The sequence below is a fragment of the Poecile atricapillus genome, chromosome 6 (genome assembly GCF_030490865.1).
Source record: "Poecile atricapillus isolate bPoeAtr1 chromosome 6, bPoeAtr1.hap1, whole genome shotgun sequence".
Lineage (NCBI taxonomy): Eukaryota > Metazoa > Chordata > Aves > Passeriformes > Paridae > Poecile > Poecile atricapillus.
The window spans coordinates 35,476,372-35,600,904 of record NC_081254.1 but is presented as its reverse complement, the minus strand read 5'-3'; the positions used below and the strand labels follow the sequence as shown (position 1 = coordinate 35,600,904).

General features: G+C 40.3%; 4 protein-coding genes across 6 annotated transcripts; 2 read left to right on the top strand and 2 right to left on the bottom strand.

Annotated features, from left to right (window-relative positions):
- Nucleotides 1–26,057: 26,057 nt before the first annotated feature.
- DHX32 (DEAH-box helicase 32 (putative)) lies at nt 26,058–45,801 on the top strand. Its single transcript, XM_058840832.1, has 11 exons — nt 26,058–26,327; nt 27,973–28,163; nt 29,693–30,065; nt 31,743–31,988; nt 34,106–34,205; nt 34,322–34,480; nt 41,331–41,522; nt 42,457–42,606; nt 43,594–43,784; nt 44,612–44,793; nt 45,535–45,801. The coding sequence occupies exons 1-11, from the start codon at nt 26,058–26,060 to the stop codon at nt 45,725–45,727; spliced, it is 2,247 nt and encodes a 748-aa protein (XP_058696815.1). The 3' UTR covers nt 45,728–45,801.
- Nucleotides 45,802–45,954: 153 nt separating this feature from the next.
- BCCIP (BRCA2 and CDKN1A interacting protein) lies at nt 45,955–53,509 on the bottom strand. Its single transcript, XM_058840833.1, has 7 exons — nt 53,223–53,509; nt 51,830–51,904; nt 51,290–51,370; nt 50,482–50,574; nt 49,774–49,961; nt 48,452–48,629; nt 45,955–46,321 (listed from the first exon to the last, which is right to left on the bottom strand). Exons 1-7 carry the CDS (start codon nt 53,358–53,360, stop codon nt 46,151–46,153), a joined length of 924 nt encoding a protein of 307 aa, XP_058696816.1. The 5' UTR covers nt 53,361–53,509; the 3' UTR covers nt 45,955–46,150.
- A 13-nt stretch (nt 53,510–53,522) lies between these two features.
- UROS (uroporphyrinogen III synthase) lies at nt 53,523–63,264 on the top strand. Of its 2 annotated transcripts, XM_058840835.1 has the most exons (10): nt 53,524–53,747; nt 55,026–55,115; nt 55,855–55,938; nt 56,335–56,431; nt 57,631–57,705; nt 58,192–58,266; nt 60,699–60,782; nt 61,079–61,164; nt 61,733–61,831; nt 62,500–63,264. In XM_058840835.1, exons 2-10 carry the CDS (start codon nt 55,053–55,055, stop codon nt 62,638–62,640), a joined length of 804 nt encoding a protein of 267 aa, XP_058696818.1. In that variant the 5' UTR covers nt 53,524–53,747; nt 55,026–55,052; the 3' UTR covers nt 62,641–63,264. The 2 variants fall into 2 exon arrangements, with proteins under 2 accessions (XP_058696819.1, XP_058696818.1); XM_058840836.1 differs by lacking the exon at nt 57,631–57,705 and having other exon boundaries at nt 53,523–53,747.
- A 791-nt stretch (nt 63,265–64,055) lies between these two features.
- EDRF1 (erythroid differentiation regulatory factor 1) lies at nt 64,056–85,599 on the bottom strand. 2 transcript variants are annotated; one of them, XM_058840830.1, is made up of 25 exons: nt 85,437–85,599; nt 83,919–84,127; nt 82,485–82,551; nt 81,189–81,314; nt 80,586–80,710; nt 80,085–80,244; nt 78,763–78,864; nt 78,373–78,494; nt 77,577–77,688; nt 76,749–76,896; nt 76,566–76,674; nt 76,129–76,240; nt 74,966–75,226; nt 74,579–74,650; nt 74,314–74,464; nt 72,297–72,485; nt 71,049–71,249; nt 70,458–70,680; nt 69,209–69,428; nt 68,667–68,825; nt 68,089–68,238; nt 67,712–67,865; nt 67,316–67,431; nt 66,580–66,743; nt 64,056–64,864 (listed from the first exon to the last, which is right to left on the bottom strand). In XM_058840830.1, exons 1-25 carry the CDS (start codon nt 85,500–85,502, stop codon nt 64,696–64,698), a joined length of 3,687 nt encoding a protein of 1,228 aa, XP_058696813.1. In that variant the 5' UTR covers nt 85,503–85,599; the 3' UTR covers nt 64,056–64,695. The 2 variants fall into 2 exon arrangements, with proteins under 2 accessions (XP_058696813.1, XP_058696814.1); XM_058840831.1 differs by lacking the exon at nt 78,763–78,864 and having other exon boundaries at nt 64,057–64,864.
- Between the last annotated feature and the right edge of the window lie 38,934 nt (nt 85,600–124,533).

The window sequence follows — 124,533 nt, the reverse complement described above, 5'->3', positions numbered from 1 at the left end:
TGAAACAAAGGTAACAAAACTAGAAATCCTGTAAAGATTAAATAAATAAATTATAATAAAATATATAATTATAATATATTTTATATTATTGTATATAATGATATATGTTAATTATAATAAATTAATTCAAAATTAATGCCATTACTTGACACTAAAAAAAGTTGTTACTGAATAGTAAAGGCCAATATTTTTCATAGCAAAATGTGGGTGCAATATAGGTAACAGCCATAAAATGTGGAGTCCTTGCAGTCAGCAATTTGCAAAATTTATATTTATATTTATATTTATATTTTTAGATGCAAAATTCTACTGGCAGAAAGAGACCAGTAGCTTGGGGGTGGGATGGGACAACAAACAACACATGACAACAAGAGATGACACCAAATGATCCATCAAATCCTTCTTTTGTTTTGGGGAATTTCATCAGTAGTAGCTGGTTTGAGGTGTTTTCCCACCTAATTAGTGCCTTCCTGATTAGAAATGCAGATGGTGTGGAAAATTCCGCTGTGGAAAGCAGGTGAATGGTTTTACACCTGTAAGGGCAGTGTAAGGAAATCAATTCCTGTGGGATTCACCAGGGTGAGAAATCCAAGCTGTGCTCCTTGCACAAGTCCTGCCATAATAAATTCAGTCCTGCCATAATAGATTCCTCCACCTCCCTGCTCAGCAATCTTTGACTTCTAAATCATCTTTAATAATTAAGTTTATGCCAACCTCTAAATCCTCAGTATTTGATGGTTCTCAATTTATCTTTGTGGGAGAGATTTTTTAATGCTGTTTCTTCCTTTCTGTCTTTTTCCCACACCCAAATTGCAGCCTCCCACCTCTGGAATGCTGGGACAGCCAGGCTCCTTTTCCAGAGGGAAGGCAGGAACAGAGTGTGCTCTCCCTAAAGCAACGCTGCCTTTATGCTAATCAATAGAACAAAAAGTGCAAACCACCAAAGAAAATGAATAAATACGCAGTAAACAAAAGGAAAATTGCATATTTACCATCTTTCTCCCCATCAAGTCCCTTGGGTTTAGTATTCCTAGATTGTTTGTAAAAGCTAGCAATTATCAGGGTAGCAAGATTTATCTTCTTTTAATTTCATGGAATATTTTAAAAGCCTTTTCAAAAGCTCAGAGAAGAAAGAGATACAGAGCTTTTCCCTTTGTTCCAATTCTGGTTTCTTCTGATTATTTGAGTATGCAATATTCTCTTTTATTAACTTCCAATCAAATAACAGCAGTTTCCAATTTGACTATAAATTACCATGTAACAGTAAACAAATTCATTCTTTATCTCACTCTGCAAAACATCATTTTGTAAACTCAGTAAGGCTGAAACTCGTTCTGCAGAGTTCATCCTTCCACATAACGAGACCACACATAAATCTGCCCCATAAATTATAGGCAGCTGCCCTTTGCACACAACACTTATAAGAGGAAATAAAATCCTAGAGCAGATTGAATATTTAGAACTCTTGGAATTCAGTTCATTCAGGAATTTAATATCCAACATCATCATCATGTCAAAAGATACTTTTCCCATTACCCTCTTTTATTTTTGAAGCAGTGTGCAAGACCACGTGTGTCTGTAGAGGTGAGCAATGGATTTTATGCTTCACTTCATGTCTTAATTCTTACATATTTAAATTTATTGCTTTTAATGTATTTAGGAATAATTGGGGAAGAGTTTGGAGCCCCAGGAGAGGCTGAGGGAGCTGGGAAGGGGCTCAGCCTGGAGAAAAGGAGGCTCAGGGGGAATTTCTGCACAACTCCCTGCCAGGAGGAACAGGATGAGAGGAAATGACCTCAAGTTGCAGCAGAGAAGGTTTGGAGTGGATATTGGGAAAAAAGTTCTTCCCTTAAACAAGGAATGTAGGAGAGAAGGGCATCTTTTTGCCTCTATGTTCTCACTGCTCCAAGAACCTATAGCAAAAACTAAAAATTCAACAGATTTTCTATGTGCCCTATATTAGATTATGCTGGATTTTCTATTTTTTTTTTTTTAAGCAACTTGAATTTTGCATTTCTGTGCTTTACTTTGGAATCTTGATGGTTCTTGATTTGAAGATCTCTAAAACTACTTTTTAAACCCCCAAACCATCACTTTTAGGAGCAGATCTGAAAAGACCTCAGATCATTTATATCTTTATCATACACCATTGGCTTTTATTTAGCAAATATATCAGATTATTTTACTGTTAAAACTGTAAATTACTATATAATTCCAAAACCCAAAAGCTAAAATATATCCATATATCTTTTTTTACAATGATTAATTAATTTAGCCTAATTCTCTGTAAGAATTTTAGATGCCTTAACAATCAGAACATATTTTTCACTTCTAGAGCTGAAGATAAATCTGTTGCACAAGCAGCTCATGATTTCAAGTAAAGAAGCATCTCCTTGGAAAATTTAAAGATGAGTATTATCAAGGTTGGGTAAGAAATGCTGATTTTTTGTTTACTAAAGGGGCAGTCATGAAAGCAAAAGAGGTCTTGAAGAAGAAAAGGAAGCAATAGAGAAGAAAAAAAAAATCAGCATTTAATTTCCAGCAGCTTTGTAATATCCTCAGGGGAATGCCAAGAAGTATTTTTGTTTATTTGAATTTCTTGCTTTGCATCTAAGTCTGTGTGTAAGAGGGTTCTGTAAGGATTCAGTGTCTGTAAATGCCAGGGTGCACTTAAATACAGGAGGAGATGCTGAAGAGGAGGCTGAGCTCCAAAATTTAGAGTGCCAAGGACCCAGAAATCTGAATAATAGATGTGTAACAGGTAAGTTACAGAATTTGGGGCCAATTATTCATTTTTTCACTTTCTTGATAGGAAAAATCAGTTTTCTGAGGCATCATCTCCAAGCTGGGAAACAGCAGTTTTTCCTCTTAGTTTTTCCTTCTTGACTTCTAGCAAATTGACCAAGCTCCAAACAAGCAAAAATCATAACAAATGCAGAAGGAAATACATTTTTAAAATAAACTCAGAGGCAGAAAACCTCTGTTTGGAGATTATTTATACCTACCTGTGAAAACTTCCAGTCTTTTGTAATACTGCAAGGTAAAGAGGGAAGAATCTCCCTTTTCACGAGAGCAAAGAAAATACCTGAACAAGCAAAGAAAATACCTGAACTGGCTGTGGCAGAGCAGATCTGGGCAGCTCCTCCTGCAGCCCCAGGAGCACAGGCTGGAAAAATCACCCTAAATCCTGTTTAAAAGGTGGAATCTCCATCCTACACCCATCTAATCCAGGGTGCTGCTGCCTGGAATTAAACTATCAAGTCAGGTTTTAATAAAGCATCAAGTACCAAAGTGCTTCAATGCCCTTGCTGCTCCTTCCAGCCCACACAAAGATGCAAAGCAGAGGCATTAACTGCTACAGAAGCCATTAATTTGATTTTAGCACTAAGTAAAGCAGTAAGTAAAGCCCAGTAACTTGGAAACTGCAACAAGTTGATGGTTTGGGAAAATTTTTAGGCTGTTTGCATGAGACATACATATTTATATTAAAATATAGGTCAGGGACAGCTGAGAAAATGAATCAAACTCCTTGTTTATCACAAGCATAATTAGTGCATTAGGAATGTATGAAAAATATATTCATTCAATGAATACATTCAGTTTGTAGAATTTTTTTTTCCCTAAAAATGTGATCTGGGCACGTTTTGGACTCTCCCTCTCCAGTTACCTTCAAGCTATTACCTGTAATTACTAATCAAAATCAAACCAGAATAACAGCTCTGAAGACAGAAAATCATGTGGCTTTAAGACAGCAGGGAGATTTTCTAGAATTGCAACATTCAGGAAGACATAATGAACTACACAATAATCACTTTGATATTTTTATGTTTTAAACTTTCTGGAGCTGGAATTTCCAGTGTCAAGCAGGGCAGAGGGGAAAGTGGCTGGGCTTGGGGGACTTTGGGCACTACCCCCAGAGCACTGTCTGCCCCTAAAAAAAAGCACATTTCCTATTCAGCTCCCTTCAAGGAACTTTCTACAACCTTGGTCCTTCCACATCCAGCAAACCCTCTCTTCACATATTCCCTCTTCATCACTTTTGGGTTGTTTTTCTGGCTTTCCTTCCTTCATTTTGTCATATCCTCTTTGTGTTCTTGTGTCTTTGTGGCTCCCCCAGCCAGTTTTATCTAAATCCTCTGGATGAATGAGCTTCTTTTCCCCTCCTTATTCCAGCCAGTCTTGTCCTGTGAGCGTTATCTTTGTTTTTCCAGGGTGAGCAGACTCCAGCCTTTCCCATGGCAGCACCATGCCTACCTCAGAGGGCACATTTGGGATTCCTGCAGGCCAGGAGAGCCCCAGGTCCCTAAAGCACATGGTGGGTGCAGCTCCTTTGCTGTTCCAGGCCACCATATAAAGCCAAATTCCAGATTTATTACTTGAATAACTCCCAGTTATTCAACCCCAGACTACAGCAGCACAAATTTTTGCTGGGGTGTAATTCTGTTGCCAGACCATTTTAATTTTTTGCAGCCATTCAGGCCAATCCCAAACCTAAAGGTGTTTACAGAGGAACATTTTATAAAAAACCTCTCCAGGGAATCTCTTTTTTTTTTCTTTCTCCTTATTTTCTCCCCCTTTTTTGTGTCAGGTTTCTGTGATGAGGCTCTGCAACCTCCAACGAGCACTGTAAATCTCCAGGAGCACCACCATAAATGACAGGAAAGACAGTTAAATGGATTGATTGGAATAGATGAATTACAGTGGCAATGCTTCCCACAGAACTGCAGGTCCCCCCCATTCCACGGTTTTCATCCTCCTTCCCTCTTCCAAAGCAGCATTTCTCCCTCACCCCAGAAGCAGTGCACCACAAGTTCAGGTTGGGAGCAGAGGGATGGGAGCTCAGGGACACAGGATTTCATCACTGCTCGCAGCTCCCAAACAAGGCAGCACTGGGGACAGGGGATCTGTGAGGGGAGAGGAAAAACCACCCTCAGATTCATAAAATAAGTGCAAAATTAAATTATATCCCAGAAGTTTTAAGTGATAATTAAAGTTTTATTATTACTGCACATTATCCTGACCATTTTTAAGAAAAACATTAGAAAAACTTCAGTTTACCCAACACATGCCCAGCCTTGCACTCCTGCAGGAGCCTCCATCAAGCTGATTTTTTTTTTTTTTAATCTCAGCTTGTTTTACAGGTCATCAATTTCATTTCTCAGTGCTTTAGGTGCTCCCCTCTTCTCAATTAGGATAACATTACATCCATCAATTCTTATCTCTGAATCTTCAGCTTCCCATTCAGCCACCCAGCAGTCTCCATCAGAGCTTGCCAGCACCCTCTCAGCTACAGCCCTGTTGATTTAATTACACCATCCATTTGCTAATATTTACTCAGCCATTACTAAATATATCCAATTTTGTTTGCTAACACACATCCGTGCCTGTTGTGAAACCAAATCCAGGCAATCACACCTATCTCCTGCTTCGTGGTAACCTGCAAATAAAACTAAATGTTGTAGTTTGATTAAAAATGTAGATTAAAATGTGGATTAGGAACAAGGAAGGCTCCTTATTATATCCTGTATCACCTCCTCATTTTCCTTATGAAGAAAAGAGATGAGGTCTAATTACAAAACCACTACCATGGAAGCTTCACTGCCCTAAAGACTTAGAGGTTATTCCAGTTATTACTGTGATATCAGCAGGGTTTTATCCACTTATTTTTCAGTCAGAATTACACAATTCTCCATTTTTCTGAACCCATGCCACTGCCATTATTCTTTTGGGCAAACGAGTTTCCATTAAGCAGCAGCCCTCCTTTGTCCAAAGGATTCAGGAGCATATCAGGGCAGAATTAACATGAGGATAAAAATTAACCTGCTCACTTCTGAGACTCCAGTTCCTTCTCTGCACACTGTAGAGATAAAACATTTCCATTTCAGCACCATCAATCATAACAGGACCTTGTCCTCCACTGCAGCTCTGAAAAGTTGTGTGACCTCCCAGATCTTTGCCTTCTCAGGAAGCACCTGCTGAGCTCAGTTACTTAATCATATCCAGCTGACCAGCAAAAGTAACCAACATCATCATTAAAATGCAGAAGAAAAGGAAATTAACCTGCTGCAAAATCAGAACATCATTGTCACTATTAAAAAAAAAAAAATCAATTAGATGTGTTCCATGCCACATCAAATTCTGAGCAGGAATGTGCCAATGGTAACCCAGCTCTAACATGTGAGAGAGCTGAAAATATTTGATCTCTTAGACACAAGGAATAACACCATAAATATATTTTAAACCCTTGATGAACTCCTGAGAGCTTTCTGAAACTTCTTCCTCATGTCAGAGGAGGGTAAGAGGCAGACAGGCACAGAAATGAACACTGAGAAATCCACATCCAAATTCCAATTCCACTACTGCCTTCACTGGCCATTAGTCCAGAAAAAGGAGGTCATTACACCCATCTTTTACACCAAATGTTCTTCTTCTTCCTGCTCAATTCCCAGTTCCCACTCTGCCACAAAGGTGTGACCTTTATATTTCCAGAGAGCAGCTGGAAATTATCAAAATCTGAAGGACCTGGACTTACATCTCTGTTCTAAAACACTGTTCTAAAACAATGTGTGGCTCTGAAAACGTGTTTCTTTCCCCTTAGGTAAGTCTTTAAAACACCCTTTTCTTACTTAAAATCCAAAGGTATTTAAGATGTTTTTATTCTGCAGAGATTTGTCACCTGTTGCTGAAGGCCAGGCTCTTCCTGAGAGTTCTTCCCATGCTGTAACACCACCGAGCTGTGCCCTGGAAGAGCTTCCAGCAGCTGTTTAATTACTCCAGCAGCTCTCTAATTGCCCATTAGCTCCAGCACGAATCTCTGTCTGTGCATTTTCTCTTGGGTGAATGGCTGCACCTGCCTCCATCACAGCACCATAAAATCAGCAGGGAGCTCAGGAGGGCTCCAAAGCAGGAGCAGCAGCAGCTCTGGAGCCCATCAGGTGCTCAGGGATTTCTCCAGGGCAGAGTTGGGGAGTGCAGGGATGGAGGTGTTATAAATGCATATCATATTATTGGCTTTTTATAAATATTATAATGAATGTTACATGTATAAGGTTAAAACATTTTGTTGTATCAATATAATTTCCTTTATTCCTGTTATTGATGAAACTCAGAAATTGTGGTATAATACAAATATGTTAGGCTATGACATGATATTAAAGCACAAACTACTTTTTGTTTATATAACCCAGAGACTAAAAAGATAATCAGAGACCCCCTGCATCCTAAGATTATCTTGTCCAGATGAAGACAAGCAGAACTCCAAGCCCTCCAAAGGAAAAATTCATGGCACCTGTTATCAGAGGACATAAAACCTAGTGGCACCAAGAAGATTGATCTATTGGGAAGGGGAAAGGAAAAAGCTAAACAGAGGAGCATCAAAAATCCTAAAAAGAATGTCTGAATATGTATGAGAATTTATGGATATGTAGGATTCTGTTTTTAAGGGGTAACCCTTTGTTAGTAAGGTGTGCTCTCTTGGCTGAATGCAGAGACACCCAGCCATATCTGTATATTTTATTTTTATCTCCTAATTGTCTTTCTATTAAACTTTTAAGTCCTATAAAAAAAATGTGAACCTCGTTTTTCACAGAGGGGAGGCACAACCTCTGTGCTCCCTGTTCTGCTGCTGGGCAGAACAGCTCTCCTGGGGAAGGGCTTCTCCTCACACCCAGCCAGGAACCTCTCCTGCTTGAGCTCATGTCTGCTGTCAGCCTGTCAGGGGACTTTCAGCATCTGTAGGACCAGACACAGTCAAGTTTAAAACTTTAACAAGTGTGTGTTTTGCATTCTCATCCTTCCTCCCTTTTTATTTCATCCCAGGCCTCAGGTGCTCCATGCATCCAGTGGTTCCTGGCTGATCCACTTCCTCATTTAGTTTAAAATCCCTCTGGTTCTCCAAACCTTAACCAGAAATAACAAATAAAAATAGATATGAGGATTTGGTAATCAATAAATAAATAAAAATACTGGGAAAGAACCCTATAATATTTTAGCCCTCCACATATTTTAGCCTTCCACCTAAAGAAAGAGCTCATCAGGATAATTATTTTACTTTTTTTTCTTAAATGATTAAAAGATCAGCTTCCTGTGCTGATTTTCAGCTGACATCCTCTGTCAGTATGATTCTGCTGTCCCTCAGGGTGGTACCACAGCATCTGTCACCTCATATTGCATTTTACATATTTTATATATGGTTACACACATATATATCACAGAATCCCAGAACGGTTTGGGTTTGAAGGGACATTAAAAATCATCTAATTCCAACCCTCTGCCACAGCCTGGGACACCTTCCACCAGTATCTCAAAATTTATGAATGCAGGACTTGATAATCTGGAAGGTTTTTTAAGTCCAGCCTCCTGCTGTTGCAACCAACCATATTATTTTATGCCTTTCAAAAATTTAGCACAGAGAGTCCTCAGTGTAATGAGAATTTTGGCCCTGCTTGCTGGCTAGCAGCTCCAAAAATCTCCCTGTGCCATGTAGAAAACCTATTTATTTGTACTCTTTTTTATTTTGGTTCTTTGCATTACAGTCAGACCCAAATCTGAGAGGTGATTCATGATCTGTTTTTATCTCTCAGAGGTTACAAGGAACAAAACTGTAGGAGTATCTCAATTAATGAGTCTTCAATACAATGCTTGGCCAAATAACATTCAATCACATCATAACCAAGTTCCAGCTATGTTTGTTTTTTTCACTTTGAAAGGAGAAATTGTTTCTATTTATCATTGTGCTTTTCCAAATACTGGGATGTGTTTGATCCCACCAGCAAGCGGAGCAACCCCCATGGAAATATGTCAGGGACACTCTGCTTAAACTCACATTAAAACCTTGCTGTCTTGGACATAGCAAAGTATAATGTCATTCAAAACACAACATTTTACTGCCTTACCCAGTCCCTGAGATAATAATTCAATAGCACATCAATACATTTACTAAATGTGTAGTAAAAATGTAAATGAAGCAAATTCAGCTCACAGCAGGGCTTCAAACCCTGGCTCCTTGGTTGCAAATATCTGCTTTGACAGAGATGAAAACACGACACAAAACTTGGTTTTTTCCCAGCAAAGACAGACAATCATAACATCCAATTCTTCAAGAAATGCAGAAGAAATCTCACCAATTTTGAGACAATATAGACATAAGAAAATGTTCACCAGTGACCCCACCAGTTCTTGGAATCCATTCAGCTCTCCAAGAGTGGTGGACAGGTCATGAAGGAAAGCAGGACACACCATTCCCTCCTGCACAATTGCTCAGCTGCCCATGGGGCTTCAAACTGCCCAATAAAACCAATAAAACCAGCACTGGTTACCAAAATGCTGGGAAATCCAGCAGAAAACGTTTGCTAAACACTTGGATGCTCCAAGAGGGAGAACCACTGAAGCTGTGTGGCTGTCCCAGCAAACAGGACAAAATTCCAATAGCCAAATTCCAAGCTACAGCTGGGAGAAAGAACTTCTGAGGGTGACCAGAGCCTGAGAAAGAAAAAGCCAAGAGAGTTAAGGAAAATCTCCAGGGGGAATTCAGGAGTTCAGCAGGGATTGCTGGAGGCCAACAACAATTTGATCAAGCTCCCCTCCATCCTGAGCTCGGTGATTGCCAACCCCAGGGGCTGGATGGGTGTCAAACAATGCAGCAATCAGCACTCAGGGATTTTTATGGATTTACAGCTCCAGGAAGAAGCAGCTGCTGAATCCCAAAAGAAACCTTTGTGCTGAGGTTCTGCCATTCCTGGGCTGAGCCCCTTTAACCCCCAGGATGAAGGTTTGGTGACAGCCTAGAAATTAAAATCACAATTACTCACCGGAGAGCCCTGGGACTAAAGTGCCATTATTTGGATGGTCTGCAGAAAATTCCTTAAATTCTGTAAAGAAGAAGCAGTGCCTAATGCAGATTGATTTAATTCAGAGCCTCTCTTCCTTCAGCATTCTGCTTTTAACCAGAGCTGCTGCTCACTGAACTCACCTGCCAGAGCTACTGAACTGCAGCTCTTTAATCCTTCAGGGAAAGGGACTTAAAGCCTGACCTCCAACAAACAGAGGCTGGCATTTGACTACAGTTTGGATTTTCAGTGGAAATGGCACAATTCCAGCTCCAAGGGGAGATAATCAGTAGGATGCAGAGCAGAGTGTATAGTGAGGTACTGTGAATCGTTGCTTTTGAATACAAAGAAATGGGTTTTCTTCACAAAATTCACATGAAGGGGTGAGCTCTGACACGGGAGAAGTGCCTGCTGATTAGCTGGCAGTTAAGGGGAAGTCTGAAAGAGTTTAGCTCGGGACAGATGGGTTTAAATAAAGATAATAATTCTGTTAGATTTCTTTCTTTGCAAATCTAAGAATACATGTGTGGATCAGTGAAAGGAAAAAATATCATTATTTGTTAGAGCCAAGTCTCCACAGCCCTGCAGAAGAACATAAAGAACACCCAAAGCAGAAATCTCCTCTCTTTAGATAAGTTTGTGTGACCTTTCTATATCATACACACAATAAATTCTCAGTTTACCTGTCTTTTCCACTTCCTTTATTCTCTCCCTTTGAGCTCGCTATGGATGTCTGCAGAGTGAGTTTTATCTAAAATTTGCAAACACAACAGCTAAGCCTGATATAAAAGAAGATACACTGATAATTGAATTTTGGAAGCACAATAGCATCTCATTGATGGTATTTTAACACTGTAATAGCAATTATAATGTAAATGAAATTTACAGAACATCGTGTAACACCATTATTAAAACATTTAAACAACATAATGAAGCTATTTAGCACTTCTAAATCTGTTCTTTCAGACCAGAACATTTTCTTACCCTCCTTGAATTATTTTTAAAAAACGCTTCTGCATTGTAACAGCCAATGGAATTGTTCTCCATTCATTGCTTCTCCTATGGAAAGCAAAGCACAAAACATTTTTTTTTTCCAAAAAATAGTTGGAACATTCGTTTTAGTTGCATAGCATTAAGCCACTGCTGTAGAAGATTAATCTTCATGTTTAATAATACAATGCTCTGATATTTAGTTTTACTTTATTACTTCAACAACAGAACCCCAGTTCTCAGTTTGCTGTTTCATGTGACAGATTATTCAAAGTTCACTAAGATCTGCTATCATTATTACAATCAAATATTTCAGATATGGCCTTCTTCAGAGACTCAGAAATGGCTGCAGAGCCTGTCTTAGAAACAGCTTTTAAAGGAAACAAACAGGATCAAATTAAGTGTTTGTGTCCTTTGAGTTGTCAATAAATTTTAATTTATTTTTACAAAAAAACCCCACAACAAACTCAGAGCTGTTGTTTTGATTTTGCATTTTGTAAATGTAACATGCTTAGATTTTACATTTTTATGGTTCTGTTTATCAGCCAGATAAAGGAAATATTAACCCAATATCAACCCAAAGGAAATATTTTTCAGGGAAACACCCAACATGGAACAGTCCCAGGATCAGGTGGAGAAGCCCCACAAAGTCATTCCGTGGATGGAGAGGGGAAATGAGGACAAGGAAGGCTCAAAGAAACAAACTGCAAACCCAAAATACGAAGAACAAACCTAGAGGCAAGGGCAAAACAAAAGATAAGAACAGAACAAGTGAGCACAGCTGCTGCAAAAATTACTTGCACAGAGGATGAAAAGAAAAGGGGATACAGGAGGGAACAAGACTGGAGAGAAAAGGAAGGAAAGGAGAATAAATCACACCGACTTTTGTCAAGTTGAAGTTTTGTATTTCACTCCTGTATTTCCCTGGAAAAGTTTGGGAGTTTGGAAAAGCTCCACTGCAAATGACCAGTCAGGAAGAGGGAGGAGGGCAAAATCCCAGTCTGAAAGTGGAGCTATAAATGAAAGTTACAGAGAGCTTGTGGAAAAATAAATAGAAATGATGAAGAGTTCTGGAGGAGAGGAAGGAAAGAGATGATGGAGACTCTTCCCTCAGGTGCGCAGTGGAAGGATGGAAATCACCCTGGATGGTGGGAAATTCTGGCTTGATCTAAGAAAACAATTTATTCTACCATGAAGGGGGGAAAAAAATGGAACTGGAGCAGAGAGAAGTTTCAAAACCCAACAACACCTGGAGCTGGATCCAACCTGAGCCAAAGGCTGGACCCAGAGACTTCTGAGGGTTCTTTCCAGCCCACAGGAATCTGTGGTTCTACCCCAGAACCCCCTGTCAGAGTGGGGAAATCTCCAGAGTTTGGTATAATTTCCAACAAGAAATTAATCTTTCAGCTAGAGGGATTAAATTTGTTTTTCCCTTGGTTTCACACAAGAGATGTGACCTTTCACAGGAGATGTGATTATTAGATGAAAACAATGGAGCTGGGAGGGTGAAGGTCACATCTTTGTCTCTTGAAATAAATTCTTCATGTACAATCTGAGCTGCTCAGTCACAAATGTGCAGGCTGTCCTACTGCAGGGTGCTAACACCTTTATTTTCAGCATTGAAGGCAGTGAATAAATGATGAGTCCATTGGTGGAGACATTCACCAATTAACCAGCAGCAGCTGTTTGTCTTCTTTTCTTAGGGTACAATTGATTAAAATTGCATGCTTCATTGAAACAGAATTCTCTTGTACTTCACCAAAGGGGGAGAGCAAACTTCTCTTCTGATTTATAGAACATATTTCCAGCTGAATACAAATTAGAAACCTATTCTGCTTTGTTGTTTATAATGTGCAGACATGATATGAAAAACCAGAGGTAAAATATTTTGAGTGTTAATCAGACATAAACTGTAACAAAGGCCAGTTGGTGCAAGAATTTATTTCAGGCTTAAACCATCCTTCTTGTCCTCCTTATTCCACATGTGGATTTACAGAGACCCACACACCATATATGTGGATATATGAGATAGCTACAGCTAAAGTAGGAAAGGTATTTTTGATTTGTGCTGGTGTGAGATATAAAAGCTCAAATGCAGTTAAAAAGTGTCCAAAGAGGGGGAAATGCTGGTGCTGACACCTCATCCCTCCAGCAGAGCAGGGATGCAGTGACTGAGGGCTGAAGGAATGAAGCACAGCAGAAACAAGGTGTACCTTTGTGATAGCAAAAAGGTCTAAAATCTTAGAAAATTCAGAGACTTAGGAAGAAAGTTGGGTTTGTAAAGCCCTGGGAAAAGCAGGCCCTGGGAAATGTCAGACCTTGTGCTTGCTAAAGATCAGGTCAAGCTGCACCTGTGGAGTCAGTATATGATAAATGATACAATTGTTAGATGTGATTAGATATAATTATTGTTTAAAAACATGAGGAACAATGTTAGGGGGCTAGGGGGGATCACGAGAAATTCATGCTTGGGTAAAAACAATGCATACAATAAAACAATGTAAGTTTAATAATTAATATGTAAGTTGTATAATGATAGAGTATAAAAACATGTTCAGCTCAAAACCAAGATGGGTCAGATTTGGGTCTGTGTACCCCTGACACCCAGAGCTCTTCAATAAAGCACCTTCATATAATCATTTGTGATTTTGTGTGTTCCTGAACACTAACATTTGGAACAGGGTTAATCTCTGATTGGAACTTGATTAATCTCTGCAATAATTTACCTTCTACTGCACTGGGTTCTCCACAGTTCTTCCACTCCAGCCACAAGCAGGGATTTGTAAAGAAAATCCTATTTTAGGTTATGGCAGAGATGAGATCCTGGGATGGTCTGAGCACAGTGCCCAATACTTCTCAACTAAAAAAATCAGTTTAACCAAGCTCTGATTACTTGGGAAGCTGAAAGTTTGTAACAAATGCAAGAAGAAATAAATCTCAGCTTTGCAAGTTCTGCTTCAAAACAAATGAATCTACTCAAGCTCTCTTTATTGCATCTAAGTCTCAAATATTCCATACAGAACTATCAGTTTAAAACATCTCTAGTACAGATATTCACATTTTAGGAGAGTTCTCCTTCACTGTGGGGAAAAAACTGCAATTCCAGCGTGGAGATTAAATGAAAAAGGTTCCTGGTAAAAAAACTGATTCCTGAAGTCATTGCAGATGTTAGCTGAAAATATGCAAAACTCCTGAAAAACTCAAGAATGAGTTGGCTGTTCTCAGGCAGATGTTATTCAAGCCTAAAAATATCATTTTTGGTGGAAAAAAAAGCCATTTATAATGTTCATTGTTTATGATAAACATATTTTTCTGGTTGCTGAACATCCCCCCACTGCCAGAAGTTACTCTGGGTGTTAAACTCTTCCTCTAATGGATCTCACCCCACCGGGCACCTGCAGCAGCCTTTTTCACAATTTCCAAAGTCCTTAAAAACACAATTGAGGTAAAATATTCACTGACCCACGACTCAGACACCTGAAAAGAAATGCAAATTGAATCTCACCAAAAAATTCCAAGAACATGGATGTCTAAACTTGCACAGATAGAAACCTGGCATCATAAGCACGCTCTTCCTCAATCCAGAGGGCCTGAAATAATCCACATTAAAATCCACAGATGCTTCTCTCCACCTGCTTACCTTGGGCAACCTGCAGTTGGCTGAGGAAAAAATGATTTTAGAAATCATCTAAATAAAAAAAAAAATATTAAAAACAAGTAACATTTTATTTATTATTTTTAAAAATCATGTCAGGGAGCACTCTAGAGAATTTTATAATTGTAATTTAATCTACAGGATAACTTTAGTCCATATTAAAGTAAGTATTAAAGTAAAATAATTAAAAGTAAAATAATTAAAGTGAGTATTAAAGTAAAATGACAAATTTTTCCTTCATGCCTGCTCAAAAAACACATTTCTTAAGTTGTTTTTTTTTTTATTTAAACCTATATAAGGAGGCTTTGAATTCGTAATTTCATTACTGAATTTAAAATATTTAAAATTAAAATATTTAAATTAAAAATATTTAAATTTAAAATCTTTAAATTTAAAATATTTAAAATTAAAATATTTAAATTAAAAATATTTAAATTTAAAATCTTTAAATTTAAAATCTTTACATTTAAATATGAAAATTTGAAAATAATTTAATTAATACTTTAATTTAAAATCTGGGCTATTTTCTGGCAGGGAACCAGACAAATAAAAGACAGATAAACCATAAATATAAGATAAAAGATCCTTAAAGTGAAGGATTCTTTAGGGCTGGTGACCTTTAATCCATGTCCATTGCACACTCTTGGCTCACAACCTGTAGCACAGCCCTGAAAATGAAATTGTTCCTTCAAATATCCCAGAGATTTCAGAATATAACAAATGATCAGAGATGTTCCTCCAATGCTTCCCAAACATTTGCTTTATCCCTCAAAAGAAAATCTCAAATTCTGCATGGCTGCTCCATCTGTCAAATCCAGGCACCAAAAGATTCCATTGGAACACCAGGATTGGTTTTGATGGAATAAATGGAGAGCAGAATGTAAATGCCAATTACAGCAGAGTTTTTCCAGGTCCCCAGCCAGAGAGATTTCAAATTGGCCCACTCAGAAAAAAATCTAATTTGTAACATCTTTAACTGGAGCTGGGAATTGGGGGTTCTCAAAGGAAAAATGGCATTTTAGAGCAAAAAAAAAAAGCCATTTTCACAGTAGATACCTCATCTGCACATGTGGGTAAGGCAGTATCTGAATAATAGACAGCTTTGGAAAACCAACATTTTTTATTTATACATCATTACATATTTGAGTAGTAAAACACTTTTAATACTCTATCAAAAATGAACAGGTTTTGGCTCAAAGGGAATATTGGAGTCCAGTGTGATATATCTGCTATTAAAACAAAATATCTCATCAAAAAGCGTTGCATTTATTAGAATTTACTGAACATTTACTAACATTTTGATGCTTTTGAATGCTGGGTGGTAATAATAATAATAATAATAATAATAATAATAATAATAATAATAATAATAATAATAATAATAAAAAGGGTGTTTAGGGAATAGAAAGGAGTGGATGAATCCTCAGGAATGCTGGCACTAATGCAGTCTGTTCCTGCCACCTAGTGACAAACTCTCCCTGGAAAAATCACTGAATTTCTCCAGAAAATGGGGTTTTCTGCAGGAAAACAACCAAAATGTGGAGCCTTTTCTAACCAAACTCTGAATTTTCCCACCACTTGGTGTTTAATTCAAAGGAAAGGGAAACAGAGCCAGGAATTATTTGTGTCAGTAGCTAAAAAGTGAATTATTTCAGCACATAGATAATACTGGTTTGGTACAAGTGGTTCTGGAGTTGTCAAGAGCTAATTGTGAGAAGAAATTTTATCTAATTTTAAATTTTGCTTTTGAAATATATATTTACAGCAAATATTCAGCATTTTGATCCCTTCCCAGCTTTAAAATGCTTTACAAATCTGAGGAGAGTTCCACATTAACTTTGCACTTCCATAATATTTCACTCTCCTAGGATGCAACATTGGATCTCTTGGAATATTCCAATTATTGTCCTTATCAGTCTCTTCATCTTCTGCTTCTTTGGAGCCCGAAGCAGCTGAATATGGGGGTGCAACAATTCTGAAACTACAGGGTGTGGTTTGTTGATGGGTCTTTTTCCTAAAAATTAAAATATTTTTAAAATTAATGTTATTATCTATTTTATAAAAATACTTTTCTAGATGAGAAGATGGATTTTGGACATTCAATAAATTATGTTACTATTTGATTTAGCACTTGTACCTATAAGAGGTGCTTGGAGAACAAACTACACAGAAATATCCACAGAAATGATTTTGCATCTGTAGTTAAGTAACAGAATCAACTTTGCAATTCACTGTTTTGTGGAGGAATTATACCTAAAGTTATTTTTTGAAGAGCTTTCAGTTTCCATACTGAGCATTCAGCTTTAGTGCAGCCTCTGTTTTTTCACTCTAAATCTTTCTGTGCACAGTAGAAAAAGATTTATAGGGAAAAGAAATTCAGTAAACTCTGAAATTTCTTTTCATCGAATCTTAGATGTTACAGGCAGGCTTTTGGCAGCAATATAAATATAAATAAATATAAATATAAATATATACATACATGCAGCTTGAGTCACAAAGCAAACAAATATAGGAAACAACAAAAAACAACAAAGAAAAAAAAAACCAAAAATTGAAATAACATTTCAAAAACTTCCTTCTTTCCTTCTGTTATTTTCTTTAAAAATATGTTTCTCTACAAGATAAATATAATAAATTAATATATAAATATATATATATTTAAAATCTGGACAGAAGAAACATATTTGGATTATATTATAGATTATTAATTGCTGCTTAATTAACCAATAACTGCTCAACCTCAAATACTGAATTTCCAGCCTGTACAAAAAGAAAATTCCTGTAATAAATAAAATATAACTCATGGCTTTACAAACAAACACCAAAAGTGAGGAATGTCAAAATCCATATGGAGGCATTTAATTAGGCATGATATATTCAGTCAAGTGATTTTAGAAGCCAAGGAGCACTTTTGTTCCTGCTTAATCTATAAATTATATCTTCCAATAAACCTGGATATAGGAGAGATATAAAAAGAAAGATTCTAAAGATAAAATGTGACTCCTGATAAGCATTAATATCATGAGAAAAATAAGTGAGGGAAAAAAATCTGTGTGAAACATGACAAGAGATAAAGTTTGGATTTGGAGATCTTCAGGGAAGTAAAGATTTTATAAATTTGAGGGAAGAGTGGAAGATTCCAATGACAAAATGAGGAAAACCAGTGATTTTGTACATTTTTAGGAGGTCTGAGAGTCAGGCTGGCAAGGAAATATTCTCAATATTGGGTGAAAGAGCCAAACTGGGAAAACACCCCCACCCCCCTCAGGATTTGGGGTGCCCAAGGACACCAACACTTGCCACTGACTCTTTAAAATGTCATTTTGACATGAATTTCCCTCCATTAATAATAAAAAACCCCAAACTCCCCAGGGTGTCAGTATCACAAATATTACCTGAATTCCATTAAAATATTTCCAGGTTTCCTTATGAAGTTTCTATTAACAAAGGCTGTGAATGGAGTAACCATAAAAATAATTAAATTGTTCTTCAGTTATGTTTTAAAACATTGCAAAATGTACTTCCTTGGAAACCACTGCAAGAACTCCAGGAGCATTTGCTGTGAGCTGAACCAAAACAGAGCAACCCTGAATTTTTTAAGCCAGTGAGACACAAAAATCCTCTTGCATTCAACAAAACCCACCCAAAATTTACTCTCCCTGACTCACTCTACTCTTCATTCATTCCCTTTATGCTAAAAGGTAACTCAGCCACTTCCCTCATGACAAAAATGCCTTTTAAGGATATTCTTGATCAATGATAACCCTTGGCTGTAGAATTTCCATCCCTTCTGCACAGGGTGGAGGTGGTGGGCTCACATGGGAGTAACGAGGCTCAGCATTAATTAACCAATTTCATTTCCCTACCCAGGTGGTACCAGCGCTTCCAGCAGGTTTTACATCCTCTCTGGGTAAAACATTCCTTTTTCAGGGCACATTGGAGAGAAGAGCTTTGTTTCCCTGGTGAAAATTTCATTGCAAAGCCGTGGAGCAGCGTTGAGAGCATGGAAAGGTTGGGGTGGGAAGGGACCTTGAAGCTCTTCCACCCTTCCAGCCTGGCAGATCCTACCTGAAAAATCCAAACATTTCCTGAAGGATTTTCAAATCCATATTTTTGTGACATAACCTGGTTTCCCCATCCAAAAAACCGAAGCCTACATGCATTTAGATTTCCAGGAGTAGGATTTTATTGTTTTAACTATTATTTCTTAAAGCTTTTGCCCATCACCCCTTGACTTGCATCCCATTTGTGTCCTTTCACTGGTGTTTCATCAAACATTGCTTCTCTTCATTAAGCAGAAAAGCACAACAGAGTGATTATTAATTGATATCTTTTACCTACAGAGAAAGAAACAAATAAAACCCCCTCCTTTGTAACTTCCTAGAACCAAACTGTGATTTATGGTCCCACTTGTACAGGATTGCTCTTAATTATTTATTCAATAAAGGCCATGACTGGAAGTAACTGAAAGTAAAAGTGAGCAGATGAATTTGAATATTCAGCACCTCATCCAAAGCTCATGGAAAACTGTGTAGTTCTTAAAAATCAACAATATCATTTATCCCATCCAATTATAATCCAAAGTGTAAAACAAAATACACTCACAGAAGGTAAAGATATTATCTTCCCTCTACCCCCCCCCCATTTCAGTGTCCCTAAAATGTTTTAAATCACTGTATTTATTATGAAATTATTATGTATTTATTATTATTTATTATGACTCTTCATCTCATTTAAATCACTGTATTTATCACTGTATTTATTTTTTATAATAAATATGAATAAATATAAAAAAGGTTTCAGGTTTCATTCACAACCAGGTTTTGTTCCCATGACCATAAAGCCCTTCCTAGCACGTTAGAAAAGGTTCTAGTGCTGCTTTAGCACTAAAAAAGCAAAATCAAAGTTATCTTTCAGGAGACTTTCAAAGTGAAGGTGAAATAAAAGGTGAAGTGGTCTCAGAAGAAACAACACAGTTACTGAGAATGAAGAAAAAATAATAAAGCAGGAATTTTTCTTAATCTTAAAATTAAGATTTTTTAATTCTTAACGAGTACAATTATTTTTGCTTACTTTTAGAGGTGAACAGAAATTTAAGGTCAAGAGATGACTTATTGTCTAACATTTACTTATTTGCCTGCAGCTGAAAACTCTAACAGAGTTTCACCCCACATTCAGGGTTACTCTACCTCGATAAAATAAGCTGCATTTCCACAATTCTTTTAACCACACATGTCACAGACTTATTAACAATACATTCCAAAAGAAAATCAGGCTTGATAGATGCAAAAATTCCTGTTCAATTAAAAAAATAATAATAATTAAAATTATTCTACATCTGTAGTGGAGCAGACATTCATATCCTAGATATCCTAAATATTATCTGCACATCCCCCAGCAGGGAGGGCTGGAATTGGCACAGCCCTGCCAGCTCACATTGGTTCCCCTGATTTTCTGGCTTGAACAGAGGGTAAAAGCCAAAAAATGTAGCCAGACCTCACTTCTGTCTGCAACAAAACTCCCACTGACCTAGCCAGGGCTGGAATATTGTAATAATAAAAGAAAATAAAAGATGTCCAAAGGCTCAGTGTGGGATTTTCTGGGTGTGGAGTTGATGGTGACATTGTGACGACAGGTCTGTGGTGAAAGCCAGCGGTGCCCAAATGCACAGAGGGACACTGAGCCAGGGCAGTGACACATGAAACAATCTCCAGTGGCCAAACAAACCAAAATGTTATTTCAGAGCACATTGATCCGTGCCAGTTCCCTGGGACAGAGAACAGCCCTGGCATCAGCAGCTCAGTTCAAACAGTAAAGGCAAAAAAATGTCCAACCCCAGCAGGCAAAGGCCATCCTTCCTAAAAGGAAAATTCTCATCCTTCCTAAAGGGAAAATTCTCATCCTTCCTAAAGGGAAAATTCTCATCCTTCCTAAATGGAAAATTCTCATCCTTCCTAAAAGGAAAATTCTCACCCTTCCTAAAGGGAAAATTCTTACTCTTCCTAAATGGAAAATTCTCATCCTTCCTAAAAGGAAAATTCTCACCCTTCCTAAAGGGAAAATTCTCACCCTTCCTAAAGGGAAAATTCTCACCCTTCCTAAAGGGAAAATTCTCACCCTTCCTAAAGGGAAAATTCTCACCCTTCCTAAAGGGAAAATTCTCATCCTTCCTAAAAGGAAAATTCTTATCCTTCCTAAAGGGAAAATTCTCACCCTTCCTAAAGGGAAAATTCTCATCCTTCCTAAAGGGAAAATTCTCATCCTTCCTAAAGGGAAAATTCTCATCCTTCCTAAAGGGAAAATTCTCACCCTTCCTAAAAGCAAAGTTCTCACCCTTTCTCTTGTTTTTATTTGCAGCACTGTGTTGTGCAGGATTTGTTTATCAGAAACATCTGTAATGTGCAACATTTTCACACCTCATGCTCCATTAAATAAGTTATTAAGTTACAAGTTCTTTCAAAGTTAGCATGGATTAAAAAAATCTACTGCTCAATGAACCTTGTGGGTCCCTTCCAGCTCAGCATATTTTGTTATTCTGGAAGAAATAAAAATCTTTAGAACGTGAGAGAAATCAATAGAATTTGTACTTACAATAAAGTAGCCACAAAATTATTTATTTATGTAATATTTATGTAATAATAAATAAAAGAGATTACCTTTATGTTTTGCCATTCTGCAGGATCTAAAGCATCAGGAATCCATCCCCACCGAGAAAGGAATAAACCTCAGTGCAGAGAAAGGCAGACACCTGTGCCATAAAAACACCTGGGGGTGTGTGTGTAATGTATTTTATTGGGCAAATATAAAAAGCAGTCACATCAATCAAACCCTAAAGAGGCATTTGGAAGACCTTAGAATACAGAAAATGAATTCTGGAGTACAGAGGCTTCTCCCTCCACCATCCATCAGAGCAGCAATGAACGCTCTCAAAGTTTGGCGGCTGCTGCCAACAGCTGTAAAGAGAACTGGGGCCATGAATTCCCCAAACAAGAGCTGAGCCCCTGCTGCTGACACAGCAGCTCTGCCAGTCCCTGCAGCCACCTCTGCTGCTGGAAACATCTTCTCATTCAGGGTGGGTTATTGCAATAACCCAGTAATTGCTTCTCAAATTCTCTGGGTTAAATCAAGGCTCCTTCTCGCCTCCTGCCACGGCCTTTGGGTGACCAAAGCTTTGCTGCTTTGTCAGCTGCCCATAAATTTTGTCACCACCTTTATTTTTATTTGTCACTCCACCTGGTTCATTTTCCTTTGTGTTGAACACCTTCCTCTGTCACTGCTCAACACCCCTTTACTTCCTCAAAATCCACAAATTCATATTCCAGGCCGTGAAAATATTTCTGCCTTCGCAGAAAAACATCACCACACCACCAGTACTTCCACAAACACAGTTCCTAACTTGTACCAGGAACCCTCCAGAGAATATTTCTCATCAGTTTTTACAGCAGCTCTCTCAAACAGCCCAGTGTCTCTGTTCTCTGCACTGCTACAGCTCCAGTTTTTGTTGCTGTCCCATCAGACATTTTGGCCCCCACCCAAACTCCTCATCCCTCGCTGCTGTCATGTGGAAAAAACTGTACTAATACCGTCTTAGCTGACTCTTCATCTCATTTTAATCCAAATTTAAAATATTGTTTTATTCTCTTGCCAATGAATTTTCTTTATTCTCCCTCCTCCTGCAGCTCTGGAAAGTGTTAACTCTATAGCACACACAAATATTGTACTTACCAACTGAAAACACAAAGCTGCTCTCGCTTTTCTAAACAACAGAAAGAGAATAGAAAACAGATTAAGATATCCCATTACATAAAAAAAAACCAACCCTAATAAATTAGAATAAAATTTAATTTAGGCCTCCTATCATCTGTCTTAAGCCATCTCGGTGTTTAAATTGTCCTTAAAGCCATTCTCTGAAACAGCTCAGGAGAAAATGTACTTGCAAAAGGCACACAGAGCTATGAGTTTGCTTTGGATGTCATCATTCAAATGAAGAATAAAAGCACAGATCTGCTGTGGGGCTGCCAGCTCTGTGGATGGTGTCCTAACCCAGCTTCACTGCAGATAATGAGATAAGCAATGGTTTTATTAGGCAAATGCTGGAGAGGAATATGGTAATACACAAAGAAAACTTGGTTTGAGATGTCCTTTGTTTCTGATTATGAGCACTAAGGGTATTCAGATAGTGCTCCACACTAAACCAGCCCATCCCAGTCCTTTCCTGGAGCTGACCTGGGACTGAAGGTTCTGGAATAACACCCCAGCCAAATACATTAGATAAACGTGCACAATTTCAGCTCAATTCTCATTACATTTCCATCCAATACTGGGCAACCACAGAGTTAAAATTAGATATTTTTTTATATTCTGACTTGAAACACTTTGTTCTACACCAATCCATCACTGGCTGTCAGTACTTTTAAGAGCAGTAAATGCAAAATATTTTACCAGACAGCAGGACCTTAAGTGGGAATTAAAACACAATGGAAGTGTGACACATCTGTGCTGCTGGTGTCTGTCTCAGTGGTGAAAATTCTCTGCTTTAGTTTTACACTTTGCTCAATAAACTGCAATTTAGTTACAGTATAAGCAAGGTTAAATGCTGCTGTCTGTAGGCCAAGAGAGAAGTAACAGAGTCTTCAAATGAGAGGGGGTTTTTCACATCTATTTGCTGTCTCTTGGCCAGGCACCAAGCTTTCATATTCATAGCAGCATAAAAAGCAACCAAAACAACAAGAAAAACTCCTGCTGAGACTATTAAAGTGTCATTTTCAGCAGCAGGACTCCATAAATCACAGAGACATCCTCACCTCAGGTTCTGCCCCTGCAGCCACTGCAGCTCTGTGCTCTCTCAGGTGACTGCATCAGCTTTGGCATGGACAAGGAGACCCCTGCCCCATTCCTTGCCCTACTTTTAGCTCAGGAAACATCTTCCATGAGGATTTCATGTGCCAAAGCAGAGCTCTCACTCAGCTTTGCTCCTTCTATCCCCTGCCTTGGGCTGTGGATGATGAGCTGCAGCTCCAGCTCCAGCCTGGGCTCATCCTGGGTACACTCAGGCCCCTGGAGTCCAGCAGTCTCAGATCATGGAAAAACAGAGGCTCAGCCAGATAATCCAGTCCCAGGGAATAAACTCAGGTGTCTGGGCAGGTAAAACACAGCCCTTGGTTGGTCTCATTAGGAAAAACAAAGTTTAAATTGATTCCCAGCTCCCGATCTGAGGTGTAGGGGAGGTACCAGGTCACGGATCAGCCACACAAACAGAAAGAGGAAATATCAAAACATACCAGCACACATCTTTTGGGGGTTTTGTGTTAAAAGGGAAAATTATCAAAGCTTTCAGGACTAAAATAATTCAAGGTTAGGAGCAGCCCCTGCACTTCCAGCTGCAAAGATGCTGTTCCACATCCCACTGGAGGGATTTGGCATCAAAGAGTCTGGGCTGGAAAACAGGATGGAAAGAGGAACTGCTCTTGACAGCATCTGCTGGTTCTCATTTAGCAACAATAAACTGTAATTCTGCTTTTAAAAGGCAGCATGTCTCACCTTTGCATTTCACAGGCTTTATTCACTAGATTATAAAGTAAATTTCATCTAAACCCCCCTATTTAAACAACATTCTTGGGGCAAAAAAAGAGAAGTGACACCCTTCAATTCCCATTGCTATTGCAAGATATTTCTGCTGAAATTGGGGAGGGAAAATGGGGAAGAAAGTTCTCTGTAATGCCACTGATAGCCCAGATCAAATTCTTTTAAATTGCACACAGAAAACTCTCCTCCCCTGAAAGACTTAATAGCAAAGCTGCAAAGAGTACCTATGTATTAAGGAGTCTTTATTAAATATCCAGAATATGATATGTGGTATTTATTCCTTTCCTAGAGTGCATTATCATCAGCACTTGCACAATAATATATAATTTAAATCAATAGCAAAGTTCTCATCGATATCTTTGAAAGCAGCTTATACCCTAATTTACTAAAAGCACTCATCTGCAGAGTGTTTCTGTTATTTATTAGAATTAATTAAACCCTTCTGTAGTATGTTAAAATGCACATCTTGTAAGTCCTTGAAGGCCTGGGTGAAAAGAAAAAATAAAGTTTTATGGGCCCTATTTTAGCAGAGATAAATAATGTCAATCAGTCAACAACCTGGTCTGTGAAAACATATATTCCAAAATATTTCATTTTCAAATAGTAAAATGTTCTTCTTGATTTGGTAACATTTTAATCTCCTTTCTTGCAGTACACATACCAAAAAGGGAAAACAAATAAAAACTGCTGTGGTATGACAATTCAAATTTGTTCAGTGAACCAGGAATATTGCTGTCCAATTCTCAGTGTTCAGGAGATGAGCCTGTACTGCAAATGAGGAAATCAGAGTGCTACTGCTGCTAAATATGTGAAAAATAAGGAAAATGCACAATAATAGCAATTCACATATTTGTGATGTTTTAAGATTAATTTTACCCCCCAAAAATCCTTCATGTTATTTTAATTTTATAAAAAAACCAAAAAACCAACCTTTGTGGGGTTGAATTTGCAATCCCCTCCTGACATTTCTGCCTTATTGAGTAATTTGGGGCCCGTTCAGGAGAGGCAGAGATCTCAGTCAGTGGTGGGGAGTTTGCAACAACAAGCAGGGAGGGACGGAACACAAAATCAACCAGGGTGGATTAGAGGGATCCATGAAGGTCAGAGGAAAAGTGGAATCCAAATGCAGCTGAACAACCTAACTGAGCATGAAAACTGGACATTATCAGCATCCCAGTGATAACTTCCCTCTGGAGCTAAAATAAAAAGTGTTATTTAATATTTGTATTACAGTACAGCTCAGCCAAGATTAGGAAACTATTTTGCTACTTTTGAGTCTTCAGACTTGGAGCTACTTTACATCAGCAATGTTTTCCTTCCACCACCTTCCAAGGCCACCTCTGGTGCCCTTGAAGGATTAGAGCTGGCACCACTCTGGGATTTTTTCATGTGTTGAGTGTATTTTAACTGTGGCAAAAGCTGTTAAAGCCTCCCAAGACCTCCGTGCTCATCCACAGAGCGCGTGGAAAGAGTCTTTGCATCTCTGACTCACTAAAGCCCTGCAGAGAGCACAAAGGCAGAGTTGTGGCTGCAGCACCCAGGGGTGCAGGCTTTGTGCTGGGATTAGCTCCCACATGCCAGCCCTGCAATCACAGCCACAGCAGCCACAAGGTCAGGCTCAGCTGCTCTTCCCAATTATTCCCCAGCCTGGACAAGAGCAAACACCGGGACTCCAGGGCTGGACTCAACGCTGAAGTGCAAAAGCTGCTCAGCTTCTCTTCTTGGTTTCATCGCTGCCATCTGAAAGATTTTGGGTGATTTTTATTTTTTTTTTTTAATATATTTTCTTGAGCCTCACTGGGGTTGCTAAACCACCCAGAGTGGCACAAACAGCTGGACACTGAGCCTGAACTTTTAAACCCAAGAGCTGTGAAATACTAATCCTGGAGAGAGGCAAAATGGATCTGCTCAGGTTTAGGGGGCCAAAATGATCAATCAGCACACAAAGGACTCCTTCCATCACTAATGTGCTTTTGCTGGGACTAATACATGTAAGAAAAATGGAGTTTTTAACCTTTTCTCCAGAGAACCACTGCTTTTCAGAATTACTCAACAGCAGCGATGGGGATGAAGAGGAAATACTTGTCTGTGGAGAAGATTTAGAGCTTAATCCTTTTGATGGCTTGCCTTACTCCTCCCGTTATTATAGGCTGATGAAAGAGAGAGAAGAGCTTCCAATATGGAAAGAAAAATGCACTTTCATGGAAAGTTTGCTTCATAATCAAATTGTGATTGTGTCAGGAGATGCTAAGACTGGCAAGAGTTCCCAGGTCAGTACAGTGGATTTGGTTGGGGGTTTTTTATGTATTTTTAAAACATCTAATGAGGTCTGAATTTCAGAGTCCCTATAGCAATTGTGATCCAGGTATTAAGGCCAGAAGGGGAAATACAGAAGGTGAACAAAGATTAATGCCATTAAATACAGACTTAAAATATATTGAACATTTTAATAACTTCCTTCAAGCACTCAAAAAAAATGTGCAGTTATTTAGTGTTTTGGTTCTGATTAGTGCTATATCAGGAAAGAAATACAGGGGACTTGTCATAAGATAAAGTGAAAAAAACTCCCAGGGAATGAAGAATTGAAATCAGCAGAGCTGCTTCTCAGGGAGAATTCATGGTCTTTCCCTCCCTTCAGCCAGGAGCAAATGTTTTCTCCAGCAGCACAAAATTACTTTACAAAACTCATGTTAAAAGAAATCACTGAAGCCAGGATTTCAGCTGAGTCTAAGTACACAAACATCAGTCAGGACTATGAAATTCTGCTGTAACAATCTATAACAACTCAGATCTGTTGTCACAGCGAGTAGAAAAGAATTTTCAAGTAAGTGCTATCAGCCAAAATACAATTGTTTATGACTGGGATCAGGAGAAAAAATTCTTGCAGGTAAAGCTGAAGGATAATTACTGTTGCAGGGCATCTCATAGATCCTACAGACTTTGATGCTGGACACTTCTAGAGATCACATGTTGAACTAGAGACATCTCTCCCTGAAACATCCTGCATTTCCATAGAAGTGATCCACACCCAAATAATTTTTGGAGTGCCGAGTTTTTACCCCTAGTTACTGGCTGAAATTTACACACAAAACACTTGTGTAATAGTAAACAATTTGCTAAGAAGTGTTAGTTTTTAAATTGTCCTTTAACAAAGCCAATTCTATTGAACCTTTAATAAGATGTAGCACATTGCTGGTTGGTTTTTAAATATTTCTAGAAATGCATATAACTATACAGAAGTAAATTATATGTGGCTGTGGCTCTAAACATCTAGGTTTAGATGTTGGTTAAATGAAGGATTTGAAACCTAATACATCCATTAAAATATTATTTCTAATGCAATTTTAATTTCCCGTAACAACAACACATGGATATTTTCCAGTGTTGATGTTATGTAAATATATAAATTAGGGAGCTGCTGTGTAAGTTCCTGGAGCAGTTCAGATTCAGTTATGTGTTTGCAGAGTAATTCATCTGAAATTACAGCTATTGGCTGTGGCATTTGCCAGTTTGAAATCCTGGGATAAGTTTTTTTCATGGATATGATGCTGCAGGAGCAGGTTTGCTGCCGAGCCAGCCCTGAACACTCCCGCACCGACCTCACTGGATCTATCAGCAGTGGATCCATCAGCGCTTGCAGTGACCCTGCTGTCACCTGCTCCCCAGAGGCCTCTCCTGCAGCAAATCCCACCCAACCCGAGTCCAGCTGAGCAATTCCCAGATAAATCCACGCTGAGAATTTAAGAAATTCCAAGCGTTGACACGGGTCAGTGCCGCGCGCGGCGCAGGCCCCGGCGAGCATCGAGCGCTCGGCTCGGTTTGGCTGTTCCACACGGCTGGAGAATTCCAGCGGGTTGGAATGGCGGGGCCTGCCGGGGATGTGGGGCGCTGATGGCGGTGTTTTGCTGTCCACAGGTGCCTCAGTGGTGTGCTGAGCACTGCCTGGGCCTGCAGCCCCGCGGGGCCGTGGTGTGCACGCAGGTGCTGCGCCAGGCCGCCGTGGCGCTGGCCCTGCGCGCCGCTGACCAGATGGACGTCAACCTCGGCCACGAGGTCGGCTACTCCGTGCCCTTCGAGAGCTGCTGCACGGCCGAAACCATCCTGAGGTGTGTGCCTTTGGAGGCCTTCGGGCTGAGGGGTGGCTGGAGAAGTTGGCAGCTGACAGCACTGTGAGCTTGCACATGAAAATCAAGGCCGCTTTGTCAAGTTGTATCATGTTTTAAAATCGCAGGGTGCGCTGAGCTGGAAGGGATCCCACAAGGATCATCCAGTCCAGCTGCTGGTCCTGCATAGACACCCCAACAATCCCAGTCTGGGCATCCCTGGGAGCACTGTCCAAACTCCTGGAACCATTCCCTGGGGAGCCTGGGCCCTTTGGGGAAGAACCTTTCCTGATATCCGACCTAAACCCCCTGACACCGCTCCAGCCGTGCCCTCACAGAACACACGTCAGTGCCTGAGCCCCTTTTCCCCTCATACAGAAGTTTTAGACTGCAATGAATTCTCTCTTCTCCAGAGAATTTATGATTAAACAATAAGCACTAAAAGGTTTGAAGTAATTCTGGGGTAAATCATAGCAGAGATTTAAGTGGGGTTACTGTCCCCGCAAACCTTCATTAAGCACCTTGGTGACCTCTTTTTTCTTTTCCTCTACTTTTATTTTTTTTTTCTATTTTCCAGGAGTGTTCATTACCATTAGAGAACATGGGATAATTTTTCCCAAAGTAAAGTTAAAATTCCAAAGGAACCAAAATACATGGCTAGAAGAGGGTATATCCAGCAACAAGAGGAAAACAGTATCCAGGGGGATTTTTTGAGAGATAAGAAATACACTTAATGTAGTAAGTACAGGCAGGTGACAGCAGCAACAGAGGGATTCAGCTTTTGAGCCTCCCAGGAAGTTATGAGAGTTATTTTTCTCTTGTTCCTTAACAAGGGAGGCACAAACTATCACATCTAGACCACAAGATTTTTACTCAGCCACTGGTTTCCAGTGGAGAAGAGGATACTCACCATTTCTGAAAATCAATTTCCACCTCTCTTCCTCTTGCCTGTCCTTTCTGTGGCTTAAACCTCATCCTGCAGCAGAACTTCCTGTGGCTGCTCCTGTTGAGAGGGAGATGAATCCCTTCCTCTCGCACATCAAAACCTGTTTCAAGAACTCCAAGTCCTGCTGAGCAGCACAACAAAAATAATATCCTTTAAAAAATACTGTCAGCAGCAGGGACAGAAGTGAGGAGGGCCTTATGGTATAAATTAATTGTTCATCTTGGTTCTGGCTCTGCCTCAAGTGCACCTTTCTTTTCCTCACCCAAAAGGATTTGTTCCTGGCTCAGGAATTGTTTATGGCATGTGATGGAAGATGAACAGATGATTTCAGGGCAGAAGTATTTCTGCTTTTGCCTGGAGCATCCATTTCCACCACTGTGTCACTGAGTCACATCAGGTTTGTAGCTACTTAAGGAGAGATTTAAACATGTAACTGAGGCTGTGATATGTCTACAAAATATTCACTGTTCTTACCAAGTCTTCTGTGTCAGAACAGAAAGAACCAAGCTGCCCCCAGGACACTGAAAGAATGTCTTACAATGATAGTCCAAGGAACTTGGTGGAGTTTTGTGTGTCCGTGTTGCAGGTACTGCACGGATGAGATGCTCCAGAGGGAAATGATGTCCACTCCCCTTCTGAACAGCTATAGTGTCATTGTCTTGGACGATGTGCATGAAAGGACCGTGGCAACAGATGCCCTGCTGGGCCTTCTGAAAGATGTCTTGGCAGCCAGAGCAGAGCTGAGGCTGGTGCTCCTCACTGTCCCCCAGATGTGCAGCGCCCTGCAGGGCTTCTGCGGCCGCGTCCCCGTGATCCGAGTGCGGGGCAGGCACCGCGCCGAGGCCGTGTTCTCCTGCAGCGCCCACCAGGACCCCTTCTCTGCTGCTCTGAGGCTGCTCCTGGAGATCCACCACACCAAGGAGAGGGGGGACATCGTCGTCTTCCTGGCTTGTGAGCAAGTAAGGCATTTACCTGTTCTCCTTCTGATTTTAATCAGGAAATGTGTGGTTTTATACACCTATAAATGTGTCTGACCTATAAATGTCTTGCTGCCACTAGCTAAGACAGCAGATGTGCCAGCAGGATTTATAATTTCAGGGTTTTCCTTTAAAGAAGTCATGGCCTACATAACACTGTGGTTTATATGCATAAAATAGCTGTATAACACATAATTTTTGTGTAGTTACTATCTGTATTTTCTGTAGGTTTAAAGAAAGGCCACCATCCTTCTGTTTTATCTTGAACCTCCCAAGGAGATTTTTCCATTTGGATTCTTCTTCCCAACCATTTGTGTGCACAACAGCAGGAGGACAGTGTTACTCCAGAGGTGTGACAGAAAATCCAGGAATCTGCATGGGCTTGGCCATTCTGAATAGTGACACTCTCTGTAGACAGCAGTGATTCCCTAAATTCACTGCAGGTCCTTTAGAGCTGTCAAAACAATCTGACAATCAATGAAATATTTCAATCTTTGTGATTATTACAATTATTTTCCTGATAGCAATCCCCAATCTTCCACTGTGTGTCATTAAATCTGCTTTAGAACAACAAACTCACCAGGAAATAATGACTTTTCACAAGCAAAGATAATTTACCATAAACTACCCAGGTGTGTTTGCTGCTTTTCACTGTTAAAAGGGAGACAGATATGAAACACTTTTAATAATCAATTTTAGACCTTATAAATGCCAATTTTACAAATGATAAAGCAATGAATTCTCTGTATTAGCCCCCATATTTACAATAGATAATGTCACAGAGAAAAAACACACTCTTTCCATTTCAAAAGGTTGGGAAGAAAGTTTTATTTCTGCTTAAAAGGGTTTTTTTGAGAGGTAAATTCCTCACAAAACTAAAACAGGAATTTCTTTCTTGCCAAGAAGAGATAACTCATTTTTCTCCCTCACAATGAACAGAACACTCATTACGAACCAGAACATCCCATGAATTCTTGTTTAACTGTGATTTAAAGTTTCATATTGGTAATGGTTCACTGTTCTCAAGCACTCAACTGTCTTTTAAACTAAACAAAAATAGGAATTAACCAGGAACATCAGGATTTATGAGCTGCCCCGCTGCCAGCCTTGCTATTAGATGTCATTCTTGTATCTTTATAACAATTTTTATAGAGCACTTTCGACCTATAACTACTGGAAATGTAGTGTCACTCTCAAAGAAAAACTCAGTCTGGCTTTTCAATTTTGCAAAACATTGGCTAATAAAAATGCTTTTAAAAAAAATTCCCTTTCAGACTGAGCAAGCCCATGAATTATTTTCGTGTGCCTTTCAAAAAATTGTGCTGAACAGAAATGCTTTCATATTAAGCCCCCCCAACAACAAAACACTAAAACAAAAACAAAAAGCTTTTACAATTCATATCCAATCTCTGGATTTGTAAATTATTTTTAAGGTGGTGATTCATCAACACAAGTTAGGGACATTTTATTGACTTAATAAAGTCTTTATAGAGTTTATTAATCATTAGGAGGGAAAAAATCAAACTTTTACAATACTTATATCTCCTTGAATAAAATAATTAAGGAAAAGTAGGGAGGTTTCTGCATATTTTGGTCATTTAAGGTGTTGTAATTAAGAATATAATAATTTCATGAGAAAAAAATGTATTTCAATTACAGGAAATTGAAAAAGCTTATCAGATGATCAGGCAGGAACAATCCAATTTAAACCCTGACCTTGGAGAACTCATCCCCATCCCTTTATACCCCACCAAACAAGACCTGACTCCCAAAGTAACTCAAGACAAGCAGAAATGCTGCAGAAAATACAGGAGGAAAGTACTGCTCACCACCAGCTCTGGAGAATGTTTGATCTGGACTAAAAACGTGACTTTTGTCATCGATGTTGGTGTGGAGAGAAGAAAGGTCAGTGAAGGGAACCAGAAGAACTTTGTCAAAAATAAACTCTGCAAAAGAGCTTTTTCAGGGCAGGGGAAAGGGAACTGTGCAGCTCAGATTAATGTAAATAGTCTCTAGAGGATCACAGGTTTTTCTCTTCTTTCACAGCATGGGTTCTATGATATTTTAAACATGTAAATTAATAGAATTTAAATAATATTCATGGCCATCTCACGTGAAAACTAAGCAAGAAATCACTATTACTTCCCAAATTCAATCAGGAATCGGATTTTTGAAGTTTCTAAAGCCAGGTGAACGCTTCCAGTTGAAACTGCCACTCATTTGGGCACCAAACCAATGACAGATTATTTGCAAAATACATCTCACCTGAGCTCTGGCCTATCAGTCCTAAATCTCTCTTCAGTATTTTATACATAAGCAAAATACAATCACTTCTTAGGCACCTATTGGCAGATCTCCAAGTTTAGGAGATCATCCTCATCCCTTATTAAATGGCTTAGTAATTGTTCATACAGGGAATCCCTATTTTTTCAAGCTGCTTGTGCTCCCTCCTGGACATGTTCTCCCATCCAAGTACCTCCAAATGCTGCAATTTATCTAATTAATACTTAACCTTTTCCAGTTCATTTGAAGTTTGGCCTCATTTCTTGTTTTCCACCCTGGGAAGGATTAGTGCAGCTGCAAAAAAAAAAAAAAAATAAAATAAATAAAAAAAAAAAACTCATTTATTTCTCCAAAACTGATGTCCAAAGGAACGAGTAACTGTAGGAATATGAACTGCAGAGCTGCATTACTACAGGTTTTTGTAACTGTCCTGGTTAAAATAAAAATTCCAGAAACAGGCAAAAGAAACAATGCCATACATGTCCTTTCTATAATACAAGGGGGAATAACCAAAATTGTAGTTAAGTATTCCTAAAATTTTGGAGCAGGGATCATTAATTCAGATTGGCCTTGCAAGTAGTTCAGGGAAAAGCTTGTGAAACACCAGTACCTTTCATTTTCATTGCAAAAATCTGTCATTTTAAAAGGTTTTTAACTGGGAATTATAAACTAACTCAGTCTCAAGACAAGCAAAAAATCAGTCACAGCTTGGAGAGCCTAAAAGCAGGTTTCAATTAGACCATGCTTATTTCTTAAAGTTATTCCTACAACTGCAGTTTTCTGGGATGGCAGAAATGAATTTCACTCCCATGGTAACCTGAAGCCCAAAGCACAATTCAACAAATTAAAAATTTTGTGAGTTTAAAATACAAAGCAATGGGAACAAAACAGATCCAACAGTCCTGATAGGTATCAAATCACCTCTTTCAGTGATGCAATTTTTTGCCTTTAATTCAATTATTTTGTGTAGTCCTGTGACATCAGTTCACTCTCTGTGGCTCAATGTCAGCTGAGCACAGAGGGAACAGGAAAAGTTCAGTGCAGAGCAAAATCCCACCTGAGCCTTGCAGCTGGGATACATCAACAATTCACCTGCAGGAGAAGAACATTTTGCCCTGCACTGAAGGATATTTTATCTCTTTTTTTAAATGAAAATCCTGCTTAAAGCAGATAGAGTTGACTCAGATGACAGGAGCTGCCTTACCCAGGCACTTTTATGTCTTGCAGGACATTACAGACTTGTGGCCAGAGCAGTGAGTGAATCAGCTCCTCAGCTTAATCAAAATAAAGCATAATTAAGCAAAATATAAAACATGGCATCATATATCTCTAATACAGCCCTCATCTCTTGTAATTTCAGTATTAAGACAAAAATCCAGAGTTAAGACAAAAATCTAGAGTTAGGGAACAAAATGCTATCAGAAAATGTTGGGATTCTGTCACTGGAAGAAATAAATTATCTTTTTTGATGTTTCTCTTGATGACACCATTTTCTGCTTTAGTAAGGTACATTTCTTCAGGAAAAAAAATACATTTATCTCAGAGCACACTTAGAGTGAGTGCAAAACATCTGTCAGCTTGTCAGGGTGCTCTCCTTTCCAAGCTGCTGGGAAAAATAGAAATGAAAACTGTTGCTACCCTTTTTGTAAAATGAACTAGAGAGAAATTCAGTACAGACCATTCATATTTTTGCAGCCCTTGTGTACTTATCTGATGTTTGATATCTCTTTCATTTAAAGGTGTACAATCCTAGAATCAGAGCAGACTCTGTTCTAACCCAGCCTATCAGCCAAAGTCAAGCAGAGGTGCATAAACAAATTCTGGGCATGTCTCCATCAGGTAGAAATATTAGCTCAAAATTTAAATCCATTAGCTCAAATTATTAATACAATCAACGTGGCAACACGAGGAGGAAGCATTTTTAAAAAGGGTAATTCTCCTGAATTGTCTTCCAGGGAAAATCTTCTGCTTGTATCCTGAAGAATTTACATATAAGGAAATGAAGCCACAAATTCCAGCTAAAGTTCAGGAATCCAACCTCACCAGCTTGGTCCTGTTCCTGAAGAGGATGGACATAGCAGGCTTTGCACACTGTGACTTCATCAGCAGCCCAGGTAAGAGGATGCAACAATTTGTCATATTTTATTATTATTTAAGAAGTTATTTCCAGGTTAATTTTGCCCTGTCACTCACAGGATTGCTTTTTTATTTAAGGACTTGTAATAATATCACCCTGCTTTTCCCATTTACCTGCTACAGCAGTGCTCAATAGCACTTAAAAAAAAAAGACTATAAAGTATCTGAATGGAATTGGAATGTTAAAAAAAATAAAAATCAATATTCCAAGTATCTTCTCATCTAGCTCACATATTATTTTCCTGCAACCCACAAAGAAAATTTGTGCCCTGTTGTACAAGGTGTTGTACAGATATCCAACAAAATAGATTCCTTTAATCAAAAGTTTACAACCCAAATAAAGCACTGTTGTTACCTGGGGGATGTGAGTGGAGGAAATGAGCTTCCTCCTTATCCTCCAGCATCTCCCACCTCCAATTTACAATGGGCTGTTCCTTAAGGACAATATTCCTTACAAAATAAACCCAAATACACTTTCAATACTGGGCAGGGAAGACACTGAATTTTGAGGTAAGAGTGTGAAGGAAGTTGCCTTTTTTTCCCCCCCTAACTTCATAATTTAGGGTTTTTTCTATAAAAGGATATTTTCCTCTGTTCTGGCTTATCACAAAACCCAAGTGTCGCTGCAGATTCTGCTGTTGCTTTGAAGCTCATTAAAGTGGGGGAAATAGCCCTGATTTCATTGGTTTGGGGATTGCTGCCTTCACTCGTGATAATTTTCCAGTGCAAACAGGAAAAATTTATATTATCCAGCCTTTCCTTGTGCTCAAACACAAAATTGGAAAGATCTCTTCTGTGTTGTTCACTGTAATTAATCAGTAATAAAGTGTTAATTCTCACTGTCGGATGGTGCAATAGAGGTTAAGTGAAATTTTTAAGAAAAATTTATTCTACTTTTCCCTTGTGTGTCTGTTTAGCAGAAACATGCCTAAAAGAAATAGGAAAAAACCATGGTCAGTCTGATGGTAATGAGTTCAAAACCAATGAGAATTGGAGTATTTTGGCCTTGTGAGTGGCATCTCCTGTGCTAAATCCACAAAATCTGCATGGAAAATTCTTATGAAGTCCAGTTTGCTCCCACTCAAATTTAAAATGTATTTTACTATTAAAAAAATACATGGTAAAACATATTAGTGTTTTTCCTGGATACGAACAAAGTTCTACTTGAACTGTAGAAGGAAGTAGTAAAATTATATGAGGGAAAGCATTTGGCATTTTTGGATTTAAAGGCACAATGGGGACAGCATTTAGAGAGAAGGAAATGCTAGATGCACATAAGGGTTTCACAGATGCAGGAACTCTAAGGTTTGGCTGTATTTTTGGATAATGCAGCTGAAGAAAGAATTGTCCTGATGTGTAAAAAATTATATAGGCATCTGATGAGTGAATGAAATGGCTTTACTTGGATAGACATTAAATATGACAAAACTTTTGCTGACTGGATCAAGAGTGTCAGGTGAAGGTATTGTATAGTTTTAGGAATCACTGAACAGTGGGTGGAATGTTGGATGAACTGCTTGAACAAAGGAAAAATCCCAAAAACACTTCAGGGGTGCTCTGAAAGGAGAGGAGAAAGTCTGCACCATTTCCTTGTCTGCTTCCTGCCTTTCACAATTAAACATTTGAGACAGAAATTTCATGATCCAGCACAGCTCTCCCTTGATCCAGGACACATCACACATCAGCTTTCTTCCCACTTTGGAGCAAGCAGGGAACTTTCTTCCTACCAGCACTTGGACTGATCCCTACACAATCCCCCAGAGAGGAGTGTGAAGCTCCCACAGTCAGAACACAGAGTTTGAAATGCCTGCTGTGAAATTCTCTCAAAGAAACTGAAACACCAAAGGGAGAAATTTGTCAGGGGACTTGTGTTAGATCAACTCACAGAACTCAAAACACGTCAGGCTTTCAAGCACACAAACACAAGAATGGTTTGGGCTGGAAGGGACCTTAGAGATCATCCAGTTCTGCCATGGCTTTGACTATTCCATGGCTCTTCACCTCCTTCCTTTGAGTAAAAGGAGTAAAACCATTGCAGCATCTCTTGTGTGCCACAGGCTTTCCCCTGCACTGTTTCTCTCCAACAAACATGCTCAGCTTGTCTTTGCAGTTGAAACAGAGGAAGGCTTTAGGGGTTTTTAGGGGTTAGGTGAATTTCTCCTAAACAAAATCAAGTTTTCACTGAGTAAGACACAGGCATGAGCTGGTGAACAAACAAATCAGAAGGAGACCAAAATTCATAGCAAGAAGTACTTCTCAGTCTGTTTTCTACACTTGGAGAACATGCAGCAGATAAGAAACAAAAATTACATCAGTAAAACATTTCATTTCTGCTCAGCAACAACGTGCACAAGGGATTTTTTTCCTTTTTTTCTGCTGCTCTTTGAGGAGAAATAAAAGCCTGGATTAAGTCTGACTCATTACTGCATTATGAAAGCCACAAACATGTCAGGCTTACAGCTGCTGCATTTAATTCATGCCATAATCAAGAGGAGCAAATGCAGCAGAGCTTGTTCTCCTTTCTGGAATTCGTGAGCCAGAGGAAAACGAATCTGGCACTGCAGCTCCGAAGTGCATTACTGGGATTCCTGTGCCCCTAGAGCAGGGATGTGGTTACATTTTCATCAGTTCATCAGATAGATCTTTGCTGGGGTTTATAATGGGACAAAAGAATTCCAGTGCCATAGATGGCAGCAACATTGAGTACTCTTGTAAATCACTGGAAAATCCTTATTTAAACTAAGTAAATCATTATAAAGATGAAGCCATGTAAAATTTCTCTGTGGAATCAAGGGGAAAGCATTTGCAGATTCTGCATTCATCCAGAATTTCCCTAAACAATTTTCAGATTAAAGGATGTGTTGACAGTCATGACATTTGAAAGCTATGCTTTTACAACCCCCTGGAGAATATATTTCTAGAAAATTCAGAATAACAACAGTTGTATAAATTTATGTAATTTCAAATTGTTTCAGAAAAATAAATCGTTGGCATATCTTTACTGGAGATTGTCAAAGACAGAAACTCAACGCACAATGTAAGGTCTGTCAACAGAGATCACTTCAGGGCAGATTTATTACCTTAAATTTACTTGTTAATTCTTTGATGTTTTAAATTCTGGGTTTCATCAATTAAATGATGTGTGCAGACATTATTCAGTATATTCTGTCAGGATGGGGCAGGTCAGGCCCTGGCACAGCAGGGACCATCACCAGCCACACTGGAGGAGTGATGAAGCAGCTGAGGGGAACAGAAAGACTGCAAAGTATGAGTTTGGGAAAGGAATTTTTAATGATCAACTATCATTTCAAAATAATAGTTATAGAACTGGTGGCTTCAGAGCAAAACAGACACATAAAAAATCCTGACTCAGAAGGTACAGGGGGAAAAAGAAAATCAGAAGGAAACCTGCACGGAGAAACTTGTGCTTGCAGAAGAAAAACCCTGGCATAATTTGAGGAAAACTTGGCAAAGTCTCCTCCATCTTTTCAGTTTGCTGTCCAAGGAGCAATGTTAGAAACCAGCAACAGCAAACACCATTCCCCAGGACTGTTCTCCTTGCAGTAATTACTTTGGCAGCTCTTTCTGCTGTTCAGCCCAAGAGAACCTGCAAAACCCGTGGTGTGCCAGGCAGAGCATCAGCTCTTTAAAGACAACATCCCTTCACCTGACACCCATGGCAGCTCTTTTTAAGTTATTCCCATGGAAGGAAAATATCTATCAAAAAAAGGTATTTTACATACTCAGCATTTGCAGAGCAGGAGACCAGAACACAGGAGCTGTGGATCTCCCAGAGAAGCACAAAAGAGCAGTTAAATGAACTATTAAAAATCATGAAATGTAAGTTTTATTCTTATCCCTAATATCCACTTATTACAGAACTTTGACCAAATCCCTAAATCACTTGCTTCCTAATGCAACAAGAATAATACTTTTGAAGGTATTTGCTCACACCTTGCTTGCATTTCAGCCATATGGGATGTGGTTCTGAAGACTACAGGTGTACCTGCCTTTGGAGACACAATTTACTCTGTTCACATCAAAGTTACAAAAATATGAAACCAAGAATATAATTTTAAGTAGCTTGGAACTTTCAGATAAACTATTCCAGTGCTAACAATAACATTAAGTTATATATTTGCTTTGCTAAGCCTAAGAAGGATCAAAAGCAGGATTGGCATTTACATAGAACTGGTCAGATTTCTTGAAACAAATCCAGAGCAACCCAGTCTTGAGCAGCCAAAGAACACAGAGCAGGGAAAGAAAATATTGGATTAGGAAATACCTCTTAAAATTCCAGGGATGTGGCAGCTTCTTGTTGAAAGCACAGGACACATGTTGAGAGGTTTTTTGAACTTTGCTCCTGTGAAAGCAGCAGTGGAGTAACAAATCCTCGTGGTTCACACCTCAAGGCAGCAGTGGCTGGTGCTGGCAAGAAGCCCTAAAAAGCTCTACTCTGCTTTTTTATATTTGCTTTTTTACCATTCCTTCACCTGCTCCAATCCACCTTTACTCTCTTGTCCTTTCCAGAGCAATAAAACTCCAGGAATCTTTTTTTTCTTTTTCTTTTTTTTTTTTTTTTTCAGAACACTCATAGCAAGACAGGGAAGTAATTTGTGCTTATAAATCTCAAGACAACTAACTCTAGGGCATAAAAATGCAAATTACTGATGCTATCAGAGGGTTGAAATTGGCTGCCATATAACCATGTATTTTGTGAGCCCTAGCACAAACTACTTTGTTGACTTCTGGAAAATAGCTTTCCATGATCTCCTAGTAATTACTACACATCTGAATGACCCTATTACTCTCACTGTATTTTCAATCACTGATTTTTATTTCCTGTCACTGACTCGTATTCATCATCAGCTGCTACTTCTCATTTCTTTAAAACTCCTAAGTATTTTCTTCTCAGATGCTTCAGCTTTTGCAAGGGCTCATCATTTATCCCATTAAACCCCACATTTCTTATAACAAATGTCCTCTCTAGATAGAATTGTACAGGCAGAGGGAAGAACTCTGAGACTGAAGTGAAGCAGGTCCACAGTTTTAAAAAGAATTTACAGGTTCCTAAGAGAATTTGTCTGAAAATTGGGTGTTTTAAACTTAACTGACGTCACATGAGCAGATTTAGATGCTGGAGAAGTTCTGGAAAAGCTCATGTAAGGGGAATTAATAAGTTATTTTTCCCCTTTCAGACATAACAGAACGAGATTAAAAACAACAGGTGCTTGTTTGCTTCCTATTTTACTTTCTCCTTGACTCTAAGTAGTTAATTCAGAGAGATGGCAATGAACAGTTCACTACCAATGAAGTCAAAACCTGATTTCAAGATTTTCTTGCAGAATGTGTGGGGAAAATGTGGCTAAATGTGACCTAGCAGCTAATTACAGCCTTGCTTTGCTTTTAGTCTTGCTGGTGCCATACACACTCCCACTCTTGATAAACACAAGAAATTATTCCCAGCCATCTACTAATGAAGATCCAAGTGCAAATGCACCCCCTGCCTGTGTGGGCAGCTGTGGTTGTGGTCTGGTTATTTTATTTAGGGTTTTTTTTCCCTGGTAATAAATGGGCTGACAGCAGCCCACAGGAGCTGACAAATGGCCAGTGCAGCTTCCCAGGGCTGGGGATGAGGCCAAGTCCTGCTGCAGTGGAATTTCTGCCACCAGCTTCAAGGGGACTGGAATTTAACTTGTTATCCATAAAACTGAGAAAATATCAAGCAGATCCTTAGGCTGGAGTAAGGAGAAAGTTGCTGCAGTGGTTGGAGAGCAGTTGTGAATATAAATGAACTGGTACCCATGAAAGATACTGATCATTCAATATAACCTGGAACAGAAATCTACCTTGGAAAAGAGCTGGGAGGAAAGAACCTTAAAGAACCTTCACACTTCAGGAGTTCCCAAATTTCCACCTGTGTCTTTCATGCTCTGGTGACAATTTTTTGGAGTGTAGGCCTGACAGCTTCAACTTGTTCCCTCTCTCTCAGCCCCCAGAACTGGAGCCACATAAAGCTCTTCTGTGCTTGTTTGACCTCCTTTTATCACCATCAGATTTCCTGCAGACCTGCTCAAGTTCTAATTTTAAGTGTTGATTTGCTTAATCCTGTCCTCTCAGGACATTTTCCTATATTCCCTCATTATTTTTGCTGCTTCACTGTTCTCACTTCTACCTGTGGAGGTTGTGAGGAAGTTATAACCCACCCTAAGAGAAAAGTGAACATTGAATTTTGTGGAGTGAGAAAGTACAGCCAATTTCTAGGGAGACATTTTCTTTTACCACATTCCCATTTTTCTTCTGGTATCATGAGAACCTATGTAAAAAAATTATAATAATTAAAAAGGCAATGAAGAGAACTCCAAATACCTGCAAGAATAACAATGATAACTCCTGTAAATATCAGAGTATCTCCTCTGGTTAAAAAAGATCTTTCCTAGACCTGTTCTGTATCTCAGCACCCCTCAAATGTGACCATCCCTCTTAAAAAAGAATGAACACAAAAAAAAAAAACCACCTGAAAACTGCCAATAATGGAAGCAGTTTTGGCAGAGTCTAGGGGCTGAGGATTGTGTCTGGGCTTTTGACAAAAATTGTTCTGACATAAAAAGTATAAACAAAATGATTTGCAGCTCTATAATTTTTACCTCTTATTTTCTTCCTCCAGAATTTTCTCAGCCTTTCATTCATCCGTTACTTTTTGTTCTTAATTGCAGTCAAATTAAAGAAGTATCATTTTCCCACAGCTGAAATATTATAATGAGAATTCAGCCATTCATTCCTGTGCAGCCACTCTCAAGAACTGGATTTCTCTTCCCTTTTCCTCAGCTCCTGAAAGCCTGATGCAGGCTTTGGAAGATCTGGATTATCTGGCAGCGCTGGACAACGATGGAAACCTGTCTGAATTTGGGATTATTATGTCAGAATTCCCCCTGGATCCTCAGCTGTCCAAGTCACTGCTGGCTTCGTGTGAATTTGAGTGTGTGGATGAGATGCTCACCATTGCAGCCATGGTCACAGGTACTCCAGGATCACTGCAGCCCTTGTGCACAAAAGCAAATTTTTTTTAATTCTCATCCTGCTTATTTCAAGTAAATTAATATATTTGGCTGTTCAAGTCCTAACTGTAAGGATACAATGAAAGCTAAATAAAGAATTCCCACAGAGAATCCAATTTCCAGGCTTCAGCTGCCCATTGGCTGCCTCCCTTTTGTCAGAAACTTCCCTTCAAAACAAAACTTTCTTATATTAACCTACATTTTTTACAGATTGGTGCAGCAAAATAAGGGAAGTTCTAATTATAAAACAACACTGAACTGTTTGCCTACAAAGAATTACTTTTTGATCTTGTCTCTCTACTTCAAATATTTTATAAAACTGACATAACCTTGAAGTCCTGGGCAGCAAACACATGAACCATAGGATATCAAGCTGTATGAGTTGTTCTCCTTGTAGGACAACTTTTTATGCCCAAACTGGGTTGATTTTTAACTTGTGATAGTTATTGGGTTTTTTAAGTATATATAACAAATGCAAATGATTGAGCATAGCCACAATTCAATTTTAGAAAAGCTCAACCATCTCAAAAGTCACAAAAGTAAAATGCACTGGAAAGCACAAATTTCAACACAGAAGAGCAAATTATGGCATTAAAAGATGCCTTTTTATAATAAAGAAACCATGTTTGATTCTGGCTAAATTAGGTTGTGACTTTAGGAAGCTTTTTGGCATCAGCCTGGGAGAAAGCTGCTCTTTTGTGTTTGCAACACACATTAACCAAACAAGACTGGAAGGACACCCACAAAAATAAACCTTTAGTGAACGCAGCAGGTTCAGTTCTTCAGCACCGATACAACAGAGGGGGTTAAAGGCAACCAAGGAAGGAAAAACCCAAAAACACCAGTGGGGTTTTGTGCATGCACCTCTGTGTTTTCATCACTGTTTTTTTCCTCAGCTCCCAGCTGCTTCCTGCACGCCCCTCCTGGCACAGAGGAGATCGCTCGGAGCCGCTGGCGCCGCTTCTCCCACCCTGCAGGAGACCACTGCACCCTCATCAGCATCTTCAACGCCTTCAAGGCAGCCACTGCCAACCCCACACAGCCAGGTAAGTGGGCTCGAGCCAAAATCAAGCACTCTGGGATCTGTTTGGAAAAAAAAAAAGCTAAAAATCTGGTGATTCCTTCTAGAATTGCTGATATGTAGGGAGAAATCGATGGGAGTAGCTATTGCTGATGAATATTAATTTACTAATTAATTCAAAGTGTCCTAGGACAGCGTCTCTTACCCAACAGGGATCCATAACCACTATTCCAACAGTCCTTTGAGGTGGCACTGTGCAAAACCAGAATGATGGTTCCTCCTGTAGAAGCACAAAACCCAAGTTTGGGATGAATAAAAGGTGTTGAGGAAGGCCTCGAATCCCTCAACAGCCCAACAATTCTAGTGGGTTTTTGATAGCTGTGAGCTGAAAGGAAAATTTAAGGGGGAAATGGAAAGTAGTAAAGTCTACATTTGCAGGAACACAAATAAAAACCAGGGGACTGCAGAGCAGCAGAAGCTCATCACTGCTTTTTCCTGTGCTCAAGCATCCTGCTCTGGTTCATTTAGCCCAAGTCCAGTGCTCAGACAGCAGAGAGATAAATTTGCACACATTGAGTAAAAACTTGAGACAGGAAAGCAGGATTGTTTCCTGTTCAGTCATGTGGAATGCTGAAGGGAGCTCCAGGAGAACCAGTGCTTTACCTGAATGCAGGATCAGCACCAGCACTACAGGTGTGATTTCAGCTCCATATCCTGGCCTGAAAAATACAATTGCTACTCATTCTCTGGGAAGTTTTACTCATAACACAGTAAAGAAGGGATCTGATTCAGGAAGAAATAGCTGCAATTCTATAAAACTAAGTGAGGATATCAAGAATTGCCCACTTACTTTGTGAGCTGAGCCTAAGCTGTCTGTATGGCTCATTACCAGAATTTTGGATATTTTCTGCAGCAGTGCAAGAGCATTTATTTCACAGAGCAGCACCTCTGTGGATTGCACCCATCAGTGAGATTCTGCTTTAAGCCAAAACACTGTTTTTTTCCTCCACAGACTTCAGCACTGAGAAATGGTGCCGTGAGTATTTCCTGAGCTGCTCTGCTCTGAGCATGGCAGGGATGATCAGAGCCGAGCTGGTGGAGATCATGAAGCGCATTGAACTTCCCATTTCAGAACCAGACTTTGGATCAGAAGAAAATCTACTAAGCATTAAGAAAGCTCTTTTATCTGGTTACTTCATGCATGTAAGGAAAAGCACTGTGGTTTCATTTTCCTGCACTGTTCAATTATCTGGAATGCTTTCAGAAAACTTAAGTTCATTAGTGAAATCTCTTGATCAACAGAAAGGATAAAAGACATTTTTTTTCCTATTGTATCAAACACTTCTGCCCATTTCAGCCTTTTCTCTGGGGTTCATCTCTGACTGCATGGAGTTCACACTCTCCACAGCAATAAGAAAACTGCCAATATGCTTTTCACTCAAAGAACTCTTCCACCTCAAAAAAACTCTTGAATGTGCAATATTCTTTCAGGAATTCTTTCCTTTTTAAAGGTGAAAATTGCCTGGAAATAGAGAAATGACTTGGATATATTTAGGTGTGCATAACAGACAGCTTGTCTCATCTCAGGAAGGCACTCTAACTGTAATTGTAAATGTAAACTAGATTGATTTACTCCCACTTGAGTCCCCAGGCTTTTCTTCACATCCCCGTGCTCCATCTCAACACAAAAATGACCTCTCCCAACTGCACATTTCATGGCCTGACAGATTGTATTGAAAAGTCTATGAAAAGTGTATCTGCTAAAGAATAAACATTTATATGTTCTCACACAGACCCTTCAAAGCCAAACTCAAGATACTTTTGTACTTATTTGTTGCAGCTTCCTTTCAAATACAGACCAACATTTTAAGTCTCATTTCAGGGTATCCAGTCCCAAACTTTCCCACACAAACTTGGGAAGAGGTTCCAGTTGAAAGTATCTGAAGGGAAGTTTAATTTCTGATTTAAAACTAATAAGCACTGATTAATTAAATAATGGATAACTCTCCCCATTGTTTTGTTTTTTTTAGATTGCTCGTGATGTGGATGGCTCAGGGAACTATTTAATGTTAACACACAAACAAGTGGCCCAGCTCCACCCCTTCTCATCCTACTACAACAGCAGGAGGATTCCAGAGTGGGTTTTATTCCACGAGTTCAGCATCTCAGAGGGCAATTCCATCAGAGTTGTCTCCGAGATCTCCCCCCATCTGTAAGTGAACTGTGATGCAACCGCTCCTTCACTCCTAAATCCACAAAAGCATCACTTTGGGAGGATAAAAAATAAAAAGGGAAGATCTGTGTGCTCAGGCACTCACTACTCTCAGCAGTTGCCAGTGTAAGTGCAAGCAATTGAAAAAGCCCCCATTATGAGCTGCAAAAGTTTCTCACAAAGTGGAATATACAGAAGAAAAAAAAATAAATCAGAGTTAACAGAGCAGTGTACTCACACATGAATCCAGCTGGAAAGTTCTTTGTTCCCTGAAAACCTATTTTCCAGCAAATCCTTTTCTTCACATTTTTTTCTGTACCCAGACAGCTGAACCATGAACTGCTTATGGATTCTGGGAGAGATCAGAGTCTGCCTTCTGCAAAAATCTCTTTACACAAAGAATATACATTTCACTCTCCCAGCTTTTCTATTTCCCATATTTATAGGAGAGTTTTTTTCATAATGTTATTGAACCACTCTGTTCTAAAGCAGGGAAATTCCTATTTAATGCCAACATTGGCAACTGCATTGCACCTCAAGTGCAGGCTGAGGATTTCCAGTGCAAGGCTACAGAAAGCACAAACTCCTACTACATCTTGCAGAGAATCTTGGATTCTTGCAGAATTTTGGGTTGAGATATCAACTTTGTAGCTTCTTTTAGATCTGCCTGGAAATAATTATTAAAAATTATTTTAAAATTCTATTAAAAATTAATCATGTTTTGTGTGATTTCCTCCCCAGATTTGCAGAGCTGGTACCTCAGTATTATTTCAGCAATCTTCCTCCAAGTGAAAGCAAGGATATTCTGCAGGAAATGATCGATCACTTGGCACCTGTTTCAGCCAAAAAGGAGGAACAGAAAATTGCCAATGACAGCAAAGAAAATGAGGAATTTCCCCAAACTCCCACTGAGCAGAGATGTGTTATTCAGTGAATTTAGAATGAACCATCACATATTGGACAACAATAAATAAAAGCAATATATCCATAATACATCCCTGCTTTAACCCATGTCATTATTTTAAACTTTTGACATAAATGTATTTAACAGAACAAATAAAGAAAAAGCACTTTTCTCAACAAAAGGAGTTGCATGCATTATTTTGGAACAAAACCACGTGATTTAGCTTTGGTTAAAAATACATTGAACAGATGTTTGGGTTTTCTTTTGACACTGGGTTTTTATTGACTGCTTCATGATGATATCAAAGTAAAATAAGATGCAATATTTAAAAACACTCATTTGGTGGATATTTTTGGTTGCACAAAACCCTTGACTCAACAGCAGTTCTGCAAATATTGTGAGGTCACAGTCCTGCATGGCTGCTCTATAAAATCCAGGTGTTTGTAGGGAAGCTCAGAGTGAGAGATAATCTTTGAGTTTATCCATAATTCCATGAATTCCATCAGCTGGGACTACAATAACTGTCCTCAGAGGCTTCATTGGTACATCATCAAAGGACCATCTGCCACCCAGACAGGTGTCACTTTCCTCTTGCACAGAGTAGCTGAATTTCAGAAGGGCTTTCTAAACAACAGAAATAAAAGCATTCAGATAAAAATGTTTAATTAGCATGAAGATAATACATTATTTAAACAAAGTGAAAATAATCAACCTATTACACCCATGCTTATTAAGTTTTTTCCCTTCTTGAAGTGTCCACCGAAAAGAATGACTGAAAAATCCACTGTTTAAAGTGTCTTAAACAATTTTCTTTTCACAGAATTTATATCATTCATATTAAATTCTATAATGATTGCTAGCATTATAGTTTGGGATCACAGAAACAACCTAGGAGGGATGGCAAAAAAAAATAAAATAAATCAATGTTCTGAGGCTCTGCTGCTTTCAGGGCCTACTCTTAAAACTGCCCAGAGTCCTAAAAATTAACCAAACTGTAAGAATATGAGTAGAAATCAAATATTAAAGGGATGGGCACCAATATGAATAGTGAGAAGAATTTCAGAAAGCTCTTGGAAGATCTATTTATGCTTCTCCAAACAGGCAGGTGTCTAGAGTGTGCCTGATTTCTTTTGAGGGGTATAAACCCCATACAGAAAGTCCCTTTTCATCAGCTTTCCTAGACAAAACTTCTGATGGATAAGAAAAACAACCTAATGAATGTTTCCAGTTCTCACACAAGTCAGATTAAGAACTCAGAGCTGAACAATCAAGTAGAAAAACACACCTGATTCCTTCCCTTTGGGGGAAAATTAAGATCCGCTCTCCTTTTAGGTTTGCTTTCCACTAACTATATCAAGGCTTTAAATCTCATTTTGGATGAATTACCACATTAACTGAGTGGCTTTGCTCAAGAACAATTTGAGCACCTTTAATCAATTCCAAGTCTGGTTATAATAGATTTTCTGGTTATAATTTTAAGGAACAGAATAAAGCCCAGGGCAGTGCCAAGTGCAGGAAAAGGCTTCTCTCAGTTTGATATGGCTCCAAGTGCCTCACCACATTTAATGCTATTTTATGGCAATCTAATTAACATTATGTGTGATCAGGGAGGACAGACACTCAGCACTAATTTAACACACACACATTATTAAGTACAGAAAGACATTTAATTTAATACCCTACATAATGTTTAAAATGAATTGTTTTTAAACACTGGAAAGACTGTTAAAAAGAAAAACATGCTCAGTTTGAGTTTATCCTTTTGAGCTGAGAACTACTGGAGTTTAGATGAAAGCACACAATTAGCCTTTAATAAATAACAAAGCTGAGATAAATAAATACAAAATGGGCCTTCTAGAACAGAACACCCACGGACACATGAGCATCACGGGCTTCTCCCCAGCAGCTTTTCAATAACATTTTACACAGAGTTCAGCTTCAGCTGTTTCAGCTGCTGTGGCAGGAACACAAAACCAAAAATCCCCAACTTGCTACTGCACAGAGGCTACAACACAATTCCCTACAGCTACCAGTGAATTCTCCCACTCATATTTCTCTCCTTCACAAGAAATAAAGTTACAGCCCTATCACAGCCTCTGTCAGAATGATTACACACAGGAGCCTTTGCCATTAACCACCCCATGCATGTGCAAGTCCTTTGCCCTGCAGGCACTGCCAGAAATGAAAAATAACAGTCTCCTGACAAAGTAATAATATTGTACAATAGTGCTTTTAAAGCTTTGGGAACCAAAAAAAAAAAAAAAAAAAAAAAACCCCTAAAAAAAAAGAAACTATGAAAAATTCTTTGCATTTCAACGCACATTTTAAAATTTAATTTCCTGCATTTTCCCCTCACCTGATCTGGCTTGGGACCAGCAGAATTGTGTGGCCAGGTTGCCTTAGGAAATGGGAAGTTATATTTTCATCCCAGTGTTTCACCACTTTTTATTTATATACTTGCCCCAAGCAGAATAGAGACAGAAAAGGGAAGCAAGAGCCACTTCTTAGGAGCTCTCTAAGTTTTTATTCTGAGCATTTTTTGCAAGTAACAGGTACCCAGGAGGAAACAGATAAATCAATACACAAAAAGAGCTTGATTGCTCCTCTCTCAACACTGCTCCAAAACACCCTGGATTTATTTTAGAAATATTTATGATCATCTTGATAAAAGCTCCCCTTGAATTTGAGGTGAAACATCTCTTGTTGATGATATGTAAAGAAAAAGAAGCATTTTAAATGAAATTATCATGTTACCTCATAAAAGAATTCTTCCTCTGCATTAGCAAACATTAATTCCTCCTTTGGATGATTTCTCCCTTCCTTCCTCTTAGAATTGCTCTTTGTTGCTTCTGTAAAAGTCTTGCTGATAAGGAGGTAATAGTGGCACTTTCCACAGGGTTTGTTTGTTCTCTGTGCCTCAGTCAGCTCCTTCCTAAAGAGGAATAAATGTTTACACAAATTAAATCCTAAACAAGCATCTAAGTAAACCTTACAATGTACTGGTATAGAAGGGATATTCAAATTACTGCCTATTCTTTTATGAGTACCTCAGAAAATCCATTTTGCAGGTGCATTCCTGGTACTTAAACATATGATTTGTATTTTAAACTATAAAAATATGGATGTTTTTTTCCACAGGTCACAGGATAACCCTTTTTTCCCAGAATCCTGTTCATGGTAGAGTGTGCAATGATTCTAAGTGCAGCTCTCCTTAAAAATGCATCACATTATCCCTTCCTTGAGGAATTGGAACTGAAGAGACAGAAAATATTCTTGCTCACCCTTGTGTTCAACATGTTTTCACTCCAAAACCTTTAAGACAAAGAGGCTGAGATCTGAATTTGAGCTGTACCTGTGGTAACCTCAATCTGACTTCTAGTCTCATCTGACATGAGAGGAAAGACAAAAATGAAAGAAGGAAAAAATATGATCTCCATTCTATTACTGGCTCCTTATCCACCAGAATTTCCTTGTTCCCAGTTCTCAGCATGGCAGTAAAACAATGTAATGCTGTGTTTCAGTGGATTAATTTGTTTACATTCACAGCTTTTGATATAATCCATGAATTGGCAGAGATCAACCAGCACTTCTGCTTTTTCATTACTTGAAACTAATCAGAACACTGCATATTTACATGGGCCAACACTAATTCACCTTTTAATCCTTTCCCTCAGTCCAAATCTCCTATTCCAGTGCCAGACATTAACATAGAAACACCCAAGCTGCTCATTATCAGCATGCTAAAAAAGTTCTCATTTTTAATTTTTCCTAGATCAGTGTGAAAATAATCTGCAATACAATAAACTGCAACATACACACAGCTCTTTCTGTAAAACACCATGTGTTCTCAAATTTTATCCTCTACAGAAGTTGAGAAAGTTTTGTACCTTTATAAAGATAGAAAAAATATTCTAAAGAGTAACTAAAGAGCTTATATAAGTTTTTTTGCTCATGCTTCACCCATATCTATAGCATCAACTTTCTTAACACAGCTCTATATACTTAAGAGTTATGAAAAATATGAAGAAAAAAATGCCATTCAACATCATGCAAGAAAAAAATACAAACCAACTTACTGGAGCTGCTGGTGCATGGGCAGAGCAATCTGTGGAGGGACATTGATGAACCTTTCACTCAGGATGAGCCCCACAGGCTTTGTGCTGTCGTTCAGGAGTTTACTCAGCTGTTCCACCACACGCTGCTCACAGCTCTGCTCACAGTGACTCAGAAGCAGCTCTTTGATTTGCTCAGCACACTGGGTGCCCTGCAATCAAAAGGTGCATTTTCTTTACCTGATACAACAACTACTTACACAAGAAAATGTCAACCTTGAATGTCAACCTCAAGGGAACTTCCTACAGGCCTGGTGGCAATTTCCCTCAGCAGCCTCTAAAGCCCTGCACAACTGCTTTGAAATCAGTGTCCAGCCCTAAGGCTCAGGGCAAACAAAGGTTGTGAAGGGATGGAAACAAGGAACTGCAACACCACAGCAAAACTCCAAACTGCAGAAACTCAAAGGGAAGAAATACAAGAGACTCACAGCTCACTTGCCCTCGAATTACTAAGCTCAGTTTTAACTCTCTATTCCATTCTTTGCTTCATGTTTGACCCTCAGCAAGTTACTGCATTCAAAAAAAACTAAACCACTTCAAGTTTGATAACCCCAGTGCTCCACAGAGGAATTCCAAATCCTGGTCCAGCTGTCCAGGCTTCTTACATAGGATGCAATCTCATTTATTACTGATGCTAATATTTATAACCAGATGTTACTGAGGAATACCAACCTTTCTTTCTGTTAAGTTCAAGCAGCTTATAAAACCAAATACTTCATCATCATCTTCTTCATCATCACTACTGTCTTCCTGCACTTCTGCTTGCTGTTGAATGAAAGGAAAAGCAACAACTCATAGTGACATTCTATTTCCACTCTGTAGCAAAAGATGTTTTTCTTTCCAGGTGGTAACAGCAGATGAAAACCATTGAGGAAATCTGTACAAACACACACTGCAAATTCTGCTGCATCACTGAACATCTCAGTGTGCCCAGAGCCAGCTCTAGAGAGGGCCAGGTCATGCACCTTCCAGAGCAGAGTCCTCTGAAAGGTTGATAGCTCACATTTAATAAGCAGCATCTCGGCCCAAGGGATGGCAATACTCTAAACAAAACCAATTTCCTTAGTTTCTAATGTAGGGAAATAAACCTGGAATGTCTTGACAACCACAGAGCAATAAAACTTTGATAGGGAGGGGGACAAAGAGCTGTGTCTTTGTAGGAAAGTCACAAGCTCCTATTTCCTATGGAGATGGTAACAAACCTCTCCATTGCATTTTCAGCATTACTACACTGAAATTCAGGGAGTGAAAAGCCTTCCATACGTAAAAAGAAACCAGCAATAACAATATATCAGATTTCTTCTTTGCTTGAAAGTAGGCATGGAAAACTTCAGTTCCCACAGGAAAACTATTCTTAAAGCAGAAAAAACAAGAAAGAACACAAATAACACAGACAGGATCACCTTCTGGAATACAGAAATCATGTCATTTCAATAAAGTAAGTATTGCACTTCAATTACAAATAGAGTATCTGTCTTACCTTGATAATACTCCCAATATGGTTCTGTTGTATTAATAAATCAGTTAATTCAGCAGTGTTAACAGGAGCTTTTAGAAACAACTGGAAGACAGGAAACAAGTTTCAGGCACTGAGGGTATATCATGGACCACTTAGTAAAAAATAAAGCGAACTTTTTATTTATCTTCCTTCATTACAATACTGCAAAAACTAACAATCAGCTGCTTCAGGTGCTTGCTTCTGCACCTTCCACATGCTGATATTTCCACACTGGAGTTTGGTATGATCTGAAAGCTGTGGCTATTCCATCCCTGGAAGTGTCCAAGCCCAGGCTGGATGGAGCTTGGAGAAATCTGGGACAGTGGAAGGTGTCCCTGCACTGGGTGGGCTTTAAAGTTCCTTCCAATCCAAACTACTCTGGGATTATCTAATAAAAGGAAGCAAAGTAATATATAAAAGCTATAAATCAATACAGAGAATGTGAACTGATGTCTTTGCATAACTTCTTAGATATTATTTATCAATGGACATATCAACCAAGCTAACAAGTAGTCACAGTACCTGCTGTAGTAACTTCTTTATCCCATTATAGTCATTGTCAGATATGGAATGTGCTTCAAATTCAATATTCACTTCCTGTGGAGTAAAACAGAGGATATCACACACGCCTGGCAAGAAGTTATATCAGAACAAAGCTAACCTGTGGGAAACTTGAAGACAAGTAATGGCAAACAGCAGAAACAGAACTTATTTCCACCTTGCAATAATCTCAGTGATTATTATCACTTCTGTGATCTTTAGAGAACTGTGAAAGAAACTTTTCAAAACTGACCCACCAACTGTGTCATGAACAAACCTTTAATGTTTGGTCCTGCCATCTGGGCCACACAATTACACCTATTGTAGCCACAGACTCTTCATGTAGAGAGGTTTGATCCAGGCACTTCAGCCCTAGGAACTTCAGGAGCGAGGTGTAACGCCTTAGCTAAAGGTGAAGATTGCTGCAGACATTTAAATAATTACATCCAAACCCACACTGCTGCTATTTCCCCAAATCCTCCTGGCATCATTAACCCCACTGGGGACCTCTGCAAATGATGAGACCCAGGCACTGCAGCAGCCACAATGGGAACTGCTGAATCTCCTTCCACAACAAATGCTGGGGTGTCTACCAACATTTTTATTGGTATTCAGTATTAAAAGTCACACCTGCCAAGGTTACTCTGCCTACCTATTCCACTGTTCAACATCATTCAAAGTTATTTTGCCTTTTAATTGCCAGTTTCAATTACACTTCCCGAGTAACCTCAACAACTCAGCCTTACTTTTGGCTCTCTCCAAATCCCACATCGAGGTCATGGCCTTTGCTGACCAGTGGAAGAACAGTGTTCAAGACCTGTTTGTACTGTAGAAAACAGGCATACAGTCCCTCGGGAGGCAGTAAAATTCAGGAGGCACTGGCACAGGCTGGCCCTGGATCCCTGGGATTGTCCAAGGCCAGGCTGGACACAGCTTGGAAAACCCTGGGAAAGTGGGATGTGTCCCTGCCCATGGCAGGAGCTTTAAGGTCTTTTCCAAACCAAACTATTCTGGGATTTTATAACAAAAGGAAGCAAACTAATACAATAATAAAACATAGCAGAATATAATAGAAGAGCGAATCTGTGCTGAAGGCACCATTTCCAAGCAGCCGCCTCCAGCCCCACACCCGAGCGGACACGCCAAGGGCCAGGCCTGTCCAGCTGAGGCCTCGGGGAGCCCGAAACTTGAAAAACAATTAAAAAATTAAAAACTTTCAGCAACAACAAGGCAGCGAACACACTTTGGATCGCCGCTCCCACAGGAGCCCGCAGGGGCACAAGTCCTTCCTTCCCGAGCCCCTTCCCAACATCCCCCTGACAATTCCCGGCCGCTCCCGCCCCCCGCAGCTCCTCAGGGAGCCCGTCCCTCTCACCTCATCGATGGGCGACTCCGAGTCCGAGCCCCCCGAGCTCTCGGAGCCGCTGTCGGAGGCCTCGGAGCTGCCGGAGCCGCTGTGGGAGCCGTGTTCCCCGGCGGGGCCCCGCGCCCGGCGCTTGGCCGGCGTGGCCATGGCCCGGCGAGTCGCGGGATGTCGCCGAATGTCGCGACAGAGAGCGGCAAACAGCGCCCGGCGAGCGCGGAGGGGCCCGGGCAGCCTGAAGGGGGAGGCGCATCCCGGCCCGCCCCTGTCCCCGCAAAGCCGGATTTCCTCTTCGTGCTGTGGAGTCACTTCCTTGCCGAGGGAATCCCGTGTGGGAGCGGCTGGCCGGGGTTAAACCCCGCTCCCAGCGGCCTGTGGAGTCCCCGGCCCGGCGGTCCCGCCTCTGGGCTGGGGACACGGTGGGGAGCGGGGCTCGGTGATCCTGGAGGGCTTTTCCACCCTCCCTGATCCTGGGATTCTGTGCTTTAAAAGGAACTGAGTGTCCTGAGCATCTCCGACATTAGCAAAAAAATTACTGTAAGTAAAAACTAGCGTTAGTAAAAATCGCCAATTAAAACAGGATTCGGGCGCCCGCTGCTTGCTCTAAAAATTGTGTCCCGGCTTTCCCTGAAGCAAATTCCCTGGATAATTCCAGAAAAAGCAGCAGAAAAGGGTGGTAGGGAGAGCAGAGTAAGCACAATGTGATTCTGGTCTTTATAAAAAATGCCAGTCGGGAAACTGCGTTGAAATATCCTAAACACTGAAGAAATGCTCATTAATGATCAAGCCTCAGTTATGTGGAACGTGTTCCATTTAACACTTCGTGTCTAATTAATGAAGAGAGGTGTGTGTTAATGAGGCCGTGGAAAGAAGAGCATTGGGCACACACTGTTGCCAGCCAGAAGAAATGCAAGGCACAGAGCCTTGGGATGTAATTCCAGCTTTATAAATACGCTTCAAGTAGGTTCAAATTTTCGTGTTCCCTTTAAAGGATCAAATACATCTGTGTTTATTTTTTTATTTTATTTTGTTGTTTTTTTTTTTTTTTTTTTTTTGAAAGCTGTGTTTGCTGTGGGAGCAATTAGGTCATTGCCAAAATACAAATACTGATATCCAGGGAAAGAATTTAGAGGAAGATGAATTTTCCTATGTATGTATCAGGGAAATACCACACTGGTATTTGGGGTAAATGTGTGCTAAGAGAGTGGATTTCTGATTGAATTATTCATGTATTTGCTTACGTTTTGTAACTTTGAATTTAGCATAGCTTATAAGGAACTGAGAAGTATCATCTTCCATTTTTATGGCAGAATAGATGTTTTCTGCCTTGTTTCCTAGAGTATCAGAGAAGGCATATGAATATTATCTGTGTTATTATAGATGTATAAATGTGTGCATAAAGACATATTAAATCAGTATCTTTGCATACTCATTTTGATGAGCAGAGGGTGAAAACTAGCATGGAAATTAATAGAATAAATAACTTTTATAGCTAGACAATGATTCAATTGCAGAACGTGCTGGCATTGTAGGGCTTCTTGTTACTGCTTTTACAAAAGGTTCTTTAAAATGTGTTCCCTTTGATGAGTTCCATTAGAGCCTCTTCTTGAGGCAGTGTTATCTAAAGGCAGCATATTATTTTCTGCCCTTATCAGGGTGGTTGTTCCTGCCTGCAGAATGCACAATAACTGCTTACTCATTGTGTAGGGAGCACTACAACTGGTAGCAACCCAGTTCTTGGAGTTGTTAAGGTCACTGCTGGAGTAAAAAAGTCCTCTAAATCTAATTTAGATAAATCCCATTCTTGTATTTCAGGGTTCTGCTGTGCTTCCTTGGTGAACAATGAAGGTGCTGCTGCTGAAGGATCCCAAAGACAAAGATTCGGGGCCAGATCCATATATTAAAGTGAGTAAATGTTGAGAAAATTTGAAAAATGTGTCACTTCTTTATTAAATGTGAATGCAGCTGTTTCAAGTAGAAAAAAGGGCTTAATCAATATAAGGAGTGCTTGTCTGAAATTATGTTAAGAGAAAAAGTATCTTAGAAAATATGCCCTTCCTGCAAAGAATGTTATTCATTTTGGGACATTTGTACTGATTTCATTGTAAAGCTCTCAGCCAAGTACTGATATTAAACCAGCTTCTTTGGAATTAGTTACTATTGATTATGTTCATATGGACAGAATAAAGATTACAGAAATTCTTTGTATTTCTACTGGGAATGTGGTGTGAAACAGAGGTTACCTGTTGCTAGGGTTCCTTCTGCTGCTGCCCTTGAGTAAATCTCACTCATAAGAGCAAGAATTCCTGATACAGGAGGATTATTTCTTTAGGAGAGACCTATTGCCAGAATTACAGAGATGTGCAGGGACATTTGCAGGACTGGGTGGGCACTTGGGGACTTCAGAGTTATGTGCTGGTGTCTCCTGTACCTCAGAAGGCCACAGTCCCACAGCTGTTTGTTTAATAAAATGTTGTAATATAAAATAATTAACAAATCCCAAGTAGATTTACCAGGGAAAGGAAATAAAATGCCTTTTTATTTTGCTTTAGCAAAGAGAAATTCTTGTGCTGGCTTAGCTCTTTGAAAAAGCAAAAATGTTGTTTGGAATTTATTTCAAGAGCTGCAAACCTTTTATTGATAGGAATTAGGATCATACAGCTTGGAAGCAACGTTGATCCCAGTTTTGTCATTTGAATTCACCTCTCTTGACAGCTTATTTGACAAGGTAAGTTTGAAATTCTTTCAGCTGTCTTATTTCCAACAGGATTTGGTTGCCAAGATCCTATTTCCTCATTCTCTGTGGATGGTACCTCTTTTAGTGTTGCCACAAGCCAGCTTTGTACAGTAAAATTCCATGTACACCATCCCTTTGTACAGTAAAATTCCATGTACACCATCCAGGACCTTGTCCCTGCTTGTTAAAGAATTAAATTGGTCAGAGAGAATTCACATTTATATTGTGTGACCATAAATAGTCACAAATATTGGGACATTTCAGGCAATTATTGAAGCTGTTCCATTTGTCATGAGGTTATAAATAATTGATCAACTGATTTTTTAAATTGATTTGCTAATTCATTTTTTTTTTTTTTTACTTCTTAAATTTACTGTTTCTAAATAGCTTTCCCATCCAGAGTGCTATGGAGGCCTAGTTTTTACCAGCCCAAGAGCATTAGAAGCCATCAAGATTTGTTTAAAAGAGAAGAGTAAAAAAGAAGGTAAGTACATATTAATATTCCTTGGTCTTTTTCTTCCAGCATCTTGTGAAGTTTGGATTATATTGAATTTTATTTCACCCACCAGTAGATACTTGGAGCATGATTTTTTTAAAAAATCTGAATTTCATAGTTCTTTTAGCATCATAAAGGGCTTATGCTACATTGAGCTTTCAAGGGTTGTATTTTCCTCACCTAAAAATGAAAGAAAGCAGCTTTTGGTGGAAGTTAATAATTAGTGAGTGCTCTTGCAGCTCTGGTCCTCTCATGCAGAAGGAATAATTTGCTGCAGTGCCTGGTTTGCTTGCTGACTGCTTTCTTCCCTTAAAGAGAAGATCATCTCATAAAAACTGGCCATTACTTCTGTGCCTGTATAATGCATATGAAATGCAGCAGGAAAAGGGAGTTCTCTGGCTTGAATAAGAAATTTCTCAAGTGAATTAATTATTAGCTAAAAAATGGTGAAGAAGTGCTGATGTATAAAAGCCAACAGATCAGGGGTGAGGAAGAAAGAATCAGGATTCTAAATAGAAATACCCATCACAATGAAATGTCAAATCCTTGTAAACTCTTCCAAATTCTTGTGCTGGGTGTTTCTGGCATGGAGTTTCTACTTTACCTGCTCCATTTTTGGCCTGTGGACAAATCAATGTCCTGTGAGTAAAGTTACACCCTGGAGTAAGCAGTAAATGCACTGAGATCCTCAGTTTATTGTAGCATTTGCAGCAGCAGAGGACAGTATATGAAGATTTTAGGTCAAAAGTAATCTCTTCTCTAAATTTCATCCCTAATCTTGATTAGGACTTTTGGAAAATACATATTTTCATAATAAAAATGGGTCTCTAATTTCTATTTGGGTTCCTTTCAAAGGCATTAAACCCTTGGGTTTTTTTCCTTCTGGTTTTTATTTTTACTGTTGTGGTTTGTAATTCTTTTTTCACTCCCAGGAGTCCCAGGTAAAACTCAGTGTCCTGTGCTGCTCTGGTTAAAACAAGAGAGTAAAAAACTTGATGTATCTGGTTTTGATCCATTAGGATTTGTACATCCAGATTTGCTGAATGTGTAGTGCAGTTTTAGTTACTATTATCATCATTTTGCTGTATTTGTGGATTAAACAGAAGTCCAAATAGTCATTTAGCATTCACATTCTGTTGCCATGTGCTTAAATTTAATTTAATTTAGTATAATTTAATGTTTTTCAGCCTGGTCAAAATCTCTTAAACAAATGTGGAATATCAAACCAACATATGTGGTAGGAAAAGCTACAGCTTCTTTAGGTAAGCTGGGGTTTAAAAAAAGAAAAGTTGGCTGAATCTGGCTTGTAAGTACAATTTTTGGAGGAGGAGCTGCTGTTCAAGGGTGCTGAGAAAAAAAAAATTAAGTTTTAGAATTGGTTAATTTGGAAGAGAGGTAATTATATAAACATTAGAATTATCCATGCTCCAGGCAAGGATATCCATGGATATAATCCAGCCTCTGGATTTCTGCTCCTTGTGCTGTAATGTGATGGTCACTGCTTGAAAAATTGGGTCAAAATAGGAAAAAAAAACCCCTCTTTGTTCTTCATTTGAATGTGGTTTTGTCATTGCCTTTGGAAATGAAATTGGGTGAACGGGATTCTAACCTGGTTGAGATTGTGCTCAAATTATTTTGTGTGCTTGGACCAAGCTGAGCCTCCCTTTCCATCCCAGGCTTCTATGACAGCAAATCTGAATTCTTCTCATTGTTTTCCATGTTTTTTTCTTTGCTGCTTTTGGTTCTAGTGGAAGAAATTGGTCTTATTCCACAAGGAGAAAAGGCTGGAAATGCTGAGAAATTAGCTGAATATATTTGTTCAAGTAAGTGGCTAAAATGTTAAATTAAGGTAATGTCCCTTCCATCAGTTCAGAATTTCCTTGATGTAAAATCAAGTGCACAGTGAGGCAAAAATACTCCATATACAAGATAATTAATTTGCATGTAATCTTAGATCCTCTGGGTAATTAATAAATACTATTTGAGCCAGCAGAAAAAAGCTAATTTTTACTGGAAGATCAGAGTTATAATGACTGGAAATTACTGCTAAACCAGAAGATTTAAATGTTGGTGACTTTCCCCAAAATTACCCTGTGGTTTCAGAGGGATCTGGTTTTCAGCACCAAAGCTGAGTGGTTTTGAAGTAATTAAAGTGATGCTTTAAGTTTTGTTTAACCATTTTGCAATGGTTAAATCTGTAATGCTTCTCAACCTATTATCAGATTATTGGGGGATTTTAAAAGTCTATTTTCTGACTTCCTCTGTTTTTACTCTAATTTGTTAAAATTTACCCTAGCAATAAGGAAGATATTTAGACTTAAGGGTTGTTTATTTTTTGAGGATGGCTCAGCAGAAGCTGTGAAAAAAAGAGTTTTTGTACAGGTGTGAGAGAGCTGCTGAGCAAAGTCTGCCCAGCAGCAGAGATTTATAGGGAAAAGAAAAATGGGAAAAAGCTGGGAAGGATTCTTTTTGCTGGGCACAGTGCTCTCCAATCCACTGGCAAATAAAATACTTCACCTCTAAGGAATATTTAATGATAAAAATGAGAGTTGCCAAAACAAGATGAAATAATAAATTCTAAAAATTAAAAATACAACACAGATATGTCATAAGTGAAGAATAACCCATTTCTCCTGTTCAGCAGATGTATTAAACCTAATAAAGGTTTCAGCTGATTTTTTAGTGCTGGAAAATCTACTTCTGGCAATGAATTAATATTTGCTGGGGATTTTTTTCAAGCTGAAAGACAAGAGAAATACCTGTTTATGGTGTTGTATGAAGGTGAAAAAAATTAACCAAGCAGTGATTTCAGTCAGTGGAGCCTGTTTGTTGTTGAGACATAGAAATATCCTCCAGGATTTATTGGGCTGTGCATATTTAAATGCTCTCAGCTGATCAAGTGCTTTATAACAACCTTGGAAGTACAGATGAAATTATCTCATGTTCCCTATTGTGTATAAATTCAATTTTATTTGTGCATAAATAAATAAATGAAAAGAATAGCTCTGAATTTCTTGTATCATGAAAGGTTATTGCCAGAATAAAAATAAAAACTGAAATAATTACATGTTTTTGTCATCACCTGTTGTGCTCTGGTACCAAATTTAAGGGAATGGGAAATAAAGGAATTTACTCCAAGACTTGTCTGCCTTATTCTTCTCAAGGCAAATATTTGGCTACAGAAGCAGGAGATCCCAGTCCTTGTGTTGTTCAGGCCTACCAAGGAATTTTTCTGTGCCAAAAGAATTGGTGTTTGATAACAGGTATCACAATTTCAAATAACTGCCATGACTCGCAGGAGAATTGGTGCTGGAACGTCCCAATCTTATTTAATTTTAAAATCTTTTTTACATTGTGAGCTAAGTTCATTCTTCCTCTAATTCTTAATTTTAATTTAAGAATATCTGTGGTTTCTAATAAAAGCTCAGTATGCACTCAGAACACTCAGGGGTGTCTGGGTTGACTCCTACAAGGGTCTTTCTATTTGATTTTCACTCTGCTGCCCTTTTATCCAAGAACATCTGTATGCATAAACCAAAATCTCCTTCCAGCACTTAAAAGCATATTTTCTTTAGTAATTGTCTCTTAAAAATGTATTAACAAATCTGAATTAGTAATAGAATAATTTCATTTCTTTGGAAAGCTGAATGCAAAGCTGTATGAATCTGTGTTGAATTTCATCTTGAAATTTTCACTGTGCTTCTTATTCATAGAAAAGGCAAAAACTGTGCAAAGCAAGTCTGTTGTTAAATTCCTAATTTGACAAAAGCAAGTGAGGATATCCACTCCCACCCCAGGAGTGCAATCAGAATCCTTTTTCCCTGGGGAATTAAGAAAATGGAATTGCAGATAGACCAAAACTTTTCAGCACAGTAATGTCCTTTCCTTTGTCTGCCTGAATATTCTCTTTTAGAGAGCTCTGTCATTTATTGAGTGGAACAGATTTTAAATATCAAACTGAGGCAGGTTGTGTTGAGGAGGAGATAAAGTGCATTTCTATTTCCCTTGCCCTTCTACAAAGGAAGTTATCTTTTTAGCCAATATTCATATTCTAGTTATGGGATATTTTTAATGTTCCTACTAAGTAGCCTCTGTCCTGTGAATTGAGGCTGCAGATGTTTTCTGTTATCTTAGAGCTGTGTCTGTGGTGAGGCATTTGATAAATCAGCACTTGATACCTTTAAAATGTATTAAATCACATTTACTCTTTATTAAAGGCCTGAGTTAATTAAAGTTCTTGTTTGTGTGTTTACAGGAGAGAAACCCAATTCCTCAGCTCTCCTATTTCCTTGTGGAGCCCTGAAAAGAGAAGTACTTCCTACAGCGCTGAGAGAAAAAGGTTGAACTTCCCCTGGAGACCCATTTTAATTAGTCAGTGATGAGAAAAGTATCTAAAGCTTGTGAACCAAATTGGAAGAAGTAAAAGTGGAACTTCTGAGGAGAGGATGGGAGTAAGCCCTGGGAGCTTGGATGGCTGCCCACAGCCCTGGGATGTGCAAATCCTTCACAGAATGTTTATGTGTCTTTTTAGCCTAAAATAGTTACACTTAAGTGCAGTTAGGATGTTGTGAGTGCTGAATTGAAACGATAGAAATGGATGAATAAATGAATGATGACTGCATGTCCACATTACAGGCATACCCCTGGAAAGCCTCACTGTTTATCAAACAACCCAGCACCCTGATCTGCAGGAATCTTTGAGCAGTTACTTCTCCCAACAGGTACTGGGCACTGATGTAGTTTGGGATTTTCTGAGGCAGGTGACAATGCCTCCTAGAATATTCCTTTCTTTAAAGTAGTGGAACTGAAATATCACTGGGCACCTTTGCTGTGTATCACAGATCAGAATCCAGGAGTAATCTGCCCTATGTAGTTTGTGTAAAAGTAATCATAGCTTTTAATTTTCCAAGATTGGCTTTCTGATTTTTCCATTTTAGGAGCCTCCATCATAGAATTACAGAATCATGGAATGGTTTGGGTGGGAAGTTAATGCTCTTCCAGTCCTGCCCCTGCCATGGGTGGGGACACCTTCCCCTGTCCCAGCTGCTCCAAGCCCTGTCCAGCCTGGTCTTGGGCACTTCCAGGGATCCAGGGGCAGCCCCAGCTGCTCTGGGCACCTGTGCCAGGGCCTGCCCACCCTGCCAGGGAAGGATTCCTTCCCAGTATCCCATCTAATCCTGCCCTCTGGCACTGGGAGCCATTCCCTGTGTCCTGGCACCATGTCCAAGGCACTGGCACACTGCTGGAGCAGGGAGTGAGCTGTGCCAACCTCTGCTTGCTTTCACCCAGGGGATCCCTGCCAGCGTCGTGTTCTTCAGCCCATCCGGAGTCAAATTCTGCCTCCAGCACATCCAAAAGCTTTCGGGGGATTTGATCAACCAAGTCAAGGTATCTTCTCTTAGAAATGGTGGAATACAAGAGGCAGTAAATTTGGGGTGGGTAAATGAGTTAGAAAGGCTGTGACAACCACTGCAAACCTTGATTTTATCAGTGGTTTATTTCTCGGGGAAAAAAACAGTTTATAGCAAATACAAATGTTATTATATAGAATTCTAGAATCTCAGAATGGTTTGGGTTGGAAGGGATCTTAAAACCCAGCTTGTTCCACCCCCTTGCCATGGGCAAGGACACCACCTTTCTCTACACCAGGTCACTCCATCCCCATCCATTCTGGCCTTGGTTGGATTTTAAAAAATAAATTGTTTTCACCTGGCATGTTTTCCCCAACCAATCTCCCACACCTCCACTGGGACAGACTTCATTTTCTCTGAGTGATGTGATGGTGTGAGGAGCTGTTGCTTGCACCAAGCTGCAGCTGATTAAAATTCCTCTCCCTTTTCCCTGTTCCATGGGACTCGGAGCTTTCAGTGTTTGTAATGCCGAGATAAACACTCATCTTCCCCGAGTCACTGCTAAGTAGCTCCAATGATGGGTGGATTTTAATGCTGCAAATCTTCAGCCTGAGCTGGTCAGTGCTGCTGGGGAGGCTGAGCTGGGAGGACAGAGCTGGGTGATGGTGCTGTGCCTGAGCATTTACAGTGGAAATGTCCCTGCAGTTCGCTGCCATCGGCCCCACCACAGCAGAGGCCCTGCAAGGCGCCGGCATCGCCGTGAGCTGCACTGCGGGGAGCCCCACGCCCCAGGACCTGGCTGCTGCCATCCACAGAGCCCTGCACAACTGCTCTGTGCCCCAGTGAGAGCCCAGCAAGGTCCATGTGGTGCTCCAGGAGGGGGTTTTCCAATTTGCAGACCTATTGTCCTGCAAAAAAGTGGCTTTTTGGGATTGTAAAGCACTGTCCTGGTCAGGGATGGGTGTGAGAAGGTTGCACCTAAATCTCTTAAGAAATCTGGAATCTGTCCAGCATCCTTGAAGCATCCAGCAATTCCTTTTCCTCCTGTGTGTACTGTGAGTATTTTACCCTTGAAAAGATGCTGTGAACACTGAGACACTGAAATCAGCCCCACACCTCACCTCAGGTATCTCCCAACACAGCTCAGGTTGGATTTCTCTGTGTGATCAGTTTTACTTGCACATCTTCTTTTGTAGGAAAAGCCCCCATAGTCCAATGAAGTATTTTCTTTTGTAAACATGTTGTTCTGCTTTTCAAATATTTGTATAAGAATGGTGATTGTAGATTCATAGTGGAACAGGAGAATTCTTGCAGTGAAGTTTCTCTGTGTGGGGCTAATTCAGGGCAGCTGTTGGCCCTTGTTACCCTGACAGGGTCTTAAAAAGGAGGTTTTGCTTTCTGTTCCTGTAAAGAAGGATTTATTAACAGGGAAATAAACTGGCTTATCAGAATTAATAATGGTGTTAGAGTTGTCTGTTTTGGATGTGTTTTATGCTTTAATTGTTTATCTCTGAAAGGGGAAAAAATAATCCTGTTTAGCACTAGAGCTCCTCCAGCTAATGCTTCACAGGAGATTTGAATCGTAATATACTCATTTATAATCCTCCTGAAAGTCATTTGTGTTGCTAGCACAGTGCTGAGGTTCCTGGAATCACAGAGAAACCCTCATTTGCTGCACAGTTCAGGTGAAGTCTGAGAATGGGACCTGGATTTCCATCCATGTGAGAGGCTCCACACCTGGAACAAGAGGGAACCTGGACCCAGTTCTGTTCCTATAACCTGAGTAATTCCAGAGTGTGGGTTCATCAGTCACACTGGGCACAGGAGGACAAATGTTTGGCTTATGAAACACTTCCCTTTCTCAGGCTGAAATGGAGGAGGGTACAAACTGCTGCAAGATCACAGAATCCCAGGATGGTTGTGGTTGGAAGGGACCTTAAAAAGCTCATCTAGTTCCATATGACTCCATGTAAAACCCATTTCTACCTTTCCATAAAGTGGTTTATATTGTTTTTATGCAATAATGAACCACATTGATTTGTAGAAGAACATCAGGACATCAGATGTTAAATTCTGGAAAATTTTATCTTCAAATAATACATATTAGCAAAAAAACCAGTGTCATCACATGCTGAGGGTAAGACCCCAATCAGTGTTAGATTCGAGTTTACAGATTTTTTTTCTGTCTTTAAAATAGTTTTAATTTTGTTGGGCAGTTTGCTGCTCTGAGGAGGGTCATAACCAAGAAAAATAAGGCAGACTGTGTTTATATTTAATAAATAAATTTTTATTTAAAAATATCCTCTTGTTTATTCACAGTTTCAAGTTTGAAAAAGATAATACTATTCTTGATCAATTCCAACACGGCTGAAACCATTCACTTTCCAAAACAAAATCCCAGAGATGGCTGATAAACTGCAAGAGTCACATCAAAGCTAGAAAGGCACAGGTTTTTGTGCAGGATCCTCCCTGGGATTAAGAAGTGCATCCACATATTCCACAGAAATCTCCTCGTATACCTTGGGCTGCCTTTAGGAGTGGAAGTGTTCCAGTGCAGCTCTGCTTACAAAACACATTTCATTAAATACCAAACCAGAGCAGCCGTGAGGTTACATCTTTATGCAAAACATGGACTTCACTGCAACAGAAAAATCAGGAATTTCTCCATGGTGCAAAAGTTTCATTTTTATCTCCAGAACTCCAAGCTGGCATTTCAAACAAAGAAACGCTGGGAGTTGAACAAGGAGAGCTTTGTGGGGATAAAAAGGAATCCCTGTGCTTTCCCAGGTTCCAATGGAACAACAGCGGTGAGAACTCACCCTCAATAAACACAAACATCCCATGGGAACACCCCCAGTGCTCCCAGCAAGGCACTGGTGCTGCAGCTCTGCAGTGCTGCCCTCACTGCATCCCAGGGCTGCCTTCGCTCCTCGGATCCAGCTGCTCCAGCAAACTCAGCATGAGCTCCGTGCGCTCCAGCAGCGACATTCCCTTGTTGGCAGTGGCACGAAGCAGCAGGGAATAAACCTGCTTGTTTGTTTTCAGAGCTGCTTCTTCCTCATTGCTGCCCCTACAAAGAGAGCAGAGAATCCCAACTCTTAACCTGACCAATTCTCGTTCTGCAAATTATCAAGAGTGTTATTAAATAATGCTGATGAGTATCCCTGGGAATATGCTCAGCCCCCACCATGCCTTGCACTGCAGTCAGAGCATTCTGTTTATACTGCAGGCAGGAACATAAAATATAAACATAATATAAAATGTACAAGCAGCAGTCAAGTTAATTGCAAGTGCTTCAAGAATGATTGAGAAATGTTGGAGCAAATTAAATTCATCACGCACTTGGCGGGAATCAGGTTCATTTATTAAACAGAACAGGTAATCAATAAAAAGCCACTGAAATGCAAAGTATTTCTGGGATAAGTTACAACTATTCCCAGAACAAAGCATTACTTTCAATTGCTTTTCCCCTCTGATTTGCACAGCCGAGTTCTGTTCTGCTCATGATTCCACTTTGGGAAGGTAAAACTCGTGTCATCCATTTTGACTGCCAGGCTGCAAGTTTGGCAACACTGATTTTCCTACATGTTCTCCTGGTTTTTGCCAAAGTGCACCTGAGACCCTGAAGCAGCATTTGAGCTCCAATTTCCTCCCTTTTCGCCCCATTATTAAAGCAGAATGCAGAACTTCCCCTCTACAGAGCAGAAGGGAGGAAATGAACACAGGATGTACAGAAGGCACAAGAAAGGTTAAATCAAAGGTAGTTTCAAGCTTGGCCTCAAAGTTTCAAGGAGTTAAGCAGATTTAAGAGTCCCATTTCACAGCATTCAAACTGTAACAGGTTCCCTGTGTGGAATCTTCAGTGCAAAACCTCAAGATGATGTCAAGGTAAACGTGGGGGTAAGAACCCTCCAAAACAAAAAATGAGGAGCTGCTCATGTTATGAGACAACAGAACTAAGCCCATTTACTCAGTTAGCTGTGATATCTGCTTGGTAACATAAAGTTATCCTGTAAAAATCCTCTGTGTTTCACATATTCAGATTGCCACCTTGTGGAAGCTCTTTTTTAGGAGGTGAAAGCTCCTAACACTGCCTGAAAAGCAGCTGAAAACACACCCAGGCTTGTGTTCTCACGTTTTTTATTTACCAGTCCTACACTATCAGCAGACAACTTCCTGGGCACAATTAACTCATTTCACAGTTTACTTTTAGCAAAACAGCTCTCCCATCAAGCAAGTACTTCAATCCCCAAAATTATTAACCCAATTTCCAAGCCTTAAAGAATCCTCTAAAACTAATGCCACATTTTCAGAACCTCACTTTATGTAACATTAGGAACAGCTCCTGCAATCACACACTTGCTGCTGAGGGAGGAAAAGGTATTTTCTGGGTCCCAAAAGAAACACCACATCTATTCAGATCAAAGCAACAGAAGGAGTGGGGGAAGGAATTTGCTGTCCCACCAAATCTCAACATCTCTTCAAAGTCAGCACAAAAAGAAGTCAGGTTTCTCCTGAGTCCCAGCAGCGGGACAGAAGACTCCATTAGGAATTTGTAAATTCTCTGGGACCACAATCTCCCCCATACCCATCCCTCTCTTTGCAGCATTACTTATATGCCTGAATTTCTTCTCAAGTGTTCTGCTTGCCAAACTCCACTGACACTTGATCAGCAAGATGCATCAAGAGATCAGCAGCATCCAGCAGCTTCTCCCCCAGGAACTCTGCTCTGTCACACACCAATCCCATGTCAGTCAGGATAAAAGACATCAAGCTTCAACTTACCCAACCTTTTTTTTGCTTGAAGTTAACAATTTAATGGATTGGAGGAGAAGGAAAGACATCCTGGACTCAAAAATCCCAAGCAGTTTCGAGACTTCCTCTTTATTAAGTCCTGCAGAGGAATCATTCACTGACACGCTCTCAGCAGGACTTTTATCCTCACTGATCTACAGGAGAGAAACAACCCAAACAATTTGACTGAATTCCACTTTGGAAATACAGGGAATGATTTAAAACTCCCTCTTGCAGGTGAGCTGACTTCTACATGTGTTATCCAAACTGCCAGCCAAGGACACACACATCAGCACATCCTGCAAGCAATTCTTGACTGAGGCATCAGGAACATAATTCACACTGGCTACAGACAGCCCTGCACCTTTGAATGTTTAAATATTAAATCTACCAGAGAGAGAGAACTATACACAGATTCTGAAGTTCTTAGAGAAGACTTCTAAGGGACAGCAGAGTTGCATAAGGAAAACCCATTCACACACAGTCAGGCAGTCCACATCTGTACAAAAATGTTTTAATCCATCTCTGGATTATATTCTAGAGGAATTTTTCTTATCCACTTCCATGGTAAGTGAGAACTGCAATAGATCTAACTCTGTCCACACTCTTTTAGCCACTGGCTCTATGGAAAAGTAGCCAAGGAATATTTTAACTGCCAAATGACCATTCTTTTGTGAAGGCACAAGCCAGAAGGGAGCAGGTATCACACCACTTGAAGTTCCTTTACCTGTTCAGTTTCTGCCACAAGTTCCTTCCTGATGAGCTGAAATGCACCCTTGGTTTTGGTCATTATATCAAGGGCCCCAGACAGAGTCTTTAATTTCCCAGCACTGCTGTTCTGACCTAAAAAAAACCATAAAAATGAAGGACAAAATGCTTATGTTACAGACTGTATTTTTTTTCTTCCATCCAAAGACTTCAAGAATCAGGAAGAAAGCACATACTGCCCTAGTAAGCTGAAAACCAGCAAGATAAAAGTGCCTCATCTCCTCTCTTGAGGAAAATTCTGTTCTATTCTGAGCAGCAGACTGCTCCTGCTCTCATATAATTTTAGTTATCTAAAAATGAAACTAAGTAGGTAGTGGTGGTTTGGAAAGCTGTTTAAAGCCAGAGCTACACTTACTGGCCATTTGGAACTCTGCAAAGGCCACTCTCTCCAGCTGCACACGCAGGAACTCACAGGGTGCATCCTTCAGGAGCTGGAAGAGTCGCACTGCTTTGCTGTAGTGGAGATCAGCAAGGACACGGTGCTGCTTCCTCAGGTGTTCATCACCAACCTGCACTCACAGGAGGGCACACAGTAAATCCCCCCTCTCTGGATGCTCAGAGGAACCATTGGAAAGGTTTACTTGGAGAGGGTTAGGAAACAGCACTCATTTCTTTGGTTAAGTAATTGAAATAAACATCTCCCAGCTACAGATAGAAGGATAAATAGCAGCTCCACACATATTGAACATGGTAAGGACGGAATTTCGAAAATCCAAGAGTCTGGAGCAATACCTGGTTCCTGAGGCAGCTGTGGTACATGGAAGCCAGCCTGTGGTGGATGGTGGCAGCTCGGTACTGGCACAGGGGCTGTCGTTCAGACACTGTATCAATATCACAGTACTTCAAGGACTTCATCATGGCTTCGCTGACTTCTTTCTCTATCTGCAACATAAATAAGCACAAATTTAAAGAAAAAAATCCCTGAAGAAGGGTTTTTCTCAAGGGCATGTAGTGTAGGACAAAGGGAAAACAGCCTTAAGCTGAAGGAAGGGAGATTTAGAGTAGATATTGGGCAGGAATTGTTCCCTGGCAGGGTGGGCAGGCCCTGGCACAGGTGCCCAGAGCAGCTGGGGCTGCCCCTGGATCCCTGGCAGTGCCCAAGGCCAGGCTGGACATTGGGGCTGGAGCAGCCTGGGACAGGGGAAGGTGTCCCCAGCCATGGCAGGGCTGGAACAAAGATGGGCTTTAAGGTATTTTCCAACCCAGACCACTGTATGATTCTACAATTCCAATAGCAATTTTGCTCCCTGTTCAGTTTTCCAGGATGCCAACAATGCATATTTTCACACACAATGAATGCCCTCTGTTACCTGTTCCTGAGCCTTTCTGGATAAGGGAGCATAATCCTGCTGCAGAGTTGCCATGGTGAAATACGTTGTAGACAGCTCCCAGTTCACAGAATCCCAAACAGCTGGATGCACATCCCTCTTCCCCAGAGACCTCAGTGCCTTCAGGTAGTAGTCAATAGCCTACAAATGACAAAATCATGCACACAGTTACTGCCTGCATTTCTAGCAACCAGAAATCAATTTCCCTTTACTCAAAATATCTCCCTGAGTCTTCTTCAGTATTTCCCATTTGATAATCTCTTTAATTCTGACCATGCAATTCTTCTCCCTTGTGTGTGGTACTGTACTATGTTAAATATCAGCATCTGAATGTCACAGCAATCAAAGGTCAACATCACCACCAAAGCCCACACAGCAAGGATTAGGATAGCACAGAAGCATCTGGGAGAGCTATCCCATATTATTCCACCCAAATGTAAACATATTTACCAAAGTATTCACAAGTACCTGACAGTAAAAAGCATTTTGGGGTCTGAGCCCTGCTTAAACCAGGGAGGTGTTACCTTATTGTAATAAAGGGCCTCTTCTGGGGAAAACTCCCTTTTGAAGTCCCCTTCAGCTGCACAGTGGGCCTGGGCACAGATCCTCATCAGCCTCCCCGTGTTGCACAGCAGAAGGGCAGCATTGGTGGCATCATCAATGGACTCAAAATTCTGAATTCCTTCTTCAAAGCAGGAGAAACTTTTCTTCCAGAGCTGCTGCTCTGTTGTCGAGACGTTTTTACTCACTAGGATGAAGCACAAGGCTTAGAGACTCAAATTCCTCACAAGTCCTGAACAAACCCTTCCATTTTGTCTCTCTTATAAACCATCTCTTAAAATTTAAGGGTGGTAAAATGATTCTGAAGACCCAATTCACAGAAAACACTCCTAAGATTTCCATGTGGCTGAGGGTTTAATACCTGAAGTGCACTATTACACTTACTATACTTCCAAAAGAATTCCAATGATAGGACACACAGAACACGAGGAAGTTAACTGTGGATGCACCAGATTGCTTCCACAGTAATAATTCAGGAGATTGCAGTTACTTCTATAAATTCTCAGTATGAAGCAAATAAAATGTGACTTTTACAGACAGCTAAAATTCAGTATTTTAAGCTTTAATTTCAACTAAGTAACCTCTGCAAAAACTCAAGAGATGATCACAAATCAAAGAATTGAAAAGTCCAAGCCAAAATTCATCAACGAATACTTTGGTAAAGGTCACAGGAAACAGCTGGCATTTGGGAAATGTTTACCCTGTTTACACTGAACTACCAGCACCTCACTTGCTCTACTTAAGAGAAATCTTACTCCTAGACAATATTGGGTTTGTTTTCAAAAACAAAACCCCACTGAACACTTCACCCTAAAAAGCTTTTCCTCAAAAAAAGCCCACCAAAAATAAACCAATAGGATTCTTATGTTTCAAGCTGCTGCTTTTTCATGCTAGGCTAAACCATTAAGAATGCAATATTCTGTCCCTTTCACAACAGAGTTTGAAGTTTCCCTGACAGCTTTTTGAAAGCATTCTACACATTTTAAAGGAATTTCTCCAAACTATATATTCCATCATTCAGTTTAGGCTCAATTAGTTACAGTGTACAAGCCACAGGGATCTACTGTAAACAAATAACCACAGTGCACATTAAAAAAAACCCTACAAAGTCATTTATGTCCTCTTTATAACCAGAAATAGATTTTTCATACAATTAGTGAACTTGATCACTGCTATAGCTCCATGAAATGGTCAGGAATGGGAAAAGGATACTTGCCCACTCTCTCAGTCTGCACTGCAGCTGCCTGGTTCATGTAGAACACTCCAATCTCATTCCTGATATTGCCCATCCTCTTGAGCACCTGGATGTGCTGCTCTGGGTTTTGGCTTTTTAAGTTACTGAAGAGTAAGATTTCATAAGCTGCTTCATAGCATTTACAGCTGACAGAAAGCTGGTATTCCAAGTCTGTGGATAAATCTGTAGCCCAGGCAAACACTGGAAAACAAAATGCAAAGCCTTTGTGTCAAACAGTATTTCTCTAATTTAAGTCTAGAGAAAAACGCCCAGAGAAAGTACAGGACTCATGTCAGGCAGGTTTTATTTATTACTGGAACAGTTATTGCCTTTAGTTGTTTCACAGCTTCAGGCCATGTCATACAATACCTTGACAACCCCCTCCTGTATGACAGGCAGGATGAGCCTCCTCTGAAGAAAAACAGAAAGAAAAGAAAGGAAAAACAGAAGTGAAGTGCAATAACCCCTCTGCCAGAAGTTCTCCTAGTGCATGGTTTTGAGGAAGCCCAATGGAATTATTTATGTCTGTCACGTATCCAAAGTCTGGCACTTCTGTGTCAGGATCATACCTTGGCACCTGGATTCTCTGTGAAGGCTGTGTAATATCTCCTGATCTTCTTTTGTCTGGTAATTATATTCTTCGAGGTAAGCTGCTCTGTTGTTAGCATTCTGAGCCAGCATTAACTGGATATCTCCACAAAGGGTTAAGCACTGACACAGGAACACCAGCACCTCTGGCAGCATGCTGCCACACAGACAGCAGTAGGTATCTGGTGGAAAAAAACCCAAAACATGGATGAGGGAGGGGGAAAGAGAAGAATTACACATGAAAAGGCTTGACACAGACTGACAAGATAATTGGGTTTCATGTTATCTGTCTACATACAGAGAATAAGTGTGACAACATGTTATCCTCAGAAGAAATAATCTATTTTAAAGTCACCATTGCTTTACACAGCTGATGGTTTAAAAAGAGCCCCTGTGCTGTCCAAGATGAGCAGTCACTGTGGTAATTACAAATGCTAACCTCAGATTTGACCAAGAGGAAACTTTCTGCAGATTAACTCAAGGGAGATACAGCCTGAAAACTTAATTTCCAAAAGGTAGAGTTTAAAGTCTATAAAAGACTGAAAGCTGCAGAGTGCTGTGAGTTGTTGAGAGGTCTGTTGATGATTTGTGCTAAGATCAAGTGAGTTTGCTTTATAAACATCCTCCTGCTCTAAGACAGGAGTTTCCCCTTATGGTAAGGAAATAGCAGCACTTTAGCACTAAGTAACTTGCATTTCCCAGTTAGTTACTCTCATTATGGCAGTATTAGTCTAAAGAGCTTGATTTTACTTTTTTCCTTTTCCTCAGTAATACTTCAAGATGTATTCAGTTTTAGAGGAGCAACCAATTCAGCTGCTGAAGAGGTTTAGTATTTCTCAGTCAAGGATATATTTAAATAACATGGGAACCACCAGGGGAAAAACACCAGCTTGCAGCAGCATCACTTGGAACACAGAATTGTGTTCCAAGTCTTTGCCTTGGCACCAGGGCAGACTCTCCCAAATTCAACTGCTTTGGAGCTCCAAATGTGCCCTCAAGTTCCCAACCTGTCAAAATAGGATGGTCTTTCTACTGATCAGTAACAGAAGTTATCCTCACTACAGACTTCTACCCTGAATACTGAGCTGGACACGGAGTTTAACTAAACTCAAGCTTGCCAGACTTGTCACTGCACACCACAGGGAAAAAATCATGCACAGCAGTATCTGATGTGGTGACAGATATCTCCTGAGAGTGGCACAGGTGACAAATCCATTCAAGGAACTCACCATGGCACTGCAAGGCCAGCTTGATGTATCGCAGTGCTCGCCCGTACTTCTGCAGGATCATAGCAGCATCAGATAGGACATAATAAGCTCTGGATGATTTCAGGATGAGCTGGAGTTTCATTTTATACTGCCACGATCCAGGAATCATTCCTGACTGACTGGAATGCTTCCCCTTCTGGAAGGAGCCCACTGTAAGGGGAACAGAACCTCGTCAGTGAATCTCCCCTCTTATGTGCCAGAGGTTGGACACGACTCCATCTACACAGGCAGGATGGAAATTGCCCGATTACAGCCCTGCACAGGCAGAGCTCTGCCAGCTCATCTGCCACTCCATTATCATCTGCAAAACAGACCCAACATGTGGCACTTTTCCATGCACTACACCTGGCAGCAGGATGCTGGAATCCAGTGGGACAGTGACAGTGCAGGTGACCTCTCTGACCTCAGACAGCTTGTGAAACACAGGAGCAGAGGCCAACACTACTCCCTCAGGGAGCAATAGAAAACACCAAGGAAGCCATAGGCAGAATTTGTCATCTTCTTCACCAAATCCTTGAGATAAATGCTCAGTTTCTGCATGAACAGTCTCAGTGAGAAAGCTGCCATGTGTGGGTTTAGCCTCCAGCACACAAGAACCTGGATAACCTGGTCAGGTTATCCCACAGGAAAAACCAAGCACTTTCTCACAGTCATTTCAAGATGTCCTCTGCATAAGGTTATAAAGAGCTTTTCTTTAATGCTGTAGTGGTTATGGACCCAGAAAGAACAGGTCACTGTTCCTGATTTAAGGCCTGTCCCTGCTAAGGGACAGAATTTTGCTCTGACAGTATTTGTATATAGAAATTAGTCTCTTGCTTAAGGTGGACCTACAAGGCCTGATTTGTAAACCCACAATCTTACAACAGTATGTAAATATGTAATAAATAAATAAAATAAATTCTTAAGCACCACATGTTCTATTAGGACAAAGCCAAATCTAAAACAGTAACACCCCACCCAGCTAAGGACACACACACTGCACATACCCTGTATCCATACACTATTCACAACTAGTTCTCCTAAAGTTCAAAATTCCAGGATTTAGAGCACTTATCTTTTCCATATGCATGTAAATGTGTACATGTGGCAAAGAAAATATGTAATTCACATCACAGAAAACAAAACCATGGACTGGGAAACAGAAGTGAGCAAATAGCACTGCTGCTACTTCAGGGATGGACTCAAGCACAGATCCAGGAATTTGTGTGAGTGTGAATAACTCAAAACTGATCTAGCTTCTTATTCAGAGATTTTTCAAAGGGAGAAGGGAGGAGAAAGGAAAGAATAAAGAACTGCCAAAGTAGGCAAGACGAATTTTTTGCTGGGCTATGCTTACAGGGCTCCTTGCCCTGCGGAGAACTCTACTACTTTCAAACAAAAGTCTTCCCTGGAACTTTTTATATCACTCCAGAACAAAATAAAATTGAGTGCCTGTAGTCTGAAACTTCTGGAGTTTGAGCATTTAAGCAAACAAAACATCTTTTATTTGCTGCTTCCTTCCACAACTGTAGAGGTACAAGAAAGAAAACAGAATCCTACTTAACATTTTTTATGCAATTCAAGCACCAAGCCTAATGTAGGAACAGAAGGGAGAAATTCTTCCAGAAAATATCCAGGTCACACATACACACAAAGAAATTAAGCCTATTTTTAAAACAACCCACAAAACTTACGGTGCTCCACATACCAAACCTCAAAATACCAAGCCCTTATGGAAGTCATCTGAAAGCCACATCTAAATAGGGTCCAGTAAAATCATGTGTTGGCTAATAAAAGATTCTTTGCTATGCAAAAATCTCAAATGAGCTTCTCCTTTCATATTTAAAAAGGAACAGACTGTTCTCTAATCTTCAGTGCACTTTTCCTTAGGCAATGGTGTAATTAGTGATTTAAACACACTGGCTTGACAATCAAAATAAAGTAGCAGAAGTTTGTGTTGGCACTGGAAAGGTCTTATTTGCACAACAATACAACTTACTTTTGTCTAGAAATAAGGCCATCTGTTTTTCCAGAGACTCAGGACCACCACTGGTGGATTCATCCTCATATTTCAACGGGATTGGAGTGCTGGGGTCAGCTGCAGGAAGGTCACCCTCTTTTTTGACACTGCTGTCAACAGACTTCAAACCCTGCAAAGGGAGAAATCTTTTCATTCACCTTGAAAGCAATATTTAGTAAACACAGAGCAGATGAAGAATTGAGTGGGAGGTGAAGCATTCTCAGGAAGTTGGCAGTGAACTCACCTCCAGGACGTGGTTGAGCACCAGCCTGCAGCGCTCCTCTGTGCCGTGGCAGACAGGGAATGCACAGCTGGGCTTCAGTGGGGCACGAAGGGGGAGAAAGAGAAAAATGGTCAAGACAGGAAATATAAAAATGACTGGCCAGAAGATGCAAATGACAGGCAACATCAAGACAAAGTGGAATATAGTAAGGAAAAAAACCTACACGGAGCCTGCACTACCATAAAATTCAAACAGCTCAGATTTTATGAGCAGCTTATGAAGTGTTTCTTTGTCTACTTCAGTTAACCTGAAGGCAAAACTACCAGGGAACTGAATTTCACTACCCACTTTTGTCCCATGGACTCAAGTATCCAGAAAACCCTTCAATACTACCACAGTGTCACTTACACGTATTCGATGCACAGACTTGTACTTTTCTGGTACTGACAACTCCCCAACAGATTTGATTATTGCCACTGCTTTATTGTCATCTGGGGGATCAGAACTGTTGCTGTAAGAACCATTTTCATCACTGTCTGGCATCTCTTCCTCTTCCTCACTGTAACTTTCATCAGAATTTCCATTTATAGGGAAGTCTGCGCTGTCTTCTTTTTTTGGTTCATCCAGCTGAAAAAGCTCTGATAACATGTAGTTTGCTGAAGCAATAATCTTTGCAAAGAAGAGAAAAAAATGATTCATTCTCAAGTTAAATTTTTCTTTTGAGAGGCAAGAATATAAATTATCTTAGGATAACGAAGACAGAGGATATGCAAAGAGGTGTTTGATAACCTGTAAATACAGCCTGAGCAAATTCCCTGGAAGGGAAAAGGATCCAAGCTGTTGAAGTTTAGAAGAGAATAAAAACCAATTGGTAGAGAACAAGTACTGCCTGTTGTAACAGCTTGCAGATCACAGGAAACAACACAAGGATCTCATGCAAGCAAAAAAAAAAAATAAATTGAAGAGATTCCATTTGGAATTTTGAAAACCTTTAACAACTCTAGAAAGAATCCACATTCTTATTAGTTTAATGTGTGCCACATTTGTAATCCATTCTAAATATGATTCAGATTCTTCACAACACATTTTTGGGGATTCATTTTCAGTTGAAAACAGCTTAAATCATTTAGAGACTCTCCAGCCCACCTCACTTATCAAGGCAGGTTGCTCAGAACTGTGTCCAGCTGGGCTTTGAGTATCTGAAAGGATGGAGACTACAACTTCTCTCATTGGCTTGTCCTAGTTTTCTGCCACTTTCAGAGTAAAAATATTCATATATTCACATTTTACACCTTTTAGCCAGGATCTTCTCCCAAAGGGCTCTCTGGCAGCAAGAACAGCAGAGTGAATGCAATGCAGGACAGAAGACTTGTGCTTCAATGAGTGGCAGCAAAAAATACTAATTAAAAAAATAGCATGGGGATTCCTTAAAAATAAAAATTTTAAGTTTGTTTATAAATCTAAATTCTCTCCTTTGGAAGGAAAAAGTAGGACACTTTATTACCAGGTTTATTACGATTACAGCATCTGTTATATTTACACAAAAGTGCAAGAAAACATTGAATTCTTACTTGAGGATGTCTGCCATTGTCCAACAACTTCAGACAATTCAGGAGCAATGTTCTGATTGTGCCATAGTGCTTCTTGTTCTGGTTTTTCTTCAGCATCATATTGCAAGCAACTCTAAGAGAAAGTTGAACAAAACAGTGAAATCCCTGCATAATTTCTTTGTACTAGAAAAAAAAAGAAACTTTAAACAATATTCTACAACTGTAGATCTTCTAAACTTCATGATGGGTCTACAAGACTTTATCAGCAAAGAAATTTACATGGAGAAATGGTGAAAAGGAAAGTATGTTTTGATCTAGTGGAATTAAGATTTAGCAAGTTTGTTATTTGTATGATTTTGTTATTTGTATGATTGTTATTTGATTATGATTTTCGGTCTGTGTTCTGAATAGAACTGCAGCAAGAATTGAGTATTGCAACAAAAATGATAAAAACTCACTTGTACAGCAGAATTGCCACTGGCATTGTAAAAGGGTTTTGGTATTTGTCTTCAGTCTCTTCACAAAGTGTGGTGAGGTCATAGAGCTTTACTATGTCACTCCCACTTGCTGAAAAGGAAAATCTTTCATTAATCAACATCACATTAACATCAATCCTTTCAAAGTGATCTAAACCTTCTTACCTTTAAACAGCCAATAGGTGTGTCCTTCTTTGGTGCAATTTGATTTCAGAAAAGATAAGATATTTTGAGCAATATCTTTTATCACTTTGGTAGAAAAATTAGAGTTTTCCAAATTGGGAATATCTTCAGTCTTGATCATTTCATATTTCTGCAAAGAACAGAAATTAAAACTCAAGCTTAGGAGGGCTTCATGACACCAAAATTAATATATCAGTGTCTCTATCAACAGCTTAAAGAAACAAAACCTGTTATTATGATAAATTTAGTCAATTTCTATGCTTTACTTCAAGCAAGCACATCTTGACTAAACTATTCAGTCAAAGCTTTAAGAAGGATCCATTTCTGTCACAAACATGGTGAATGGAGAACAAAAGATGATGATAAATAAGGGGAAGAAGGTACAACATCTGTTATTTCAATGAAACCTAGTCAGCCTAGGAAACAACTCCAGGCTACCAGGTAGAACAAAAACACAGCCAGTCTACAGTAAAACAGAATAAAAAACACTCAAAAGCTTGCATCTGTCTTGGCAAGGGAACACTGAAGATTTCAAGATATAAGAAACTGATTTCTGCTGTTACATTTTATATTCTTGCCTTCACTCACACATCAAGGGAAGAAGGAATCTTGCATGCATGAGAGGGGAAGAAAGAACACACTATTTTTAGATGACTGCTGCAAGCTGTCTAAGATGCTTCCAATTCTGCAACACAGGATTTTTGTCATCTTTGCTCAGAACAGTGTGAAGGATCTGTTATAACTGAAGCAATTTTAGAATATGAAGAATAAATTATTATTTTAAGGCATAATGCAAAGAATCAGACTTACCTGAACAATTCCATTGACGTGGAAGCACATCACAAGCTCTGGCACGTTGCATATTAAGTTGTCCAACCAATAGTCAATCCCTGTTAGCACATTTATTGGCTTGTTGTTATCCCTAAAACAAAATATTTCTAGTGTTGTTTCAATCTTTGTTTACCCTTCAGGAATTATTAGGGATGTTTACTAATGGGATTTGGGTTTAAGTCACCTGAGAGTGGATGAATACTAAAACAATTGTTTGTGAATTGTTATATTAATGACCAAGTTACAGCAAAACAGATGTGCTGATCTCTCCAATGGAATATGCTCACATTCCATCAGCAGTTTGGAGTTTTTGCCCACATTTAACAGGCTTCAGATGTCACATTATTACCAAAATAATAAGTACTTCAGAAGTTAGCTGCAACTAATTATAGCACAAGCCTTCTCCCAGAGCTTCCAAAATTCGTTGCAGGGCAAGTTACTGTTAATTCCTAAATGTGTCTTAAAGAGATGACAAATACACCAAATCATCTTCAAGTTTTTGCTCTTTCTTTGCCAATGTAGAGGCAGGAACTAGAAGAGTGGCAATGAAGGGACTGACATTAAATTGGGACTGGAATAGTTCTGTCTCACTGTTCAATAACATTTTAAGTGCTTATGCCCAAACAAGCAGCTACCAAAATTCAGACTCTCAGCAGGAGAAATATTACTGCTGTCTTTTATAAAAATAGCAAAAAATGCAGATAGCTGACTAGGAAGCAGAGTACCAAATCAGACAAGGCTGGTATGAATAATATCTACAAACTTCTAAGCTCACCTGAGACGCAGGCTCACAGCAGGGTATCGCCCACCTCCAAATATTGGCATATTTGATCCCACCAACATGTGGATATCTTCAAAGGTCCAGAGGATATTACGAACAAAGTCATTTTTAAGTCCCTTCATTAAGAGAAAACAGAACTGGCCTGTAAATCAGTGGTATAACACCTGTTCTCCATGACATTCTGTGGAATTATGAGACAGCAAGAAGCCAAAGCAGCAAATAAAAGCCAGCACGTGACGAACCCGATGCATTCACGGGAACTTAAAATTGCAGATGCCACAAAAGCTACTTCTACAGGGACTGAGGTTTGCCCTTGGTTCCAGCTTATGCCCAGTTTGGAGGCGTTGGTTTAACCTGGGGGTTCAGCTCTCACATAAAGCATACCTGACTGTTCTCCCCGTCATTGAACAAAGGAGTCAGGTTTTGTTCTCTGGGGGCTGAGGCCACGTGCCCCACTAGATATGAGGGTTCAAGAGGCACATTTCCCTGTGGAGAGCACAAGGATAAGGAGTGATTCTGCTGCTGAGATCAAGTCAGCCACTTAAAAAGATACGAACAACAAAGCACGTAAGGGAAAAACCTTTACTTCCAACATTTTTAAATATATCTGCATTAAACTGCAAAAAGCCTCTAGGCAGGGACTAGAATGCTTCTTTTCTATAGTTAGTGCCAAAATGTTGTATTTTGTAATATTATCAGAGGCTCTGGGAAGAAACCAGGAAGTATTTACAGGAGCTCCTTGTTAACCCAGGGTCAACACCAGATTATGAGCATCCAGAAGCAAAACCTCTATCCTGCTGATTTATTTATGAACTGAAGAAAATGGCACTGTGCAAATGCACAACAGACAAACAGTCTGCTGAATTGAGCAATGGTTTCTCAAGAGGGTAGAAGAGTCATTTTTCTAAAAGCTTTCAAGCACTGAAGTATTTCTCCACTTCACACAACACATGCAGTTACAATTTCATGGCCAACGTAGGTTAGAAGCTCCCTAAATTTGGCAGATCAGTTGGTAATATTGTGCAAACACAACTGTAGCATCATTATTATATTAATGCAGACTGAAGACAGCAGATCTTTCTACCTCTCCAAAATGTAATTAATTCCTGTTTAGTATTAGTCACAAAAACCACAGGAATTAACAGTTTTCATAAATAAGTTTAGCCAGAATAGAAACACTGAACTAGGGCCTGATACTAATCATAGTTTGTTGCATAATTGCTGTAAACATCTCCCCTTTCACTTGTGTAATCTCATGGCAAGTATATTTAAGTAGTTTAACTGTTTTCCCTTTTGAGAAATTTTGATTTTCCTCTTCACCTAATAAATTCAGGACCACCTGAAGATGGGTTTTAATAGCAGATTAAAAAAGGAAGGCCAGAACTTTAAGCTCCCAAATGCACTTTTTGATTATCAGGATTTTCCCACTTTCAGACAAAGGCACTGATGACTACTCTTACCAAAGGCTTTGTTTCTCAAAGATGCTGGGATAAACAGCAATTTAACATTACAATGACAGAACAAGTATGTGAAATTTGGAGCTCTGAACCACTGGCAAATCTGGAACTGCACCTCCTGCCAAGTTCTCCTTATGCCTTAGCTCTGCTCTTTCAGCAAAGGGAGCTGCAGCAGCACTTCTGAGAACCCTTCCACATCTGTGGATCTACAAACACTGTGGTGCCATGTAAAACATTCTCCACACCAACCTGGTTAGAGGCACCTGGATCTTCCGATAGCGAGGAAGGCATTTCAAAAGGAGCTGGCCAGGAGGCCCTTCCTGCTTCATCACTCTCACCTGCAACAGGACCCTCCTGGTGCTGCTTGGAAGTGGAAGGAACAGGCTGAGCAGCTCCATCTCCATTAATGCTGACAAGGGAACATTTACAAGTTTAGCTGACAAGACGCAAACAGATCCATTTTTAGAGTTGTTATGTTTGATGCACCCTTGCCAACAAATTACTTGGCTGATATGCAGTTAATTAAATCATGCTGTTTATTTTATTCTTTTGTATTTCAATTTTAAAGTAAAATACTTCAATTTCTGTGAAAACATTTCATGTTATTTCCTGACCTCACCCCTCAATTCCCTCTGTGTAAGAAGAAAGCAGTAAATAAGACAGACCATAATGGAATTTTAACATTTACTCCAAGACGAAAGCCAAGCAAAAGTGGTGCAGAATTCAAGTTTCATGCAGACAAAAGGTTACCTGTAATACAAAAATTTAGAAAGTATTGCCTTCTGGTACCAATGTTCTTTACTCTTCTTTTTTCTTTGCCACTTCTGATCAATCAGCCTTTGATAAAACTCTTTCAGCCACGTCCAGTCCCCTGTCTAGGCAACAGAAGAAATATGAAAATAATGTCAAGAAGCATCTGCAAAATAAAACAAGTGCCTTATAAACTCAAATACTCAACCACAAGAAGAAACCCAGAAAATAACTTCAGAGCTGGAGTCCTGAATTGGTCATTTATTGCAAATACAGCTTCTAGGAAAGTTATGGTTTTACTGAAAATTTGACTTAATTAGAAAAGCAGATATGCAAGAGGATACATAGTAAGAAATACATATTGCTTATAAAAATCAATCAAATGGTATAACAATACTGAATTACACAAAAATGAGACAGAATACTAACCCTACAGTACCATAAACACAGGACATCAATGTAGTGGGTAAATTGCTGCAGAACAGAAGACCTTTGGTACCCATATAGGATTTTTAGGGATTTCCAGACAATTTCTTGCTACTCTGTTCCTGAAATAATGCATTTTGCCCATATGCCACAGTTATCAAGAACTAAGTGGTTCACCTGAGACGATCTCATGAAGAGTTCCTGGATATCCAGCTCATCCAGCAGGAGTGTCCTCCCAATTCTGTGCACTGCCATGCTCACATGGGACTTGCTGTAAGGGATCTTCAGGAGTTTTTTGATGTTCTTGCAGAAGAAAATGAAAAGAGAGAATATCCAATGTAATTATGCTGCACTGGAAGACAATTCTCAGGAAAGTAAGGCCCCATCATGTGTAACAGTGACTTAGGGAGACTCCAAGTCTAAACTCCATCACTCCAAACATCCCCTCTTCCTTTTTCCCCCCAGCCCCCTTTGGTCAGTCAGGGTCACCTGTCCTGGCTGTGTCTCTTCCCAGTTTTCCATACACTCCCACCCCCCTGCCAGCATGGAAAGCAGGAAATGCCTTGGCTCTGTGTTATCCCTGCTCAGCAACAATGAGAACATCTCTGTATTATCAACCTGTGTTCAGGACAATCCCAACACAGTCCCTTACCAGCCACTGGGAAGAAGATTAATTCTACCCCAGCACACATGGTCAAATAAAACTTGACAGTGCCAGAGATTTTAAAACCATTCCACAAGGAAATACACTTGCTGAGGGCAGAGAACACAAATGACAGTGATAAAGAGACCAAGGTGTCAATAGAAACAACACACATGGCTTAAACACATTCTCTGATTGGATCACCATGACCAGGTACCAACAAAAATGACAAAAATATGCAAGTGGAAGATTTGGATTGTAAACCTTTATTTTCACAGCAGGAATACCAATTCTTTGTCAGGTGCCCAAAGCAATCCAGACAGAGATCTAAGTCTGAATGCAAATCTGAAAAATATCAACATGAGTGTGTTTCCTCCTCTGAGTAGCCTCATCTGAATTCTACAGATATTACCAGCACCAAAAGAGTTGACAAAAATAAAGGAAAGAAGAAGTTGGAGGGGAGCTCTCTCTTCTAAATAAAAATAGAAAAAAAACATCTTGAGAGTAACAGTTTGCATCAAAATAACTGATTTCAAACACACAAGACCACTACCTTGCAAGACTGATGTGCTACATTCACCAGACTGCATACTTCCACTGCAGATCATTTATATCATATATATCATATATAACTCCAGAGGAAATGTAACTTTCTCTCTACATTTCTTATTCAGTGATCACAACTCCCTTACTTGGTGATCTGTGATTCATTAAGGGAATTCTCCTTTTCCCCAAAGGACACAAAGATGCCAGGAGCCATCACAGTATCTTAAAATAAAAGTTTATGCAATGCAAGAATTTGAATGAGAGAATTTAAGATGCATCCATACCTCTGAATCAGATACGACATCCACATCATTTCCAACTGAGTCAATGAAGTCATAGGCCATCCCAAAGCTATTTTAAAAAAATATTACAAGTTAAGACAGTTCCAGTGTGACATTACAGACTGGCTTTTATATCTATTAAATCTTTGAAAGGTTTCATTAAAAAAAAAATAACCCAGCTAAACATCACCAAGTGTAATGAGACCTAAAAGTCACAAAGTGATTTCATCTTTATATTCTGCAAGTTTTTCAAATACATCTTTGAAAGGGCTTAGATCTAATTACAGGACATTCTAAAACACTAAAAGTTTTGTTGAAATCAAGGAAAATAAGAGAAAATTAAGGATTCTTTTTAACACTGAATATAAGAAAAGATCTTCAAGGAGTTTCTCTTTAACGCATTAAGCATATTAAAGACTTTAATTTTAGTAGCTGTAATTGAATTTTACCTCTTATTCACATTTTCCAGAGCTGCCCTACATGTTGTAATAGACACATTGTCTCTTCCTCCACCCTCGTTAAGGAAATTACAAGGTACTTAAGTTGGAATATTTCAATGTACAGATCATTCTTTAAAACAAATCCAGACACTACTAAAATCTAAAGCATACATGATGTGCAAGTTATACTCTCGTTATCAGCCTTTTAATACTGACACTAGAGAAAGAGATTGAACTGCCAGCCTCTATTTGACAAACACAGTATCTAAAATAAAGATGAAAAATTCATAAAGCCTTGAAAAAAAATGTTACTCTGCTCCAAAAAGTACAGCTCCTAAAAAAGATGAAGAGGATGTAAACACAGACCTTGAACAAACTGTTAAATTTCACTGACTGGCTGACTTGGTGTGAATCTGCTTGTTCAGCACAGGATTTGAGCCTCCGGCTTATGAACACTCTGAACTGAACTCATTCAACAATTTAGCAAACATTCCAGAGAAAGGTAACACTGCTTCTTGGGTGTGCCCCCCATTTCATCAACAGAGTAATAGAAATATGAAATCCTGATATAAACATAAAATTTCATTTGCCATTGGTGAGGTCCAGTTTCTAAAGATCCAGAAGAGCTATAAATTGTTTTTCAAGGAGAACCACATGTTCCATTTTCACCTGCTATCAAAGGCAGAAGGGCTGGCTGAACCAGTCCAGTTTGATCTGGGCCAACCAGGGAAGAACAAAAAGTCAGTTTGACTGTCTGAAGTAAGGTGTCAACATACACACAAAGTAATAATCAACATCACCAATCACTTATAAAGGAGACAAAATCAGAGCATAGAAGCAACAAGATGAAAAACTAGAGGGAGAATGGTTAAGACAAAGCAATATGTAGTTGCTATGGCAAAACCTGTACTTTCTACTTTAAATTATATAGAATCCAAGCTCACAATCAGAATTATTATGAAAGGCCTGGAAAACAACAGGGGCTGCTGTTATTTACCTTGAGAAGGGTTTACTTTTTTTGCTGTTGCCCAGAATGGTTGTCCCTGCTGGTCCCAGCTTGGCACTTTCCCGTAACCAGTTGGCAGGAGGCAGCTTCAGGTCTGTTTTCTCCTGCAGACGAGCAAAGGCTGCTTGAGGAGGGGCTGAGGAGTATTTCACCACAGCACAGCTCTTCACCTCATTGCCTCCAAGGAACAGCACCGACCCCTGGTTTCCACAGAGAATTTAAATTAGTCTTCTAAGTGTTGGCAAATAAATCTATCAGGCTTGCTCTGTGATAACTTATTTTTAATGCCATGTGAGCAGTACCCCATCTTATATTCATTTACCTTTCCCCAGCACATACAGTTTTCCAGTTATCACAATTCCAACTCCTGTCAAGCATAAACTTCACTTTACGAATTATCACAGAATCATTTATGGTGGAGAAGACCTCCAAGATTATCAACTCAAATATGCAATGGATCACCACACAGTCACCCAGACAGAGCACTGAGGTGCTCTGTAGTCTTTCCTTGGACATCTCTGTGGGGGATGTCCACTACTGCCTAGGACAGTGGGTTATCCTAACTTGACAACCTTTCCCATGAAGGAATTCTTCCTGATGTCCAACCTGAGCCTCCCCTGGCCCAGCCTAAGGCCATTCCCTCTCCTCCTGTCGCTGCTCCCTGGGAGCAGAGCCCAAACCCCTGGCTGTAAGGGAGTTGTGCAGAGCCAGAAATTCCTCCTGAGCCTCCTTTGCTCCAGGCTGAGCCCCTTTCCCAGCTCCCTCAGGAGTTCTCCAGCCCCTCAATGTCTTTCTTGACATACCAGCCCCAGAGCCAATACCAGGATTTGAGGCTGGACCTCAGCAGTGCCCAGCACAGGGGGACAGCCACTGCCCCGCTCCTGTGGCCACACTGCGGCTGATCCAAGCAGGATCCAAGGATGTGGCTGATCCAAGGACAGTGGCTCTCCTGTCCACACTGAGGTATGAGAATGAAGTGCCTCCAAGGTCAGCTACCCACACAACACAAAATCACTTAGGCTAAAACAAATACATGACTCCCACTGAAGTTTGTCAAAGTAGGTGTTTATTAGCATCAAGTGCTCACTAACACCAACATTACCACCCACATTAGAGCTAAACACGCTTCTGCCTTAGCAAATAATCATAAATTAAATAAGCCTCGTGTCTGCCTATTTCTTTTGAAACACAGCAAAACACGCAGCTGTCACCCGTGTGCGAGGAGCTTTGAACTAACACACGTCGAGGGAAAAACAGCTCCACAGGACACCACTTACGTAAATGCAATGTACTTAGGCATAACAACACCAACACTGCTCGCAATTAACGCTTAATCATAATTAGCGCGTTCCCTACCGCACTCCGGCCCTGACAAACCGGAAAGAGGATCAAAAACACCGCTTCAATTAAAACTCCACTGGGGGCTGTGTCTGTAGCCACGGCTCGACCCCCCCCCGCCCTCAGCCCCGCTACCTCACCTACCACGGCCCCCCCCTCAGCGCCGCTCACCTGCTTGGGCTCCTCGGCGTCTCCCCTCAGCGGGGCAGCGGCGCTCGCGCCGCAGGGCTCCTCCATAGCCCGGGAATGGTCCGGGAATGGTCCGGGAAAGGAGCCGGGAAGGGCCGGCGAGAGCGGAGCCGCTTCCCGGGGGCGTCCGGCCGGGAACCGCCACCTCTCGCGAGACTTTTCGAGAAGGCGCGGGAAGGGCGGGCTCTGAGGGCGGCGCCGTGAGGGGAGGGAGTGGCGGCCGCTCCGTGAGGGGCGGGCGTGGTACGCCCAGTGGGATAAGTGAGTCTTTGAGGGTGGAAAAACTCGTGGCCTGGCTGTATCCGGTCCCTACCTTGGCAATTATACCAAAACAAGGAGTGTCACGTCCAGTCGTTCCTTAAACGCCTTCGGGGATGGGACTGCACTGCCCCCCTGGGCAGCCCCTTCCAATTCTTGGCCTTTCCATGAATAATTTTTTCCCTAATCCCCAATCTAGACCTCCCTTGGCACAGTTTGAGGCCATTGACAGCTGAGCCAGAAGGTCTCCCCCAGCCTTCTTTTCTCCAGGCTTGTTTGGCTTTCCTGGATAACTGGGACCTTAATGAAACAAGCGAAAACTTGATGAGGGGGTACCTCAGCATGGGAGAGGATTGAAAATTGCAGTGTCCTGCCCTCTGCTTGTACGCTGAGTTCAACAAAAGCTAAGCTGTGATAGCTTCTGTAAGCAAGTAATTCCTAAATAGTGCCGATGGGATTTTTAATTCCTATAATTTTTCTTGTAGTTGGTATTCCTCATTCTCTAAACCACAAAAGGCAGTACACTTAATGGCTGGTCAGGTAGTACATATGCTGACTGCCTCTTAAATTACACCTATAGCTATCTAAAGCCACATACATCTTTTAATACACACACACACACACACATATACATGTAATCACAGAATGGCTGGAAGAGACCATAAAGATCATCCAGTGCCACCCCAGCCTTGGAAGGGACACCTTCCCCTGTCCCAGGATGTTCCAAACCCCATCCAGCCCGGCTTTGGGCACTGCCAGGGATCCAGGGGCAGCCACAGCTGCTCTGGGCACCTGTGCCAGGGCCTGCCCACCTTCACAGTGAACAATTCCTTCCTAATATCCAATCTAAACCTAGTCTCTGTTAGTTTGAAGCCAAAATGGACACAAGTGTCATGTTTTTACAGTCTGTCAAGGCCAAGGAGGCCAAGTCTTGGTTTGTTATACACCAGCCAAGTGTGCTGCAGTTAAATAGTTGGGATGTTTCCAAGCCAGCACTTAAACTCAAAAGCAAAAAAATCCTTAAGGCGCAGCCAGGTTTTCTGTAAATATTGGGCGTGTGTTCAATTAAGATGTGTGTATCCATAAAGCCATTTTCAAGAGAGCAGGAAGTTACATCTTAAAAATTTTATCTCTAACGTCCTTTGGGTTTTCCTCAAACACAGCTCTCTCCACGCATTCCTATTCAGGCTGTAAAGTGTCACTGAAGTGATTGTGCAGAACCGACTTGTTTTTAACATTCAATCCTTTGACGAGCTGTTATTTCTCTCTCCCCTGCAGCACATGAGCAGGAGCAGCGTTTCCCGGCGTTGCTTTTGGTTGCTGGATCTCCTGAGACACCGGGGGGGGCTCTGAGGTCACAGGGGAGGGTTCTACGCACCGCCCGCTCTGCCAGCAGGTCTCCAGGGAGCCGCAGTGGCACTTCCAGCGTGCCCTGGGGTGGCAGTGACACCGAGAAATGTCTGAGGACGGGCGCGACCAGCCAGCTGACCGGCGCCCTGGCGACTGGGTAAGGGCTGAGCAGGACCCCTGTACCCCCAAAGGGCTTCTTCATGCTTAAACTCTCAAAAAAGCACCATGCTAAGGGTGACTGGCCATTAGAAGTGAGTCTTCCCATTCCTGAGGTTTATGAGGAGAAAGTGTCCTACGTATTGAGAGGAAGTGTGTAAAAGTTCTGGCTTGCTAAGTAACCCTGGCTGGGTTTTGGTTTTTTTTCAGTTTTCCAGCAATGCTGGAGATCTCTTATTTTATAGTTAGCCCTGGTTGATTTTCCTTCTCTTCTGGAAAACTCCAGCCAAGGTTCACCTTAGTTCTCACCTCCAGAAGAATACTGTGATCCCATCAGAAACACTGGGCTGGGACATCTTGGCATCCCAGGGCACTATGACACTCCTGGCACAGGCTGTTCCTCACTCTCTGAACTCTTTGGTTTGATGTTTGGTTGAGCTGTTCCCAAAAAAATTTGTGCTTTCAAACTTGTACAACAGTAGGAATAGCACTGGAGGAAGGCGGGGAAGGTCGTTGTTTTCCTTGGTGGTTATTGCTGTATAAACAATTTTCAGGAAGGTCCTGGACATTCTTGTCTTGAAGATTCCTAAAATTCTTGTCTCGTTATTTTATCTACGTTTGATGGTCTTTTTGGTAGGGTTTGTGCTGTGTGTGTGGGAGGCGCCTCATTTTTCCAGACGCCACTAGGTGCTGCTGCAATCCAAGTAATTAAAAATAAATGGGAAAATACTATTTTGCCCACATTTCTGATCTGATCTATTCGGGGGGGGGGGGGGGGGGGGCGGGCTGGTTTTTTTGTTTGTTTGTTTTAGTTATTTGGGTTTTTTTTAGTTGGCTTTTATTTTAAAGGGTCATGATCTTTATTATTTTCTAGTTTGTTCATGTTGGAGGGGAGCAGGGCGAGCTGGAATCAACAACAAGCGCTTCACTAAGACATGTCCTGAACTCGGCAGCTGCTCAGGGCAAGGAACATAGAATGCCACTGGAATACAGAGCTCGAGTGCAGGTGAGTTCCTGTGGCAACACAGCCGCTTTTCGGAGCTCTTTCTCAAGTTGTCACTCGCTAAGCTGTGAGTAAGAGCAGCACTCAGGGTCGTTAGCGGAGCAGTCACAGCGGGCTGGCAGACTTTGTGCCTCAGGGGATGGAGTGATTGCTGCCTGTGCTGCGGAGGAAACATATTTCCCTGTTACTCACTTATAATTTTAGTTGCTCAAAGTCCTGCTGTATTACTGCTGATTTTCTCTTTTATTATTGAGACACCGAATACATTATGATCAATCTCAGCCCACAGCCTGTGTGTAAAGCCCTGTAAGAAGGTTTAATGGAAATTTGATCAGCTGTTTGGCAATGAATGTCGGCAATTCAGTATATTTACACAAAGGAATGTTCTTTTTATTAATTAAACAGTTAGGAGCGCCTTATTTCAAAAATTTGTAAGGCTTGATTAAAAATGAGATTTCTGAAAAATTTTAGGACTGAAGGAAATACAGTATTTTTTAAAATCACAAGTATTTAAAATGTTGTAGTGTTATAAGCACCTTTTCATGTCCTTGTTCTGTCATTACATTGAGCTTTGCTTTACCCACCCATTTTGTACACAACATTTTCTATTTTCATTTTCTATAAGCACAGCAATTACAGTGGGTTTATTTCACAGGTTTTGCTGTAGTGAAGGGCAGAAATGAAGGGCTTGGAAGGAATATTTAAAAGGGAAGCTTGGAGCTACTGAAAAGGAGATTATACTGTAACATGAGTGTACACTGTGTTAATATTAATATTACATCTATCTTTTAGTGGAACATCTGGCCTTAGCCACTGCCTGAAAAGCAGAACCAGTGTAGAGGGACCTTTTATCAACACCAGTGTGACTTCACCTGAAGTTGCATGTCTTATTTTTACCAGCCCTCCACTTTTATATAGAATTAGGGAAATTCTTGCCTGTCGTAAATTGAGAATTAATCTGAGACCAGTGGTGAGAGCACGAAGATGCACTAAAGGCTAAAATAGGACAATTGGAGAAAGTTTGTTTAGGCAGTGGTAATAAATACTATTCCTGAAATCTGAGATTGACATTTAATTGCAGTAAGATATTCTAGAAGGAAATTTACAGACTCAGGAGGTGCTTATTTTTAAACACATGTATGAGAATGTATTTGTTGAATTTGCTTATCCACTGAATTACAGTCTGGGTGAATCAGTATGAGACAAGTGAACTTGTGAATACACCTAACAAAAGGAAGAGAATCTGCCTAGTAAACCAAATAGTCTGAGATCTGACCATGCAGCTGACCCTGTGCAGGCATATTTTATGTCTGGTGAATCTTCTTGCTGGATCAGGCCTCCAGTTACACTGATCTTTAGAACTCATTCAGGTTCTCCTCCTCTTGAAACACTTATTTTAGTGTTACATTAAAACTTGCTCTTTTGTTTGGAGAGGAATATCACAGTTGGGATATAGCACTGATATATAACAAACATTTAAAAAGTCAGATATGTTCATTATTTCTAAAATAGCTCTTTTTGCAGTTGTCCTTTTTCTTCTGAAACTGATTTCATGTAGAGACTGAATGAACACCATATTAAAGAATGAGATTATAAATTAGTTAAGCAATTAATACCTCTTCCACTTCCCCTGCAACATGCAGTGTCCATGACATTCAGTTCATAAATCACAGACTAATTCAGTTTTGAGGTCTCTTTTGTAGTTTATTTTAATTAGCTTTAGGCTTACTACTAAATCAAGCAAGGCAATCCTGACATATAGCTAGCATTTTGCTGCTTTGCAGACAGAATGTATCATTTTTTATTTGAAAATTCATACTTTTATATTAATCATGTATATATTCAGCAAATCCTCTTGATTGTTTTATTAAAAAAAAATAGAAGTCCACATTACCCCTATAAAATCACGTGCAGGTGGATATTTAACATAGGAATATGACTTCTGTGCTAAAACAAAGGCAGCTGTAATCTCACAATATAAGAAGGAAGACTAATAGACTCCAAACAGAATTTATGAAAATTCATGGTTTTTTGCTATAATTTCTTTCAGGAAGCAGGAAACAACAATTTCCCGTTCTCTTCTCATGACAACAGACATGACATATGCAATGCAGCTGAGTATTTTGACTTGGTAAGTACTCAGCACTGAGACAAATCAAGCAACTTCAGATCTATTGGTGTGCCAGAGATTAAACAGAGCATCTTTTCTGTCCCCTGCAGAAAAAGAAAAAATAGATGCTAAAACTTGTGAGAAGAGAAAAATGTAGATAGCAAAGAAAAATACAGTTTTTATTAGTATAGGGCTGGGACATCTCTGGGACTATCATAGATGTGCAGCAGCACACATAGTCATTGAGAATGGCACAATTCAAAGGGAAGAAAAAAGCCATGATTTGGGCCTCTGACAGGCATTTTCTAATATGTCTGTTTTGGTTTTGTAACCAGTTAAATGTCCTATTAGTCTGCTCTAAGTTATTTGCCTTGCAATGAATTTTTGTAGAGATCTCAGCCACTTCTAATTTGCAGCCCCAAATATTTTGTTCAGACTCATATTTATCATTAATTTAACCAAAATCCATAGGATACCTACAATATACTCAAGAATGTATTCTCTTCCAACCCACATCTCTTTACAATACACCTGTTTAAATGTATGTTGCAGAAGCCACAACTTTGACTAGAATTTAAATTTTTTTTTGGCTTTTCTCTGCATTTCATGTTCTTCCATTCCCCTTAGATTGTTGATATTATTCTGGGCAGCAAAAGAAATAGTGCAGTACACAGGATAATGAGTAAAGGAGGAAGCAGTGAATTGTGATATAGGGAGTTTGTCTGACTTTGGGCTCTGTCAGGCCTAGACTTTTTGGAATTCATTATCCACCGAATAACCTCAATTTCTGTGCACTTTGGGCAGTGTCTCATCGCTTTAGAGATATTGATCAACCATAATTCCAGCTACATTTCCTGAGAGCTGTGGAGTGTGAAAATCGGGCTCTGTCTCTCTGTGTTTGGACACACAAGGGATAGCATTGAAGATTCAGATTTCATGGTCTGTCTCAGTTTCTTTATTGCAGTCCAAACCTAGAATTATTAACCTATTTCTTTGGGTGCCTCTGAAGATTAATTTAGCAGAGTGTAGCTAAATAGCCTTGAGTAGATGGTGTGCTACAGAAATGCAAAGTAAAAGTGGTTTATTAGCAATGAGAGGTGGAAGGTCAGCAGATTTCCCATTATATATGCAACCAAAAATGTTCATACAGGCGAGTCTGACAATATTATTTTTAACTTGCTAAAGATCAACCGTGAGTTCTTGCAATCACTGTGGTAACAGCTTCGTTCACTTCCCAGTGGGGTAATGACTGTTACAAGATTCATCTGTGAAGCTGTGACTGGAAGTCATATGTTTACATGAATTTTTCTTTCCCTTTTTTTTTTTTTTCCTAGGGCATGGGCCTGAGGAAGTTGGATCCAGAGAAACAGAAACAGAACTCCCATAACTTCTTCGAGTGGGCTCGTGCACCAGGCCGGAAAAGCAGCGAAGGCTTTGTAACAGTTTATCAGACCTCCTTTGTGGCAGATCAGCCGCCTGGAAACCAGAGCCGGTGTTGCAGGCGCTATCCCAAGCACCACACCCAAAACCAGAGCAGTGGCCAAAAACAGTGCTGTGACAAATCTGCTCCTGAGGATGACAAAGCCCTGTAGCCATAGAGTCCATCTTTATCAGCAGAACACCTCTGGAGCACTGACTGACCAAATCTCAACTATTCACTACTCAAAACAATGAAGGAATAAACATTTATGTAAAGTGCACGTGGCAGTACGGTTGAGAGTTCATTGTGATCAACAGCCTTACATTACTCTGAAAATATATATTACTGTAAAACCTTTGAAGAAGAGGAGCATTATAAGGAAAAACAAGACTGTGCATATTTTTAGACATACCTCTACTAGGAGAACAGAGATAGGGATTGTGCTTGTGTTACCTGATACTGGTTGACCCTCATCTTGATATAAAAGCTCCTTCAGCTTCTGAATCAGTGGCAGGGCTGTACCTCAGACAGCTGACAGCACCTGTATTGACACAGGAGCATAATGGAACTGGATCCTCGAGGCATTACCACAGCAGGGAGCCAAACCCCTGTGTGTTCAGGTAAGAGAGAAACATTTCTGGAAGGTTTCATGGCTGAGAAGGAAGGTGACCAGCCATTAGAGCAAGTAGATAAAAAAGAAGCTGGGCATTAGATTGCTGTGCAAAGTGACCTGTTTGGCTATAGCACAGCAGTTGTAAAAGTGAAAAAAGAGAGTGTTGTGAACAACATTTGTGCACTCACAAATTTGATTCGTGACTGTAAGGGGGGAAAAAAACTTGAGCTGAAATGGAAGGCTGCATGGAGTTGTGAGTTTGGGGTGGACTGGATCTTAAAAGAACTCATGATTTTATAGTTACATGTAAAACAAGAAATTCAAACCCAGATCTCCAAGCACTCTGCTCCCAAAATATTCACTGATGATAGGATGTGGCAGGCAGTAGGGTCAGACCTCCAGATGATGTGTTTTCCTCTTCTGGATCATTTCCATTAATATCAATAAAATAATAAGCTAAACTGTGTGTCTTAAAATATCCTACAAATAAGTTTGTTGCTATGCAAAATAATGTTGACTAAAAAAAAATCAATCATAAGTTTATGAGATAATTTCCTTTATTTACAAGAAAAATGGAAAAATAAACCCTTGACCCTTAGAATTCCCTGCATTGTAAGAGCTGCCTTGAACATGAGCTCAGTTAAGAAATTACATTTCTGCCTTTCAGTGAACAGATGCATTTTTTGGTGTCAGCATGCAGTGGCTGATGGCCTTTTTGTGTACCATCAAAATAGATGTGATTAGATTTCCCAAATGTGTAGCATATTTATTAGCACATGTTGAAATAATATACTCATTTTTTTTTAATGGAGTTCCCCCTGTTAGAGTTCTTGGGGTGCTGTACAGTACATCAAAATCCAAAACATCAATGAACAACGTAAAACCAAATAAGAAGCCAAGTAACACAGTGCTATTAAAAAGAATTGCTTTTTCTCAAAGTAAAGACAGCCTGCCTGAGACAGCTTCAGAGTCAGAATTTCCAGAGCTTTAGCCAACAATTTCATCCCCAAACTGATTCAGAACTTAAGTGTGTGCCAATCACATGGTGAATGAAGTGCCCCATGCTGTTTGGCAAACTCCAAAGGGCAATCTTGGACCTCCATCAGAAGGAAGCAACACATTCTTGCTCCATTAGTAATGTTTATCTGTGGTTTAACATTACAACTGGATGTGGTGAAATAAATTGCTGTAGTTTGTTATGCCTTTAGACACCAATAGAAACACGCCAGATTTCTTTTTTCTCCTCTTTTTATATTTTTTCTTCCCATTTTTGATTAAAATGTGGATTTTTTAAAAAAAGTACCTGTGGATTAATACATATTTTCAACTGTATTGTAATAAGGATTGCAGAGGAGAAACTGAAGAGATCATGAAACCCTTATAAACTGAAATACACTGTGCTGGGTTGAATAAAGCAGGTGATTCCCACATATCTCATGCTGTGCCAGTGTTTCTTGAGTAAATAACAGGAGACACAATCCACTGAATTTGGAAATGAATAATGAAATCCTCAGATAAATTTGTGTACTTTGGATAAAAAGTAAAAAACTCGGTTTGTTTACTCTTGTGATAATAATGTCTCTGTGAGGAAGGTCCTATTGAGTTAAAATATTTTTGAACATGGATTTTTCTTTTGTTTGTTTCTTTGGGAATGGAAGAGATTGAAATAAGTCTGGTAAGTCCTCTAAAATTTTCTGGTCAATGCAGGAAAATGCTCCTGGCTGGGAGTTCATTGGGATCAGATGGGTGTAGGTAGGCTCAGCAGAATAAATATACTGTGGGTTAAGTCAGCCAAATACTCTTCTAAGTGCTGCTGATAAGGATGGACTTATTTCGTGCATTGTTTTATTTTAAAAAAATCAAACCCAAACACCCTCTTTACTGAAACAACAGCCTTCATCCTCTAATCCTTTCCAAGCAGTCTTGTTGCCCTCTGTTTTTAATCCCTGCATCAATGTAGGGGACTGCCTGTGCAGCATTTTTAGGAAATCTTTTTTGTGTTAATTTAAAACTGTTTTCACTGTATTACTTAAATTCACAGAACTCGAACAAAATCCATTTTAAAAAGTTAAACCAGAGGGCTGAACAGGCTTCCCAGGGAAAGGGCACAGCCCCGAGGCTGCCACAGCTCCAGGAGGGTTTGGACAATGCACAGGGTGGGACTGTCGGGATGTCTGTGCAGGGCCAGAAGAGGGACTGGTGATCCCTGTGGGCCCTTCCAGCTCAGGATATTCTCTGGTTCCATGGTTAATGGAGCTGAGCTGAAGAGTTACAAATTTGCTACCGAAGTTTCCATGCCCTGGCTGAAGCGGGTTGGTTCTCAGGTGGCCGGTGGAGCTGTGCCTGGTGATAGTCTTGTGCCTGTGTCTGCAGTGTTACGTTCACTTCTTTAAATTGCGCTTGTTTTTTTTTGTCTTTCTGTCCTGCTTGCTGATAAGAAGATGTGAGGACATGGTCTCCCCCAAAGCTGCTGTTGCTCAGCCCGTGATGCTCTGGTAAGCTGGATGTCACCTCTTATAGCTGCCTCATTTCTGAGGTGTTGTGACCAATGAAAGCTGTTTACAGTCGTTAGAGACCCTGGTGTTCTATGAGAGCAGATTGGGTTTGGTACAATAGGGGGGAAAATGGAAATCTTGTCTTTTGTTTACTTGGTTTCTAAAGACTTAAGTCGTTAAAGCTGGGACTGTGGGAAGCACTGGAAGGGATTTCTGCTGCTGCTGGAGCTGGTAATTCAGTGGGGATGCAGCAGTTTGACTTCCAAGTCATCTGCTGTTAATCTAATCACTGTGTGCATAATCTAATCACTCCATGTAGCTGAAATGTTGTTCCTTAGTTTGTACTCTCAAGGTTAGAGAGAAGTAACTTGATGTGGACGTGGCACTGGAGATGAGTCCTTTTCCTTCCCTGTGCTGCACAGTTACACAGTGACTGTCCCAGCTCTCTAAACCCAAAGTTGATGCTTATTTATTTACAGTGATATAGTTCATGTGTGAATGATACTAAGCTTTTTTAAATACTCTTACTGGTTTAACATTTCCCTAACTGAGGAAAATACTGGTATAACTGTGGTGGTGCTGATGTTGAACCAGGAGTGCAGGCCTGTATCTGATGGAAGTGTTTATGTTGATACATTGGCCACACTGGTTGGCAAGAAATGAAATTCTGAAATTAAGTAGAAACTTCTTAGGCATCTCTATCTTCAAACCAGAGCACACAGACTTTATTATTATTATTATTATTATTATTATTATTACTATTATTATTATTACTATTACTATTACTATTATTATTAATTTTCCTTAAGACTCTCCTGCTGCTGCTACGTTATCTAATGAGCAGTAGATGGCAAGGATAGAGACCCATTCCACTCTGGAGTGGGAAAGAGCTATACAGAGCTGCCTCATCCCAAATTTCTTGGTTTATTCCTGCCTCCTCAACAAAGTAATAAAATAACAAGCTGTTAAAGCATTGTCTGTGGAAGATCTAATTAAAGGGAAGTCCATTCAACAGGGAAGCAATCCTAACTAGCCTTAAATTGGATATTTAGCCATAGTGGGTGTGAGTGAGCCAGTAAAACACCCAATTTGTGATTTGGACAGGCAGCTGCTTTTATGAAAAGCACGATACCTCTTGTCTGGTCAAGCTTGTTATTCCTCAGTATATTCATCTGAACGTGAAGTATTTCAAATTGTCATTTTTGAAATGTGGTGTACAGAAAAAAAAATGTAGTCTGAAACAGGTAAGTTTAATTCAGACAGAAGGAAAGAAGTGTGCAGAGACCTCTGCGACTGCAAGGACTGGAAATCAGGAATTGAGGAATGCCTGCTCACAGGTGAGTGCCCAGCCCCCTGAACCAGGGAAAACCCTGTGCCTTCTCACAAGGCCAGTGTTTAACTGTTGCAAACAAAATGCTGCAGCTCTGGCAGGCCAGGTAGAGGGTGGTGCTTTTCCAGGTTGCCTGAACCGCTTCAGAAAATCAGAAGAATCTTAGGAATACCTTTTCTTTTAATCCCTTGCTCTGGGATATGTAGAAATAGCACTACTCTAATAACAATGAAAATGTATTTTTGTGATCCCACAAAAATACTGAGTTACAGATTTTGTAACTCAAACAATGCTATGAAAATAGATTGAAAATAAAGGTCTCCTGTTCCTCTCTCACCCCACCACCCCCAAAAAGGGAGGTTGTGTTTAGACTGCCCAGTACATTCCAACACCTACAAATGGCAATGTTAACATGCAAACAGAGCAGCACAAGTGTCAAGTCCTGTGCCCAGATGTAAACTGCTGTGGGCTCAGGCCCTGTGGTATTAACCAGACACTCGTGCCTCAAATGGCATTGTAGGCATGCATTAATGACCCTAAGTGACAGACCTCCTCATCTTATTGCTTAATTAATCAATGGCTCAGTGGCACATTGGCAGGGCTCTTTTTCAAGCTGTGTCTCCCCTCACAGGGTAATCAGATGCTATATGGCTCTGTCTACTTATGGGAAAGCCAAACCCAATAAATAAAGTTTAATTTCCTGATTCCCCTGGGATATAGTGTTTCTTTTTAACAATGCTTCTTCAGTTAAGTTGAAATTAAAACCCAGCATGATCAACATATTGCAGAATATTTCGTGGACCAAATTAAGCATTGGATTTAAAGACTTGAAAAAGACTGGAGGGAAGACTCTTGATACAGAAGCATAGTATTTTCCATCAAAAATGCCTAAAACCTGTCTTTTTTCCTGGTGTTAAACTCCACACTTCCAGCTTCTCATCATTGCTATGAAGATTTCCAGGGCATGTGGGATGTTAATTTTCATTCTGAATAAAACGTGCTATCATTTAGACAAGAATTAACATTTGATCTTCAAACTATTTTGTGACCTGCAATGCAGCTTGGTTCCATAGGAGGGCAGATGTGTTGAACGGCTTGATTCTGATCCGTGTTATATTAATGCAAGAGCTACAGTTGGGAGTTCAATTATCAGATTTGTACTGATATCAGTGAGCTTTCAAATTGTGTCAGAGAAATGAAACAACTTGATTCCAGCGTAAATAGAAATGTCTTGTGAGGTTTGATGCTTACAAAGTTCAAAGGTTTTTCAATACTCATTTATTTTATTTTGTCTCAGAGAGCTTATAATCTAATTACAGTTACTTATTTAATCACTGACAGTATTCAGCAAATTCACAAAATTAGTTTTTTGGTTTACTACTTGGATTTAAACCAACTTTTTATTTCTCTAGCATCAAATTTTCAATATGTGCTAATTTATGCTCAAGTTTTCTTTATGCTTCAAGCTAAATTCAGTCTTAAATATAAAACAGTTTTAGCCTCTGGGTTAAATAATTCTTTACAAAATTTGAAATTTCAAACCATATTTGCCTTTTCAAGTGAGTTGAAAAACGAGTGAAACTTGTTTTTTTGGAGGCAGAAATATGTGTGTGCCCTCATGGCTTAGCTGATCCCTTCCCACCTGGGAGGGGCCCTGTGACAGCAGTTCCTGTGCCCTGAGCTCTCTGAGTGTTCAGAAAATAGCAGGGATTTCCTCAGTCTGTCCTGACTCTGTTATTCCTGACCCGAGTACCCCCAGAGGGGATCCCTGTGGAGCTGTGAGACCGCCCTGCAGCCTGGGAGTGCTGCCTTCTGGGAGCGCTGTCAAGCAAAGGCTTTCTGTGGGAAATACCATTTCTTCTGAAACTGGAGAAAATTCCCAGCAGCTGGAGCTGGAAGAGCAAGGTGACCATTTCATCTATTTCATGTAACAAAGTCCCTGAAACAGAAGAGGGATTATTAACCAGTGAAGACATTAAGAGCCCAAATTTCCGAGAGAAATCCAGTCCTTCAGCTGCAGGAATGGTGGTGAGGCAGCCTGACCTTTTCCTGCTGTGCAGCTGACCCCTCCTCTTCCCTCTGAGCTTGACTCGGTCGCTCTCCCAGAGAGAGTTCACAGAGAGAGAATACACAGGAGCACCTGGAGAAGGGGTTCAGCCAGATTTCCTGCAGCATGGAGCAGCTCTGCACTGCTGTGGAAGCAAATATTTAGTCAGTGCAGGATGATGGGAAGGGTGGTGTTCTGTTGGTGTTCTCATGGTGTTCCATTGGTGTTCTCTTGGTGTTCAATTGCCCCCAGCCCCCACAGCCCACAGAATGCAAACAAACCCCTCTGTCCTTTAAAAAGAAGCTGTCACAGGGTCTCTTAGCAGATGGGTCAGCCTTGCTTGCAGATGTGGACTCTTCTGTTCCATATCCTTCTTCTACAACACAGCTTTGGACTATTAAGTTGTCAAAAAAGAGTGTTTAGGAATGATAACTTAAGGAGGGAGATTTTCCTCGCCTCCACTCCCTCACTTATTCTCAGGTTGCTCTTACATTCAGACTCCAGATTCTGACCTTGCTGCCAAAGTAGATAGCAGAGGCCAATATGGCAGCTGTCATATAGGCAAAGATCCTGCTGAGATTTGTGAGATAATTCATGTGTCAGAACACAGGCCAACTGATAATTTTATTTATCTTGATGTGCAGATGTCTGGTTGGATAAATTCAGAATCATTTCAGTCCACTGCCCAGTGAATGGTCTAAATGCTGGTAACTAAGGCAGGAATAGAATCTGTCACAACTCTTGATGTCCTTAGGACATGACACATTGGAAGTCTGTCCTCACGTTTTCCTTGCACTCTAATAATGAATGTGTAGGGCTGCTTTGTCTGATGGAAACCTCTCTCCCCCTTTCCGGACTGCAGGCAAACATGCCAACATTGCTTTTCCAGAAATGCAGAAACTTTTCCAGCTAGCTCCAGATTGTTTTTTCTTCCTCATGTCTCCCTAGTCCCCTTGAACTTCCCCAGCAGGATTTTTGCAATCCATTTCTAGAAATATTGCATTTGCTCTGACACAAAACAATATCTTCGGCTGTGATAATAAATTAGGCGCAGTGGGAATTGAAGCTTGTTCTTTTGTCCAAGGTGATATAATGGGAGTCATTCATAATGAAGAAAAAAAAGTAATTGTTATGCAGCATTTTTGTATTAAACATGCCTCCCCAAATTATCCAGAGTATAAAAGAGAATGTTTGGAGAGCTTTGTTACAACCATGCTTGAGCAAAATGCATGTGAATGTGCTCTTATTTGCATAAATAGGATTTCTTAAAATACAAACCATTTGTATTGCACTGAGCTCCCTCAAGCCCTGCTACCTTACAAGACGGATCATAGTTTTATCATTAATCAAAACAAAGCCAAAATCAATAAACATGCATAATCAGGACTCACTGATTCCAGTATGCAAATACACTACATATTGATGAAATGTTTCTGAATGTAAAATAGTTTTACTCTCTTTTTTCCCCTCAGAAGTCCCTAAGCCTTTTCATTTTAATATTTTATGCACTGCAATGCAAACAGTATAAGAATGACTTTGTGTATCAGAGATAACAAGTTAAAAGATAAATGTTGGATGAATCTCCTAATAGTTTTTGCTTGCTCTGCTGACTTTAAAGGCAGTTTATGCTTCTGAAAGGCTGGTAATTACTTGACCTTTAAAGTCCCAAACCTGCCAAAGCAGTTGCTCTGCCATGCTCCTTCCAGCCGGTACCGGAGCACGGGCAGTCGGGGCCTGGGCCCTGTGCCAAGGCTGTTTGTTAATTAGTGAGAATCATTTGTTCCTTGTGTTTAGGGTGATGGAAGGCTTACCTTGCAGGGGGATGGAAATGGTTTCAGGCAGGACAAGTTCGTGTCCTTGGTGTGTGGCTGAGGCGGTGATCAGCACCTGCAGCTCCACGGATTCTCACCCACGTCAGAGCCCAGCTCCCCTCACACACTGCAGATCATGCAGATAATTCCTGATGCATATTTAGTGCTGCCTCCTGTAGTTATCAATTCCTTATCCCACATACATACAATGTGGTACAAGGCACAGTATCATCTGATGCCTCCAAAGGTAAACATTGCACCAAGAGTGTTCATCCATTTCAGAAACATTGCACTGCCACAGTTAAGAACCTCTAACAGTGCGTGGCTGAAATTAATGCTGTAAATTCTTTTACTCTGAATCACAAATTTCTAACAAGTGAGCTGTGATGGGGTGAATCTTACCAGCAACTACACTTACTCAGAAGCTGTGGGTATCCATAGCAGGTAAAAACAGATCTGAGAAATGGGCACATCAACAACCAAAGGATTAAAATAAAACAAAATTCTGTGAAGGCCATAGTTAAAGGAAAAGAAGGATGAAAAAGATCAGCATTAGAAAAGCTAGGCTACAATTAAGTTGAAGAAGTTCCTTGTTTGCTAGTCAAATAATAAGCCATGTCAGAGCTCTAGAATTGGCTATTCCAGCATAATTGCATCTCTTGTGTATCTGTGGGACTCTGCTAACCACAGGCACGATCCTCTCATGAGAGTCATCCCCTCCTTGCTGATTTATCAGCCCTGAGAAAAGTTTAAAGGTGTGATGTTTATTTTATATCATCATAAACTAAATGTGGCAGCCATCATAGATTAGGAAGCCAAATTTCAAACTGTGAGAGTCTTTTAGGCTGATTAATTTGCTGTGGTGGGGGGGTTACACAGTGAGTCTGTCTGTTTGCCAAGTCATGCTTACTTACATTTGCTCAGTGCTTGCTTCCATAACCGTGGAGTGTCTAAATAAATAAATAAATAAATAAATAAATTTCTATATGCAGAAATAGGTGCTCACCTGGAGAGAAATGGTAAATCCTATGTGTAACTGCACTACTTAGGAGCAGCACCAACAAAGTCAAGAGTGTCATGGGTTTGTAGCATAAATACAGATAAATATGTAGGGTGAGAGGTGCAGTGAGCTCCTCAAAGTCAGTTACTGCTTGATTTTTGTTTACCATGTATGTGGTTTCCAGGAAACTTTGTACTTTTGCTTTTTCAATTGATTCTTCAGTGATCTGAACTGAAACTTTTAACAATAGGATGGGGGTTTAATTTTCATGGCAAATACTTGCACTAAGGTACTTGCCAAAGGGAAGAGTAAAGGTTACTGCAGAAATGGGTTGATGATATTCCTGATATTCCTCAGCATCTCCCTCACTGGTCAATTTTCCAAACCAGCAAAAAGTGTGAGAACTATTTCTCTTTGTTTCAACCTGTGCTTACACAGCCTGAAACAGATTTTAGCCTCTGCCCTTTTCTTTGCAGATTTTGGTAGTTGCAGTGCATTGCTGCTGGACTGTAATGGTGTTACAGTGGCTATGGCTGTGTTGTTACTGCGCTACATCCGTGAGATGTAATGTCAACTTCTACCTGTTCTACTTGCTGATTTTAGCTGTAACTTGTCATTTTGACACGTCCAATACTAGTGAGTAATTGATATGACCTGGTGTATCAAAACAAGTTTGACATTAAACCTTTTTGTACTCAGTTATTTTCAAAAAGGAGAAAGAAAATCCATCAGCCAAATTAGGAGAAATAAACTGTGAAATCTCTCTGATTTTGGCAAGGATGGTAAAGGAAAATACAGCTGAGGCCGTTTCCTTAATGCTTGTGGAAGGTGTTCAAATAAATAAAACTGGACAGAATGCAAGTAGTGATGTGAGGGATTAATATTTTTAAAGCTCTTGGGTTTCCTTGGCTCAACCTTTCTGCAGAAGGGTGGAGTGTTTACATTAACCACCAGCATCCATCTCCAGCGGTGCCAGCCTGGCACCTCATCTTGGTTTTGCATTAAAAAGGAGAGGGAAAAACTGAGCTGGTGATCCTTCAGGAACGCTGGAGAGGGTAACAAGCTGATGTAAAGGACAGCATGATCTTCTCCTGCAGTTCTGAGGGCTGTACGTTTTAATGTCAGTGTGTACTGATCCTCCTTGGGTTATTAATCTCTGGCTCCATGGACTGCCATTTGCATTTAGAGCCTTGCGATGTTTTGTGTTTTGAAAATATTTTTCACATGAGACTTGTGAAGTGCATTGAAGAAAACAAATGGACCTCTCTCCACCCACGGGGTATAATTGACTGCTTGGCACAGATAGGACTGGAACGAAAGAAACCCCCTCGCCTTGATCTCCTTACCCTGCTCTAAACATTTTCATGACCTTTTTAGGAGAAGTCTGGCAAAAGTAGTATCAAACAGGGGACTTTTTTCCCATGTCCTCCTCTGTTTTGTTGCACAGTGTGGTCTGTTTTAAATAAGCTCCACAGTGCAGTCATTTAAGGGAATGAAGATATTTCATAGCACGCTTAGCATTTGCATTTGAATATAGGCCACCCTGCTGTTTGATTAAACTGGAGTTTAAGAAAACTATAAGAATCGAGGTTCATGTGCAGTGCAGTACTTCACACTCGGATTGCAAAGGTTGTTGAAGGAAAAAAAAATGATAATATCCTTGGAAGTACATGACTAATGAGAATATATATAGCACTTCTGAGACAGCTCAAATATATAATTATTGTGAGGATTTCACAGACACATAAATATAATGATCTTCAGCTAAGTAAATTGCTACCTACCAATGAAATAAATATGGTCCCTTCAGAATTTGAAATAATTCAGTGCTGTAGGTGGTGGGAAATGATTCACCTTAGCTGTTATCTCTGGAACAGTAATATAGAAATATATCTGCCAGTACTGTTACATTTACATTGTTCTTCATATCCTGTGGAGTTTGTCAGAAGATCTGCAGTCCCTGCTGGTTTTCACCCCCTTATTTTGATAAGGCTCCTCACAGCATGGCTCAGCCATGGGTTGGAGCAGCTAATATTGTTTACCACAGTAGGCATCCCAGCCATAATATTTTTCCAAGAAACACTGATGTGTTTAAAGGTCAGGTTGATAGTGATTTGACTGCTAAACATGAATTCATTTTTCTGGGAGTAAAGGGGTGTACATGCCTTGGGATAAAGGTTAAACTGTTGTTTATGCACTCGATAGGTGGAAAACACAAGGCTTTAATACACAAATCATAATAGCCTGGTTGGTCAGTCAGGGAGATGTGGTGCTTTACATGGAAATGGAAGCTTGGAATCCACAGGCTTTTCTGACTGTTGCTGTAGAAAAAACTCACTGATAACTTCGAGGCTTGCCTAGAATTTGTAACGAGTTTAAACTCCTTTCTGGGCACAGCAGGTCAGAATTCATCCAGGTCTTTTGGCAGCACTGATAAAATTGAATTTTGCTACCCCTGATGAGGTGTCAGGGACTGGATCCTTGCCTACAGCAAGGGGAGTGAAAGGAAGGTAGGTGGGAGAGATGGACAGTCCTACACATTTGGATTTGCTGGGTTTGCCATTTTTGGTGGAGTGGGAGTGGTGTGGTGGTATCTGCTTTGCCAAAAGCAGCTCTTCTCCTCTTTAGCTGCTCCCAGTCCTTCAGGTGCCTCTTCCCACGGCAGTGAAATCGTGGCTGGGAGGGCTGGCTTAGCCTCAGACATGTCTTGCAGGCAGCTGAAGTAAACATCTCCATTTTAAGGAAGGTGTGATGGGTTCTGAGAGCTTTGCCTGGGCTGGCTGGGCTCTGCAGGGAGGCAAACCTCAGCCAGGATGTGCTGAGCTCCTATTTCCTACAGGTGACCTCAGATGGAAGCTGAGCACTCGTGGCTGAGCCCAGCTCTGCCTGCAGAGCCCTCTGCACTCCTGCTGTGGTGTCCCCAGGCCAGCTGAGATCCCATTGCTGAGAGGAGCTCAAAGACCAAGGGTATCTGAGCATCCTTTTCTGCCTTCTGTCTGCCAGGTACTTGTTCTTACAGAAGTACTATTCCTTCCAGTCTCTAAAAAAATTAAATTATGCAGCTCCCAAGAGAGATTTTAACCAAACCCCACACTCAGTTTTATAGGAAATGGTTTTGCTTCCACCAAAGTGTGTTCTTTGCCAGTGCCCTCCTTACTTTCCTGCACTGTGTCCACATCAGTCACCTCCTCCTTTCCCATTCCTCTCCTTTTCCCTTTTTCCAGCCTCTCAGAGCTTGAGTCACCTCACTTACCCATCCTGTAAATACCTTTCCTCCCAGCTTCATCCTTTCTTTCTGTGTTAAGGAAATCTTTCTTGTCAGGTAACAAAGAGGTGGCTGCAGCCATGGTGGATCACATTATATATTTCCTTAACTACCTTTTGGTATTTTGGGGTAGGGCTTTTGGAGCCCTCAAAGCCCATCCAGCTGTTGAATTATCTTATGAATATTTTCTAGATTCGCTGTCATATTTATTTCTACAGAATTTGCCTCTGCTAAGACTCCAGTCCTGGCACGGCAGCTCAGGTCACTCCTTTGATGTGGTTTTCAGTGGGATGTTCTGACACCTTGACCATCTTGGCATTTGCTTTGAGAACAGATGGAGGAAACAGTCCATAATACCCCTGTTGGCCTAAAAGCAGAGACTCCAATAGTGCCATGAGCAGCTGGCTGACATCAATAGCACAGGATGTGTGTTTGATTAGCTTTGCTCTCACAAGAAAGACCCACTGTATTGTTTTGAAGAATGCGTTCAGTTGTTTTAGCAAACTTAAAAATCCCCCGTTGCTCCAGAAATAGAACATTCAAGTGAAATGACTCCCATGGCAGGGATAAAAAGCCTTGCAAAATGTTTAGTCTACAGATCACCCTTAATCCCGAAGCTGTATCAGTTCAGAAAAACTTCTGAATTTCGTTTTTTCCCCCCCATCTCCTGAAGACAGATAAATCTAGAAACCCTGCAGGAGGATTTCTGTCTTAGCAAACAGTGCTTGGCTGCATTTTGGGTTGGTATTTTAGCTCAACATTACAAATACTTGTGTCAAAGATCTTGGCTGGAATCCTGGAATTATTTCAGATGCGATGGTGTGATAATAAGAAAAAAATCCTCGCTAGGCTTTCATGCCTGCCTCTTATTTCTGCCAGGTTGCCTCTTACTGAAGAGGAGAAACTGTAAAAATTGCATTGTATTCCTGAGGTTTCTCACAGAAAGATGGTTTCTGTGGATGTTGTGTAAGAAAACTGTTTTGCTGTTTTTCCAAGGAATACCTGGCATAGAATAAAAAAGGTTGGTTTGAGGAAAATCCAGCACTGGACTGGAAAGGAGAATTCTTCTTTCTTATCTGTTTTTCTTCTTCCACCCCCATTCCTCACACTCAGGACTCCCATGCCTTGTTTCCCAACCTTATTATGAATCATTCCTCTGCATTGATAACTTCTAATTGCTTTTGTGGAGAGCCATCTCTTTGACTTCCTGATATATGGTGTTTTATCCCTTAAATGTTGAGCAGGAGTCACTTGTGAGATTAATTCCAGGTAGGTCCTTTTACAGAGGAAAGTCCATATTCCTTTAATATTTTAATAAGTATTTAAAAATCCTGCAAAGAATAGGTATTGTATTTGTTATCTATACTTGTTTGTGCCAGGAATTCAAGTGAGTGTTTACATGTGGCTGATTTTCAGAAATAGAATCCTACAGATTTTTGTAGAAATCAGAAAATTGAATTAGAACTCCCAGTATTTTTGCAAAATATAAATATATAATAGCACAAACCAAACCTGTAACTACAAGATGTTGCCTGAGCAAGTTTAAGACCTATTTAAATATAAAAGGAAAACAAACATCTCAAAATTTAAAAAAATAAAAAAAGGGAAGAAAATAAAGGGTTCTTGTTAATAGTAAAAGGCAAGGGTTGTAGACACCTTCAGATTAGAAAAGGCAATTAATATTTATTTCATATCAAAGTAGATTGCTAATTAGGGCTGTGCTCTTCCCATCCCCCAGGGAAATAATCAGGCGAGCGAATCTCATCTGGAAAGTTCATGTATGGCAATGAGGAGCTCATCAAAACCCAGCTCAAACCTGGCCGACCTGATGAAATGCTCAGGCTGCCTCACAGACTTTGCTCTCTAATGGGGTCTAAAAGACCTGGTATTAGTGAATTTATTTTCCTGGTGTTCTAAAAGGCCATGATTATATATAGCTCAGTCACTTGTCAGTGTCCTTTCATTAACATGCCTAAAGAATCTTAATTGCTCAATCAGCATCACAGATTTTTGGGCTGCTGGTACAGTTTAAGGGGTTATCCAAGCCAAACAGAGAAAATGGAAATCCTGCCCAAATGGATCCAACAGAAAGAGAAAACCATTACAGGAAAAAGTCAAGCAAGACTAAGAAGGGAATTTGAAGAGCAAACAACTGAAGATGGAAAGATAAACAAGAAATTATTTCAAATATACCCAAATCAAGAGTGGCAGGGAATAAGGAACAAAAGCAGGGCTGGGTACTGGAGTGTCAAAAAATGACAGAGCTGAAATAAACCAAAAAATTGGAAAACAACAGATAAGCTAAACTAGATGGAATTCTTCAAACTATTAAATAACAGTTCCTTTTTGACAAAATCTTGTCTGTATCCAATGGAAAATTTCAGCTCTGTCAGCCTTCCCAGCAGCATCATCAAGGTCCTCTCTGTTCAAAATTGAATGGTTGGGGTTTGGATGAAGAGTTCATATTTCTGTCTTAATGATAAAAAAAAAATATTAAAGAAGGTTGTGCAGAAAAATCCTGTTTCAAACTAGATTTAATCTTTACTGTGCTATAAAGTTTTCTTTGAAAATTATAGCTAACATGAAAATCATGCCTTTCTGTTGTAGTAGAATTTTTTTGTTATGGTTCACTAGTTCAGGTAATAAATTTGGATTTTCAAATGTCTGTTGTAAGCTGGTAGAACTAGTAAATTGTCAGGAGAGAGCTAAATTTTCTTCAGTTTTGTAATTACTTTTTAACCTGGAAAAAAAAAAAAACAACCTCAAAATATCAAAACAGTCAACTTCTAATGTGACAAACAATTCCAGAAATGTATCCAAATGATTATTATTGCATCTAATTCAATCTTGTAACAGTGAGGATACAGCATGAACAAAAAATTGTTCAAATTTACAGAGGAAGCTAATGTTGAAGAGGGGTGGATGAAATGAGTAAACCAGTATATGCTGGTGTTTGGACATCATGAAAGAAATGAAATTAGGTGTTAGAGTTGCATCAAAGCGTATTTGAGAGAATCATTATAACTCCCCACATGGATACCACACAGATACTTTCTAAATTCTTTCCAGACCCTCAGGAAAAAAATCCAGGAGTTCCTGTAAGAAGGTAATGGATAACCTATCAGATAGAAAACTTTCAGGAGTTAAATATTAGAGTATTTTCAGAAATGCATAGAAAGGAACTACTTTACTGCCTTGTGTTGATTCTGTGCAGAGCAGCACCTGAATTGCTTTCCTTGAGTCTGATCAAGCTGTATTAGAAAGGGTTTAGTGGGAATGGAAGAGCTACCACAGGTGATTACAGCAATTGGGAAACACTTCCCCAAAGAATTTAAACAATGAATAATAAACTCAAGCGAAAAGCCTTCAAGATAGTTCACGTAAAACCTGGTAAATTTAGTAAAAGATCTGTGCAATTTCATTATGTTTTCCTGTCTGAATGTGCATTTAAACTTCTTCAGTTTTTTTCCTTGATGTTTTTGTAAATTGTGATGTGCTTTGAGGTATTTGTGTGAGAAAAGGTGAACAGCCAGAATTTTTCTGTCCCTTCTTTAAATGTCCTGTTTGCTATTTCAGATTTAACTGAAAGGTAGAGGTTGTCTCCTGGAAGCTTAATGTTATTAAATCAGCAGCAAGATGTGTCACATGGTTTGCCATTATTCCTAAAAAAATAATTAGCCAGTGTAGTGGAGTCAACCCCAGTGGAGTACAGGTATATCTGCTTTATAACCTTGAAGACGTGAGCCTTAATTACACCCTGGCAGAGTCACTTTAACACTCCAGTCCATTTTGCTGGATGTTGACATTACTAAATTATCTCATGTTCAAAATGCAAAGTAGCTGATTTTTTCCTAAATGCATTTCTTGGCAACTAAGAGATAAATTGGTCTGGTTCCATTTTTAAGAAGGGCTTTGTCCTTTAATGGTCCTTAAATTAATCCTGGTAATTCCACCTGAGAGGATGGCTCTTACAGAAAGCACAGAACAAAATTGTGCATTGTATTGCCTGCATGCATTTACAAATATTCTGTAGTCTATTCACACTGAAAAGAGATTTCTACAGTTATTTAAGAAGTGAGATATAAATAGATGAATGTTATTAAAGATCAGCCTTCCTGCCTTTGAATTTAATGGCAGAGCTTCAGATGAAGTGAAGGACAGTTTGTCCTAGAAGATTGCAAGTTCATTTTCAACAGAACTAAGGCACTTAAATTAGGAGATGGGCACATGTTTATAGGTACATAGCATAAGAATTTTAAATACATCTCCTACATTCCTTAGTTCGTCTAAATTATTCAACTAATCTTTTGGATTAGTAATTGTTTTATATAGTGAAGCTGTAAGGATCAGTGTCTGGGAATCTGCATCCCGTTGTCTTTGCTCCTTCACAATAAGACATTATTTAGGCACAGAATTTCAGTGTTAGTTCTGAGATTTTTTTAAAAAGGGTCTTTAGGGGGGACCAGAGCAGAACCCAAGCCTGTCACACATTTCCAAGGTCTCTCCAGAGTTTTGTTTTAAATCTGTGATCTCGTAGTGCTTTACAAGTACTGCTTTGGAGAAAATTGCATTCTGTGTTTACCAGAAGGGAAACCACAACACAAGAACGGGGCTGGGTGCTCCCACATCATCCACTCCAACCACACTTTCTGCTTTCCTCCCCTGGACACACGGATCCAGCTGGACAGACCCAGAGCCCGCAACCACTCCTCTCAAGGCTCTTCTCCATCCTCATTGCCCTCCTCTGAACACTCTCTAATAGTTTAATATCTTATTTTTATTTTATTTTTATTTTTTATTATTTTTATTTTTATTTTTATTTTTATTTTTATTTTATATTTATATATGCCCGAACTGCCGCCAGGACTGGAGGTGAGGCCACCCCAGTGCAGAGATCTTTGTCCCTGTGGCTGCTGCGTGTGGCTGTGCTCGGTGTCCTGCCCTTGAAACCAGGTTGTCAGCGCTTCTCCTTCCCGTCCAGAATCCCTGGAAGAGCGCTCGCTGTGCACGGAGCCTGGGGCTCTCCGGTAGATGGTGCTGCTGTAAACCTTTGAGGAACCGCACACACCTCAGGCCATGCAGGGAGGGCAGCTTGTGCCTGTACACGTAGACTTTGGCCATGGATGTTCATCACAAATGTCCCAAAGAGGCTTTTCCGGCTGAAAAGACTCCAGAAAAAAATATATCCCTTTACTTAGCATAGCATAATGTGTTTTTAACACCCTAATTATAGCTACATGTGCCAATTCATAAATAAAACAATGCAAAAAGTTATTCAGCCATGTACCAGCTCCATTATTTAAAATCAGGGTGACATCAGTCTTGGTACCTTCAAAGGAAGAATTTTTTTACTGACTAAAAAAAACCCAACAAAATCAGTATAAATTATTAATAAATGTGTAACAGTGTATCAGAAAAAATACAGGAGTCTGCCTGATCTCTTTGGCTTGGTTCTGGTGTTGGAAAATTGGTATTTTGTGGTATACAAAAAAAATAAGTAGAGGACTTGAAAGGTCTGTACTTAAGATCCTTTTCTGTAAAAGTAATTACGGTTCTGGATTCTAGGCTAAGGACAAACAGGTAAGGGTTAGTTCAAATTCTTCCAAATGCTTTTTCTCTGAAAATTCAAATAGCAAATTTTCATCTTGGCCAGATGAGTAATGAGGAAGGAAAGAGATTTTAAAAGAGTCAAACTTTCAATTCCGTATCTGAACCTTTCTCTGAAAATCTAGGCCAGGCACTGGAGGTGTTAACGCTGTCTTTAATCAGCAGGATGCTGTTCCTTCAAGAGGCCTTGGAGAATTTGGATTTGAAACAGGGAAGTATTTATCAGTTCAAAGATTAGTAGCAGATTAAAGTTGCCTGCATCAGACTTCTGCAGTTACTGCAGATAAAGTTAGCATGATACTCTGCTTTAAATGGATACAGCCAGAGTCTCACTGTTCCTCACTTTGAACAAATCTGTCAGGAACAGAGCTGGACTTTCCCTCTCTCCTGTCATGCCCATTGCATTGAGGGTGATTCAGTGAAAAGCAAAAGCCACAACATTATTCTCACCTTTGTCTTCCTGATTTAAAGTTCACATTGGTTCCTTTGGGGATGAGAGACTTTGTATGGAATGACACCAAGACCTGGGGGCAGAGACCTGCCCACCTGGAATAACACAGGAATAGGCAGAGTGGATGCTCCAGAGAGAGACTTTGTGTGTGTGTGTGTGTATGTGTTTGTGTCTTCTTGCCTACCTTTGATGGATCAAGACAATATCATAAAGTAGTTAAGAATGTATTTTGCAACTGAATAAAGTTTGAGATGCTGCCAAAAAGAGGGTCCAGGCTTTCTCCTGGTTCTCAGACTCATCCTGGGGTGTCCCAGCACTGGCCGTGGTGCTTGGGGAATTTTGGAGTCAGTCAGATCAGCAAGATGGTGCTGCTGAAAGCACACTCATTGGAGAAGGGAAGCTTTAGTTTAGTTTAGATTGTTACATGGACCACTAAAGCTGAATCTGAAGAAGTGCAGGAGAGCCACTCAGGGTGGAGAGGTCAGGATTGCCCCTCCAAGAGTTTACATAGTCTTAAGTACACCTCAGCTGGCTGCCGCACTGTACCATAAATATTAAGTAAAATTTGCTGCCTAATTCAAAAGTGGAGTTTCCAAAAATGTTAACTTCCTGGCTGTGTAGACCTGAAGATGTCCAAGTCTTAAGTGCTTCTGTTCTTTACCTGTGTGTGCCAACTGCTGAGAATCCTCCTGTGTCTAAGTGTCAGCTTTGACAAGACCAAGTGAAGAGCTCCAGGCAGAACTCCGAGCTGATCCCCAAACCAGTCAGAGCTGTATCTGGGGAGGGGTGGAAGGACAGTAGAAGGAGGGAAGTGAGCTGAACACTACAATGCCTATTGAATAGCTGTGATCAGGCAGCTATTGTACTTACACAAGGAAATGTAATGTGTTGCATAAGCAGATGTATGTTCCATCTCCTCCTTTGAATAATGAAATTCAAATCTCATCTGTCAGGTGAATTGAGTTCTAGATGGATGGGGCAGGCAAGAGCCTTATTAGTTTCTCCTGTTGGTCCAGTGAACAGCAGTAGGAGCAGGAGTCAACAACCAATACATGGAGTACTCACTTTGAAAGGGAAAGCTGAGTGGGTTCTGTCCTGGGTCCAGTGACTGTTTGCTTTGGCAAACAGGAGGGATGCTCTAAAGCAAGTCTGAAACCTATTATATATTGACTTGCAGCATCTCTGGGAAGTTACCAAATCATATTAATCCAAAAATCAGGACTTGATGTAATTTATTGAGGGAGCAACTGCGCATTTATGTGCTTGTCAAACTGTGTGCAATATAGAGCTCCGTTTTTTTATGATCCTCAGTGGTGGTATCGTCTGACTAAGAGTGTGGTGAGCCCCTGGACAAAATGACTGCTGCAGGTGAAATCTCTGCTGCTGTGTGGGAGGGTTTATGCTACAGATGTTCCCCACCTACCAGGACAGTGGACCTCTGGAAATCTCAAGTTTCAGGCAGTCCATGTGAGAAGAGCGTGCAGATGGTTTTGGTTGATTCTGCTGAAAGATTATTTGATTAATTCTGAACCATGCCTTTTTTAAGACCAAATGTACTTTGGAAGCATTGCCTCAGAGACTGAGGTTAGAGGGTGGTTGGGTTTATTTATGTGGGGTAAAGACAGAGGAGATTTTGGAAGGAATGACAGTATGTGCACAATGACATTGATGTTAGTAAAAACAGACTGCATCTACTTTTGGAAGATGGGACTTTTCTCCCATAATCGTGATTAAATAACTGCCCTGTGGCTGCTTTTTTGGTGTCATAATTAACTAAATATATTTTGCATTGCTTTTATTGCAACTGGCAAGTGAGCAAGTCAGTAATAGCAGAGCCGTTGTGTAATCAAGGCTAATCCTTACTCATGGTAAGAATCAGAGCCAAAAGCCTATAATCCTACTTTAGGCCACATTCCTCTGTAGTTTTCCTCTTAATATCTCTTGCTTTTTGCTCCTTGAAAACTGTTTTCTGTATTTTTATGTTAGATTCTTGACTTAAATTTTGTATTATTTCTTTTGAGGTTTTTCTGTTCATGGGGAATGTGTTCATTGATTTTGCCTCGGTGCTCTCTTCGCTGCACTGCAACCTGCCTTGATGTCTCCAAAGACAGTCACAGCATTGCTGCATTGCTCACATTCCAGATTTTTTGATTACTGCTTTATTTATGAGACTTTCAGATTTTATGTAATAAAAAATAGGAAATAAACTCTCTGTGGCTGTGGAGAAAGGTTTACCATAAAAGCCTGTAACAGAGAGGAAAACAAGAAGACCTTCAAATTTGGTTCTCTGTTTTTGAAGACCTGACTCAAAAATTTTGAATAATTCCAGCTGAATGTCTTCATGTTTATTTTACACCGGATTGTGGGTAGGAGGGACGTGGTGCACACGCACACGTAGGCTTCCCTGCCACTGTTGAACAAGTTCACTGGAGTCCTGTGCTCTAAACTGGTTCTGATTAACAGTTGCTGGAGATTAATTATAACTCTAGTACCTGTGTATGCCAATTTCCTGATGTAGTGGGTTTATTGTAATTAATAACTGCCAGCTGTTCTGTGTCTTGTTGCACGGAGTTATTTTGTAATAACTCTGTTAATAATATCCCAAACTGCAGGAAACTCCCAGGGTATTCCCCAGCTCTGTGCCTGGCTCTGTGGGAAAATTCTGTTCTGAGACCCGTGGGTGATCATCTTACAACCTGGAGCATGGGAGTGAATACTCCCTTTTATCTGGGTTTGAATGGGCCCGAGCTCTATCAAAGGTGGGGAGTCCCCCGCCCTCCCCTGCCTGTGTGCCTGACCTGTGGCAGGAGGGCTCTCCTCAAAGGCAGGCTGCCTCTTTGGGAAACAGGATCCCAGGAAACCGTGGAGAGCAGCCAGCCCAGGCGGGTCCCATCGCACTCTGCTGGGAGTGGATACCTGCCCTGGCAGAGATGGGGATGCCAAAGGGGAGGATTAGCCAGGAAAAGCATTTCTAAACTAAAGCTGAACTTTTTCCACACAATTTTTTTTCTTCTTCCTTTCTCTGTGCATCACTGAGTGATCCAGGTAACAGGAGAAACCCAGTCCCAAAGAGGCAGCACATCAGCAGCAGCAGGGTCACACAGCAGCCGAGGCAGGAGGTGACTTTTGAGCCTTGGTGCATCCGATCCCATTCAGCCATCAGATCCCTTCTCCCGTGCCCCCGGAGCAGCCCCCGGAGATGAGCCTCTTCCAGCTCCTTCCAGCTGGGAGGGAGATCCCTGGAGAGGACCTTTTGTGCAGGGGTCACAGTTCCTGCCTCTGGAGGCATTTGCTGTTGTCATTGTTCCATTTGGGCTTGGTGTACCTTGTTCTGTGGGAAGGACCCAAGTGCCACTCAGGTTACCCCATTGCTCTGGAAGTTCCCAGGTGAGCTTTGAGCAAGAACTGATGGATCATGGCTCCCAAAAATCAATTTATTGTTTTCCTCTCCTGCCTTTCTTCCTTCTCCATTTCCCCCTTAAACTACTTAGAATTGCTCATTTTCAGGTATTTTTCCTCTTGAAATTTTGTGTAATTCTTGCAAATATAATCCTGGGGATTGAAGGACAGTAAAAGGAATCCCAAATCCCTTTCTAGCCAAAGAAAAGCCAGCACAGGAAACAAAGCTGTGTTAAGATTTTTTTTTTCTGCCTAAAATAAAAATATGGTTTAAACTGAGGAGAGATTGCAATGTTATCAGTTATGAATTGAATGAGGAATTTTATAGCTGGACATGTATTGGTCATTAATTCAATCAGAAAGCAAGACTTATGACCAGTCTGCAATGTACTCATCCTGGTTTAAACTGTATTGAAATGATGTAATTTTGTATTAAATTTAAGTAATGCTAGTGGAACCAAGATCAATGTCTGTTTCAAGTTTGTTGTTTTTCTTCCAGTTGTTTTAGGTGGAAATGAAGAGTAGAAAATTATTTATTTATGAAGTTTCGTGCCTGTTAGAGCTTCAGGCACTAAACTCCCTACTGGATACAGTGCCATACTCATTCCTTCACCTGCAACAATCAACACTTCATTATCACTTTATAATCTGGAAACTTAATTACTGCCATTAATTACTACCACTGTGCAACAATTTCCCACCAATACATGTACTAAACTCCATGCTCAATGTAGAAACTAGGTAGACATTTTCCATGGAGTCTCAGACAGTTAATTGGGATTTGTCTGGTCATTAGAAGTGTCCTGGAATGCTGTGTAGTGTTATCTGTCACCTCTTCTGTTTCCAAATAAACTGTGGTAGTGAAGTGTGAAACCAAAACCACTTGATCCTCTGCATCTCGAAGTCACAGAGAATTAAAATGAAAAGCTGTATTGTCTAGCAGAGAATTCTTACTGCTTGTCATCAGCAGCAATGGATTTCTTCCTTGCTGATGGAGTTTGGCAATCTCTGCCAGTGCACAGCCATGAATGAAGAGTTTTTACACAGACAAGTTCTTTCTTCCTTTTTTTTTTAATTGGTAGGAGCTTTGTCTGTTTTTAAATGCAAGACTTGAAGCTTTGTTAAAAATCATCTTAAATCTAGAGGGGTTTTACAGGACAAGAGGTAGGCAAGGTATTGAAATTGCTCTTACAGACAGGTTGTGGTGTCTCCATCTGAGGAAGTGGGTTGGCCTCACAGGTCATTGGGTATCATGATCCTATTTGTGTCTTGGGTTGAACCACATGACCTCAAAAAGTCCCTCAAAATTCTATTACTTTGTGATTAAGCAGGAACTTTCCAAAGTTTTCTCTCATATTTATCTTGTGTAAACTAAGGCTCATACCACTCCGATGAGATTTATTCCAGGAAGTTTCAGAAGCAGATTAGGAAGCCCTGGAAGAATCCAATAGCAGTAGTCTCTTCTGACACCACATTTGTTTTTGGACTCCACAGTCCTAAGAGGCAATGCAAAAAAAATAATGGAAGACACAGAACTATAAATAGACATCAGAGGAAAGACTCAGTGGATGAGTGTAATGTATGGCAAAAGGTGGTTCACAGGGAGGAAATGTCAGCATATATTACACAGAGGGGACAAATAAAATCAATCCATTTATTTTGCTGAACTTCCTTCATGGCAAACATGCAAGCTGAAGGATCAAAAGGAGTTAGGATGCACTTAATTTCTGGTGGTATCTGCTAATAAAGATTGAATTGGTGAATATTAGAGTGAGTCTCCACCAGTCCAGCTTATTGTTTGCCCTTTCCCATATGTCCATTTTCTAAAGTGTAGCAATTCACTCTTGTGATCCTGAGCAATCCCTTTCTTCTGAATTTTTGAATACTAGCCAGGGTTACACAGAATCCATCTTTTGTGCAAGGGGAGGTGCTTTGGAGAGCAATAAACATCCTCTTCCTGCTGTCAGGGCCCTGTGATCTGTCTTTGCCTTGTAGCTGCCGTGCCCTTGTGGGGCTGGAGATGGGAATTGGTATTTGCCAACTCCCAGGGAAACATCAGGACCCAATGGAAAACGAGAGCTCCATGGAGGCTCTGCAGCATTTTGTACACTTTTGATGGTGCAGGAGGGTGTTTTTTTTTCTCTTCCAGCTTTCAAGAAGTACCTGAGGAGTAATTTTGTGTTTGAACTAAGTAGATATTTTAAACTGGCTAAACCACTTTATCTGTCAATGTTTGTGCCTCCTGTCCAACCTTGCCCTCCAATGGACTTGCAATTTCCTGTTAACTATCACATGTTTGCAGCAGGTAGAGGGTCCATCCCCTGCATCCACCAAATCTTTTCCTAGATTTAAGACAGAAAGGGTCATTCAATCTAGTTTACTCCTGCAGGTAACATCTACTCCAAGATTTCACCTGGCTATCTAATTTTTGAGAGCAATCCTTTTTCATTGAGCAGGAAAAATCTGAGTTTCATTTATTAAAAGAGTCTTTGTTCTCATGTAGGAGGAGAATGTAGTCAGAGATAATCTTTATCTCCCAGTCTCCTGATAATAGAGAAAAGCAGCTATCTTGAGAGCTGGCTTTCAAGTAGAATGGAAAAACCAGGACTTTTTCCCTCATGAAATTTCATTTTTAATTTTAATTGAAAAACAGGAGCAGAAAAATAATTGGCAGGGTCCCTGCATTTGAGATTACTGCAAATAAACTTTAAATAAAGTACAGATGGCTGTTTTATTTACAAAATGCTCAAAATGCCTCAATTGACAAATATATTTAGCTGGAGTGTATGATGAAGTGATAAGCAAGTCAACAAAGCAAACCAAAAATAAGAAATTATTCTCTTTTTTGAAGATGCCCACAAATGGCGAGTGTTGATAGAGAAGCACAGTCATCAGAACCAGGGGATTAATCTGCACATAATGAGGACTGGGCTCAAGCAGGAGGAGAAGTTTCAGTAACAACAATGGGAGCATTGTTGGGGAAAAAACTGCAGCAAACCCATCTGCTGGAGCCATGTGAGTGAGTCCCACACAGAAAGGCACAGGAGAGCTGAGCATCCTGGGGAAAATCTGGTGTTCAGCTGAGAGGAGATCGGAGCTGGAGACTGCCTGGACCTGCCTTTGGAACACCTTTCTAATGGGGACAGCAGCATACTGCAAAGAAATTTGAAATAAAAAGTTCCCATTCGCCCAGTTGATGGAATGACCTTTCCAGAGACTCTTACAAATTTTCAGCCTCTGAGTCCTGGGTTTGAAATACGAATTTAAAAGGGAGGGGGGTCGGCAGGAGGGGGAAGAGGTAGAAGGGTAGTGTGTCATTTCTTTTGGTATTTTGTTTCCAGCTCTATCCTTTGATCTCTGCAGCAGTGTAGTTCAGACAATCTGTAGAAATATTGCTAAACCAAGTTACTTTGTTACATTTTACTTCAGCCATTTGTCAGCATATGCCATAAAAAATTTAGTTTTCTCTCTTGATCTTTATCAGAGATTGCTGTTTCTCTTTGATGTCCCCCTCCTTATTTGACATTTGGATCTGGTTTCCCATTTAATTATCTAACTGTCTATTGCTATTTTAGTTTAAAAGTTCACTGCAATATTTTACTCCTCCTGCTTCTCAGTCCATTCCTCTGTGTTCCAGCTGAGACACAAGAAAATGATGAAGGTATTCATTGTCTTAGGGGGATTTGTGCCCAAGTCCTCCTGTGAACAGAGGGGAGCACAAGCTGTGGTCAGTGAGTGTGGGCAGCAAATATGATGCTGGGTCATGCTGGATCTCCTAAATCAAAATATCTAGAGGCCATTCTTTGATTAAATGGTAAATATAGTCTGTTTCTTGGAGGTTCAAAAGTCTGAAATGTAAACAGCCACACAATCAAAATAGCTGTAAAATGTCATTTAATATTGTCCCAGTTCCTACAAACCATGTTATGAAAACATCATCCTCTCTGCTTAGCTGTGTCAGAAAACAGAAGGAATTCCTCACATTTTGTAGCCCAGAGAAGAAAATTTGCTCTCAAGAGAGACAAGCTGTAGCACAGAGGACATTTTAACTCTTTAGTCCAGAAAGTTTCTCATGATGGCTGGAAGCTCTTCAGGACACCTGGTTCTTGGGGTGTTTCACAAACCATAGGCCCCTGGACACAGTGGGGATGACCAGAGAATGACCAGGGCCTGCTCTAGGTGCTTTATTGCTACAGTGGCCTTGTCAGTGTGATGCAGGAAGGACTCTGTTGTCTGGCACAGCTGGAGAAGTGGGAACCAGTGGAGCAACTGTGCCACATCACTGATGGGATGAAATCCTGGTGAACTCCTCCAGGAACAGAGAGATTTCAGCTTCATCCAAAACACAACAAACTGGAGGAGGAAAAGTCTGGGCACTATTTCTTGCTCTGGAGTTCAGGGCAGGTTAGAAGAACCTCCTTATGGGTGCTGTGAGACAAAGGGTCGAAATATTTCCATTGGTTGTTTTTAAAAGCAGAGCTGGAGCCGTGCACAGCCACGGGTGAGTCCTGGCATATGGCTGAGGGGCTTTAGTGGAGGGTGTGCAGCTCCATCTGGCAGGCCCAAGGGAGCAGATCCACTGGAAGCCACAGCAGACTGAGCATATTGTGCTTCTGGCTGGGTGACCTCCTCCCTCAGCCCAAATTTGGCAGCCAGACTAAAACTGTGGAGGAAAAGACAGTATTTGATCAAGCCATTCTTTTTTTCTTTTCATCTTTTTGTTTTACTTCCACTTTTCAGATGAAATCTTTGAAAGCAAAGAGGAAACCAGAGAAGTGGTGATCCCAGCCTGCCTACATTCAAGAGTTGGATGCTTGTCTAGCGTGAAAGTATGAAGCAGACCTAGGTTCAACCCCTCTTCTGCCTTGGAAGTCTGGAATTTGCATTCCCCACCACTAAGAAAAATAACCCACCTGCTGAGATATTTAGTGATGTATTTGGATATATGGAGACATTTCCATGTATTCGTCATGCACATTTTATGTGAAGCCAGTCCCTCTTTGTAGGTAGCACTCAAATATTGCTGGAGCAGAAGAGGAGGACTGTGAGATACCTGGTATAACATTTCCAGCCAAAAATACGGAGTAATTTGCTTCATTTTCTGCTCTTTGCACTGCAGTAGCTATTTTTGCCTGTCAGATAAGGCACTTCCCAAAGGATGGTGCTTGGAAATACACTCCTTTGAAGACAGGCAGAAAATATTCTTTCACCTCTGCATTCCCTGGATATGGCCAAGGTTTGAAACCCCCATGTACCATGTTTAAAGACTGTTGTGAGTAAATTTTCTGCCTGCATGGAGATGAGGCTCTGAATTTGTCTACCTTGCCCTGATTCACCTTATCTCCCAGTGGGAACTGGGATTTACCAGTGAAACAAATAAAATGCTTGTAACCCAGACTAGATTTTTGGCAGCAAAAGTAGTTAAAGTAAAAAGTAAGTAAAATGAGGAATTGTATGGTCCTGCTTGGTAATTGAGAGAAAGCTGTTCCCAAATCTTATCCCTGTGTTTTTGTGGGTATTTCAGATGAGTTTATCTCCTTGGATAGTACAAGGAGTTTGATCCCAAACCACTGGATTTGAAGGAAAGTCCTCCTGTCTTCCCATGATGTTTTATTCTAGCTGAAGTAATTCAAGATTCTTGGGTGTTTTCCAGCTTATTCTTCAGTTCAGTGTTCAGGGGCTGGGGAACAGAGTTGCCTGTTAATTAGGAAGAGGTCAGGATTTTATTAAGCGTTTTTCTAAATACAGGAAGGAGTTTGTATACTGGGAGAGGTGATTTGCAGAAATATTTTTTTGTTTTGGTAATGTCTTCTTTTTCTTGGTGTAATTCTGTTCATGTCAACTTTCAGCACATACAAAACCCCTCATCTCTACTGGGCAGTGATTGTGGTAGACCAAGGATTTTGGAAAACACAGCCAGGTCCCTGGCTCTGCCTTTGGTGTTTCCCTCAGCTCCAGCAGCTGACACAGAAGGAATGAAATCATAGAATCACACAATGCTTTGGGTGGGAAGGAACCTTAAAACTCTTCTCATTCCACTCCTGCCATGACAGGGACAACTTCCACTGTCCCAGGTTGCTTCCAAGCCCCAATGTCCAACCTGGCCTTGGACATTTCCAGGGATCCAGGGCCAGCCCCAGCTGCTCTGGGCACCTGTGCCAGGGCCTGCCCACCCTGCCAGGGAACAATTCCTGTCCAGTATCCCATCTAACACTACTCCCTTTGAGACACATCAGCTTCAGGGTTGTATTTACTTCCCTTGTGTGTCTGCATGGAGAAGGGAGTTTTTGTTTGATTTGTAGCCATGCATTGATTTAAAAAGACCACTAATATGTTTCTAAGTTTCCTTTCAAAGTTCTACAGGGTAAAAAAGAGAGCCAAGGCATTAAGGGCTTTACATGCCCAGAAGGACAGAGGCAGAAAAACAAAGACACTTAATCTGGGATACACAAAGCAGGAAGGGCGGCAGCATGATGTAGCTGTAATGAGAGACGGCAAGATTGACGTGGAAAAGATGGGACAGGCAGCAGAGTATAAATAGAGCTGCAGTTTATTTGTAACTTTCATTTTTAGGTGGGGATGATTGACACATGGATGGGCTGGATGAAGGTAACCTCCCTGATCTTTAACTTGCAGGTCACATGGAGAAAACTTTGAGAAAATACTCCAACATGTAGATGTCAGATTGAGTGACAGCCGCGTGTGAGGTGAATTGCATTTCCTGGCTTTTTTACATGCATCACTTCACAGAAATGATGGCTGCCATCGGAACAAAAAGACGTCCTTCCCGACCGGGGTCAACAAACTGACAGTGCCCACCCATTAATAGAAAACACTGTCATTTAAAATAAAATGCTATAGAGAAAACTTCAAAAATCTATTAGCCAACACAGCAGATAGTATCAGTTTCTGCTCATGAATTACTGTATACCATTCCAGTGTTAATGTACAGCGCAGTGTGTGGTACAATTTTCATCTGTAACAATATATATAGAATGCCATATGGCTGACAGCATGCACTACACATGTCAGGCTCTTCTGTTTTCTAGCTCTGTACATCTTATTTGCTTCTGTCTAATTATCTTGTTCTGTGGAGGGGAGGGAGAAAAAATAAGAAAAGCCAATGGGAATTCAAAAATCAGGGGTAACAAATATTGCCAGTTACTTAATTCCATTGTTAATGTGTTCTTGTGTTTCTTAAAATGCAATGCTTTTTAAAGGATGCCGTTAGACACCCATTGCTTGAGGTGGAATGTGAGGCTGTAATAAAAGCTCTGCTTGTGGCATTAAAAAAAAAAAAAAACACAAAAAAACCAAATCAGAAAGAACAGCCCTGCTTTATGCTGTCCACTTATATTGGTTAATTCTAGGCATAATTATTCCAGCTGCTAGAATGTGCTCATATTGCTTTCTTATTCCTGTCTGTCTAAAAGTAGTGCCTGGGCTTTTTTTTTCCCCCAACAGAAACAAAATAGTGATGAAAAGAATTGCTCTAAAACTGGAGTCCTGGATCTGAAATGGTCTAAAGAACTCCTCAAAAGTTTAAATGTTGATTTTTTTTTCTTTCTTTCTGAGGGATTTGGTATTGTTTAAAGGTCAGAACCCCAAGATTTGTCTTTAGAGATTTAGTCCTGGCTGATCTGTCAGTCACTTTTACCCTCGTAAAGGCCAGAGGCGATTGCCAGCACTTCCCTTGCTGTGCTCCCCTCTTCTTCAGCCCTTGATCCATAGGGAAATATCTTGTCTGGACTAGATGGAAGCTGCCAGCTCTTCTGTAGTGGAAAGTAGAGAGAGAGAGAGAGAGAAAACAGGAAATTGGGGCTGCCACCTACATTCAGTGATCCTGAGTGGGGCAGAACTGCTACAAGTGCTGCAGCCTTCAAGCTTCGTGTCCCTGCAGGGCTGAGAGGCAAAAGCCTTCACTCCATGAGTGGAAGGGATTGGTTGGCCCACCATGAGCTTAAAATAGTACCATGTTTGGATCATTAACTTTTCCAGGCTGCTGCTTTGGAAATGAAGCTCAATGCCATGCTGAAAAGTCAATCTAGTTAGATAGGAACTGTAAAATTAGTCAGGAAAAGCAAATGGCACAAACGAGTGGCTTGGTGCAGCCCTTGGCTGGCAGAGGCTGCATGGGAGTGGTTAACATAGGAATTGTTTATAGTAATTCATGAGTGAGGGGGATAAAGTGAACTCTGGATTTAACCTGCACTGCATGCTCCTCCAACAGGAACAAAAGACTTAATCCATGAATGTGGTGTTCAGAACCACCTTGATGCAGTACCTGTGTTCTGTGGGATTGGGATATTCCAAAAGGGGGCATTCTTTGATCAGGAAGGCAATTTTTCCTTAATGTTTGCAATGGCAAAATGGTTTTTATAGTAGAGATCTCACTGAAAATTCAGGAAGCAGCCAAAGGTAACAGCAGTCTACTCTGTTGTGTGAGGATCCCTTGCCATATTTGCTCTTAAACCTAATTAAACATGACCATCCATTTAGGAGAAGACCCTCTGGTATAGTTTTCCAAAAAGTTTTCTTAATTCAATACATTATCACTTTATACCATGACATTTTGCTCAGTAATAGGGCCATTTCTGCTAAAACTGTGGCATGATTGCAGCTGGACTTTGTGTGTTCTTTCTGTGAGCTCTCATGATCTCTCTATGAATTCCAAATACATGATACTTCATTAACACACATTTCTTCTTGTTCATATTTTTTTTGATAGTGTCAAGTTCCTTCTGCACAAATTCCGTTGTAGAGGAAGCTCCCATGCTCCCTTTTTGGTGTGAAACCTGTTCCAGCAAATGGCATTTGATTCTTCTCTCCCAGTTAAAATGGAGTTTTCATTTTCACACCAGAGGTGCCTGAAATTCCAAAATAAGGACATAGTGAAGCAAGGCAGAAATAGAAAACTTTTAACAGGGAAAATAGAAATTTAATACAATGAAAACCAAAAAACTGAAACTCTTAAAATACTCCTCTGAACAGTGTTTGAGTAGTTTTTGCAAAACTAAGAAAGAGATCCCAACAGAATTGAAATACTTTGGGAGAAGGAATGGCCTTGGGCAGAAAAGTGAGGCCAGGGTGGCCCTGGAGCTGCAGAAAAGAGAAGTAAACTGTGCTCTCCCATGTGTATTCTCACTCCAGGACATGAGCAGGATTTGCTTTGCTCTACACTTCAATGTTTTCCCCCTAAAAAAATAAGACTATTTAGAAAAATAAAAATATTAGTACATGTTTGAGTCTGAGAATCTTACTGGAAAGCCAACTTGTTATATGCATACTTCTATAAATCTTATATACTGTGAGTTAATTTCAGCTCTTTCATCCTTAGTCATAGAGGTTCAGCCTTCCCAAAAAGAATGGTTGACAGAGATGTGGTATGAATGGAAAATAGCTCGTTTATCCATGGTAAATTACAGGACAAAGTTCTCCTGTGTTTCATTAGTGCAATCCATAGGACTTCACTTACTTGACCATCATTTGTCTGGCTTTCTAGCAGGGCAACTAAAGCCATGGAGCATGGATCAGCAGACTGATCAGACTGAGGAGTCTTTTTGTATTGAATAAATGTTTTTTATGGCATCTTGACAATAACACTGAGCTCAGTTCCCCTCCAGGCTTGGGCAAATGATGCAGTTGCCTGGAGCAGGAGATGAAGTGAAATGGCTGTGGCCCTTTCCCTGTGCTACAGCAAAACCCCTGCATGGCCAGAGCAGTTCCTGCTGCTGAGCAAATCATCATCCTGGAGGGAAAGCGTGGCAGGTACAGCCACCAGGAATAGGGGTAGGGAGTCTGTCCAACAGCAACAAAAAATCTCTTCCTTTTCCATCCCATGGTCAGCAGAGAGCCACACAGACTCTCCAGGGTCTTTGCTCCCCTTCCTACCCCAGCTTTCTGTTTCAGACACAGCCTCTGCCTTTTTCCTTCTCTCTTGCTCCTCTCAGCCATGGCCCATTTGAGCTCTGGCCAAACCCTGTGCTCCTATTTCCAGGATATAAAGATTCCATACTGCTGTGCTTCTGGGAAAACTGGCATACACCTGTGATGGCCAAGATATCTGCTCGATGGCCATGGGTGTCATTTTGTGACAGCAATATCTCACTAAACTAATATACAGGAATAGTATCTCCAGTGCCTCTCCTGGAGCTTTCCTCTTGTAGTGAAAAGGAAATGTTGCCCACCTGCATATTCCCTCCTTGTTGACTGATCACACAGGGTTCCTCCTTCCCCTCAGTGTGTTGCTGTGAAGAGACTTAACAGGGCATCTCTGTGTCTGACTGAGAAAATGACTCTGTGTGTTGGTGTTTGGTTTAGGACTGGCTTCTGGGTAGTATTAATCATTAATTCTAGTAAACTTAGAGGTTTGGGTCCCACTTTTGTGTTGCAATTTTGCAAAGAACAGTGACATTCTTCAGATGAAAGGTTCAGAATAAACATGAGGTAAAACTGCACTGGGTATGAAGAGCTCATATATTGAAATCACCAGGAGTGATTAGCTTTGCCTGTTTGGTCATTAGTTTTGGTTACAGGCACTTCAAAGAAAGCAGAAAGCAGAAGGAAGTCACACCAAGGCCTTTGCATCTGTGCTTTCCAGCAGAAAAAGTGTTCCTGATTCCTCTCCTTTCTGGCTTGAGTCACTTGTGCCAGAGTCTCCCCATTCCCTGCAGCCAAGCTCCAGGTGAGCAGTGGGCTCTGTGCTGAGGCCTCTCTCTGTGTTGTCTCCTCTTGCATGTGAAAATTCAATTCTCTCTGTTTTAC

Bases quoted from the DNA above. Each gene is read 5' to 3' on its own strand.
- DHX32 (XM_058840832.1), top strand. From the start codon at position 26,058: ATGGAGTTTTTAACCTTTTCTCCAGAGAACCACTGCTTTTCAGAATTA. The intron at 28,164-29,692 runs GTGTGTGCCTTT...TCCGTGTTGCAG, and splicing joins ACGGCCGAAACCATCCTGAG to GTACTGCACGGATGAGATGC. The intron at 34,481-41,330 runs GTAAGAGGATGC...CCTTTTCCTCAG, and splicing joins TGACTTCATCAGCAGCCCAG to CTCCTGAAAGCCTGATGCAG.
- BCCIP (XM_058840833.1), bottom strand. From the start codon at position 53,360: ATGGCCACGCCGGCCAAGCGCCGGGCGCGGGGCCCCGCCGGGGAACAC. The intron at 51,371-51,829 runs GTACTGTGACTA...CCTGTCTTCCAG, and splicing joins TAAAGAAGTTACTACAGCAG to TTGTTTCTAAAAGCTCCTGT. The intron at 49,962-50,481 runs GTTGGTATTCCT...TTTTGATTGCAG, and splicing joins TGAACTTAACAGAAAGAAAG to GGCACCCAGTGTGCTGAGCA.
- UROS (XM_058840835.1), top strand. From the start codon at position 55,053: ATGAAGGTGCTGCTGCTGAAGGATCCCAAAGACAAAGATTCGGGGCCA. The intron at 60,783-61,078 runs GTTGAACTTCCC...TCCACATTACAG, and splicing joins TACAGCGCTGAGAGAAAAAG to GCATACCCCTGGAAAGCCTC. The intron at 61,832-62,499 runs GTATCTTCTCTT...ATGTCCCTGCAG, and splicing joins ATTTGATCAACCAAGTCAAG to TTCGCTGCCATCGGCCCCAC.
- EDRF1 (XM_058840830.1), bottom strand. From the start codon at position 85,502: ATGGAGGAGCCCTGCGGCGCGAGCGCCGCTGCCCCGCTGAGGGGAGAC. The intron at 74,465-74,578 runs GTGAGTTCACTG...CTCCCTTTGCAG, and splicing joins TGCTCAACCACGTCCTGGAG to GGTTTGAAGTCTGTTGACAG. The intron at 68,826-69,208 runs GTAACACCTCCC...TGTCATTTGTAG, and splicing joins AGGCCCTTTATTACAATAAG to GCTATTGACTACTACCTGAA.